The sequence below is a fragment of the Oryctolagus cuniculus genome, chromosome 7 (assembly GCF_051225735.1).
Source record: "Oryctolagus cuniculus isolate XC-2025 breed Fujian yellow rabbit chromosome 7, ASM5122573v1, whole genome shotgun sequence".
Classification (NCBI taxonomy): Eukaryota; Metazoa; Chordata; class Mammalia; order Lagomorpha; family Leporidae; genus Oryctolagus; species Oryctolagus cuniculus.
In genome coordinates, this window is record NC_142873.1 from 157,292,263 (window position 1) to 157,414,158 (window position 121,896).

At 59.8% G+C, this 121,896-nt stretch overlaps 4 protein-coding genes, 3 long non-coding RNA genes and 2 other non-coding genes across 33 annotated transcripts; 2 read left to right on the plus strand and 7 right to left on the minus strand.

Annotated features, from left to right (window-relative positions):
• Positions 1 to 10,887: 10,887 nt before the first annotated feature.
• Positions 10,888 to 20,745, minus strand: MIIP (migration and invasion inhibitory protein). 19 transcript variants are annotated; one of them, XM_089299293.1, is made up of 11 exons: positions 20,605 to 20,716; positions 19,411 to 19,611; positions 18,873 to 19,194; positions 18,362 to 18,443; positions 17,589 to 17,709; positions 13,068 to 13,176; positions 12,930 to 12,982; positions 12,453 to 12,582; positions 12,220 to 12,316; positions 11,402 to 11,536; positions 10,888 to 11,187 (listed from the first exon to the last, which is right to left on the minus strand). In XM_089299293.1, the coding sequence occupies exons 4-11, from the start codon at positions 18,374 to 18,376 to the stop codon at positions 11,098 to 11,100; spliced, it is 750 nt and encodes a 249-aa protein (XP_089155419.1). In that variant the 5' UTR covers positions 18,377 to 18,443; positions 18,873 to 19,194; positions 19,411 to 19,611; positions 20,605 to 20,716; the 3' UTR covers positions 10,888 to 11,097. The 19 variants fall into 19 exon arrangements, 17 of the variants coding, with proteins under 17 accessions (XP_089155419.1, XP_089155416.1, XP_089155417.1 ...); XM_089299290.1 differs by having other exon boundaries at positions 18,873 to 19,199; XM_089299291.1 differs by having other exon boundaries at positions 18,873 to 19,199; positions 20,547 to 20,620.
• Positions 20,746 to 27,888: 7,143 nt separating this feature from the next.
• Positions 27,889 to 57,801, minus strand: MFN2 (mitofusin 2). Of its 4 annotated transcripts, none has more exons than XM_051834364.3 (20): positions 57,547 to 57,801; positions 56,053 to 56,185; positions 55,560 to 55,641; positions 49,411 to 49,589; positions 46,966 to 47,101; positions 43,849 to 44,011; positions 42,819 to 42,943; positions 41,167 to 41,275; positions 40,950 to 41,057; positions 39,687 to 39,840; positions 39,392 to 39,459; positions 38,551 to 38,672; positions 36,386 to 36,512; positions 35,963 to 36,067; positions 35,637 to 35,739; positions 34,235 to 34,455; positions 33,774 to 33,929; positions 31,608 to 31,804; positions 30,998 to 31,132; positions 27,889 to 29,712 (listed from the first exon to the last, which is right to left on the minus strand). In XM_051834364.3, exons 4-20 carry the CDS (start codon positions 49,583 to 49,585, stop codon positions 29,643 to 29,645), a joined length of 2,274 nt encoding a protein of 757 aa, XP_051690324.2. In that variant the 5' UTR covers positions 49,586 to 49,589; positions 55,560 to 55,641; positions 56,053 to 56,185; positions 57,547 to 57,801; the 3' UTR covers positions 27,889 to 29,642. The 4 variants fall into 4 exon arrangements, with proteins under 4 accessions (XP_051690324.2, XP_069935369.2, XP_051690322.2 ...); XM_070079268.2 differs by lacking the exon at positions 57,547 to 57,801 and adding an exon at positions 57,430 to 57,539; XM_051834362.3 differs by lacking the exon at positions 55,560 to 55,641 and having other exon boundaries at positions 57,547 to 57,793.
• A 3,363-nt stretch (positions 57,802 to 61,164) lies between these two features.
• PLOD1 (procollagen-lysine,2-oxoglutarate 5-dioxygenase 1) lies at positions 61,165 to 89,375 on the minus strand. 2 transcript variants are annotated; one of them, XM_002721515.6, is made up of 19 exons: positions 89,199 to 89,375; positions 80,470 to 80,561; positions 78,885 to 79,018; positions 77,458 to 77,621; positions 75,975 to 76,087; positions 75,051 to 75,114; positions 72,485 to 72,582; positions 71,678 to 71,779; positions 71,048 to 71,179; positions 69,674 to 69,795; positions 67,243 to 67,347; positions 66,741 to 66,866; positions 66,362 to 66,503; positions 66,064 to 66,177; positions 65,567 to 65,632; positions 64,908 to 65,012; positions 63,773 to 63,919; positions 63,232 to 63,357; positions 61,165 to 62,024 (listed from the first exon to the last, which is right to left on the minus strand). In XM_002721515.6, exons 1-19 carry the CDS (start codon positions 89,272 to 89,274, stop codon positions 61,869 to 61,871), a joined length of 2,184 nt encoding a protein of 727 aa, XP_002721561.4. In that variant the 5' UTR covers positions 89,275 to 89,375; the 3' UTR covers positions 61,165 to 61,868. The 2 variants fall into 2 exon arrangements, with proteins under 2 accessions (XP_002721561.4, XP_089155420.1); XM_089299294.1 differs by lacking the exon at positions 89,199 to 89,375 and adding an exon at positions 86,689 to 87,085.
• Positions 89,376 to 90,424: 1,049 nt separating this feature from the next.
• Positions 90,425 to 91,407, minus strand: LOC149125838 (uncharacterized). Its single transcript, XR_016210254.1, has 2 exons — positions 91,028 to 91,407; positions 90,425 to 90,641 (listed from the first exon to the last, which is right to left on the minus strand). It is a non-coding gene; the product is annotated as an uncharacterized LOC149125838 (long non-coding RNA).
• Positions 91,408 to 94,273: 2,866 nt separating this feature from the next.
• Positions 94,274 to 99,785, plus strand: KIAA2013 (KIAA2013 ortholog). 2 transcript variants are annotated; one of them, XM_008275382.5, is made up of 4 exons: positions 94,284 to 95,492; positions 96,995 to 97,848; positions 98,990 to 99,064; positions 99,157 to 99,785. In XM_008275382.5, the coding sequence occupies exons 1-4, from the start codon at positions 94,460 to 94,462 to the stop codon at positions 99,172 to 99,174; spliced, it is 1,980 nt and encodes a 659-aa protein (XP_008273604.4). In that variant the 5' UTR covers positions 94,284 to 94,459; the 3' UTR covers positions 99,175 to 99,785. The 2 variants fall into 2 exon arrangements, with proteins under 2 accessions (XP_017193076.3, XP_008273604.4); XM_017337587.4 differs by lacking the exon at positions 98,990 to 99,064 and having other exon boundaries at positions 94,274 to 95,492.
• A 4,491-nt stretch (positions 99,786 to 104,276) lies between these two features.
• LOC149125839 (uncharacterized) lies at positions 104,277 to 105,606 on the minus strand. 2 transcript variants are annotated; one of them, XR_016210251.1, is made up of 2 exons: positions 105,469 to 105,606; positions 104,277 to 105,187 (listed from the first exon to the last, which is right to left on the minus strand). It is a non-coding gene; the product is annotated as an uncharacterized LOC149125839 (long non-coding RNA). The 2 variants fall into 2 exon arrangements; XR_016210250.1 differs by lacking the exon at positions 105,469 to 105,606 and adding an exon at positions 105,315 to 105,442.
• LOC127487755 (U5 spliceosomal RNA) lies at positions 105,323 to 105,439 on the minus strand. Its single transcript, XR_007914888.2, has one exon. It is a non-coding gene; the product is annotated as a U5 spliceosomal RNA (small nuclear RNA).
• A 295-nt stretch (positions 105,607 to 105,901) lies between the features above and the next one.
• On the plus strand, positions 105,902 to 114,054 carry LOC149125840 (uncharacterized). The gene is made up of 2 exons (XR_016210249.1): positions 105,902 to 106,040; positions 113,198 to 114,054. It is a non-coding gene; the product is annotated as an uncharacterized LOC149125840 (long non-coding RNA).
• Positions 114,055 to 116,406: 2,352 nt separating this feature from the next.
• LOC127487754 (U5 spliceosomal RNA) lies at positions 116,407 to 116,523 on the minus strand. Its single transcript, XR_007914887.1, has one exon. It is a non-coding gene; the product is annotated as a U5 spliceosomal RNA (small nuclear RNA).
• Between the last annotated feature and the right edge of the window lie 5,373 nt (positions 116,524 to 121,896).

Genomic DNA, 121,896 nt, shown 5'->3' on the forward strand with positions numbered 1-121,896 from the left:
TGAAGCACCGCGCCCAGCGCCCGCCCTGGATTCAACTGGTTTCCCACCTGCAGCCCAGCTGAGCATCCCATGGGGCTGAGTGGAGGCGCCTGGGGAGGGCTGAGTGTAGTTTAGGAGGCCCCCTCCCCAGCCCCTGACGAATGGAGCAGTCTCTCCTCCCCGCTCTGCTCAGCAGTCTCCTTAGGGGAGCACGGGGCCAGGCTGCTTCCCCACCCAGCGGGAGACGCTGTCTGGCTTCCAAGGCCTCGCTGTGCACACAAGGAGAGGAACCCCTGTAACTGAGCAGGTCCTCACCAGCTACGGCCACACTGGCTGCTCATTCTTAACCCAAACGCCTGAAATCCAAAGAGCTCCAGAATGCGAACCTTCTGGGTGCCGCCCTTGACAGGGCATGTGGAAAACCCCAGCCCTGACCTCAGGTGGCAGGCACACTGCAAACGCTGCAGAGAATTATCGTGGGGGGGGGGGGGAGTAGGGCGCAGCAGGGTCTGTCTCAGCTTGTGACACCGTCACCCCAAACCCGAGCACGACTTCAAGTCTCAGCTCCTATGCCTCCCATCCAGCTCCCTGCTATGGCCTGCGAAGAGGCAGGTGACAGCCCAAGTGCTCAGGCCCCGGCACCCACATGGGAGACCCGGATGGAGCGCCGGGCTCCTGGCTTTGGTCTGGCCTGGCCCTGGCTGTTGCAACCACTCAGAGGAGTGAACCAGTGAACTTGAGAAGACCTGAAGTCCGAGACATTATCAGGCCCAAGCTCTCGGAGGAGGGACACTCACTCTGCAGCAGCCCTGGACTTAGCCTGCCAGAGCTGTGCAACCAAAGGTCACAGCTGGGTGGCTTAACAAGCAGGGACCTTTATTTTCTCACAGATCTGAAGGCTGAAGTCCAAGATCAAGGGGCCAGCAGGTGGCCTCTCCTTGGCTGCCCCCTCCCCCGCCTTCTCACCATGGCCTCACAAGGCCTTTTCTCTGTGTACACGCCGGGTCTCCTTTGCCCGTCCCAGGAGGATGACCGTCCCACTGAACGAAGCCTCCCCCACCCCCGCCTCATTGACCCCCTAACCGGCCTTCCAAAGGCCCTACCTTCAAACACAGCCTCCCCGAGGGCGAGGCCCCAGCACGTGAACTCCACTGGCTCACTCCCCAAATGTCTGCAGTGGCCAGTGCTGGGCCAGGCTAAAACCAGGAGCCTGGAGCTCCATCCTGGTCTCCCACGTGGCTGGCAGGGACCCAAGCACCCGAGCCATCATCTGCTGCTTTCCCAGGCACGTTAGCAGGAGGCGGATCGAAGGGCAGCAGCCGGACTTGAACCAGCGCTCGTGTGAACCCACTGTGCCACAACACCGGCCTCCGTAGCGTTCTGATCTGCCTGAGCTCAGGTAGCCCCACCTCGTACCCCAGGGATCAGACATCATAAAATCCATTTTAGGGCCATGGGTTCAGTGCAGGGGTAAAGACATTGCCTGGCGTGCCGGCATCCCATAGTGGAGCACCTGTGTCGGGGGCCCAGCTCTGCTCCCAGCGTTACCTTCCTGCGAATGCGCACCCTGGGAGGCAGCAGGCACAGGGGTTGGGCCCCCGCCAGCCACCTGGGAGACCTGGAAGAAGCACCTGGCTCCTGGCTTCAGCCTGGCCCAGCCCCAGCTCCCATGGGCATTTGGGGAGTGAACCAGTGGATGGAAGATCTCTCAATCGATCTCCCTGTCTCTCTCTCTCTCTCTCTCTCTCTCTGCCTTTCATGTAAATATAAATACTTTTTTTTTAAATGCAAAATAAAAGCTGCTTTGTGGGAAGGAAATAGGGCTGAGAGGTGACTTGTCCAGGCTCACAACAGAACACAGGAGAAAGCGCAATTGACACTCACGCTTCTCCAGGCCACACCCCCGATCCAGAACATTTTCGGAAGAAGAGGCAGAGAGGCAGCTCCGGGGCTTGGGGCGGGAAAGGTCTCTATGCGGCTTGGCAGCGGCTTCCTCCCAAGCTTTCTTTCTCTTTCCTAACCCCACGACAGGCCGCCTGCCGGGAGTCCCAGGTTCTCCCCACTGCTCCGCCAGCAGAGGCCTGACTCAGCCAGCGGGAGCCCCACAGCCGCAGGCAGGGGTGTAGAACGGCAGCTGGGAGACCCCCAAAGCCGGTGGCTGGGGGAGGGGCCGCCCAGCTGGGGCGCCCAGGTGTCAGTATAGCGGATGCTGCGGGAGCAGCTGGCGGCCCCCCTGGTGCCCTGCAGCAGACGGCTCAGCACCTGCGCTGGCCACGCCCCCCGGGTGCTCCCCCAGCCCTCAGCCCCTGCCTCGTCCTCCCCAGCCCAGGGGTGCTGACCCCCACGACAAGGCCTGGCCCCTGGTGCGGGATTTCAGCTACAGCCCCGGCGCTGTGCAAACCACATGAGAGAGAGAGAGAGATCGAGAAAAAACCGTTTGCAGTCAGAACGAAAAGTGAGACTGAGAGAAACTGAGTGAGAAGCTCTCGGCCCCAGAAAAGCACACGTTGGCTTCCATGTAAGAAACACGGCCCGGAGGTGGGGGAATGACTCAGCTCTGGGGCCCGCGCTGCCGGGGCCACGGGCTTCTGCCCTGCAGCTCCTGTGCGTGTGCCTGCGTGGGGGGTGGGGGTTGAGCGTGAGGGAGGCGTGTGCAAGGGAGCCCACAAGTGTGGGAGGTCATGGACATGTGCGTGCGTGTGCGTGTGCGGTGTCAGCCAAGCACGAAAGGCACCCTCTACCCCTTCACAGCAGCCTGGGCAGCTCCGCCCCCTTGCAGGGGTAAGCAGGGCTCGGAGGGGCGACCGGCCGGGAGCCCCTGGTGCAGCGGCCACAGACAGGATCTTCCTCCTCCCCAGCCTGGGGTTGGCCACTGCTCCCTGCTGAGCTGGCACCCGGCCCAAAGCCAGCTCCAGCAGGGTTATCCCAGTCTCTGGAGTCCATAGTGGTTTGAGATGAAACGCTGGCTTGATCCGTTGCTGGCTGTGTGGCCTTACGCAAATCGCGCCACCTCTCTGTGCCTGTTGCAGAATGTCCTCTCGGCTCCCGTTCCAGCAGCCGCTGGGCAGATGTCCCCGCAGGGATCTTGTGGGAGGCTGTGGTCCTGGCAGTGTCTCTGTGGTCGTTTGTTATCACCCTGCACATGGTGACCCCTTCGCCACCTCTTGGCCTGGTTTAGCTCTATTCCCAAGGCTACGTCACACAAGGTCCCAAGTCCCCAAGGTTCCCACCCAAGGAGTCCTGGAAGCACCTGCCTGGTTCCCAGGCCTCTGACCCTTCTGGGCACGCAGCCCTGCGCGGCCCCACCCCAGCAGCCACACAGGAGCAGGGCCCTGTATCAGCCAGGGCAGCAGCACGTGGCTCTTAGCCCAGGGCTGGGTCACACTGCCCCGACCTGGGTGGGGAGGGCGTTCCCTGGCGCTGCCCCTCCCACTTATGGATGTGTGGGAATTTTCCAACAGGGGCCCCCTCTGAGCCAGGATTTTCTGTACCCCCCCCATCAGATCAGAGACCTGGAAAATTCTCCTAGCCCTCCCCGTTCCCGCCTCTACCACCAAGATCTCTGGTCCCCAGGAATAGAAACCTCGGCAGGCCTTGGCTGCAGACGATGGGGGCTGCATGGGGCCTTGTGGTCAGGGCCAGCTCAGTGCCACGACAGGGGGATGTCCCCAGAGGCCACCCTAGCCACTCGAGTGCCCACTGTCTGAGGCCCCACCCTCACGCCACCGCCCGTGGGCCTGGGCTTCCCCTCCTGACTTCCTGCACCCTCAGTCCCAGGTGCTGCCCAGGGGGAAGCTTCTGGGCTCCCCCAGCCCCACCCTCCACGTCTGCAGAACTCGAGTCAAGAGAACCCCAGGAAAGATGCTGTCTGCACGCGCTGGGGGCCAGGCCATTCAGTCAGGACGTCAGCCCCTCCCTCCGTGCACGCTGTCTGCGGGGGAAGGAGCGAGCCAGGGTGACCCTGGGGACAGAGGAGCTGCTGACAGTCCTGGTGTCTCAACACGTGTTCAGTAGAAATTGCTTCTCCAAGCGGAGTGGGGTTTTCTTGTGTTTCGAAGATTTTGTTTGAAAGGCAGAGAGAGAGAGAGAGAGAGAGAGAGAGAGAGAGAGGGAGGGAGGAGGCAGGGAGGGGGGGGGGGAGAGGTCCTTCCATCCGCTCGTTCACTACCCAAAGGTTCACAACAGCTAAAGCTGGGCCTCGCTGAAGCCAGAAGCCAGGAACTCCACCAGGGTTGGTCTCAAATCCTCGCGTCATCGTCTGCCTCCCAGGGTGCACTTTAGCAGGAGGCTGGATCAGAAGGGAAGGCGGGACTCAAACCCAGGGACTCCAGCACTGGCTGCCATCGAGCGGCTCCAAAGTAGGAAGCGTTGTTGAACGAAAATGTTGCAAATTCTTAGACACTCCAAACGCCCAGGGCGGGGGTCATTGTGGGGAGTGCAGGGTTTGTGTTCCTGTGCTGTGCGTGCTTCCTCTGGGTGACAGGGGCAGGAGTCGGCCACGCAGCCTCCCTCTGGAGCTGTGGGCATCAGGGACGCTCCCATTCCTGGGGGAGTTAGTAGTCTCTGAGGAGGACCACAGCAGTAGATTGGGATCACACACTCCCAGCTGCACCCCCAGGGACTGGCAGCCCTGGGAGTCTTGGCTGTCCTCACCCAGCTCCACCCCGACCCCAAGAGGCTGCAGAGTCCCCTGAGGGCTTGTGCTGGGGGTGGGGGGACCTCCCTGTCCCTGCCACCATCTGCCCGAGACACAGGGTGACCCGACGCGTTGAAAGCCGGCACTAGCCAGAATCCAGCGCCAACTCCCCAGACACAGCCTGCAGGTCCCACAACCTAGACTCCTGCCTCCCCGCCTCGCTCGGTCAGGTCACGGTGTTACCGAACGTCTCTCACTCGTGCCGTGAGCTGTGTGCGGCCCTGGCAGAGCAGGAGGACAAGACAGGCTGGGTCCCCACCCCAGGGATCTCACGGATGGGGCTGGCACTGAGGCGCAGCCGACTAAGCCACCGACTTCAGTGCCAGCTTCCCGTATCAGTGCTTATTCAAGTCCCAGCTGCTCCGCTTCTGATCCAGCTCCCTGCTAACGCGCCCAGGACGGCAGCAGCAGATGGCCCGAGTGCTTGGGCCCCTGCACCCACGCAGGGGACTCAGAGAGTTCCTGGCTCCTGACTTCAGCCTGACCCAGACCTTTGGGAAGTGAATCACTGGATGGAAGCTCTCTCTGTCACTCTCTGTCACTCTCTCCCACTCCCCTCTCCTCTTCTCTGTCTCTCTGCCTAAAAATAAATTAATTTAAAAAAAAAAGAAAAAGATCTCGCAGCTGAGGGTACCAGCAAGGCAGGCTACAGGACCCGGACCCCGGGCGCCTTGGCCAGTTCTTGGGGCTCAGGGGCCCCAGGGAGCAGACACGCAGTTGGTACCCAGGCAGGAGTTCGGGGGTTCTGAGAGCCTTGGGAAGAGGCGAGAGCGTGAATATGCCGATATATGACAGCTCTGACCTCTCCCGCATTCCAGCATCCCTGATGTCAGGAGTCTCTCGTGGCCAGCGAGGGGCAGGGCTTGAGCGGTGGCATTCTGCTGGGTGTAGCACGACGCGCGGGCGAGACTTCGACCCAAAGTCTCTGCAGGTTGGGTAAGACGCAGGGCGTCCCGTGCCCCGGCGCTGCAGCTTCCGGTCCAAGGAACCGAGTGAGAACAGAGACTGAAAGCCTTGGGAGGTGTTTTCCAGGACAACCACTTGTAACGATTTCCCGGATGCTTTAAAGCGTTCCAGCCTGAACACAGCCTGCCGAGGCCGACGCTACGCGGGCTCCGTCACACATGGGTGGCCTGGGAGCTGACCCTGGCCCCCTACAGTTTTGTAACTTTTCTTGTACATAATGGCTTCTAGAGTCTCTTCTCCCTCTGGTCAAAGAAATTCTATCCAGGCCGGCGCCGCGGCTCACTAGGCTAATCCTCCACCTGCAGTGCCAGCACCCCGGGTTCTAGTCCCGGTTGGGGTGCTGGTTCTGTCCTGGTTGCCCCTCTTCCAGGCCAGCTCTCTGCTGTGGCCCGGGAGTGCAGTGGAGGATGGCCCAAGTGCTTGGGCCCTGCACCCCATGGGAGACCAGGAGAAGCACCTGGCTCCTGGCTTCGGATCAGCGCGGTGCCGGCTGTAGCGGCCATTTGGGGGGTGAACCAACCTTTCTCTCTCTCTCTCTGTCTAACTCTGCCTGCCAAAAAAAAAAAAAAAAAGAAAAGAAAAAGAAATTCTATCCAAGCCACTGGCTCCCACAGCTGTAAGTGCATTTAATTTAAAGGGTCTGTGCATCACCTGCGGAACAACAACAACAAAAAAAAAACAATTTAAAACTGGGCAAAGGGCTTGAATGGACTTCTCTAAAGAAGACACACAATGGCCAACAAGCACTTAAAATCATGAAATGAGGCCTCACATCACTAATCATTAGGGAAATACAAATCAAAACCAGAATGAGCGACATTTCACACCCATTAGGATGGTGTTAAAACAAAAACTTGAGACAAATTAAACTTAGCGGAGTTTATATGAGCAATTTGCTGCCTAGGTTTACTGGCAAAATAAGCTTATGTCATTCAGTAGATACCAAAATTCGTCAGCAAGAAAACCTAAAATGGTAACTGGTTTGGGGGCCGGCGCTGTGGCATGGTGGGTAAAGCCGCCGCCTGCAGTGCCAGCATCCCATATGGGTGCTGGTTTGAGTCCCCGCTGCTCCACTTCTGATCCAGCATCCCTGCTGATGTTCCCGGGAAGGCAGCAGAGGATGGTCCAGGTTCATGGGCCCCTGCACCTGCACGGGAGCCCTGGAAGAAGCTCCTGGCTCCAGTCTGGCCGAGTTCCAGCCGTCGCGGCCACTTGGGCCATGAACCAGCGGATGGAAGCTCTTTTTCCTTTTCCCGCTCTCTCTGTAGCTCTGCCTTTCGAATAAAATAAAAATGGACCTGGCTGTTTCATTTCTCATCTGCATAAGGAATCCAAGCACAGCTGCTGAAAAAAAATACATGTAAGCGAAGACGTCCTTCCCACCGCACGGTTTTGGCATTCTTATCACCGAGAACGGACGGCCGGAGCTGAGGGAAACCTGAACCAACGACTCAGCGTTGCACCCTGATCGCCAATGCAACCACACCCACTGGGGGTGAGAGGGAAATCCCGTGTGCAGGCATCTGAGGGAGGTGAGGAGAAGCTGCAAGGCTGAGGGCGACTTTTCACCCTAAAGCAGAATCACTGCTTGTTCCAAAATGTGACGAGGAAAAAGTACAGGGCCCCAAAACGCCACGGTGACGAGGTGCAGAACGGTCGTAAAAGACGAATCCTGCCACAGGAATTTTATGTGTGATTAAGTAGGCCAAGATTAGAAGGCACAATTTTTCTTTTAAAGATTTATTTATTTGAAGTCAGAGTTAAACAGAGAGAGAGAGGTCTTCCATCTGCTGGTTCACTCCCCAGATGGCCGCAATGGCCAGAGCCGCGCCAATCCAAAGCCAGGAGCCAGGAGCCAGGAGCTTCTTCTGGGCCTCCCACGTGGGTGCAGGGACCAAGGACTCGGGCCACCATCTGCAGCCTTCCCAGGCCATTAGCAGGAAGCTCCAACATGGGATATGGGTGACCCAAGAGCAGCTTAACCCACGGCACCGCCACCCCTGCCAACCACGGCCTCTAAAATCTTGTTGAATGACGAGATTCGCGGATGCGTCTTTTCTGACACTTTCCTGAGCGACGCTCAGCCCGGAGGATGTAGTCTTCAAGGAAATTAACAGAAACAACACTGACAAGTTAGGTTTCAGACAGCTCTCAGATCGCACCATCGGACTGAGTAAGAATTCCTGGAACCCAAATAAAGAAACTGATTGGTTCATAAAACGGCCAACTCAGCATCAGGCAGAACAAGCCACTGAACACCAAGGAAATGGCCTGGCCCGTTTTCATGCAACATCAGCCAGTATGAAATTGCTAAGATAATTACCTTGGGGGCTGGCGCTGTGGCACAGCAGGTTAAAGACCTGGCCTGAAGCGCCGGCATCCCATATGGCGCCGGTTCGAGACCCAGTTATTCCTCTTCTGACCCAGCTCTCTGCTGTGGCCTGGGAGAGCAGTGGAAGATGACCCGAGTCCTTGGGTCCCTGCACCCACGTGGGAGACCTAGAGGAAGCTTAAGAAGCTCCTGGCTTCGGATTGGCGCAGCTCTGGCTGTTGCAGCCATCTGGGGAGTGAACCAGCAGATGGAAGACCTCTCTGTCTCTACCTTTCTGTAACTCTGTATTTCAAATAAATCAAATCTTAAAAAAAAAATTATTTTGGGGGCTGGCGCTGTGGCATAGTGAATAAGGCCACCACCTGCAGTGCCGGCATCCCATATGGGCACCAGTTCGAGACCTGGTTGCTCCACTTCAATCCTGCTCTCTGCTATGGCCTGGGAAAGCAGTAGAAGATGGCCCAAGTCCTAGGGCCCCTGCACCCACATGGGAGACCCAGAAGAAGCTCCTGGCTCCTGGCTTTGTGGCCATCTGGGGAGTGAACCAGCAGATGGAAGACCTTTCTACCTCTCTGTAACTCTCTCAAATAAATCTTTAAAAAAAAAAAAAAGCCCTTTGTACCCCTCAAACTGATGACAACCACTCCTCCCATCAGCTCAAACTCTGGGTCTTTGAGAAACAACCCCAGAATAGCCCACCCTGGCGCTCCACTGGAAGGGGCCATAGTAAGTTTTTTGTTTTGTTTTGTTTTTTAAAGATTTATTTATTTATTTGAAAGGCAGAGTTACAGAGAAGTAGAGGCAGAGGCAGAGGAGAGAGGGAGGGAGAGAGAGAGAGAGAGAAAGAGGTCTTCCATCCACTGGTGCACTCCCCAAATGGCCGCAACGGCCGGAGCTGCACCAATCCAAAACCAGGAGCCAGAAGCTTCTTCCGGGTCTCCTACGCAGGTGCAGGGGCCCAAGGACTTGGGTCATCTTCCACTGCTTTCCCAGGCCATAGCAGAGAGCTGGATCTGAAGAGGAGCAGCCAGGACTCGAACTGTTGCCCATATGGGATGCTGGCACTGCAGGTGGCAGCTTAGCCCACTACACCACAGCACCGGCCCCGGAAGTTCTTCTCTTGGGAACAATGTCAGGGCCTTGACTGTGAGGCCCTTTGCATTCACATCCCTCCACTCCACAGAGAGCCCCTCCAGACTCCCGGCACTGTACACCTGTTGCAGACATCCAGGTAAACACAACGGCACCAGAGACAGGGATGGCCTTTCCAAGCTCATGGACCAAGACCTCTCTGCCATCAGGAAAGCTTCACCCCTTTTCCTATTTCCTGCTGTCCTAACCCACCCTCTTCCTTACAGGAAAACCCTGGGACAGTCTGTGGATGGCTCAGCAAAGGCTGTGCTCAAGCAGAAAACCAGAGAAGTGTGACGCGGGGGCTAACGCCCCCAAATCAGAAAACAGCTCCATTAACCTCAGGCCGATGTCCCCAGGAAGACGCCCTGAAAGCCACAGGGAGGACGGAAAGCCAGCTGTGACCCTCTGGACATCACCGCCACTCCCCGGAAACAGGATACAGGAAACCTCCCCAGCGACTCCCACCGGAGGTGTGGTGGGCCAGCAGGCCTCGGTATCCAGAGTGGGGACTGCCTGCCTGGGGCCAAGCAATTGCTTTGCTGTTCCGGACTGAAGCTGGTTAAATTCCCGCTCCACTCGCCAGGACTCCGTCCCCTTCCTGCAGGCTGGGAGGGGCCACACGAGGACCTCGGTTAGGGCCTACGCACCACAGGCAGTTAACAACCCTCCCCGCAAACACCCCCGGACGGCTCTTTTCCACCCCAAGGGCCTCTGCTGGCCCCGTGCTGCCTCCGCGCTGGCTCAGGCCTTGCCGTGCAGCTCACTCCTGCTTTCCCGAGATTCCCCCGCAGAGCTCAGAACAGGACCCCCCGCACTCAGGGGCCAACCTCAAAGCAGATGAAGGCGCCCGTTTCCGCTGCTCCGCGCCGGCGGGCCACCAGCTGTATGGAACTGGAAGCTAGGCCATGCAGAGGGGGAATCCTGGACGTTGTAGCCGATCAGCTCTCCCCAGGTTCGGCAGACTAGACGCGTTCTCCACAGGCTGGAAGAGGACGCTGGGTTCAATGGCAGCACCCAGGCAACCCGCGCGGCCTGAGCTCGCCTCACTGCCCGTGCTTCCCGCAACACAACTGGACGCCGCACCTGTCTTCCCGCAACGGTGCAGCTGCGGAAAGCCCGCCCGGCTGCCACTGCCACCAACACGGGAAGGGAACGGCTCGGGAGGAGGAGACTCGGGAGGCAGGGACGGGGGCGGCTAACACCGGCCTGCGGGTACCCAGACCGCTGGACGGCAAGCGTGGCTGTTCCAGGGTTCCCGATCTTCACGTTTCCTACAGTGGCTGCTCCGGCCGCTGCGACTTGTGTTCCCAGGTTAACTGCACAAGAAGGCACTCACTGCCCGAGGCCACTCTTACTGAGACACAGCCTTCTCCCATCACGCCCCAACAGACTACCACCAGCCTGGAACCTGTTGGCTCCGTCGCCTGAACTTTGAACACGTTCTCACCAGTGTGGTTCAGGGAGACCCCATTAGGGGGCGTTCTCGGGTTCCTGGCTTCATCCCGAGGGCCATCGTCAGTCTCAGCTGTGTGCAAACCTCCAGGACCCCCTGGCCTGCAGGCAGCCTCCCCCACCCCGACCTCCCTGTGGTCAGCATGAATGCACACCCCTCTGATTCACCCGACACTGAGTCGTGGCGTCCACACCGGGGCCGCCACAGCCCGTGACAGGGCGGCAGGAAGCAGACTCAGTGCCCAGGCTCTGGTCAGTTTCTCGGCACACAGGGGGGAGGCGGGCAGGCTGAGGGTGAGGCGCCTCAGAGGCAGGGCAGACCAGCACATACAGGGATCGAGCTGTCCCAGGCAGCACGCTTTATTTACAGAGTCACAGAACCCCCGCCTCCCTGCCCAGGGCCGGGCCTCTCCGGATCCCAGGAGGGGGACAGGCTCGCGCCCACCCGAGCGGAGTCCGGCAGAGGCTTCCGTGCGTGGGCAGCCCCCGCTAGAGCAGAGGGGCCCGAAGTAGCAGCAGAAGCTCCACGCCGTGGTCCTCAGGGCTGCTGCTGCCGAGCGGCGTGGGGCTGGGGGCGCCGGGGATGTGACCAGATTGGGGTGGGGGCTGGACCCCGCGCTGGCAACGCCTGGTGAATTGGAAGATAGCAGAGGAGCCACATCAGTTCCAGCCACCTTCCTGGGGGGAGCAGGGCGGGCGGTGGGGAAGGTAGAGACCCAGGGGACAGACCCCTGCACTGCCTGCCCAATCCGGTCCCCCAGGGGACCCTACGGTCCTCGGGCCTGCTCCACGCTACGTCCCTCCCAGGGGCACCCCAGGCTGGGACACAACCCGGGCCATACCAGGCGGGAAGGGCTGGCAGCCGACAGCTTCCGGTGCTGGGCCGTGGCGAACACCGACGACCACAGGTCCAGACTCTTGGGGGCCGAGCCCTTCTCTGACCTGGGAGGGAGGATGTCCCAGCCCAACAGGCAGTGCTGTGGAGGGCAGGGGTTAGAGAGCCGGCCTGAGGCAGGGCTCCCACTGGCCGGGCACAGCCCCGGGGGAGGGACTGTGCCCCCACCAGGGTAGAGGGAAGCCCTGAGCAGTGGGGGTTGCCCCCAGGACAGGGACCTGTGTACCCCGGATGACCCAGGGCCTGGTCTTTCCCATCCCTGCTGATCCTGCCACCCTGGGGCCCTGGGGGCTGGACACAGACACCGATGGCACCCAACAGTGATCACTTTACTGAACTGCCCACTCAGCCCAGCACCCCCAAGCATGTACTGCTACACCCATTTAACAGACAAACTGACTTTTCTCTGTACCCCTTCCCCTCCCCCAGCCTCAACAGAGGTGGGTGGGTGGTCCAGGACAACATCCAGGGGAAGCACTGTGGAAACGTTAAGAACTGAGTTCAAACCCCGGCTCTTCCGCCAAGGTATCTGGCCCTCGGCCTCATCCTAGGGCAGGATACCACCAGTGCCCTGAGCCCCTGAGGACTGTGCCCGGGGGTACACAGTGCTCCACCGCGGCACACCAGGGCTCCCTCGGGGAGCAGGTGCAGCCTGGGGAATCGGCCCTCCCCAAGCCCAGCCTCACTCTGTGGCCATCCCTGAGAACCTGAGCTGGGCCAGGGACAATCTCGCTCCCACCCACCCCACGCCACGCGGCTGCTCACCCGAGGCAGGGACAGTGTGTCCGAGGCATCGAAGCTCTTGCGCCTGCGGATGCGGTACCGGTGCGGGGGGTCCAGGATGGACAGCGGGACGCTGACCCTGTGCGGGGCAGCAGTGGCCTCTGCTGAGGCACCTCCCCTAGCCCCAGGCCCATCCTCCCCCCTCAAAGCCAGCAGCCCCCCAGGCTGAGGCCCCTCATGGCTGCCCCGAGACGTCCCAAAGCTCTGCCACTCACCTGACCTGTGCCGGCTCCAGCAGGGTCTCAGGGCCCCGCTGCTCCCGCAGGGTCCCGCACAGGCGGCAGGGGGTGCCCGGATCCGAAGGCACCAGGAAGAGGCGGCGGTTGACGCGGTAACAGTACACACCTGCGGGCCCAGCAGACGCTGCCTCGGTGGCCCCAGCCCCGGCTACTCCCGCCCATGGGGCTGCCCCTCTGGGGAACAAGTCCTACAGTGGCTCTGGTCTTGGGCCCGTGTCCCAAGGGGTGCAGGTATGCTGTCCTCCCAGGGGCTCTCAGGAGCTGGAACGGGGGCCCAGCCAGCGCTGAAGGCTGCTGGGGAGGGGTGGGGTGGGTCAGCAGGTCACCGTCCCCAAGGCTCCCTGGGGCCGCAAGACCTCTACTGAGGCTGCTTTGGGACGTGAGGGCGGGGGCTCAGGCCAGGGCAGAGCGAGGCTGGGCTCCTCGGCAGCCTGGCGCAGGGCTCACACTCACATTCGTGGTCCCCGTCCACGCCATCGCTCTCGCGCAAACCCAGGAACCCGGGCCTGTGAGGATGAGGGGGGCGAGTGGGGCAGGTGGGAGGGCGGGAGCCCCCAGCTGCCCCAGCCGCCCCCGCCCGGCCCTGCTCACTCAGAGTGGCTGGCCGTGCACTCCTTCTTGTTGGCTTCTCGGAACTTCTGCAGTGTTGCAAAGAAGGCCTCGGGCTTGCTGGTGACGGGAGAGCTGCTGTCCAGGGACCCTGGCGAGGCCAAAGCAGCGGAGCTGCCGGGTAGCCCTGGCCAAGGCCTGGGGAGGTCCTGCCCCGGCGCACCTGCCTCAACCCGCTCTGCCCCCTCCTGGCCAGGACGGGCCCCTCCATCCGCTGCGGCCACGGGCTCTACCTCAGCCCGTCCACTCCCTCGCCACGGCTAGAACGTCTCACACTCTGGGAAATGGCGGTGAGGCAGGGCGACAGAGCCCTCGCCCTTGCAGGCTCACAGCCTTTTTTTTTTAAGGTTTCCTCCTTTGTTTTTTAAATATTTACTTATTTGAAAGGCAGAGTTAACAGAGAGAGGGAGGGACAGACTTCCACGCACAGTTCGCTCCCTAAACAGCCATAACAGCCAGAAACTTTCTCCAGGCCTCCCACGTGGGTGCAGGGCCCAGGCACGTGGGCCACCCTCCACTGCTCTCCCAGGCCCATTAGCAAGGCGCTGGATTGGAAGTGGAGAAGCCAGGACTTGAACTGGCGCTCACGTGGGATGCCGGCACTGCAGGCTGGGGCTTTACCTGCTAACCCACAGCACCTGGCCCCAATTTATTCATTTGAAAGTCAAAGTTACAGATATAAAGAGATCTTCCGTCTGCTGGTTCACTCCTCAGATAGCTGCTACGGCCAGGGCTGAGCCAGGCCAGAGCCAGGAGCTCCTTCTGGGTCTCCCTCAGAGATGGCAGGGCCCAAACACCTGTGACGTCTTCCACTGCTTTCCCAGGCACATTAGTGGGGACATGAACTGGTGCCCATGTAGGACCCCAGTGTCGCAGGAGGAAGCTTTACCTGCTGCGCCACACGGGCCCTGGGAGGCTTACATTTTATTTTTTTAGTAGTGTGTTCATTTTGCCAGCCATTTTATCTGTGTTTTATTTGTTTTTAAAGATTTATTTTATTTATTTGAAAGACAGAGTTACATAGAGAGGTATAGCGAGAGAGAGAGAGGTCTTCCATCTGCTGGTTCACTCCCCAGATGGCAGCAATGGCCAGAGCTGCGCTGATCCGAAGCCAGGAGCCAGGAGCCTGGAACTTTTTCCTGGTCTCCTATGTGGGTGCAGGGGCCCAAGCACTTGGGCCATCTTCCTCTGCTTTCCCAGGCCATAGCAGGGAGTTGGATCAGAAGTGGAGCAGCCAGGACTCAAACTGGCGCCATATGGGATGCCAGCACTGCAGGCCAGGGCTTTAACTCACTGTGCCACAGCGCCAGCCAAGGCTGACATTCTAATGTGGCAACAGGTGAAATTGTCACCAAAGAAATCTGTGATACACTATGAATGGTGACACCTGCCGAGGAGCGAGAGAGCAGGGCAGGGGCCTAGAGTGGCAGAGACACATACAGGCCCCTCATCCCCCAGGTCACTCCCCAGATGGCCACAACAGCCAGGGCTGGACCAGGCGGGAGCCAGGAGCCAGGAGCTTCTTCCAGGTCTCCCACATGGGTGCAGGGGCCCAAGCCCGTGGGCCACCCTCCACTGCTTTCCCAGGCACATTGGCAGGGAGCTGGATGAAAAGCTGAGCAGCCGGGATTTGCGCCAGCAACGCAGACTGCAACTTAACCTGCTGTACAATCACACCAGTCCTGAGCCATGTATTTTCTTTTTTTTTTTTTAAGATTTATTTATTTGAAAGGCAGAGTTACAAAGGAGACACACAGAGAGATCATCTGTCTGCTGGTTCACTCTCCAAATGGCTGTAAAAGCCAAGAGCCGGGAGCTTCTTCCAGGTCTCCCACATGGGTGCGGAGGCTCAAACACTTGGGCCATTCTCCGCTGCCCTCCCAGGTACACCAGCAGAGAGCTGGATTGGAAGTGGAGCAGCCGGGACTCGAACCGGCACCCACATGGGACGTGGGCGCTGCAGGTCGGGGCTTTAACCCGCTGAGCCACAGCACCGGCCTCCTGAGCCATGTAGCAGGCAGCAGCTGGGAGGCAGCGACAGGCATTCCAGTGGAGAGCAGCCGTTGAATTCTGGAAACCTGGTGAAGGCAGGGTCAACAAGAGGTACTAATGGACTGGGAGGGGGGGGACTACCTGGGGAGGAGGCGGAGCCCAGCAACCCCAGGGTCCCAGGCCGACCTCTCAGGGACAACAGCTGCTCACAAACCCCTGGAGCAGGAGCACTTCCAGACCCCCATCTGAGGAACAATCTGGGAATGCCCTGCGGGGGCAGGGAGGTGGCGGCACTGCCCTAGCGCACTACACTGCTCCTGGGAGGCCCCCTTGGAACTGAGCCCCCAAGGACAGAAAGGAAGCAGCGGCTGTGAGTCCCCGGGGAACAGCAAGGGCCAAGCATGGCAGGTGCAAGAACCAGCAGGGGGTGGAGGCCGGACCGCAGGGAGACAGCAGGCAGGCAGGCAGGCAGAGGCACGCCACGGGCCAGCAGAGGCCAGACGGTGCCCGAGGCTGGGCGAGGTCTCTGGGTTTTGCAGCAAGTGCTGGGAAAAGCCCCTGAGGTTGGAGCAGCGTACCGACAATCTCACTCCCGGGTTCAACACACGTCCTGGCTACTGTGTCAAAGACGCACAGCAGGGATGGGCGTTTGGCCCAGCAGTTAGACACTCGCCTCCCAGGTCAGACCGGGAGGTTCTGAGCCCTGGCTCTGCTCCTGATTCCAGGTTCCTGCCAATGCATACTCTGGGGAGCAGCAGGTGATGGCTCAAGTACTCAGGTCCCTGTCACTCACGTGGGAGACCCAGACGGAGTTCCTGGCTCCTGGCTTTGGCCTGGCCCAGCCCCAGCTACTACAGGCATTTGGAGAGTGAACCAGCAGACGGGAGAACTGTCACACTGCCTCTCAAATTAATTATTTTTCAAGACTCATTTTTTAAAAGATTTATAATTTTGCTGGTGCCGCGGCTCACTAGGCTAATCCTCTGCCTGCGGCGCCGGCACACCAGGTTCTAGTCCCGGTTGGGGCGCCAGTTCTATCCCAGTTGCTCTTCTTTCAGTCCAGCTCTCTGCTGTGGCCAGGGAGTGCAGTGGAGGATGGCCCAGGTGCTTGGGCCCTGCACCCGCATGGGAGACCAGGAGGAAGCACCTGGCTCCCATCACGGCCACTTTGGGGGTGAACCAACGGAAAAAGGAAAACCTTTCTCTCTGTCTCTCGAACTCTGCTTGTCCAAACAATTAAAAATTAAAAAAAAAAAAAGATTTATTTATTTATTTGAAAGGCGAAGTTACAGAGGCAGATGCAGAGAAAGGAGGGGGGGGAGGAGGAGAAGGGGAGAGGTCTTCCATCCTCTGGTTCACTCCCCAGATGGCCGCAATGGCCAGAGCTGGGCCAATACGAAGCCAGGAGCCAGGAGCTTCTTCCGGGTCTCCCACATGGATGCAGGGGCCCAAGCACTTGGGCCATCCTCTACTGCTTTCCCAGGCCACAGCAGAGAGCTGGATCGGAAGTGGAGCAGCTAGGACTCGAACTGGTGCCCACATGGGATGCCGGCACTGCAGGTGGCGGTTTTACCTGCTATACCACAGTGCCGGCCCCTCAAGATTTATTTTTTATTTATTTGAAAGTCAGAGCTAGAGAGAGAGAAACAGAGAGAATGAGAAACAGAGAGATCTTCCATCTGTTAGTTCACTCCACAAATGGCCGCAGTAGCCAGGGATGGGCCAGGCCAAAGCTGGAAGCCCACAGCTTCTTCCAGTTCTCCCACGTTGGGTGCAGGGGCCCAAGTACGTGGGCCATCTTCTGTTGCTTTCCCAGGCCATAGCAGAGAGGTGGATCAGAAGTGGAGCAGCCAGGACTTGAACTGACACCCACATGGGATGCCACATCACAGGCAGAGGCTTACCTTGCTACACCAAAATGCCAGCCCCTCAAATTAATTTTAAATACTAAAAGCAAACAATAAACCATAGCTGCCTTATTCCTAAGAGCCAAGAGAATGGAAACAAGGCATCCACTGCGGATGAAGAGACGAAGTGCACTCCACGCATACAATGGGTATTCAGTCTTGAAAAGGAAGGGATGGGGCCGGGGCTGTGGTGCAGTGGGTAAAGCCGCCACCTGCAGTGCTACCATCCCAAAGGGTGCCGGTTCGAATCCTGATTGTTCCACTTCCAATCCAGCTCTCTGCTATGGCCTGGGAAAGCAGTGGAAGATGACCCAAGTCCTTGGGCCCTTGCACCCACGTAGGAGAGCCAGAAGCAGCTCCTGGCTCCTGGCTTCAGATCGGTGCAGCTCTGGCCATTGCTGCCATCTGGGGAGTGAATCAGTGGATGGAAGACCTCTCTCTCTCTCTCTCTCTCTGCCTTTCAAATAAATAAATATTAAAAAAAAGAAAGAAAGAAAAAGAAAGATTGACAGATTGACACCAGCTGCAACACCAATGAACTTGAGGACATTATGCTAAGTGGAAAAAAACATACGGAGCAGGTCAGCTGTCTGATTTCACTCACATGAGCTTCCTAGAGCAGTCAAAGCCACAGACAGGGCAGGCGCTGTTAAGCCACCGACCGAGACGCCTGCGCATACATGGGCCTGCCATCCTGAGTCCTGGCTACTCCGCTCCTGGTCCACCTGGGAAAGCAGCAGATGGTCCAGATGCTCGGGCCCCTGCCCCCACGTGGGAGACCCGGATGCAGTCCCCGGCTCCTGGCTCAGCCCGGCCCAGCCCTGGCTGCTGTGGGCATTTAGGGAGTGAACCCACAGACCTCTTTCCCTGTGTCACTCCAGCTTTCAAATAAATAAATCTCATAAAAGCAAGTCAGAGGCCGAGACGGCGGCTGTGGGGCTGGGAGGAGGTTTAAATCCGGACTTCTGGCTGGGGAGGAGGAAAAGGTCCTGGCGGCAGATGGGGGCGATGGCTGCCCAGCCGTATGAATGCACTCAATGCCACTAACCTGCACCCCACAAAGTGGCTGCGAGGTCCACTCTAAGTTCTATTTACAGACACAGGGCAGTGGTGGGCAGAGGCCAGGGGGACACCACCAGACCACCGGGTTGCTGTGGGCAGCGCAAGCTGGGATAAAGGTGGAGAGAGCAGCGGAGGCCTGCAGGTGCACAAGGCTTGCCCGCCCAGGCATCCAACAGATGCGCCTTTTCTGTGCCCACAGCCGAGAGGGCGCGCATGGCCCAGCAGGTGCCCCCAGGAGGAGAAACGGGGGGGCACAGGTGGGAGCCCAGACGAGCCAGGCCTCCCCTCCGCCTCCCCCCCCGGGGGCAGCCTTACCTGCGATCCAGTCATAGCCCAGGTATGGCCTCAGGCGCCAACTGCTCTCGGGCACCTCCGAGTCCTCGCAGGTCACTGTGGACTGAGGCAGGAGACAGGGAAGGGCAGGGGCTGGGCCAGCAGGCCAGGCTCAAAGGAGGCCCCACCCTGGGGCAGGACACAAGCTGTGTCCTAACTTAAACCCTGGCTGGGGCCCGGAGCTCGGCTGGCAGCTCCAGAGCTGCAAGATGGAAGTCAGCCCTGCGTCACGGGTGGCTTGGACAAGCCTAGCTTCTGAGCCTCAGTCTTCCCATCCACATGATGGGGCTCGTCTGCCATCTTCCCAAAGTGTTGAGAAACTAACAACAGCCACTCATCGCACACTTGGGCTGAGCTGGACACAACTCACAATGTGTCCCAGAAGCCTATCATCCTGCAAGGGGCTGCCTGTGAGCCCATGTGTCAGACGGGGAAACTGAGTCTCGGGGAGCTCCCCTGTGGACGCCCTGCTCCCCCTCGTTACCCTGGATACCTTGCTTGGTTGAGCCAGGACGGACCTTGGGGCCTGTGCCTCCTGGGACCCCAGGTCACCCTGCCCTGCAGAAGGTTCTGGGTCCCTGGAGTCCATGGTGGGCAGCAAGGGTGCCGAGCGGGCTCGTGGTTGGCCCAGGGACGCTTGGTGCTGGCGCCTGGCAGGAGGGAGCGAGGTCACCCTGGAGCCGACCCTGCCGAGCGAGGCCACATCACTGGGGTCAGCTTGCTGGGCGTCAGGGGGGCTGCAGGCCCTGGAGGAGGACGAGGAAGTCTCCGGGGACAGAGACGCCTTGGAGTTGTAGCTGCTGCTGGGGTCCAGGCTAGACTGGAGAAAGGCGACCCGGTCACCCAGGGACACCCTGCCAGCGCCCACCCACCCAGGCCTAGGAACTGCTCCAGGGTCGGCACTGGAGTGCCCGGGGCCACTCCCCCCAGGCCTCAGTCTTCCCACCATTAGCACATCGGGGCCTGCTGGACAAGAGGACCCTGGAGGCGCGCCCGTCCTCGCGCCCCGGGGTTCCGTGGAGGGCACCCACCTCCGAGGCTGCCTGGGCGACGAGGTGCCGCACGGCGTCCCGCCCGGCCCACAGCTGCCTCAGGAGCTGCAGGCTGAGCCGCCGCAGCCGCGCCAGCTCCTCTGTCTCCACCATGCCGGGCTCGGGCGCCCACAGCCAGCGTGGCTGCTCTGGGGGCCACAGCACGTCCTCAGCGCCGGACCCCGGGCCCAGCTCCTCCTCCTGAAGTGGCGAGAACAGGACAGGGGGCTGAGGAGGAGTCCCTGGCGCCAGGCGCTGCAATCAAAGCCCCAGACGCTCTTCAACTGTGAGGTCTGGGCTCAGTTACTACGGAAGCCGTCACTGCCTGGGCCCCTCACCTGCCTCACCAGGCTGGGACCCTCAGCACCGTGCCTGGCCCCTGGCTGGCACTGGATCCACCACGGCCAACAAGGCCAGGGTACGTCCCCGTATCTGCCGAGAGAGCAAGTCCCTCCGCACAACCTTAACCGTGACCTTGGCCTGGGCGAAGCTTCCCAGCTGGTGGGTGCCACACCCCTCGGGCCTCTCCCGGCTGCCCACTCGCGTCCTTCTCTTTCCATCCAAGAAACAACCAAGCTCCAGAAAGGGCCAAGCCACGTACCCCGAGCCCCTCGGCCAGCAAGGGGCAGAGCCGATGCGCGGCTCCAGGTCCCATGGTCCGGACCCACTCCTCCCTCCCACCTCGGGCCCCAAGCGGTCCAAACGCCGCCTCTGGAAGGGGTTTCCGCGGCCGGAGGACGGGGCGTCCCACGCCCCTCGGCGCCCGAGGCCCAGATTTACAACCCACCCCCCGCAGCACGCGCCCCTCCGCCTGACCCCGGTGCGCTCGGCCCTCCCGTCGTCGGGAGCCTGGACACGCGCGGGGCCTCCCCGCAGACGGCAGCGGCGCGGTGGGCAGCGGGCTCCACACACACACACACACACGGGGTGCGGGCAGAGCGGGCGGCTCTGCAGGTGCAGCCCGGGAGGCCCAGCGGCCCGGCCCCGGCCGCAGCGTCGCCGTTTGCGCCAGGGGCCCAGGGCACGGCCCGCACTGCCCTCCCCCGGCTCCGGCCGCGCCGCGAGGTTGCACTGCGAAGGCGATGCCCCAGGCGGCCTCCCTGTCCCTGCCCATCGAGCCCTTCGCGCAGACGCACCGTGGGCCCCCGGCCGAACCCCTCCTGCCGCGCTCGGCCTCGCGGGCCCCGCACTCACCACGCCTGCGAACGCCCCAGCGTTGCCCCGAGCTCGGCCCCGCCCCGCGCGCGACGCACGGCGTGGAGGCGGGGCCTCGTCTGGCCGCCCTGATTGGTCAGATGTGAGCCGCTGACTGGACGCCCAGGCGAGCGTTACTCCGCGACTGTTTCAACGTGGAGGCGGGCCAAGAGCGGAGCTCCGTAGCTGATTGGTGGACTTGCGAGCCTACTGGAGGATGAGTTTTCGGAACGGGGCGGGGCTCCGTGAGATAGGCTGTGATTGGTCAGGCGCGGAGCCGGGGTCCACGCAGGGTCCGGCGGCCGCAGATTCAGAGTGTGTGGCGGACGCCGGCTGTCTCCGCGGTTGTTGGAAGTCAGGGGCTGCGGCGCGGGGCGGGTGGCCGCGGGTACCCCTCGATGCTGCTGTGGTCCACGGTATCGAGTGCCCGCGCTGTACCAGAATCCCGGTGTACTAGACACTGATTGATTGATTGATTGATTGAGCAGAGTTAGGGAGAGACAGATGACTACAACGGCCGGAGCCGGGCCCATCTAAAGCCAGGAGCCTCCTCCAGGTCTCCCACGTGGGCACAGGGGCCTAAGCACTTGCGCCATCTTCCACCGCTTTCCCCCACAGCAGAGAGCTGGATCAGAAGTGGAGCAGCTGGGACTCGAACCCGCGTCTATATGGGATGCCGGGGCCACAGGTGGAGGATTAGCCCACCACGCCACCGCGCTGGCGCTGCAAAAATTTCTTTAACGACCAAGAGCACAACTCATAAAAGGAAAAAATGGTAAGCAATATCACAATTAGTAACTTACTCTCTGAAAGACATTGTTTAGAGAATTGGAAGACCACAAGACTGGATAAAATATCTGCAAATCTCATTACCAAAAAAGAATCTATACCCAGATTATCTGAGGAACTCCCAGAAACTCATAGGAAAACGGCGCGGTTCTCTAGATCAGCGTAAGCATTGCACAGACTTTTCCCCAAAGAAGATGAGCAGGAGTCAGAGACGCACCTGCCACGCAGGCCGGCATGCTCCACGCAGCTTCATTTTCTTTTTCAAAGATTGATTGATTGATTGATTTCAAAGGAAGAGTAGCAGAGAAAGGTATCAGTCTTCATCTGCTGCTTCTCTCCCCAAATGGCCACAAAAGCCAGGTCTGGGCCAGGCTGATGCCGGGAGCCGGGAGCCCCATCCAGGTCTCCCAGGTGGTGGAAGGCCTAGGCGTTCAGGCCAACATCCGCCGCTTTCCCTGCATTAGCAGGGGCTGGATTGGAGCACCTGGGGCCAGAACGGAGCAGCCAGAACTAGAACTGGCACTCCAGTATGGGAGGCTGGCGTCACCGTGGCAGACCGACCTGCTCCTGGATGAGCCATGCTCATCTCCCACAACCCCACAGCTCCGTCTTGCATCCCAGGCCTCCTACGGAATCTCCTCTTGCTCTGGGATCCATTCCCTAGGCAAGGGTGAGCTAAGACCACAGGGAGCGCCCACTGCCGTCCTACTGACCTGTCTGTACTGTGGTGTAGAAAACAGGAGACTCACTGTCCCCAGTGTTGGCAAGGACGGGGTGAGGCCGGAACCCGCACGGACTCCTGGCAGGCATGCAGACGGTGCTGGCACCTTGGGAAACCGCTCGGCGGTATTTTTAAAAGTTCACCATAGGCCGGCCGGCGCCGCGGCTCACTAGGCTAATCCTCCGCCTTGCGGCGCCGGCACACTGGGTTCTAGTCCCGGTCGGGGCGCCGGATTCTGTCCCGGTTGCCCCTCTTCCAGGCCAGCTCTCTGCTGTGGCCAGGGAGTGCAGTGGAGGATGGCCCAAGTGCTTGGGCCCTGCACCCCATGGGAGACCAGGAGAAGCACCTGGCTCCTGCCATCGGATCAGCGCGGTGCACCGGCCACGGTGGCCATTGGAGAGTGAACCAACGGCAAAGGAAGACCTTTCTCTCTGTCTCTCTCTCTCACTGTCCACTCTGCCTGTCAAAAAAAAAAAAAAAAAGTTCACCATAAAGCCTTAGGGCCCAGCAGTCCCAGCCCCAGGGAAAGTGAGAACAGGCGCGGGGCTCCGGGCAGCGTTGGAAAGTCCTGCTTGGGACACCAGCACGCACGCGGGGGCCTGGCTCCATGTCCGCTCCATTCCTAACCCAGCTTCCTGCCAGCGAGCGTCGTGGGAGGCTCAGTACTTGGGTCCCTGCCTCTTACTGTGGAGACCCGGCTAGCGTTCTGGGCTCCCGGCTTTGGCCTAGCCCAGCTCTGGCTGCTGCAGGCATCTTGGGAGTGAACCGGGGACAGAAGACCTCTGTGTCTGCCTCTCAAATAAAATGTGAGGGAATAAAAAAAAAATGTTTAAGTGAAGACAGGCCCACACAGAGCCTGGTTCACAAATGTTCCCAGCGGCTTTACTCCCAACAGCTCCCCCAGCCGGCAACAATCGGAACACCCACCACCTCCTAAGGGATCCCACAGTGTGGCCCGTCCTCACAGGGGCACTCTGCGGCGGCATGCGGTACTGACACCTGCTGCCCCGTGGGCGAGCCTCAGACACCTGCTACGGGAACAGCAGAGACGCCCCAGACAAACGGGGGCAGAGGGCGACACGTGGGTCCTCGGGGCTAGGGTGGGGACCGAGTTACTGCGTCCAGCACGAGGGAGCCCTCGCACAGGGCTGTGGCACAGCTGCACGACTTTGTCAGTTTACTAAAACAGCTGAATCGTGCGCTTATGAGTGGTGACTTGGGGTATGAAAATGACACCTCAATAAAGCTGTATTTTTTTTTTAAGTTAAACACGCCCACATCCTGTGATCCAGTCAGGCTATTTGTGGGCCTTTATAAAGCTAAGGGGAAAGCGTCGGTTGATTTTGTGTGGCACAGTGCATGGGCTAAGCTGCCAGCTGGGGCGCCTGCATCCCCTGTTGCACGTCCCAGCTCCTCTGCTCTGACCCAGCTTCCTGCTAATGCACACCCTGGGAGGCAGCAGATAACGGCCTCAGTGCTTGGGCCCTGCCACCCCTGGGAGGCCCGGAGGGAGCTCTGGCCTCAGCCTAACTCCAGCTGTTGTGGGCATCGGGAGAGTGACCAGTGGAAGGGCTCTCTCTCTCCTCTCTCTCCTTCTCTCTCCCTCTTTCTCTCTCTCTCTCCCCATGTCTTCTGTCGCTCTGCCTCTCAAATCAATCAACTAATAAAACTTTCAAAAAAAAGATTTATAATAAAAAGAAAACAACTAGAAGTGTAAGAAATTATCCGTACAGAGCCGGGATGTGTGTCCCCAGCAGGTGGATTTGAGTCTCGAGGCTATCCAGAAGTGGTGGCTTCATCAAAAGGCGGCCCGGACCCGATGCCCTTGAACCGCCCCCGAGCGAAGCACCCTCCGGCCCTGCTGGGAAAGTCGCAGTCACCTGCGGGCTGCCGCCTTGCTCCGTCCCACCTGCCTGCTGCCTGTGGTCCACACAGCAGCCCAGAGCCTCGTGCAGAGGCAAGTCAGCTACGTCACGCCTCTGCTCAAGTCCCCAAGTCATCCACCTCGCTCACAGAAAAGGCCGAAGTCCTGCCCTTGGCTGCAGGACACTGAGTCCACCCCCACTTCCGTCCACAAGGAACTGTTCTCTCCATCCCTCGCTGTGCTCTGACCACACCTGTCCCATTTTGCTTCTCAGGGCCGCTCCACACGCTCTCACCTCAGGGCCTTTGCATATGTGGTTGCCTCTGCCTAGAAAGCCCCACCCAGGTGGCTCATGACATCATTCCCACTTCCTCATTTGTTTCTTCAAATATCTTCCCAGGGAGGGCCCCTCCAAGCACACTATTGTTACACCGCCCACATTTTTTTAAAGATTTATTTATTTATTTGAAAGGCAGAGTTACAGAGAGAGGGAGCCAGAGACAGAGTTCTTCCATCCAATGGTTCACTCCCCAAATGGCCGCAATGGCCAGGGTTGGGCCAAGCCGAAGGAGCCAGGAGCTTCTTCCGGGTCTCCCACGTGGGCGCAGGGGCCCAAGCCCTTGGATCCTCTTCTGCTGCTCTCCCAGGGCGTCAGCAGGGAGCTGGATGGGAAGGGAAGCAGCTGGGACACAAAGCAGCAGCCATATGGGATGCTGGGATTGCAGGCCAGCGCCAGCCCCACGTCTTCCTTTTTTACCCGGTTCATGTCTGCCTCACCCACAGAGAGTCCATACAGGCAGAGACTTCTGGGGCCAGCGCTGTGGCAGAGCGGGTAAAGCCACTGCCGGTTCGAATCCTGGCTACGCCACTTCTGATCCAGCTCCCTGCTAATGATCTGGGAAAAAAGATGGTCCAAGTCCTTGGGACCCTGCACCTGCGCGGGAGATGCAGAAGAAGCTCCTGGTTCCTGGTTTCGGATTGGCCCAGCTCTGACCATTGCAGTCATTTGGGGAGTGAACGAACCATTGGATGGAAGACCCTCCCCCCACAGCCCTGCCTCTCTGTAACTCAGCCTTTCTAATAAAGTAAGTAAATCTTTAAAAAAAAAAAAAAAAAGGCAGAGCCCTTCTGTCTGCTGTGTTCACATCTGTATCTCCAGCAGCCTGGAACCGTGCATAGCACTTGTGAGGCGCTTGGAGATTTTGCTGAATTACAGGCTGGGCTCTTGCGTGCACGGTCCACACGTGTGACTGGGAGCTAAACGCTCAGTAACAGCTGGTTGTTCTTATCTCAAGTCTGGGTCTAACTCAGAGTCGGAAAACCGCGCCTGCGAGGACAGAGTGAGCCAGCCGACGTCTGCCACGAGGGCCCCTGTCAGGAGGAAGCTTGCAGAACCCGGGCTCTCCCCCTCCCCAGCGCGTGCAACAGTGGAACATTCCCGGCTCCGGACTCTGATGAACAACGTCACAGACATGATAACTGCAGGACGGAAACCCCCGCCTTCCGCGTTTCCCAGAACTCCCAGGGACAGCTGAGGCAGTCTGAGCAGCCAGAGAGGAGCCTGGCCGTGACGGGGAGGAGGTCACGGGTGCCGCAGTGAGCTGCGGGGTGCGGCCCCGAGCAGGAGGGGGACAGCAGTCAAGTGCGTTGTAAGCAGCATCTTGCTAAGACCGGAAACTACTCATGCATTGCAGAAAACTGGCAACTCCTTTAAAAAAAAAAAAAACTTCTTATTTCACTTATCCATGGTCGTGTGTCCTACATGACAGTGCATTTATAACTCTAGGTCAGGGTAAGAAGTGAGTTTGAGGGGCCGGCGCTGTGACACAGTGGGTTAACACCCTGGCCTGAAGCACCAGCATCCCATATGGCCGCCAGTTCAAAACCCGGCTGCTCCACTTTCAATCCAGCTCTCTGCTATGGCCTGGGAAAGCAGTAGAAGATGGCCCAAGTGCTGGGGCCCCTGCACTCGTGTGGGAAACCCAGAAGAAGCTCCTGGCTCCTGGCTTCGGATCAGCTCAGCTCCAGCTGACTGGGGAGTGAACCAGCAGATAGACCTCTCTCTCTCCCTGCCTCTCCTTTCTCTGTGTAACTGACTTTCAAATAAATAAATCAATCTTAAAAAAAAAAAAAAAAGTGAGCTTGAAGGGGTGTGTTCTGGTGTAGCGGGCTAAGCTGCCGCCTGGGATGCCGGCATCCCACCAAGTGCCTGCTACTCTGCTTGCCAGCCAGCTTCCTGGGAGGCGCAGGTCACAGCCCAAGTACCTGAGTCCCTGCCACTTACACAGGAGACCCCCGGATGGTGCTCCTGGCTTCAGCCTGGCCCAGCTCCAGCTGTTGGCATGGGGGGGGGGGGGGAGTAAACCGGTAGATAGAAGCACTCTTTCAGATATATACTTTTTTAAAGGTATATATATATTTAAAGATTTATTTATTTGAAAGTCATAGTTACGCAGGGAGAGGAGAGGCAGAGAGAGAGAGGTCTTCCACCCGATGGTTCACTCCCCAAATGGCTGCAACTGCCGGAGCTGCGCTGATCCAAAGCCAGGATCCAGGAGCTTCTTCCGGGTCTCCCACATGGGTGCAAGGGCCCAAGGACTTGGGCCATCTTCTGTTGCTTTCCCAGGCCACATCAGAGAGCTGGATCGGAAGTAGAGCAGCCTGGACTTGAATCAGCACCCAAATGTGGATGGTGGCACTGCAGGTGGCGGCTTTACCCACTTATGCCACAGCGCCAGCCCCTCAAATACATGCTTTTTAAAAAGGTTAAGTTTGAAGGTCAGTGCCATGGCTCACTAGGCTAATCCTCCACCTGAGGCGCCGGCACCCCGGGTTCTAGTCCCAGTTGGGGCGCCCGATTCTGTCCCGGTTGCTCCTCTTCCAGTCCAGCTCTCTGCTGTGGCCCGGGAGGGCAGTGGAGGATGGCCCAAGTGCTTGGGCCCTGCACCCGCATGGGAGACCAGGAGGAAACACCTGGCTCCTGGCTTTGGATCGGCGCAGCACCGGCCGTAACAGCCACTTTGGGGGTGAACCAACGGAAGGAAGACCTTTCTCTAATTCTGCCTGTCCAAAAAAGTAAGTAAGTTTGAAAGTCACAGGAGTTGGGGAAATTAAGTCATGGGCTCCACCCCCTTCCACCCCAGCTGCCGAGTTGAGCCAGTCCTAACGTCTCTGAGCCTCATCTCCACACAGGCTGTGCACGCTGGTTAGTGAACACACAGTCCCAGCGCTATGCCTGCCCAGGTTTCCAGTGGCGTTGTTAGTTCTGTCCCTGAAAGGCAGAGGGCAGAACAGGGCATGGGCTATGCTAGGGCAGGGCTCTCGTTCAAGTTTTCCCTGTGGTCCAGTTCTGCATCACAGTCGTCTGGATGCCTGGCAGCTATCACTAAGCAAAACTCTGAGCACGTGTTCCAACAGGCATCACAAGGAGGGGTCTCCTAGCTGTTCAGTGCTGGCCGCCAGGAAAAATGGGACTGTCACAGACACTCGGGGACGTGGCCTGGGAACCTGGGAGGAGCAGCTGGCTGCCGTCAGCTACACCACAGGGCCTCTGAAACGGGTGTGCGGGGACAGAGAAACTATCACACCCTGGCCCACGCCTGAGGGCCCTGCAGAGAAGAGAGAAGGAAAAAGCAAAGTTCGCAGCAGATCCTCCGGGGGCAGCTGGGCGGCCCGGCCGAGTCGTGCCAAGTGAAAGCTGGTTTGCAGTTACAACGCGGCAAAGAAATCTCTCTGGAGCTCCGGGCCTTAAAGACCAGTGACGTCCCTTGTTCTGCACATCTGATTCTCTCCGTGACTGAGGAGCCGCCCACGAGCAAGGCGCGGTGGGAACTCCCCAGAAACAAAGCCGCCGTCACCTCCAAGCCCAGGAGTCTGCCCGAACCTCGAACTGACGGGAAGAGGTCTGATGGAAGGTTTCCAACTAGGTTTTATTTTAGGTTCCAATATTATGAGCAATGATACAGGAGTAATTCAGGCAAGTACACTGGAGAGGAATCACTGTGTGGGGGCCGCCTCGCACTCCAGCAAACGAACAGACAACAGAGAACAAAGGTAGCAGCATCGAAGTAAAGTGCTTCCGGCCACGTCTTTCTGAAAGGGTGGATCTCAGTGGCCCGGATTTGGCTTGTGTAAGAAGCTTCAGATTTCATTCATTCCCCAGGGGCTATGTTGAAAAAAATTCATGTTTATTCTAAATAACTTTTTCAAAAAGAGCACAAAATTCATTGGAATTGTGTGATACTGATTTTCCTGACATGGTGTGAGCTGACCCCACCCACCCAGGCCTGGCCCCGCTCCAAACCCCATCCCATCACCCGTCACCCTTGACAAAGTCCATCTCTCAGGCCGCAGGCCAAGGCAGACCCAGCATCTGAGGACAAGAGGGGATGCAGACATCACCTGCACGGAGGCCACCAACTCACTTCCCCGAGATGGACGCTGCCGGGACAAGGCCAGCACGACACAACCAGACGGGCCTGCCCTGCCTGGGAGCCCGATCTGGCGTCTCCCAGGCACTTAACCCCCTAGGCTGATGAAGACAACAAACACTTGCCAGGTCGGCGTGAGGCTCTGGGCGGCGGGGAGGTGGGGCAGGGGGTGCTGTTTCCCTGTTTCCTGGCCACCTGCAGAGCCTGGCACGGGAGAGTCCAGAGCACTGTGGCCAAGGAGGGGTGGGCAGTGCCTCGCAGGGCTGTAGCAGGGTGCAGTGAAGTTGGTGGGACTGGGGCCCAGGCCTGGGAACGCCTCACACAGCAAGGTCCATCGGGGTTCCTGTTTGTCCACTCCAGCGTCCAGCCAACCTAGGCAGGGCTCCCCTCAGCCTGCCACCAGGGTGCTCACCTTCCCCCACCTCCCTCCCACTACGTTCTTTAACCACCTGGACAGGCCAGCTTTCTCCAGGACCACACGGGCCGAGGGCTGAAAGCAGAGCAAGGGACATGTATCCCTCCTGGTCACGTGATGACCCACCCCCCACCCCACGGCACCACATGCATCCCACATCCTCCACGTCCCCCTCCTCAGCCCTGCACGTCCCTCCCTCCTCTGGGGTGCTGGGCCTGCCTCTGTTTTGAGGTCCTAAGACCAGCAGAAGAGTGGCAAACGGGAGGACGCACGGCGGCTGGAGGACCAAACCCAGCCGAGCCGCATGGCCTTCTCGATGGTTCCCGAGGCTTCTGGGGAGACCGCCCAGCGCCCCAGTGCAGCCTCCCTGCCGGCATGCTGGGGCACGAGGAGGGCAGGGGTGCAGGGCCACAGGGAGCTGAGGGTGTCTGCCTAACACGTGCCAGGTCCGGTCAGTCACCCTGAGTCGCTGACATCTGAGACCGCATCAAGTCACCAACTGATGCTCAGTCAGGTGAGGCTGACAAAGCGGACAGGGGCCCTGGCGCCCCGGCCCACGCGTGCCCGGCGTGGTCAGGTCTCCACGGGGTGGGGGATGGGCAGATCCTCCTGCAGAGCAGGCAGAGGGGAAATGACTAGTGCTGAGGGCTCGGGACAGTGGACACAGGGGTGTTTCATTAGGCAGTGGCAGGGACCAGAGCTGCACGCGTCCCCGGGGCCCCGGGAGCTGCGGACTGGCGGCCCGCCCTTCTCTGCGAGGCCCCGCTCCGCGGACTGGCGGCCCCGCCCTTCTCTGCGAGGCCCGCTCCGCGCTGCCCACTATCTGCTGGGCTGCAGGTACTGGTGCGTGAACATGTTCAGCTCGCTGTCCAACCAACCAGCCTTATTCCTGCAAAGAAACGGTTCGTTTGCAACACCGAGCCACTCCCCAAGGCCTGTGACGGGGTCCTCAATCAGCCTCCCTTACCCCGCCTACTTTGTGATGGCCAGGAGGGCACTAACGTTGCCAGGCCCCGTGCTCCGGGCTCTCCTGACCCTCGGAGCCGGGGTCTGCTTCCGGGGGGACTGCCTACCGCACTGCTGGGAGCTGTGTCGCCCCGGCTGTCAGGCCAGGGCTTGGGGGCTGACACGTGGCCCTGCCAGGCTCAGCCGTGTCCCCAAGGCTGACAAGCAGCAGCCTGAGGGTCCCCAGTGGGGAGCAGCTGTCCCAGGGTGGGGCTGGGGTGGGGCATATCCGCACAGGCCGGGGCACGAAGCGCGGGGTCCGCACATGACGTCACCACGGGCCGAGGACTTTAGCAGAGCCCTCCCACCAGCAGCTCCGTGACTGCGTCATGAAGTCTGGCTCCCACTACTCAGATAACAACACTGACACAGGAGAGCTGAGCAGGACCAGACCCCAGGGCTCCTGTCTCACACTGGCACCCCCCGACAAGCTGCTGAGGGAACTCCGGGCTCGGGAGATGGTTCAATCCTGCTCTGCCAGTCCAGCCGGAAACCAGCGTCCCCATGGGGAAACGGTGCTACTGCCCCTTCCTGGGCTCTGAGAGGGACTCAGTGGAACGTGGGGACGGGGCCAGCCCACTGCCAGGAGACTCACACGCGGGTGTCAGGCCACCGAGCACAGGGGGCCTCGAGTCCCAGCCGGGCCATTTCCTAAGGGACTCTGGACAAGCTACCCATCTTCCTACTTAGGAAGCGGAGTTGACCGAGCTCACGGGACGGGCAGGGCGGAGCGGAGCAGCGCGTTAAGTGCCTGAGGCGCTCCCTGCAGAATGGGGCCTGTGAGCTGCAGCCTCATGGGGGCGGGCCGCCTGCTGCAGTGACGTCAGCAGGTGCCGGGGCAGTGAGAACCTTCAGGGCCGGTCCTCATGCCCAGCAGGGCCTGGAAACATCTAACGCAAGTGAGCAAATCCTCACCAGAGACGCCCGCGTCCGTGCCCCGGGAGGACGGCAGCAGGGCCCCCCGTGTCCGTGCCCGGGGAGGACGGCAGCGGGGCCGCCCGCGTCCGTGCCCCAGGAGAATGGCAGCAGGGCCGCCCGCGTCCGTGCCCCGGGAGGATGGCAGCAGGGCCGCCCGCGTCCATGCCCCGGGAGGACGCAGCAGGGCCGCCCGCGTCCGTGCCCGGGGAGGACGGCAGCAGGGCCGCCGCTCAGCGCCCGGGCAGCCTCACCTGAGCAGTTTCGCTTTGCTCTGCAGTGAGTCGAGGACCTCGATTTTCTTGTTCATCGTGGCGATCTCCTGCTCCAGGTTCTCCCGCGTGACGTCGACTTGCTGGCATAGGTGAGCAAAGGTCCCAGACAGTTCCCTGGTGGAGACGGGAAGTCAACCGGGCACCCCTCTGTTTGCACAGGACGCCATCAGTGGCCAAACCCCCCAGAGCAGGCCAGCAGCTGGGCCTGCTCCCCTCACTGCCATGGCTGTGCCCTGCCACATCTGGGACGAATCCTAACTCCCGCCCCCCTGGCATCACCACGGTGTGGGAAGCCGCAGCCCTGAGCAGCACTCGGGTCCCGCCTCTGCTGCGGCTCAGCCCCCCACCGGAGCGCCACACAGCAGCACAAACAAGGACGCAGCCGCATCCCACTGACCGCAGACACCTGCAGGAACACGCTGCTACGTCCGTGGCCACGCCCTGCAGGGAACCTCTACAAACTCCTCCATCAGATCCCTCTTCGTCCCCTCCCTTCCTCCCCGGGGGACCAGCATCCTACTGCCCCAGCCCTGGCGTCCCTGAGGGGCCTCTCCCTGCTGATGGCCTCCAGGCCGGGCGGGGCACTCACTGCTGGACCTGGTGGCTGCAGTTGGAGCCCGTGTAGCTGATGATGAGCTGCAGCTTCTCACTGGCGTACTCCACAAACTGGCGCTTGAAGGCCCTCTCCTTGGCCTTGGTGGTCCAGGTGAGACGCTCGTAGACGTAGAGGAGGCCATAGAGCCCGAAGGAGAGGGCGATGAGCCGCCAGCCCACGGCCTTCCACACCTGCAGAGGCACACGGTCAGCCCAGCCAGCAGCTCTCTCTGACCCAGCCCTGTGCTCCCGGCCCGTCCCTGCCAGGGCTGTCTCCAGAGCCCCAGCCACGGAGCCCCCCGGGGCAGCTGGAAACGAGGGAAACCCGGTGTCGGCTCCGTGGCTGACACCAAGAGGAGGTGGGGCCCAGAGCCCGGGGCCAGGTAAGCAGAATTCTTGGGTGAGTGCTGGCGTGCTCTGAGCAACGCCGCCCTGAGGGCCCTGACGCTGCACCTCAAGCACGGGTTCCCCTGGTCTGGGGTGCGACAGCATGGTTCACGGCAACCGACTGGGGTCCGAGACCACAGGGCTCAGAGCTCCCAGTCGAGTGGCCACCGTGCGGGCTGCATGAGCTGAGCAGGCCCCTGCACGCCTGGTTCTTCATTCACATGACAGACACGCGGGCTCCGACCACTCACAGATGTCCTGAGCACGTGACAGACACGCGGGCTCCGACCACTCACAGGACGCCCCGAGCACGTGACAGACACGCGGGCTCCGACCACTCACAGGACGCCCTGAGCACGTGACAGACACGCGGGCTCTGATCACTCACAGATGCCCTGAGCACGTGACAGACATGCAGGGTCTGACCACTCACAGGATGCCCTGAGCACATGACAGACACGCGGGCTCCAACCACTCACAGGATGCCCTGAGCACGTGACAGAAATGCAGGGTCTGACCACTCACAGGATGCCCTGAGCACGTGACAGACACGCGGGCTCTGACCACTCACAGATGCCCTGAGCACGTGACAGACACGCGGGCTCCGACCACTCACAGGATGCCCTGAGCACATGACAGACATGCAGGGTCTGACCACTCACAGGACGCCCTGAGCATGTGACAGACACGCAGGGTCTGACCACTCACAGGACGCCCTGAGCACGTGACAGACACGTGGGCTCCGACCACTCACAGGACACTCTGAGCACGTGACAGACACGCGGGCTCCGACCACTCACAGGACGCCCTGAGCACGTGACACGCAGGGTCTGACCACTCACAGGACGCCCTGAGCACGTGACAGACACGCGGGCTCTGACCACTCACAGATGTCCTGAACACGTGACAGATACGCGGGCTCCGACCACTCACAGGACGCCCTGAGCACGTGACAGACACGCGGGGTCTGACCACTCACAGGACGCTCTGAGCAAAAGACGCTGCACGATGGTGGCACAACTGCCAAGCACCGCACCTCAGCCCACGGCCCTCTGCCGGGTCCCTGAGGACCAGGGAATGTGCCACCTGCAGTGCAGGGGCAGGGCATCTTGCTCTGCACCCCTCGTCCCACACACTGGGAGTGCCTCTCCCTGTGCCACGGCCCCACCACCCCAGTGTCCACAGTAAGAGAACGTGCCCTCACCCCGGGGTGTGCAAGACCCCACAGCAGCCAGGGCGTCTTCAGCCCGAGGCAGGGGGAACCTCTCTGACAGAGGGCAGCCTGCTACCCAGGCCTTGACAGGGGGTGGGGGGGACAGGGCCACAACGCAGAGCTGGAGAGCTGAGGGTCCACGAGCCAGCTGCAAAGTTCTGCTCTGGTCTCCCCAGCTACAAGTGAGAAAGCCTCTCTTTCAAGCCTACTCCTCTCAAAAACCAAGTTGCCAAAACCTCAGGCCACTCCCCACCCCACCGTGTAGCACAGGCCCTACAGGGAAAGAACGAGGCCTTACAGTCAGATGGGGCCAGGGTTCAAATCCTAGCTGGGCATCCTTGACAAGCCACTGCCAATCTGCCCACGTGGGAAACAAGAAAGCTACAACCCAAGTGTCCCGCTGGCCGAGGGAGGCTTCGACGGGTCAGTAACTTCCCTGAGGGGCTCCGGCCACACAGCCGTCCACAACAGCCTGCCAAGACCTGCGAGGCCAGTGCAGGGCTCCCCAGCCCCACCCACCCACCCCTCTCCCCACCTGCCCAAGCAGGCCTTGCTACTGACCACGCCTCCAACAACCAGGATGCCCATGGAGGTCCTGGACGTCAGGGAGGCCAGGCCCGTAACCATGGAGACCATGAGCTCCTCCTGGGTGAGTGAGCCCTGCGGCAGTGGGGGCATGCTGGGGTTGGCTGGTGTCAGAGGCACAGGGCGCTGAACCTGGAGAGAGAAATGACAGAGGTGAGCAGAGTGTGCCGAGCCTCATTCGCGGTAACCCTTGGTGACCCTCAAGGTTGGGGAGCTGGGACAGGGACACACAGGGCGGCTCATCCCTTTCCGAAAGGCAAGAGGAGGGGAAATGAGCCCTGCAAGCAGCAGACGGGAGAGGAAGCTCTTCCCCCACACAGCAGCTACCCACGGCCACGCCTGCTCCCTTGAGCACGGTGCCCACTCTGTGGACCCCAAGGCCCTGTCCAGAGACGGGTGTGCACTGCGACACGCCTGGGGTGGGGAGCCTGGCTTGCCTGGTCGTTGTAGCCCATCAAGGCCCGGCGGCTGTTCTTGGGGCCCAGGAACCTATTCACCAGCATGGTCCACCCGAGGGAGAAGTGGAACTCGATGTCCTCCTGGAAGTCGGCACACAGCTTGTCACAGTTCAGGTCGTAGCTGAGGGAGAAGCACTGGCGAGGCACCAGCACGTCTATCTGGCTCCGCATGGATGCAGGAAGCAGGGGCTTCAAGCCGTCTGCCGGGACACAAACGGGGAGAGCTGGGTCACCGAGCCCTGCCGCGCCGGCGCCACGCCCCCAGGAACCAGGGCACCCAGGTCCCCCAGGAACCCCAGGAACCAGCGAGCTCCTGCCAAGGATGCAGCACAGCTCTGCACAGAAACCACAGCCTGAGCGAGGCTTGTGTGTTTATTTTGGTGCAAAGAAATTTTGAAATCCATGCAGGTTTTTTTGTAATACACATTTCCATGAACTTCGTAAGACATACTGTCTGCACAGATTTCTAAACATTTTACACCAAAATTAATCTGTGTTTTCATTCCATTTCCTACGAACTCTGCAGTACTCTCGTACAGAATGAATTCACAGGTGCTGGCGCTGTGGCACAGCGGGCTAGGGTACCACCCGCAATGTCAGCACCCCTCACGAGTGCCAGTGTGGGGGTTGGCGCTGTGGCATGGGCGGTTAATCCTCCACCTGCGGTGCCGGCATCCCATATGGGTGCCGGCTTGAGTTCTGACTATTCCACTTCCCATCCAGCTCTCTGCTATGGCCTGGGAAAGCAGTGGAAGATGCCCAAGTCCTTGGGCCCCTGCACCTGCGTGGGAGACCCAGAAGAAGCTCCTGGCTCCTGGCTCCGGATCAGCTCAGCTCCAGCCCAGCTGCAGCTGTCACAGCCATTTGGGGAGGGAACCAGCAGATGGAAGACCTCTCTCTCTGTCTCTCCCTCTCTTTGTCTGTAACTCTGCTTTTCAAATAAATAAATTTAAAAAAAATTTCCAGTGTTTTTGAACTTGCCAGTTCAAGTCTCGGGGCTGCTCCACTTATGACCCCGTTTGCTGCTAATGTGCCTGGAAAAGCAGCCGCAGATGACCCGAGTGCTCAGACCAGGCCACCCACGTGGGAGACTAGGATGGAGTTCCTGGCTCCTGGCTTTAATCTGGCATAACCTTGGCCATTGCAGCCACTGGGGAGTGAACCAGCAGACAAGGATCTCTCTCTCCCTAACTTTGAAATAAATAAATAAATCTTAAAAAAAAAAAATTTCACAAGACGCACACCCGAACTCAAAGGCACAGCGCTGAATCCTTACCAGAGATGACAGATAGGAAACAGCCAGCATCTCTTTGGCCTGGCCTCCCCCTCTGACCTCCGGGCAGTCCCCGAGCCCCGGGCCCCACACTCTCCGCACGCTAACCTATCATGTCCTGCTGCATGGTCTGCAGGGAGCTGGTGATGGCCGTGGAGCAGCGGTCAGACATGTTCCGGCCCAGGCCTTCCTCTATATGGCGATGAAGCTCCTGCAAGCAGAAGGGCGGGCTAGGAGGAGCAGCACCCCCGCCCTCAGGGTTGCTCCCGCCCGCACCGTCCGGTGGCCGCAGAGGCTGGGGTGCACCGGTCTTGTCTCCCCGACTGCCGCTTCCACTTCCATGCTCTGCGTGGTGACTCCACCCAACAGCAAAGGGAATGGCAGGCTGCAGGAGGAGGGGACCCGCCAGGAGCACCTGCTGCTTCGTGACTCACGTTCTTATAAACCTTGAGGACCACCGGGGAAGGGTGGAAATCCATCTGGTACTCGTCCACCAGCACGGACAGGCGCCTGATCTCCTCCGCCATGGCGGTGGACACCTGCAGAGAGGAAGTGTGCAGTCAGAGTGGCCCCATCCTGCCGCGCCAGGAGACTCCCACAGCCTTCCCGCAGCCACTGGTCTCCCTGGCTGCTCTGTGGAAGACCGGCTGTGCAGACACCCGTCTGAGAAGGGGAACAAGAGGCCCAGTGGCGGGGGACTTGCCCAGGAACCCAAGGGGACGTTCCATGTTCTCGAATCAGAGCCACCACTTCCTTCTGGAAAACTGAGAAGGCTCCAAGACGAGGACGTGTGACGACCTGTTGCCAGCACCCTGTGGACTCTCCGCACAATGCAACCTCTCCTCTGTGTCTCTCACCTGCCTTTCCACTTCCTCAGTAATCTGCTTGATTCGCAGTCGGTAGTCCTGAGCCAAGAGCTCCAGCTGCTTGTCGATGAACCTCAGCCGGTCTTGCCGCTCCTCACGCATCTCCAGGCAGTAAACCCTGCAGACAGAGGACTCGTTAGAGGAGCTGCCTTCCCACCTGAGTAAGCAAAGCAGCAAGCCGGATCAGGGCACACAGGCAAGGGTCTCCTCCCTCCACTGGGCCCGAGCAAGGATTCACCCACACATCCGGCGCACGGCCTTCCCCTTCCCAGACAGGAGGGAGACACCGCAGCGACCACTGCACTTCGCGGTCTTGCACTTGCGGGAAGATGTGGGAGGGACAGTGGGGAGGTGCTGAAGGGGCTTTAGGACAAGTTCCAGAGCTCAACCTCACTAGTGCTCACGACAACAATAAAAAGCAGCACTACTTTCCCCCGGGAAGTCTGGCCCAAGTGACCACGTCTGAAGTTCCGGCGAGAGCTAAGGAAATGGGAGTTCCCACAGAGAGCGCCGCTGGGAGGAGGAACGGGGCACAGCTGTGGTGGAGAGCAGCAAAGTAAAACCCAAAAGGCTGACTCTCCACCCTAGAGCAGCTGCCCTGAGGCCTGACTCCCGCAGGGTCCACGCAGAACAGCTGCCCCGAGGCCTGACTCCCGCAGGGTCCACGCAGAGCAGCTGCCCCGAGGCCTGACTCCCGCAGGGTCCACGCAGAGCAGCTGCCCTGAGGCCTGACTCCCGCAGGGTCCACGCAGAGCAGCTGCCCCGAGGCCTGACTCCCGCAGGGTCCCGTAGGGTCCACGCAGCTGCACAGGGGGTGCACAGGCAGCTGCCCGCTGCGGTGGGGTGTGTGAAGACAGAGAGAGCAGAAACAACTCAGAAGAAAATGCCCCCCATCCCATACATGGGACACCTGCAAAAACTTAAAGTGAACAGTAAATATACAGCTTATGGTAATCTTACAACTGTGTCAATTTTGCTGAAATGTTCCCAGAACATGGAACCTTAGGACTAATTAATATTCATAAACTCAAAACCAGGAAGCCTGGCAAAAATAACCAAGTAGTTGACCAACCAGGACCAAAGAGAAAATGGGTGAGAAGAGCCAGTGCAGCGACCTGCCCAGAGCGACCCCCGACAGAGCAAGGAGGCACCGCCACCCGTCGTCCAGGACACAGCTCGAGACGGCTGGGAGAGTGCGGACCCTGACGCTGTATCCGAGCGAACCTTCGACTCTTCCCGCTTCTGTTTACTTAAAACAATCAGATTCCAGCAGGTCCATCTTAGTGACACAGCGAGCTGGCGCCTTTCAAAGGACTGCCTATGGTTGAGTCACTTAGAAATCTTATTTTCTTATAACTGAAGTGCAGTAAAATAAGTGTTTGCTCATACCAAAAAAAAATTTTTTCTGGAGCATGTGGCAGCCAGCATTGCGGCATGGCCGGCTAAGCCACACCTGCAACACGGCTTCCACGTGTGCCGGCTTGCGTCCCAGCTGCTCTGCTCCCATCCAGCTCCCTGCTAATGCGCCTGGGAAAGCAATGGAGATGTCCAAGTGCAGGGGACCCGCGCCACCCACGTGGGAGACCGCAGTGCCAGGCTCAGCCCCACCCCTGTGGTCATCTGGGGAGTGAGCCAGGAGATGGAAGACCTTTCTCTCTGTTTTTCTCTCTCCTTCTCTATCACTCCACCTTTCAAGTAAGAAAAAAATAAATGTTTTAAAAAAAAAGAGTACTTTTTCAGTGGGAGGTGAGACTGCTATAACTTAATATAAAGCAAACATTGTCAATTCTGGTTGGAAGAAGCAAGTGTATTATATCATTCTCTGTTATTTGCTGTATTTTAAGTTTCTCGTAAAAATGTTGGCTTCACAACACGTGTCCAGGCTCTGAGAAGAGCCGCCACGCTCTACAGGTGCAGACTGAGGTCTCTGACACCCACGACTGTGCTGCACAGGCCACGGGGCCCAGGCACCCAGCCGCCCTCCTCGCCAGGCCGTTCATGTGGCTCTAAGGCGCTCTGGCAGCTGGGGAAGGGCCTTGGACGGGAGCTCAGGGACTGCGCTTTGCCAGCCGGGCACGGCCTGGCGGCCTGGGCTGGGGCAGAGGGCACCACCTCTCGGCAGCCCTCTCTGCCCGTCCGCAGCCTTGGGCTCTTACCGCTGCTCCTGAGCCGCGATGTGCAGAGAGTCCATGATGAGACGCACGGCCTCCGCGATCTGCTTGGCCCGCACCGTGTGCTGCTCGAATTTGGTCTTCACCGCAGACTGAGAAATGCACTCCTGGAACAGGCAGAGGCACTGAGGGAGGTGGGGGCTGCCAGTGCCTGTAGCCAAGGGCCAGGCACTGAGGGAGGTGGGGGCCGCCGGCGCCTGTAGCCAAGGGCCAGGCACTGAGGGAGGTGGGGGCCGCCGGCCTGTAGCCAAGGGCCAGGTACTGAGGGGGGTGGGGGCCGCCGGCGCCTGTAGCCAAGGGCCAGGTACTGAGGGGGGTGGGGGCTGCCGGCCTGTAGCCAAGGGCCAGGTACTGAGGGAGGTGGGGGCCGCCAGCACCTGTAGCCAAGGGCCAGGCACTGAGGGGGTGGGGGCTGCTGGCCTGTAGCCAAGGGCCAGGCACTGGGGGCGGGGGGCCGGCACCTGTAGCCAAGGGCCAGGCACTGAGGGGGGTGGGGGCCGCCGGCGCCTGTAGCCAAGGGCCAGGCACTGAGGGGGGTGGGGGCCGCCGGCCTGTAGCCAAGGGCCAGGCACTGAGTGGGGTGGGGGCCGCCGGCCTGTAGCCAAGGGCCAGGCACTGAGGGAGGTGGGGGCCGCCAGCCTGTAGCCAAGGGCCAGGCACTGAGGGGGGTGGGGGCCGCCGGCGCCTGTAGCCAAGGGCCAGGCACTAAGGGGGTGGGGGCCGGCACCTGTAGCCAAGGGCCAGGTTCTGCCTTTCACTGCCTGGACGCAGCGAGGGAGAGCTCAGAAGGCACAGGATTACCAGACACCAGCACCAAAGGACTCACCTCAAATCTCCTCTCAAAATTCTGAAACTCAAACATCCGCACTTGAAAGCCTTCAGCAAGAGCGCCCCCTGGGAGGAGAGTACGGCATCGGTGGGGAGATAAACAGGCCACGTGGAAACCACCCCGAAAGCCGCCACCAGCAGGCACTTGGCTGGACACCGGCAGGACAGCCAAGAGAGCCTCGCTCCAGGTCTTGCAGCTTCCTGTCCTTAGAGAGACTCTCTACCGACTGACTCGGCTGGAGCCCAGACCCTCAGACATCAGGGAAGAGGAGGCTGTCTGTTCCCATAGTTACCTCCTTCGGGCATGCCCTGGGCCTTCTGGATCCTGGCATTGAGCACCTCCTTGGCAGACACAAAGAAGATGCGGTCCCCGGCCTGAGCACGATCCACCACGCCCAGCTCGTCCACCAGGAAGCCGGTGCACCGCTCCATGTGCTGCCGCCGCACCTGGAGCCCAAACAGGCGAGTGTATGTGACCGGCTCTTCTGACGGAGCCGCAGCCTTCCCTGGACCGCCTCTCTAGAATACGGTGTAGTCACACAACTCGAGGTTCAAAGGCGCCAGGGTGCACACAGTGAGAGGTCTCCCACCACCGCTGCTCCCCAGCCCCGTGCTTGGGGGAACCAGTGTCCTCCCCGGGGGTTTCCTGGAACACGGCCTGCCAGATACTCTCCGTGTGCACAGCAGGAACCCGTGTATACAGCAGGGACCCGTGTACACAGCAGGAACCTGTGTGCACAGCAGGAACCCGTGTGCACAGCAGGAACCCGTGTGCACAGCAGGAACCCGTGTACACAGCAGGGACGCTCCCACATTCCCCACCTGCCTCGCTGGGGGGCCCCGGAAGGAAAGGCACTCGCAGGGCAAGAAATCTAAGCCTGGGCTCGCGCTCTGACCAGCCGAGTCCTCCCTGGGCCTTAGACAGAAAGTCCCTCCTCGCTCCCACATCCTGGGGTCCCACTGAGAGCCGAGTGGAGACGCCCACCAAGCGTCAGGTGCTTCCAACAGATTTCACCCTCGGGACGCCCAGCTCACAGGGGAGGAGACGTGTCACCAGGAGGGCTAAGAAGCCCACCGCAGTCTCAACGCCCCGTGCAGGCCAGAACGTGGCCTCTGACCCGCAGGTGTGCGTACTTGATCGAGCAAAGCCATCACTGCTAATCTGTTGCCCTCTCTTTCTTTTCACGCTCATAAAGTGAGCTGTGACTGTCAGTGAGAACCAGCCATCTCTGCTCTTCTCTCCTGACGTCATCCTACGCGGCCCAGGTCAGTACTGAGAACCTATGAACAAAAGGAGCACCTGGCCCCAAACAGAGCCCGCCACTGCGCTGGGGCTGCTTTCCCGACCTGGGGGAGAGCGCTGACTGAGGGACCCACCTAGGAAAGGGTGGGGGAGCGTTTCCAAAGCCAGCGGAGACCTGGGGAACACTTGGGGAATCTTTGGCAATGAAAGGAAAGTCAGGGAAGTCAAACACCTGTGCCCGGGAGCGCAGGGAGCGGCCACCGGGGCCAGTGCTCACAGGGCCACAGCCCCCAGACTGCCCCGCGGCACCCACCTCCTCCATGTACTCGGGCTCTGAGGCAGATGCATCCCAGCGGTTGTTCAGGATGAAGATGTTGGGGCGGGACAGCCGCTCGCTGACCTTGTGGAAGAACTGCTTTTCCTAGACAAGGGGACGAGACCTCAGTGGAGGAGGGGCTGGGCCAGCCAAGGCCCCACCAGCTGCCGGCCCAGCCAAGTCCTGGGAGCGAGGGGAGGCAGGGAGGTGTTACCGTCTGCATCAGGGTGGACTCCGAGTTGGCCACCAGCACAAACACGTCAGCGTCCAGGCAAAACTTGTCAATCCAGCTGTCCAGCTCTGTGGTGACATCGATGCCGGGGCTAAGGGCACAGAGGTAAGCCAGCACGGTCAGACGCAGCACCAGCCGTGTCCTTTCTGCTGGGGGCACGCCAGGGGAGGGGGATCTGGCCCAGCCCTGGGTGGGGGGGTTACTTCCACGTCACATCGCCCCAGGGGGCCTGGAAGTGCACTCTTTAATATACCACCATTACTTCTGTGAAAACGGGGTAACTTGTCTTACTTTGGGGACGTAAGATTATAATGGAAGTTCTGTATTTGTATGAGTCGAGGTAGGCGCTATAATCCTGTATTGCTTGGTACAGTCACCGACTGCCCACAAAGCAGGGGCGAAGTGTTCCTTCAAGAGAAACAAAACCTCACGCCGACTCTCCTACCACAGCCCCTCCGCAGTACCCACGTCAGGCCAACTCCCCTACCACACCCGCTCCCCAATACCCACCTCATGCTGACTCCCGCACCACGGTCCCCTCCGCAGTACCCACCTCACACCGACTCCCCCACCACGGCCCCCCCCTCCGCAGTACCTACCTCACGCTGAGCCCCCCCACCACACCCCCTCCCCAATACCCACCTCACGCCGACTCCCCTACCACGGCCCCCCCCTCTGCAGTACCTACCTCACGCTGACCCCCCCACCACACCCACTCCCCAGGACCCACCTCACGCCAACTCCCCCACCACACCCACTCCCCAATACCCACCTCACGCCGACTCCCCTACCACACCCGCTCCCTAATACCCACGTCACACCAACTCCCCTACCACACCCGCTCCCTAATACCCACCTCACGCCGACTCCCCTACCACGGCCCCCCCCCTTCACAGTACCCACCTCACGCTGACCCCCCCACCACACCCGCTCCCCAGGACCCACCTCATGCCGACTCCCCCACCATAGCCCCCTCCCCAGTACCCACCTCATACCGACTCCCCCACCATAGCCCCCTCCACAGTACCCACCTCACGCCGACTCCCCCACCACAGCCCCCTCTGCAGTACCCACCTCACGCCGACTCCCCCACCACAGCCCCCTCTGCAGTACCCACCTCACGCCGACTCCCCCACCACAGCCCCCTCCACAGTACCCACCTCACGCCGACTCCCCCACCATAGCCCCCTCTGCAGTACCCACCTCATGCCGACTCCCCCACCACAGCCCCCTCTGCAGTACCCACCTCACGCCGACTCCCCCACCATAGCCCCCTCCCCAGTACCCACCTCACGCCGACTCCCCCACTACGGCCCCCTCTGCAGTACCCACCTCACGCCGACTCCCCCACCACAGCCCTCTCTCCAGGACCCACCTCACACCAACTCCCCTACCACAGCCCCCTCTGCAGGACCCAGGAGCAGGGGCTGAGGTTCAGACCCTCCCCCATCTTGGGCACCCTCCCATCTCTCTGAGAGCCCCTCCCTGGACATCTGCAGGGCCCCTGGGTAGAAAAAGCACCCTCAGAGGAAGCCCACGAGGCAGGAGGGCCTGGCTGCACTGGCGACAGGCAGTGATACTTAAGTAGTGTGGGAACAGGGCCCGGGGCCTCCTGGGAAGGCCCGCCCCCTTACCTGTCCATCAGCACGAGGTCGTCCTTCAGAAGGGGGCACTTGGAGTTGGGCCACATGACGCTCACCAGGCTGCCGGCGTGCAGCTGCTCGTCCTGATGCAGGGCGTGGGCCAGCTGGTTCACGGTCTGACAGGCGGGAGGAGAGAGCGGCTAAGCGGGAGGCGCCCGGCCCAGGGGCCCCACGTGCCGCTGCCACGCAGCACAGCACAGCGCCGGTGCTGCCGCCCAGCCTCCCGGCACCTGCTCTTCCGTTTTACAGAGGCTGAGGGCTGCGAGGCGCCGGCAGAACCAACTTCACTCAGTCCCCTTCTGAGCTTCTTCCCTGGATGTCACCCCGGAGCTCAGTCTGTTCTACACTGGCTAATTCTTTATAACCAAAATGAGCTGTGGCTTACACAGGATTGCAGCTGCCACTCAGAAAAGCCCACGTGGCCCCGTCAGAATCACAGAGCACAGGAACACCCAGCGTACAGCAGGCTCCCCTCCTCGGTGCAGAGGCCAGCTACAGGCCCTCTGGGCGCCCTCACTCCTGGTGCTCCACCTTCCTGACCCTCCCCAAAGCGCTCTTAACGTCCCCAGGAAAGCTGGTCTTGGGGTCGGCGCTGTGGCAACAGTTCGAATCCCAGCTGCTCCACTTCCAACCTAGCTCCCTGCTAATGCGCTTGGGAAAGCAGTGGAAGATGGCTCAAGAGTCTGCGCCCCTGCATCCGCATGGGAGACCTGGATGAAGCTCCTGGCTCCTGGCAGTTGTAGCCATTTGGGAAATGAATCGGCGGATGGAAAATCTGTCTCTCTCTCTCTCTCTCTGCCTCTCCCTCTCTGTAACTCTGTCTTTCATATAAATAAGTCCTTAAAAAAAAAAGCAAAGCAAAGCAAAGCAGGTCTCAAATGGTTTCCCACACTTCACCACAAGGAGGCGCTGTCCTCTCTCAGAGGCGGGGTCAGCCCTGTCGCAGGGGAAGCCAGCCCTGGCCGGCCTGAGCCCAGGCCCCCTCACCAGCAGACAGGCTGGGGGCCAGCAGGGCCCTCACCTTCACGCTCCTCTTCTCCTCGGAGCCCTCCGTGAGCAGGAAGGCCTCGTGGCCGTCTGTGCCCTCCACTCGCAGGAAGCAGTTGGTGGTGTGGCCGATGCCGGAGGGCAGCACTTTGTCCCACAGCATGGCGTTGATCACGGTGCTCTTCCCGTTGCTCGTCCTGCGGAGGCCGCGGCCGTCAGTGACCAGCAGGGAGGTCCGACACCCCGCCTCCAGCATTCACAGTCTGGATCCGGGCCCACAGCCGGCGCTCTGCTCGTAAAACCCCATGGACAACCCACCTGGGGCGGGCCTGCCATGACCCTGGCTCCGTAAGTGCCGCGAGGCCATTCTCGACCGGCACAAGGGTAGCACCCAGATGCAAACCTGCCCCTGAATGGCGCAGCTGCCTCTCAGCCTCACACCCGGGGACTGCCGGTCTGAAACCACTCGCTGGCCCCCAGGGTGTCTCCCTCGGCCTCGAGGACCTCAGCTAAACACCCCAGCGTCCTCCGCTTCCTCACAGGGCAGTTGCTGCTCTCTTCCCATCATGCCCCCCTCACCTGGCCAGCTCCAGGCTAACGGGAAGCTTCCCTTAGCACTCTGACCTATCACATCCCTTTTCCAAATTCTGCCTCTTGAAAAGAGCTCAACTTCTGCGCTGGGTCTCAGAAAGTTCAGTCTGCGTCCGCACGGTCTCTCGGCCGAGCTAGGGCCTCCCAGCCCCGTCACTCACCGCAGACCTCCCCTGCTTGCCGGCCGGCTCACCTAACGGGGCCATACCTCCCAGGTCCGGATGCAGAAATGAGAGCCCAGAGGAGCTCCCACCTGAGGCCACACCTGAACCCCGGTCACTAGGGACAGCGACCACTCCTCAGGCTGAGACATCTTCTTTCCCTGCGTTGGGTTTTAATTTTCTTACCCGTGTCTAATAGACCTTGGGGTGTAAAAAGAAGGGCACCTGATGGCTGAAACTAGATAGCTCTTACAGGAAAACACAGGGGCGCTTCATGACATCAGACTTGGCAGTTATTTCTTGGATACGAAACCAAAAGCACTGGCAGAAACATATAAACAGAAAAACTGGGCTACACCAAAGTAAAAACACTTCTGAGCCCCCCAGGACGAGACCAATAGAGGGGGCCAGTGCTGTAGTGTAGGTTAAGCCACAGGTCATGCCGGCACCTCATGTAAGAGGACCAGCCTGAGTCCCTGCTGCGCCACTTCTGATCCAGCTAAGGTCCCTGGGAAAGCAGCAGCAGATGGCCCAAGTGCTTGGGGCCCTGCACCCACATGGGAGACTAGATGGAGCTCCAGGCTCCTGCTGCAGCCTGGCCCAGCCCTGGCTCTTGTGGCCATTTGGGGAGTCAACCAGTGGATGGAAGACCTCTGTCTCTGTTTCTCTCTCTCTGACCCTCTTTCATCAAATAAAATAAAGCAAATCTTTTTTTTTTTAAGGGTGCTGGTTTAAGTCCTGACTACTCCACTTCTGATCCAGCTCTTTCCTATGGCCTGAGAAAGCAATGGAGGATGACCTAAGTGCTTGAACCCCCGTACCCACATGGGAGACCTGGAAGAAGCTCCTGGCACCTGCCTTTAGACTGGCCTGGCTATAGCCAATGTGGCCATCTGGGGAGTGAACCAGCAGTGGAAGCTCTCTCAGCCTCTGCCTTTCAAATAAATAAAATCTTTTTTAAAAAAATTATTTATTTGAAAGATTTACTTATTTACTTGAAAGACAGAGTTACAGAAAGACAGAGGCAGAGAGAACTTCCATCTGTTGGTTCACTCCCCAGATGGCCACAACAGCTGAAGCCAGGAGCCAGGAGTTTCTTCTGGATCTCCCATGCATGTGCATTAGCAGAGAGCAGGATTGGAAGTGGAACAGACAGGATTCCAATTGGCACCTGTATGGGATGTTAGCACTGCACGTGGTGGCTTTACCCATTATGTCACAGCAGAGGCTCCACAAATTAAAAAAAAAAAAAAAAAAAAAAAAACCTCAACAACAACAAAACAAACAACCCAATTTAAAAAATGGGCAAAGGGCTGGTGCCGTGGATAGCTGGTAAAGCTGCCACCTGTGAGGCCAGCTTCCCACATGGGCATCAAAGTCCCGGCTGCTCCTCTTCCGATCCAGCTCTCTGCTATGGCCTGGGAAAGCAGTGGAAGATGGCCCAAGTGCTTGGGCCCCTGCACACACATGGGAGACTCAGAAGAAGCTCCTGGTTTTCGGCTTCAGATTGGCCAGCTCCGGCCGTTGCAGCCACTTGGGGAGTGAACCAGTGGAAGGACGACCTCTCTCTCTCTCTGCCTCCCTGTAGCTCTCTCAAATAAATAAATAAATCTTTTTAAAAAGTTGCTCAACATCACTCATTAGGGAAATGCAAGTCAAAACCACAAGGAGATGCCACCTCACATCCGTCAGCATGGCCATTACTGAGAGAAAACAGAAAACGTTAAGTGTCGGCAAGGATGTGAGACATCGGAACCCTCCCGTGCAGCCGCTGGGAACGGAGCGGCCGCCGTGGAAGTCCAGCGTTTCCCGAGGAGATGAAACACAGCACCACCACAGGATCCGGCAGCCCCACCGCTGAGCACAGCCTGAGGAACCGCAGTCAGGGGCTCCGCCTCGCTCACAGCAGCCGAGACGGCCGCAATCACGCGTCCACCCCGGGGGGAATGGATGCCCACGTGGTCCACGAACACAACAGAACCGTTCAACCTTAAGAAGGAAGCAGACCCTGACGCGTGCGTGCTACAACACGGACGAACTCTAGAGGACGTTACACCGAGTGAAACAAGTCAGTCGCCAAAAGACAAGCGCTGGACTTGCATAATTCCACGTACATGAACACCCAGAAAAGTCGATTCCAGACAGGACTGGGGGACGGGGAGCCAGCGTCTCCTGGGGACAGAGTTCCGGTTTTGCGAGATGCAAACGCGCTGGAGCCTGGCTGCACCGTGTGGGTCCACTTCCCACTCAGCTACACACCTAAGACAACTGAGACGCTAGGTTCTGTCACACAAGCCACCCTAGCTCCCTGCCTCGGGCGCTGACTGCATCCTGCACGCAGGGCCTCCCTCCCCGCCGGCCAGGAAAGAGGACGCTGTGAGGAGGCTTCAAGGACTCACCGGCCAAAAAAAGCCACTTTCATGTGCCGCCGGGCCAGCACCTCGCTGATGCCCCTCACTTTGGACAGGTACCCTTTGACGTCCAGAACCTGCTCCTCCGTCGTCACCGGGTCCAGCTCGGCATTCCTGTAGGTGTCTGTGGGGGACCGACAGCGGGTTACCACGTGATCAGAGGAGCGCCACGAGCCTGGGAGCCGGGCGCCTGGGCTCCCGCGCTGGTTCCACCACTTCCTGACTCTGTGGGCCTTTGTGGGACTCAGTTTTCTCATCCAGAAAATGGAGATAACAGCAGCGTCTACTTCCTGTGACTATTGTGAGAGCAAATGAAGTAAAACTCCGTGTGCTAAGGATGCTGCTGTGTCTTTTTCTTAGCAAATACTTAAACACTCTCTCCATACGCCAGGCCCTGTGCTGGTCACTTTTCAGACTAGGTCTCAGTCGACCCTGGTACCCACCCAGCTATCAGTAATGAAAGAGCCGGGGGAGGTGGGAGGTGAACCGGGCAGCCTGGCTCCGGAGCGTGGGCTCTCAACCACTCCACGTGCTCCACGCCGGCCTCTCTCCACATCACCACATCTACACCCCACCCCCGCCCTTTCCCCCTCACTGCTGCCCGGCCCCCTCTTCCACACCCCCTGAAGAACTCATGCACCACCTGGGGCAGTTTAGCTTCTCCTACGTCCTCCCTGACTGCACCCCCCCAACCTGAGTTGGGTCCTCCTCGTCTATGCACCCACAGCACCCTGCACTCTGTCTCAGCATCACCTCACACAGCCTAACCATCTAACTCCCGTGTGCTGCATCGCCTGCCCCATGAGGGCCGCTACCTGGACCCAGCACTAGGACGTGCACAAACACTGGCCAAGTGAATGGGTACCTGGGCTTCCCCCAGTGCCATGACAGGCTGACAGCACCCTGCGACACTTGCTCCAGCCAGCTGCTGCAGCTGGCAGGGGTATGGATGGGTTCTGGCCCTTGGCACACTCCTGCCAGACATGCCCCAGCCGTGAGAACACTCTCAAAACTTCTAAAGCATGGCAAGTAACATGTCATAGACACCCAGCAGGTGCCCCCTGTGGCTAGGACCATGACAGGAAGTGCCCAAGCCGACCAGGCCCTCATCGTGTCCATCAGTCATTCCCACCCAGACCCGTCCAGATCCTTCCCTAATCTGGCCGTGAGCACAACCTTGGGAACAGCCCTTGGAAGAAGCTGGCTCTCAAGTTTGTGGCTGAAAGGCAGGAGCCAGCAGACCCCCAAGCTCTTGGTCCCCGCCACGTGGAGAACCATCCTCTGTGCACCCCGAGCAATCCTAACCACAGCTCAGGCCACTCCAGGTCTTTCCCGTCCACCTAACCAACAGAGGCCTCACACTTCACAAGCAGGGTGAGCAGGGCACCCATCGCACCAGCGCCTCCCCGAAGCCTGCCTGCGCACAGCATCGTCCGAGGAGGCGAGCCAGGGTGCCAGAGCGGGTGCCAGCCTCGCCTCTGCATGCCCACGCCTGGGCCAGGGCCAGGCCCTCTAAAGCTACTGCTCAGCAAACAGGGGGTGACCCGTAGTCACTGCAGCCAGTGACCACACAACTTGAAAGTTCAGATTTTTGACTCAGTGAATATTTAGGGGACACCTTCTCCTGCATAAAGAGACCTGCAAAGGGCAGGGTACAGGGAGAGGAGAGACAGGACACAGTTCCTGGGGCTCTGGGTGCAAGCAGGGTGGAGGAGGGAAGTGGCCAATCGAGGCAAGGGTTGACGAGAACCTGAAAATCCGGTCTCCCTGAGGCCCTCGGCCACAAACGTGGAACCCAGGGGCCCCTGGGATTCGGCTGCTGGGTCCTCACAGACCCAGGACCTGCAGCCAAGGTGTCCATCTAGGGAGGGAGCCAGCGGCTGTGAGCTGGCGCCAGACACGCAGGGCTCAGGGAGCAGTCTTTCCCATTGACCCACCAAGGAAAGGTTGGGCTCGAATTAGTAACCAGTACAAAAGGCAAAGGTGAAGTGCTTCCTATTCATAGCCCTGTCACCAGTCTAAAAATAGCGAAGAGAGGCACCCTGGTCAGAGACAACCAACGCCCGTATAGTGCCTGGGCTACTCCCTGGACCTTGGAGTGGGAGACCTCACCAGGGTAAAGAGGGGCTCGGTCACTCACAGGTGTCAGCCAAATCTCCAACCTCAGTCTGTTTGCCTTGTAGATGGGGACAGACTCACCTACCCATCACGAGTCAGTGAAACAAAGCACACGGAATTCTTACTGGGCCTGCGTGCCTGGCCCAGCCTGCCCAGAGCCCAGTCCCACAGGACCCCAAGAGCAGAGCACCAGTGGGGGTGCCAGCCACCTAGGCACAAGTTCCCCGAGCAAGGCTGCGCCTCCCTACCCCCAATCCCACAGCCTAATGTCTCGGCCGGGAAGCATGGGCCCAGCGGAGCGGGCGTGCGGCTCACCCTCCAGGAAGGTGGCGCTCTCCTGGATGTAGGCCCCCAGCTGCTCGAAGATGCCATTGATCTTCTTCTTGGCGGTGACAAAGTGCTTGAGTGGCGACGCATTCACCTCAGCCATGTGTCTCTTGTCCTTCTTGACTGTGATGATGGGATTGCATCGAGAAAAGAGCAGGGACATGGCGCTGCAAGAGAAGACAGCGTGAGCGAGCCCGCGAAGCCACCGTGGACGCCTGCTGGGCGTGGCAGGGGGGGCGACAGGGAGGGCTGGGACAGCTCAGGAGAACACAGCCCTCCAGGACGAGGCCCAGTGCAGCAAGGGAGCAGCAGCAGCATCTCACGGCCAGGAAGGGGGCTCTGAGGCCAGACGTCCTGGCACGCGGCACGTGATGCTGGAGCCAGGGCCCTGAGCTCAGGCCTCGGCGGCAACGCACACGGAACCGCTCCCCTAAGTCTCAAGCAGAAAAGTGTGACAGAAATCTGAATTTTCTTTTTATTTTTTGGACAGGCAGAGTGGACAGTGAGAGAGAGAGACAGAGAGAAAGGTCTTCCTTTGCCGTTGGTTCACCCTCCAATGACCGCCGCGGCCGGCGCACCGCGCTGATCCGATGGCAGGAGCCAGGTACTTCTCCTGGTCTCCCATGGGGTGCAGGGCCCAAGGATCTGGGCCATCCTCCACTGCACTCCCGGGCCACAGCAGAGAGCTGGCCTGGAAGAGGGGCAACCGGGACAGAATCCGGCGCCCCGACCGGGACTAGAACCCGGCGTGCCGGTGCCGCAAGGTGGAGGATTAGCCTAGTGAGCCACGGCGCTGGCCCTGAATTTTCTTTAAAAAAAAAAAAAAAATTTTTTTTTTATTTATTTATTTGAAAGGCAGAGAAAGAAACAGAGAAACAGAGATCTCCCACCCCCTGGTTTACTCCCCCAAGTGGCCACAATGGCTGGGCTACGCCAGGCTGAAGCCCGGATCCAGGAGCTCCATCCGGGTCTCCCACATGGGCCATCATCTGCTGCTTCCTTGGCCATATTAGCAGGAAACTGGATGGGATGCAGAGCTGCCTGACTCGAACCGGCACCACAATATGGAGAGCGGGCAAGCAGCGGCTTAACCCACTGGGCCACAACACCAGCCTGACTTCTTTTTTTCCCCCTTCTTTAAAGATTTATTTATTTATTTAAAGGCAGAATTACAGAGAGGCAGAGAGAGAGAGAGGTCTTCCATCCGCTAGTTCACCCCCCAAATGGCCACAACAGCTGGAGCTGAGCCAATCCAAAGCCAGGAGCCTCTTCCAGGTCTCCCACGTGGGTGCAGGGGCCCAAGGATTTGGGCCATCCTCCGCTGCTTTCCCAGGCCACAGCAGAGAGCTGGATTGAAGTGAAACAGCCAGGACTCGAACTGGCACCCATACGGGATGCTGGCACTGCAGGCAACGGCTTTACCTGCTAAGGCACAGTGCCCGACTGAACATCATCTACCCAAGAAAAAGCACGAAGAGTAACCGCGATGTGCCAGGTCAGCAACTCACATCACCCTCTCCCGGCCACTCTGCTGTTCAAGAGCCCAGTAGTCCTAATTCCTAACACGGTTTGTCTTTATTGTTGGAGGGGGAAGACAAGGAAGGGCGATTTCAGGTGTGGGGTCTACTTCCACAATTTATTTTTTTATTTTTTTTTTTTTATTTTTTTTTTTTTTTTTATTTTTGACAGGCAGAGTGGACAGTGAGATAGAGAGACAGAGAGAGAAAGGTCTTCCTTTTGCCGTTGGTTCACCCTCCAATGGCCGCCGCTGCAGCCGGCGCACCGCGCTGATCCGATGGCAGGAGCCAGGAGCCAGGTGCTTTTCCTGGTCTCCCATGGGGTGCAGGGCCCAAGCACCTGGGCCATCCTCCACTGCACTCCCTGGCCATAGCAGAGAGCTGGCCTGGAAGAGGGGCAACCGGGACAGAATCCGGCGCCCTGACCGGGACTAGAACCCGGTGTGCCGGCGCCGCAAGGTGGAGGATTAGCCTATTGAGCCACGGCGCCGGCCCTTTTTTATTTTATTTTATTTTATTTTATTTTATTTTATTTTTTTTTTTTTTTACTTCCACAATTTATTTAAAAATATGAATTGGTCAGCCAGCGCCGCGGCTCACTAGGCTAATCCTCCACCTGCGGGGCCGGCACCCTGGGTTCTAGTCCCGGTTGGGGCGCCGATTCTGTCCCGGTTGCTCCTCTTCCAGGCCAGCTCTCTGCTGTGGCCCGGGAGGGCAGTGGAGGATGGCCCGAGTACTTGGGCCCTGCACCCGCATGGGAGACCAGGAGAAGCACCTGGCTCCTGGCTTCAGATCGGCACAGCGCACCGGCCGTGGCGGCCATTTGGGGGGTGAACCAACGGAAGGAAGACCTTTCTCTCTCTCTCTAACTCTGCCTGTCAAAAAATAAATAAATAAAAATAAAAATACGAATTTGTCTCATTTAGTGTAAGATGAGAATATCCCCGAAAGTCAGGGGAAAGGGGCCGGCACTGTGGCGCAGCAGGTTAAGCCACCGCCTACAATGTGGGTATCCCATATGGGCAACAGTTCAAGGCCCAACTGTTCTACTTCCAATCCAGCTCTCTGCTGTGGTCTGGGAAAGCAGCAGCAGATGGCCCAAGTGCTTGGAGCCCTACACCCACATGGGGGACCCAGAAGAAGCTCCTGGCTCCTGGCTTCAGATCAGTGCAGCTCTAGCTGTTGTGGCCATCTGGAGAGTGAACCAGCAGATGGAAGACCTCTCTCTCTGCCTCTGCCTCTCTATAACTCTGCCTTTCAAATAAATAAATCTTAAAAAAAAAAAAAAAATTGGGGAAAATGCACCTTATAAAACTATGCATGGATTTCAATTTTTTTGCTCTACAATAAACTTATCTTTCAGTTGCATGTTCCTGGAACTTTAAAGTACCTTCACGCATGCACTACAGGAAACTACCCCAGAGCGCTCAGCTGCTGCCCCTCGTGGTAAGCGCTATCACCCAAGCGTCTCTGCAGGCTTCTTTCACACAGTGACAGCACGTCAGGGCTGTGAGACTTCACGCCAAGGTCCTAGAGGTCTTTGGTCAAAGGCAAAGAGGCAGAGCAGGTGGCGCCCAGGTGCAGCTGGGAAGCCCATCTTGTCCCCGGGAGACAGAGACCCCGGCAGCAGAGTCCGCATATCCTGGGACGTCAGAGGGAAAAGGACGGGGTGGTACGCACCACTGTGAGGGCCTGGATCCAGCACTCCCCCAGGCCACCCACCCTCCCCTCCCCACACCTGACTTCCAGCTGTCCATCAGCGCAATGAGTCACTTCTAAATGGCACCAAAAGTGTGCTGAACAAGGTTCTGAGACGCAGCAAGAACACCTGGAAAAACTGCAGAGACCAAGTACCAGAGCTGGCTTGTAGGAACCATCCCGAAGAGAGGCCAGGAAGCCCGACAGACGCACAGGGAGCAGCAACCGCGTGCGCTGCCCAGATCCACGAGTTCTTTTGCAATGCCAATGATTACCCCACGTCCCTTTCCACCTTCCGCCTCAGTGCAGCGCAGCAGCTGAGATGTGTTCCCAGCAGGGAGCCTCAGGCCTGGGCCTTAGAAGACAGCAGTGCTCTGAGAGATTCAGAAATAGCACAACTCTGGCTCCTCCAAAGCAGAAAAGGAGGGCGATTAGGCTCGGCAGGGCCCAGCACGTAAGACTCTTAGAGCAGAGGGGAGTAGCAGGCGGAAGAAGTCATCACAAGGAAAGCACGGGAGTCTGGGATGGAGCATGACGCAGCGCTGCCATATGAAGGGCAGCGCTGGGAGCAAACTGCGCGTGTAACTTTCATCTCAGAGCCTGGCCTGTGCACCACAGCAGGGCAGCACACAGCCGAGCAGACTGGAGACGACGCACGCAACGTGCTTACCTCTCGGTCAGAGCTCAGAGGTGCCAGTCCATGAGCTACAGCGACAGTAGTCATAGACCCTACCAGCAAGAGCACGTGACTCTCCCCATCAGCCTTCAGGGGAGGGCAGGCAGCCCCACCAGCTCCTGTGGAGACGGCTTGGGCAGGGATCCACAGCGCCCAGCCCCACGGAGACTTGCACAGGATACAGATACCCTGACATCCGGCGTGCTTCAGAGGCAGGAGCCCTCAAGTTCTGGTCTTTGCAAGCCCCAGGAAACGAGGCCAAGAGCATATTCGGTAACTTCAAGATTTAAAGGCACGCACACTAGTAAAAGCCTAGTGGTTGGGGGCTACGAGGCCTAACAGCAGCTCGGCTGGTGTAGCAGCGGCCCTGCGCTCACCATTCCTCGGTCAAGGCCCTCGCCTGAAACCACCGCCCACCCCGCTGAGCTGGCCGACACCCCTGCTGCGCCCCTGCCAAGCGGAGGTTCTGCACTCGTGCTGCACCTGCTGCTCTCTACCTGGAGCTCCTGCTCTCCTCCCGGACCCGAACCGAGTACCGCCCGCTCCGTGACTCCGTCCCTGACGCCTGCGCGGAGGACAGGCAACCTTGCCAACCTTGCGTTTCTATCACACCCTGGTCCCCCCCACAACTCTGACACAGGGCAGAGACATCCTTCTATTCCTTCTATAGCCAAGAGAGCTGTGGGGCAGGCAAGCTCATCTTACGTCTTCTATCCTGAACACACAAACCCACTTTTTTCTTAAGAAGCAGCTTTGGTGAAGTGTCTCTTAGTATCTGGAGCTGAATCAATCAAGAGTTCAACACACTTATTCCTTTCAAAGAGCAAACTGGACACATATGTGCACACAAATAGGCGGAAGTTGTAAAATACATGCAGAAAAGCCAAGACAGGGCCCCGCCGTCTCGGGCTTTGCCTGCTGGCTCCGCACCCTTGCAGGGAGGTGGGAGGCAGCTGTGTTCCTGCTCCTTCTCTGGAAAGCCCTGATAATCCCTGCTTCACCACAGGGCAGCCCAGCCCCCACGTGCAGCCGAGCCAGTGCACGTCCAGCGTCAGTCACACAGCAGCAGCACTCAGCGTCAGTCACACAGCTCACAGCACTCAGCGTCAGTCACACAGCTCACAGCACTCAGAGTCAGTCACACAGCTCACAGCACTAGTGTCAGTCACACAGCTCACAGCACTCAGCATCAGTCACACAGATCACAGCACTCAGCGTCAGTCACACAGCTCGCAGCACTCAGCGTCAGTCACACAGCTCACAGCACTAGCGTCAGTCACACAGCTCACAGCACTCAGCCTCAGTCACACAGCTCACAGCACTCAGCGTCAGTCACACAGTTCACAGCACTCAGCGTCAGCCACACAGTTCACAGCACTCAGCGTCACACAGCTCACAGCACTCAGCGTCAGTCACACAGCTCACAGCACTAGCGTCAGTCACACAGCAGCAGCACTCAGCCTCAGTCACACAGCTCGCAGCACTCAGCGTCACACAGCAGCAGCACTCAGCGTCAGTCACACAGCTCACAGCACTCAGCGTCAGTCACACAGCTCACAGCACTCAGCGTCAGTCACACAGCTCACAGCACCAGCGTCAGTCACACAGCTCACAGCACTCAGCGTCAGTCACACAGCTCACAGCACTAGCGTCAGTCACACAGCTCACAGCACTCAGCCTCACACAGCTCACAGCACTCAGCGTCAGTCACAGCTCACAGCACTCAGCGTCAGTCACACAGCAGCTGCACTCTGCCTGCTCTCGTGACTGCCTCCCAGTGCTCAGAGAGCTTCAGCGCGCGGGCCGTGCGCCCCGGCTGCACCCATCACGTGCAGCTCCAGCGTGTGCGACACCGTCTGCGATCCGCCCTCCACTGGGGGAAGCGCAGGCCTGGGAAGGAGGCTCTGCTACAAAGACGTGCGATTCTTCACGCTGTACTGAAGGCAGCATCTCGGGATGTGCTCAGTGAAGAACTTCTAGAAGGCAGGCTTCACAAGTCTGAGCACCAAGCGTTTGGGAGAGGGCCCTTCCTCCGGGAGTCGCCAGGGGCTGGTATTAACAGGTATTAACCAGAAACAAAGCGAATTCTAAACGGAAACGGCCAGCACTCCCAGGTGAACAGCTTAGCCTCAGCACAGTCCATTAGTGAGGAGGATTAGTTATCCGGGCGTGGCGGGGCAGCTGCGGATTCACCGGGAGCCGTGTCTGCGTCCCAAGCAGCGGCCGAGTCCACACGCGCTCCTTACCCAGTTCTACGCACAGCAACTCCTAGCAGGGAAAAGAAAACGGATCCGCGGACCGTCTGCTGGCTCAGTTGGAGCAGAGAAGCTGAGAAATCGAAACACAAGAGCACAGGGGTGAAGGCACAGAGCACTCAGAGGAGCGGTGATGAGAGCACTCAGAGGAGCGGTGATGAGAGCACTCAGAGGAGCGGTGATGAGAGCACTCAGAGGAGCGGTGATAAGAAGCCAACCTCCGCCGGGCAGAGGGGGGAGGAGCCAGCGCAGCAGAGGAGCAAGCAAGGGAGACGGTGACTCGTCCTTCCGGAGAGCCAGGCCGCTCTGACGTCGGCCCTCAGACCGCTCTCCCGGCAGCCGGCGGAGCCCCCGCCGGGTGGGGCGCAGAGACGCCGGCATTTTCAGTACAGCTCCCCACACAGGACCCCGGCCGAGTCTCGCCGCGGGCGCTGCCAGAGCACAGCCCGGGTCCACGGCGCCGCAAGTCACCGCTACCACTTACTTTCTGGACGGTGACGGACTTCACAGGGTGTGCATCACGGACATGGCTGCAGCCCGGAAGGTGGAAAGAGCCCGGTCCTCTCTGTCCTGTCTCAGACTGAGGCTACGGCTGTGTTGACTCCCCCAGCCCGAACCTGCAGGAAGGAAAAAGGGAGATGTCAACAGGCCGCCCCCAAAATCCCGAAGTGCCGGGCAAAACACCTCCAAGCACGCTTGAAAGCCAAACAAACTCGCGCCCGAGGGAGGCTTACTCACTGCGGAGCCAGGAAGCTTGGGCTGGCACGTGAGGGAGTGCCCGAGGGGCAGACACAACACCACACGCGGGGGTTCAACACTGGGCGTGCACAACACACACGGTCAGGAGTGCCCGAGAGGCAGACACAACACCACACGCGGGGGTTCAACACTGGGCGTGCACAACACACGCGGTCAGGAGTGCCCAAGAGGCAGACACAACACCACACGCGGGGGGGTTCAACACTGGGCGTGCACAACACACGCGGTCAGGAGTGCCCGAGAGGCAGACACAACACCACACGCGGGGGTGCACAAACACACACACACACATAGTCAGCCACGGGCCGGCGGGAGGCAGCAGGGAGGACCCCGCACGTGTGCGGAGCGAGAGGCGAGCAGGGAGGCGAGCTGGGCTTGAGGACTGAGGGCCGGGATGAAGAAAGCAAGTGAACTGACTGATGGCCACCACGTGGCAGCCGCCGTAAATAACGCCCGGCGCTCCCAGTTCTGAGGCCAACAGCGGCTCGGAAGCTTGGAAGGCTGACAGAGGAGTAGCCACGCGGGGAAGGCAGGAACCCAGCTCTCCGCCACGCCAAAGCTCGCGCGTTCTCCACTCCAAGGGGCTGCCTCCCCCTCCCGGCCCTGGGGAGCCCTTTCGGGGAGAAGGGAGAGACGACTGCGATTTCAGAGAAATCGGGCAATGCGGGACCCGGAGAGGGGGCCAGGCACTTCTGCCTCCCTGCATCCAGCTCTTCATTCTGCAGCGTGCTCTGCGTGCCTTCTGTGGGTGTGGTAGGGGCTGGGGTTCGCGATGGGGAGTGAGCAGTCCTCGCCCTCCAGGGCCCCGGCGTCCGCGGAGAAGCCGCACGAGCAGAGCGGTCGCTTTTTGCCCCAGAGAAGCAAGCGCCCGAGAGGGGGAGGGCGGGGCGCCCCGGAGACGGACGTGGGCACCCGTCCTGACCAAACGCTGGACGAGAAGTGGGGACTGCGCAGAGGCGGAACGCGGCCGTGAAGGCTGGGGAAGTGGGAGCGATGAGGAGTTTTTCAGGGGACCCTACCCCCGAGTCGAGTCCTGCGTCCCGCCCCTCCTCTCCGGGCCGCGCAGGGCCCAGCGGCGAGGACGAAGCGTAGGGACGCCAACCTGACCAAACCCGGAACCCCGAGAGCCCCAGCGTCCCACCGGTTCACGCTAGGCTGCTCAAGACTCTCCCGGCCGAGCCGGGCCGGCCCCACCGCCCCGGCGCGCTCGCCCTCTCACCTTCACCTTCCCAGCCTCGCGGCGGCCATCACACCCACAACGTCACCAGGAGCGCCACCGTGGGGACAGGCGGGGAGGGGGGAGTGCGCGTGTCACCAGCAGATTTGCCGCTGGGCCGCAGTGAGCCCGCAGACTCCGAGCTCAGCCACTTCGACCCCACTCTTCCTATGCCTCAAGGGCCCCGCGCCTCCGAGTCTCAACAGGCTTCTCAACGCTCCAGTTCACTCCAGGGCGTCCTCGGATGATGACGTAAACGGGGGTGTTGACCTCTCGCTGCATCATGGGAGTTGTAGTTCCGACGGGCGCAAGCCAAGGCTGCGGAGGGCGGAGCCTCGAACTGTCAAGAGACCAAAAAAAAAAGGGCGTGGATTACAGGTTCCCGCTCTTTCATCTGTGACCCCGGAGCCTGACTCCATGGCCTCGCCAAGCTCTGGAATTCAGACTTGTGTTTTGCTATCTACATAAGCGTGTATATGAGGATTAAGCCCTCAGGGCGAAGTGACTCATCCAGGGACGCAGAACAAGGTCGGGCCTGCCGCCCTGCAATGGCCTTTGAGGCCGGAGGAGCAGCCCCCAGGGGTACAGCTCCTGCTACAGCGCTGGGGGCTCCGGGCAGAGACGCCCCCGCCCCAAGCTCTCCTGTCGCTCACTGGGCCCTCATTGTGTGCCAGGCGCCAGGACACAGCCGCCAAGCGGCTCTGCGGGACTGGCCTCACCGGGGAGCCGCCAAGCCCACGCCCACGTGCGTGACACGCAGCTGCTGCGTTGGAAGACCTCACGGGTGTCTGTGTTTTGACGACGCGTTGAAGTGATCCCATGTGGGATAAATGGGGTGGAGTGAATTGTACTACCTAAATTAACTGCACCTGGTTTTCCTGTTAACCATGTAGCTATGACAAAAGTGGTTCACTTTGGGGGTCGGCAGTGGATTTCTCCAAACCCCGGGTAGATTCGTGCTACAAGGAGCCCCCAGAGGCAAACCCAGACTCCTGGGAGGTGGGTCAGAGCAGGCCACGCCCAGCCCTGCCCCAGGTGTGGCCAGGCCTGTGTCTGGGGTGTGGCTCGCCCTGGCCTGCTTCCCGGAGAACCTTGTGACTGCGTGAGTGTGGCCCATCCCCCCCCGAAATGCACGCTGGAGTTTCGTCCCCACTGTGCGGTTTTACAAGGCTGCAACTTTGAATTCTCTTCCGGAGGTGACTAGGGTCAGGCGAGGTCCCGAATGTGGGGCCCCCGTGGGTGAGTCCTGGGGGCTTCACGGCCTCGGGGCTCTGTCAGTGAGATCAACATCAGATGCGGCCCCTCCACCTTGGATCAGAGCCATGAGCGGGATAAACCCCTTTCCCCTGAAGTCTACCCGGTCTGCGGTCCTGCGTTCTTAGCTGCAGAAACCGGACCATCACAGGCAGGAACTGTCAGTCCCATTTCGCTTTTCTTTGGCAGAATCTGGCCAAAGTCACAGTGGCGGCCTGGAGTCTCTCCCTCCTGAACTCTCGCGTCCTGGTTGCCTCTTCCAGACACCTCCTCGCAGACCTCGCCCAGCCCTGGCTGCTCGCCCGGGCTTCCAGGCTCCCCCTGCCCCCCTGAGGGCCTGACTCCACCCCATCAAGGACAAGACTCTCCCAGGACTGCTAACAGCACTGCTGGGGAGGCCGCAGGGCAGGGCTGAGCCGAGACCTTTCTCACACCACCCAGTCCTATCCTGATAGACACGAGTGGCATTTGTAATCAGCAAAGGAGAGAGTTCAGAAAACCCCAAACCCAAACCTTCGTGTTTGTGCCCATGCAGACAGCTCCAGGGTATCCAGAGAACCACGGTACCAGGCAGCAGCCAGGGGCGAGGAGTAAGACAGGGATCGATTTGTGCTGCTTGGATTCACCACGAGCCAATTTTTTTAAAAATGTATTTATTTGAAAGGCAGACAGATAGAGAAACAGAGAGAGAGAGAAAGAGAGAGGGAGAGAGAGAGAGAGAGAAAGAGAGAGATCTTGCTTTTGCTGGTTCACTGCCCAAATCGCCAACAGCCAGGGCTGGGCCAGGAGCACGGAATTCCATCTGGGTCTCCCTCGCGGGTGCAGGGGCCCAAGGACTTGGGCCGTCATCCATTGCTTTCCCAGGCCATAACGGGGAGCTGGTTTGGAAGCAGAGCAGCCGGGACTCAGACCGGTGTTGATATGGGCTGCTGGTGCCACAGGCAGCTTAACCCACTGCGCCACAGTGCTGGCCCCGAATTTTTAAAAGTAAAAAACTTAAAAATCCCCCAAGCCCTTGGATGCTCTAGTTGCTTCCCAGATAAGGCCCCGGCTCCTCCTAGCTTGGTGCGATTGTTTGAGTGTGTCCAAAGCTCGAGCATGGGAAACGTAGTCCCCCCAAGCCATGCATTTGGAGGTGAGGTTCTGGGGGGTCACTGGGATTGCACGGGGTGATGCAGATGGCCATGGGATTAGTGACCGTGTGGACAAGCGCGCAGACCCCGCACAATGGAGATGCCCCCCAGGGCCTCCATGACATCATGACACAGTAAGGCCCTCCAGGGCCCCACGACGTCAGGACGCCATGACATCATGACGCAGCAACGCCCACCAGGGCCCCACAATGCCACGCCGCAGCAAGACTACCCTAACCAGGTGCCGGCGCCCAGCTCTTGCACTTCCCCACTCCAGAACCGAGAGCTAAATAAACCGTGTTCTTTATAAATTGGCTGGTCTGTGGCATGCAGTCACAGCGACAGAGCTCCAAGACACCTGGGAGACCGGCCCCTCCACCCCGCCCAGTCCAGCCACCCTACCGGAGCCGGTGTCTGCCGCCCCCTCTGCACCCAGCCCAAGCGCACCTGCTGTCATCCTGAGCACCACTGGCTCGTGGGGCTGCAGAAGGCGGGGCGGTCCTGTGTATTTCAAGATGTTTAGGAGCTTCCCCGCGGCCCCCCCTCCCCAGCTGTGACAACCCACCCCTGGGGGCGCAGGAGTCCTGTGCTGCACAAGCCAGCCGGGCCCTCCCGCTCCCATGCTGCTACTGAGAGCCACTGTGGCATTTACCAGCCAACTGCATTTGGTTCTTTCTGTTTCCACCGCTCACCTCTGCCTAGGCACAGTGGGGGGGAGATCAGATTTCTCTGGTCACTGAAATCCTAACTCAAATCCTTGTCCTCGCCACTGACTTGCTGTGTGACCGTGGGCCAATCGCTTGGCTTCTCTGAGCCTGTTTCCTTGTCTATAGAAAGGAAATCCCAGCCCCTACCCCCGATATTGGTGGGCAACGCCCAGCCCACAGCATGGGGAGTTTAGGCGTCGGCTGTTAGGGTTGAGCAGGGCCCTGCAGTGCAATCGGTGCCACCAGCCCATCTGTCCAGGTACAGAACTCTTCCCTGTTGGTCCAGCTTCATGTTTGCAGGAAGGCTTCAGAGGGCACGGGGCAGCCGATGAACAAGTGCGCCCCAGGCAGCCAGCGCCCGACTCCCGGTCGGGCCTTCCGGAATATAACCGACAGAGCAAGCCTGAGCCTGGGCTCGGGGCTCGGAAGTCGCCGAAGCTGCTACGCAGACTTTCTTACCATCACGGCTCCAAAAACCTCTGCCTGCCTGTAGGCACCTCCCGCCCGCGCCAGTCATCTCCCACTCCTTGGTCAGAAAGACCTTTAATAGCAACTCTAGTTCTGACCGGCTGGCCCTCTGTCTGGAGGCACCAGGGACAGGATGACCCGTGGCAGTGTGTGGACATGTCCGTGGCCCTCGCCCCAGCAGAAGCCAAGTTCAGGACCGAGAGCTGTGGCACACAAATGCCCTCCCAGTCTCCCGGGAGGTTCTCTGAGTCGCTGTCTCCAGCGGACAGCAGTGCGCAGCCCCGACAGGAGCCCTGGAGGAAGGGGCTTCCGCAGTCTCCGGCTCAGGGTGGGAGCTGTACGCTGATCCAGGTCTCTGTCTACCGGACTCTGGCAGCAGAAGTCACCGAGGCCGCCGCCGCCGCCGCCGCCGCCCCGGGAGGCGCTCCGGGGCCTGGCGTCTGTCCAGGCAGCTCAGGCCAGCCCTGTTCTCAAGTCTGGAAGAAGTGTGGGAAGGGGATTCTGCTTTTCAGGCAGCTGGGCGGGTTGGGAGGGCGTCTCTCCAAAGTGAACAGAGTGAACAGAGCGAGCGAGCAAGGTCCCAAGGTCGCAGAGGGCCCCGCCTCTGGCCTGCGCCCTGTCACCCCCACAGGCGCTCCCAGAGCCATGGGAGGTCAGGAGCCTGAGGCTGGGCCGGCTTCCCTGGGACCCCAAGGCCTCCGGGAGCTGCAGGGCAGTGGTCGTCAGCCAAGAGGAAAGGTTCGAGGGGGCGGGGCCTGGCCCGTTAGGGGTCGACGAAGGAGACGGCGATGTAGCGCGTGCCCTTGGTGGTGGGGAGCCCCTCGTGGTAGTGCGTGAGCCGTCCGGGGTGCATGAGGGCCCAGCCTTTCCTTGGGGCTCGGATGGAGCAGTTGTAGCGCAGGAAGCGACAGCCTCCACCCTAGGAGACAGGAAGTGTCAGTGCCCCGACAGGAAGCGGGGCCCTTCCCGCACCGCCCAGTCTTCTCCCAGCTGTTCCGCCACAGCCGCGCGCGCCCTCCGGTGGATGCCTCGTAGGGGGACCGCCACCGGCTGCCTGAGACTAAACAACCAAGCACTCTGGCCCTGGGCCCAGGCAGCCCTGCACCAATTCACCCGTCATTAGCTTGGTGACCAGCCCACACCTGTTTCCCCTTCTGTAAAACGGACGCCAAACGGCACAGGGTGGTGAGGAAGCAAGAGATGGCACAAGCAGGAGCTTGGGGTCGAGTTCGGCCTCGCCACTAGCACACTTTGCTGGGGGGTGGGGGCGCTGTCCTGGGCACCCCTGACCTTGGCCACTAGATGTCTGTCTGTAGCACTCTCATCCTCCGACAACCAAAAATGTCTCTAGGCACTGCCCGGGTCCCCTAGAGGGCAAAAGCGGCTCCTGGCTGAGAACCCCCAGTTTAGGCAACGCCTGATCGCTGTAAACCCAGAACACGAGAGCTGTTTCCCCGGCCGCCCTTCACCGTGCCTAGTCCACGGCACAGTCACGCTTTAAAATGTCCAGCTTGGGACGGTGTCGGGGTGCGCCAGTTGGGCTGCAGCCTGCACCGCCAGCTCCCCTATCGGAGCGCTGGCTTCAGTCCTGGCTGCTCCCCTTCGGATCCAGCTCCCTGCTAGGGCCTGGGAAAGCAGCAGAGGGCGGCCCCAGTCCTTGGCCTCCTGCACCCACCTGGGAGGTCTGGATGGAGCTCCAGGCTCCTGGTGTCAGCCTGGCCCAGCCCTGGCCATTGCAGCCATCTGGGAAGTGAACCAGCGGATGGAAAAATGTTTCTCCCTCCCTCCCTCCCTCCCTCTCGCTCTCTCTCTCTGCCTTTCAGATAAATAAATAAATAAATCTTTGAAAAAATAGGTAAAATAAAAAATCCCGCTGGAGGAATGAATGAATGCATGGGCGGTCCCCCGCTGACCCCGCTGATGCAGAGGCCACACCTGGGGCCCAGAGGTCGCCACCACTGCTGGTTCCCAATTCTGGTTTCCTGGGCACTCTCCTCTAGCCACACCCAGACCAACACTGCCCGGCCCCTCCCCTGAAGACCCCGCCCCCTCCTGCAGGCCAGTCTCAGGCTCTGGGTCCTGTGCCCCACCCACCCTGTCAGCTGCTCCCCGGCCCCCCTGTGCACCTCGTAGTCCACGCCAACCCGGTTCAGGGCGATGTTGACGGTGAAGGTGGAGGCATCGTGGTGGGGCATCAGCGAGGGCTGCTCGTCCGGCTTGTAGCGGACCACGAAGGCCAGGTCGAACTGGGCCTGCGCCACGGCGGGGTGGGGGTGGGGGCAGGGGAGAGCGGGCGTTAACGGACAGACAGGGGTGAGCAGCCGGCTCACCAGGGCGGCTGCAGAAAACCGAGGGAGGAACGAGGGAGGGAGAACGCCCGGGATGCAGGCACAGATCCACCAGTGGCGGCGCTGGAGAGCTACCGCGGGAGGGAACGGGTCGGGGCTCAGGGTCCCGGCTCAGGGGTCGGAGGGCTTCTTTGGGGGCTGCTACGGGAGCTTAATGACACCGAGGAGGAAAGACTCAAAAGGGGGCGGGGTCGGAAGCGAGGGCAGAGGGGAGTCCTTCCCGCCTGACCTCCGTTCTGGAGACCCATTTCCAGGCCCCTCCCCTCCCCTGCCTGCCACCCCACGCCACCCCCATGCTGGCTGCACCCCCGGCGCCCACCCTGGTGTAGTAGCCGGGGTAGAGCTTCTCCGTCATGGGGGCGATGTACTCCACCAAGAACTTGTGCCACTCGCGCTCGAAGCTGATCTGGTTCATGTGGATGTCGATGGTTGGCACATTCTCATACCCACCCTGGATGCGGTTGTCCTGCAGTGACCACAGAGAGCGTGGCAGGGCGGGCGTCAAGCTGCCACTTGGTGCACCTGCTTCCCGTAACCGGAATGTTGCACCAAGTCCCCACCACCCTGCTTCCAATCCAGCCTCCTGCTAACGCACACCGTGGGAGGCTGTCGATCGATGATGGCTCAAGGACCTGGGTCCCTGCCACCCACAAGGGACACCTGGGTAGAGTTCTGGGCTTCTGGCTTCAGCCTGGCCCAGCCCTGACTGGTGTGTGCATCTGGGGACCGAACCAACAGATGGGCAATCTCTGTCTCTCTGCCTTTCAGATCAACAAATACATCGTTTTGATGCCTGAACTTTCTTTTTTTTCTTTTTTTTTTTTTTTTACAGGCAGAGTTAGACAGTTAGAGAGACAGAGAGACAGAAAGGTCTTCCTTCTGTTGGTTCACCCCCCAAATGGCCGCCACGGCCGGCGCTGCGCCAATCCAAAGCCAGGAGCCAGGTGCTTCCTCCCAGTTTCCCATGTGGGTACAGGGACCCAAGCACTTGGGCCATCCTCCACTGCCCTCCCGGGCCACAACAGAGAGCTGGAATGGAAAAGAAGCAGCCAGGACTAGTACCCGGTGCCCCAACCAGGACTAGAACCCGGGGTGCTGGCGCCGCAGGCGGAGGATTAGCCTAGTGAGCCGAGGCACTGGCCAATGCCTGAACTTCCCAAGGTGAGTGCAGGTGTGGGATTCAGAGAACACGTGGCTCTCACACCAGCGGCCCACTTCTGTGTCTGATGACCTCGGACCTGCCACAGCCCCCCGATGCCCCCTCACCCTTTTCCCCTAAGGCAACAGAAGTCCCACAGCAGCCTGGGGCCAACACTCCATCTCCAGTTTCCCACTCTCTCTACTCCTGACTGCCTGCTGCAACCCTGCCAGCCCCCCACGTCGAGTCCCTGCGAGACTGCGGAAGCAGCCAGAACAGCCCAGGAAATGGGCAGCCCCGGCACCGGGGCCCCCACCTTGTTGTCACCCAACGACCACTGGCCAAAGTGTTCCATCTCTTCCACCAGCTCGTCGCAAGCCGCCTCCGTGAAGATGGGGAACCAGTAGACATCCGGGCAAGGCTGGGAAGGGAGGGGACTCTGTCACAGGGGCCTGGGGTGGCACCCCACCTCCCCCCGCTCTAAAGAACCTGCTGCGGGGCCCCTCCTGTGGTCCAGGCAGCCCCCCAAAGCCAGTCTGGGAGCCCTCGCCTGTCCCCGGGGAGCAGGCCGGATGCTGGACAGACAGTGCGCTGCTAAAGGCAGGCGGGGGTGGAGCTCAGGGCCTTTCTCAGCTGAGGTCACACAGCCACCGGAGCCAGGACTGGGAGAGGACGGCGCGCACCACGGGGCAGAGGCCCACAGCTCCAGGGAGCTGGTGGTGAGCGAGTGGGAGAAAGTGCCCCCTCCTCGGCCCCAGCCAGGGACCGCGCTGGGGAGTCTTCCTCTGCAGCCTGGGCCAGGGAAGAGGCCCCTGCAGGCTCGGGCTGGGGAGACTCGAGGGACGGGGCCATCACCACCCCCCAGGCACAGCCAGAGCAGACAGAGGCGCCTCTGCCCACTCAGCAGGTTTCGCTTCTCTGTCCCCGGCTCCCGCGGCAGGCGAGGGTGTGGGTCCAGGGGCCGGGTCCCCTCACCATCTCCACCAGCTTCCCCGCCAGAGCCTTGCCGTAGCCTTCATGGATGTACTTCTCCTTCCAGTCCTGTGGGCGGGCAGCAGGAAGTGGGCTGGGGCCCGGGCCTCGCCTCAGCCAGCTGCACTCCCCGAGCTCGGCTTCCGGGGGCTCCCCGTGGGGCTCTCCTCGTGAGCCCCTCGAACTGTGAGTGAGCGAATACACGCCTGGGGAACACACGTGTCCCCCGTGCATATGCACGTGTGTGCCTGAGTGCGCCACCCCACCCCTAGGAACGCTGTGACAAATGTGACAAATGTCTCCTCCTCTGATGGCAAGTGTTCGGCCACACCTGGCCCCTCTTCCACTAGATGGCGCTGTCTCTCAGACGCCCTCTGCACCCTGCCAAGTCCCCTGGGGACAAAGCAGGAAATCAAGGGACCCAGGGGCTCTGAGACGGCGACGCCTCTGACCACTGGATCACCGGGTTCCTGCCCGTGCCCGCCCACCCTGGCCCTCACCTCGGGGTTGCTGAACACCTCCCAGAGATCGTTGTGGAGGTGGGTGGTCTGGTAGTTGTCCAAGGACAGCAGGTGGCCAAATGAATGCCGGTTGGTCAGGAACATGAACACCTCCTGGGGACAGTAGGCCTGATGGGCGCTCCCCCAGACCCTGGTCTCACGCCCGATGCCCCGCGCGCCTCTCTTGGGAGCTCCCAAGGCCATGGTGACAAGGGAGCCCGAGGGGAGGGGCAGAGCTGGAGACCCACCTTCCCCCCACCCCCGCAAAGGGCCCCTGCGGCCGGCCGGCCCTGCTGACCTGCTTCCGGAGGTTGGCACAGAAGGCCATGTCGGGGTCCAGCTTGCTGTAGCGGTACAGGTCGGGGGAGTGCAGTTCAGCCCGCAGCGCGCTGCCCTTGATCAAGTAGACGTTCGAGATGTACGGCACGTTCCAGACGCCACTGAGGCAGGGAGAGGGAGATGGAGGGGGCCTCAGGCTGGAGGCCCCCAGCTGGGAGGGCAGGACAGGGGCCTGGGACGCCGGTGGGGAAGTCCCGCCGCGTGTCTGACTGCTGCTGTCTTCCTTGCTTGAGATCACGTGGCAGGAATTCAAGGACAGCCAGCAAGTTGGGGGACAGAGGAACTGCACGCCCCGGGGGGCAGCAGGGGGCGGTGCTGCCCCGCCAGCAGGTACTCACACACGCCGCCCCTGCACGATGTCCACGTAGTCCTCGGAGCGGGCGTAGTAGCCATCCGCACTTAGAGCCCCCCAGAAGTTGGACCACAGCCTCCCGTGGCGGGTCATCAGCGGGGCCAGGACATTCCTGAGGACAGCATTGCCTGAGAGGGGGTCCCGCGGGCAGTCGGAGGCCCACCTGAAGGGGGTGTCCTCCCACCTGCACACAGGCATCTCCAGGTCCCTCCCTGGGCCAGGGCAGGGCCTTGGCCCCAGAGGGAGGTTTGGCTCAGCTGGAAGCCGCCTCCTCCCACAGGGTGGCTGGGAACCAGGAAAGGTGCCATTATCTACCAGCATCCGGTCTAGCCAGGGTGGGGGTCCCACAGCCCAGGGGAACAGGCAGGCTGAGAAAGGAGGAGAGGGGTGGGTTGGGGGAGGGGCCCCCAGGCCGGGCCCAGGCCTATCCCCAGCTGTGCCAGGCCAGGGCCGGGCTGCCGGGCTGCCGGGCCGTCCCCCAGCCTCACTTGTTCTGCTCGATGAGCAGCCGCAGGCTGTCAGGCTCGGTCAAGGCCACGTCGGCGTCCATGCTGAAGTAGTAGGTGCAGGCACGGTCCTGCCGGCACAGGTCCCTGTGAGGAGAGGGGTGCAGGCTCATCAGGGCTGGTCTCAGAGGCGGCCCACAGCTGGGGCCACACCTGGCTTCCCCGTGCACCAGCAGCCTCCACCCCGGCTGATGCTGTGAGGCTGGCATCCCATGTGGGCGCCAGCACAAGTCCTGGTGGCTCCACTTCTGATCCAGCTCCCTGCTGATGCACCTGGGAAAGCAGCAGAAGGTGGCCCAAGTGCTGGGGGCGCTACCATTCCCGTGAGAAACCCGGATGGAGTTCCAGGCTCCCGGCTTCAGCCTGGCCCAGTCATGGCTGTTGTGGCCTTTTGGGGAGTGAACCAGCGGGTAGAAGACACTTCTCCCTCTCTCTCTCTCTCTCTCTCTCTCTCTCTAACTCTGCCTTTCAAATAAACAAACCTTTAAGAAAAAAAAAAAAATGACTCCCTCCTGGCTCCAGGACACACAACCCAGGCAACTGTGCTCGTGAGACGAAGGCCCAGAGCTTAGCAACTAGAATCCAAGCCCTGAGAACACACACGGCCCCCATCCGGGTCCCTGCGCTGCCTCCAGGAGGGGACTTGGTTATTGTACACCACGGCCTACAAGCCTGTGTTCTTTCTTTCTTTCTTTTTTTTTTTTTTTTGACAGGCAGAGTGGACAGTGAGAGAGAGAGACAGAGAGAGAAAGGTCTTCCTTTGCCATTGATTCACTCTCCAATGGCCACTGTGGCCAGCGCACCGCGCTGATCCGAAGCCAGGAGCCAGGTACTTATCCTGGTCTCCCATGGGGTGCAGGGCCCAAGCACTTGGGCCATCCTCTACTGCACTCCCTGGCCACAACAGAGAGCTGGCCTGGAAGAGGGGCAACCGGGACAGAATCCGGCGCCCCGACCAGGACTAGAACCCGGTGTACCGGCGCCACAAGGCAGAGGATTAGCCTAGTGAGCCGCGGCGCCGGCATAGCCTGTGTTCTTTCTGTTGATCTGGGCCGAGGCCCAGCAACCCACGATCTACGGTGCCAGTTCTCCTACTGCCTGGGTCTGTCCAGCTCGTGAGCTATGAATGGCTGTAGGTTTTTAAATGGGGAGGGGAAAATCCAAAGAAGACATGTGGAAATGATGTGAAAGTCAAATTTCAGTGTCCCAGAATAAACGTAGCTGGAACACAGCCACATAGGCTCAGTGACACGGGGCAGAGCCGGGGGCTGCCGCAGGACACAGGCCCCACTGCACGGATTCGCTGTGGGGGCCCTCTGGGGAAGCTTGCCCACCTCTAGCCCAGCCTGGCTGATTCTTCCATGGCTCACATCCAAGATTAGGGGCAGGCACTGTGGTGCAGCAGGCTAAGCCACCTCCAAGACATCCACATCCCACGTGGAAGTCCCACCTCCGCTTCTGATGCAGCTTCCGGCTCAAGTGCACCCCAGGAGGGGCCGGCGCTGTGGCACGGTGGGCGCAGCCACCCCCTGCAACGCCAGCACCTCACATGGCTGCTGGTTCGAGTCCCGGCTGCTCCACTCCCGATCCAGCCTCCTGCTAGTGAGCCTAGGAAGGCAGCAGATGACCCAGTGCTGGGCCCCAGGCACCCACGTGGGAGACCCAAATGGAGGTCCTGGCTCCTGGCTTTGGCCTGGCCCAGCCCCAGTTGTCGTGGGCATTTGGGAAGTGAACCAGTGGACAGAACCTCTCTCTCACACACACTCTGCCTTTCAAATAAATAAAACCTAAAAAATAAAAAAAAGAGGGGTGGTGTCGTGGTGTAGCAGGTTCAACTGCCACTTAGGATGCCTGCATCACACACTGCAGCGCTGGTTCGAGTCCCGGCTGCTCCACTTCTCATCCAGCTCCCCGCTAAGGCACCTGGGAAAGCAGCAGAGGACGGCCCAAGTGCTTGGGTTCTTGCCACCCATGTGGGAGACCAGGATGGAGTTCCTGGCTCCTGGCTTCATTCTGGCGCATCCCTTGGCGGGGTGGGGGGTGAACCACCAGGTGGGAGACCTGTCTCTCTCCCTCCCTTCCTCTCTGTCACTCTTTCAAATCAAATACATAATCTTTTTTAAAAAACAAAAAAGATCAGAAATCCTCTGATAGTCAGCGCTGGCCTATCCCGCCTGCCAGCCCTCGCCGCATGCTTGACTTATTCCCTGACGCTGCTCGGCCCTGCCCAGGAGCCCTGAGGTTGCAGGACAGAGACCGCCTCCCCACTCAACAGACAGGAGGTCTGAGGCCCGCCAGGGGCAGGAAGTGCCGGACCACACAGCCTTCTGCAGGCCTGTGGCCCAGCCCACGGCTCCGACCGACAGCCCCCTGCCCGCCACCACCAGGAGGACACCCAGGGTCCGCCACTCACGCGCCCAGGTTCCTGGCGTCGGCGTTCGCCATCCGCGCCTCCGGGCCCACCAGCTTCACAGACTGGTACTCGTCGCCATGCTCCAGCAAGAACTGCTCCACCTGCGCCTTGTGGTGCTGCTCCTGGGGGGGGGGGGGCAGGCGGGGATGAGGGCACAGGCGACACCCCGGGGCCCTGGGCACGTTCCCGGTCACCCGCAGTCCCACCCCCAGTCCATCACCCATGCCAGGCCCTCTGCCCGGAGTGCCCCTCCCTGGCCCGCCTTGATCATCCCGCTGAGCCACAAATGAGTGAGGTTTGTGAGCCAAGGGCCCCGTGGGCGCCTCTGTCACCAGGACACTGCTCCTCCCTCACCCCTGGGGACACATCCAGAGACCCTGCCGCCCCCACAGGTCTGGGCCGGTGCCCAGCATTCGGCGTTGCTATAAGACGTACCAGGTGATCGGTGGCAGAGCTTTGAAAACCAGCAGTCCCTACCTGAGGCCCGCCCCAGCCTGGGAGGAGGCAAGAGCGGGGGCCCCAGAGCCTGGCTTTGCCAGGATGAGCTGCAGGGCCCTGGCCAAGTCCCTCCACCTGTCTCCGCTTCAGTCTCCCCGCTCACCGGCCCCGCAAGTGGCCAGCAAAGCCAACGCTGCACACAGCAGGTCCCCAGAGCCCCCTGTGACAACTCTCTTTTCTCCCTAGAGCCCCAGTTCCTGGTGTGCTGCTGACTGTCGCCGGGGGAGCTGCGGGCCTCCCCAGGGCAGGCCGTGCCCCCTCTCCTGTCTCCAAGCGGCCCCCTGCACAGCTGACAGGAGTCTCTGTGCCCAGGCAGAGAGCAGAGTAAGTGTGGGCCCACGCGTCCCTGGGGCAGGCACGGGGAGGGCAGCTGAGAAAGCCTCAGGAACTGAGCCCCCAAGAACAGGCACGAGTGGACCTGGCATCCCCGGGAGGGCGACCGGCAGGAGCCGAGAAACGGGACTTCATGCGGTAGGAAAGGTGGGCAGGAAGGAAGGGGCCTGGAACGCTGAATCCAGGCGGGCTCCCAGAGGGCACACCCGAACGAAGACCCATCCAGCTATCAAATTAGGACAGACTAAAGGGGGCAGGGACAGAAGTGACAGTGACGACAGTGGCAGCATCTCCCGTGTGCTCCCCCTGTGCGTGCCACCTGTCAACCCGCTTATCCCTGCAGCAACTGGAGGCGGCTGGCATCACTGCCATCGCCCAGGCACAGAGAGGTTGAGTAACACACCCAGGGGCACACAGCCCATCATAAAAGGGGTGCTGCTGAGAGTCCAGCCTGGCCAGTCTGAGTGATTCGGGGACACAGCCCGCCATGCACTGGGCGGCCCAGTGAGCTCCTCGGAGGTCTCGGTAGCACCTGCGACTCACGTGGTTGTGAACGAACAGCCGCATCTGTTTCCGGGGGTAGTGGAGGCGCAGCAGCCGCTGGAAGAACAGGGACAGGAACGGCGTGGGCTGCTCAATGAACACGCCGACCAGGACCGTGGGCAGAGCTTCCTCCTGCACGGGGAGAAGGCACCAGAGTCCGCCAGGGTCCAGACGCTGCACGCTGCCCAGCCCTGAGGGTGGGCTGAGCCAGAGGCAGGCGTGTGTGGACTTAGCAGCAAGGTGTCTGGGTCAGGCAGTGCCAAGCAGGCTGTGCAGGCGTGCAAGGGAGCAGGCGATGGGGTCCCAGGCGTGGAGTGAGGACCCAGTGGACAGCACTGGTCAGACCCGGCTGCCATGGCATGTGACGTGAGCCACACATGAGTGAGGTTTGTGAGCCGGGGAAGGGCTGCAGGACTGGGCAGAAGAAACCAGAAACACAGGCAACGTGGGGGGTGCTGGCGCTGTGCAGTCTGGGAAGGCTTCCAGGAGGGGGCATTGGGTGGCAATGGGGCTGCAACCCCTTTCCCTTCCAGAAACAACCAAGTCTCTAGAAACCACCATCCTCCTCGCACGGCCCAGGAGGCAGAGCCCCCAGCACCCCGCAGGCCTAGGCGGGCCCGGCAGTCTCACCCCGATGCCTTTGAGGCTGCGCAGGCCCTCGTCGCACACGGCGCAGCCCGTCTCGAAGGTCCAGAAGCGCGGGATGTAGTTGCCCAAGTAGTTCAGCTGCAGCTGTCGGAAGATGTGGGGTCAGCAAGGAGCCGGGTCAGCCCCACCCCCACAGCCACGAGTCCCATCTCCTGGGGGCCCTGGTGGACCCACACCCACCCCTCTCCCGCTCGAGTTTCATCGCCCGAGACCACCACGGCTGCTCCAGGGAGAGCAGGGGAAAGGGGGCCTCCAGCGCATCTTCCGCTTTGGATTTCCCGAAAGCTTGTAAAATGCAGGTTCCCGGGCCCCGTCCCCTGGAGATGCCAGCAGGGCAGCCCCCCGGGGGAGCCAGGAAATCTGCCTGCTTATCTCCCCATCCGTGTGAGTGAGACGCAGGTGCTCCCAGACCACACTCAGAGACACTGGGAGCCATCCGCCAGTTCCCCAGCGCCAGTCAGGTGCACCTGCCCCCTGCCCCCTGCTCCCGGCCACGGATGACACGCGCCATGGCCACAGGAGCCCCTGCCCGCTCGCGGCTGGCCATGCCTACTCCCCAGTGCAAACACTCAGGAAATGTTCAGAGAATGTACAACTCCGCCTCGGTGACACCGGGTCGAGGGCTCTGGCAGCCCCGCGTGGGCCTAGCGGGGGACAGTGGCCTCTTGTGTCTGCCGCCCAGCAGGGAGAGAGGCTCCAAGTGGGGCTTAGAAGTGAGGGCACGAAGCTCCCAGGGGGCCTCGAGCAGCGGTGGGCCCACAGTGGGGGCAGGGTCGGGGCCCTCCCTACCTTGGTGGGTCCGTTGCCATGGATGAGGACAGGGAGGGTGTCGTAGGCCAGGTTCCGCGCCCGCACATGGCCCATCTCAAACTTGAGCACGACCTCATCTAGGGGTCAGAAACCACAATGCCATCGGGCGTCTGGCCCAGAGGCCTGGACTCCAATCCCAGCTCTGCACTGAACAGGTTCTGACCTTGGGCGAGTCCCTCCACCCCCTTAGGCCTCAATGTCCCCGCCTGTAAAATGGGCACACTCCCCTCCTCATGGGGTGAGAGGGGAGACTCAGTGTCTGGCAAGTGGTGGGGGCCACAGTTGGCCGGTGGTGATCCCAGAATCCACCGCAGCCCCTTCATGCATCCGTGCAGACGGGGAGCTTCCAGAAGCTCACGGAAACACTACGCACAGATTTCCACTGTTTTTTTTTCTGCACCCAAATAAGCTTATCTTTGAATTCCATTTCCAGGGACCCCTGAAGTCCTCCCCCCACCCCACTAGAGAGAGAACAAAGACCTGGAACATCCCAGCTCCAGACACAGCCCCACCGAGCCCCACACACGAGGGTCCGGAAGGCAGGACTGGGAGTGCACCAGTCATGCCAGGGGGCCGGGGCAGCACCGGGGACCCTGTCCCGGCAGAGGGAGCCCCGGCAGTGGGGATCCAACACCTGTGCTGTGAGACTTCACGGAAGAAGACGGGCCAGCAACAACTGACAGACGCGACAGTGCCTCGCAGTCAGGATGCCCACGGCCCTCACGGGAGCACCCGGCTTCCACTTCCGGCTCCCACTCCTCGGAGCCCAGCCTCCTGCCAACATGCACCCTGACGGCTTAAGGAGTTGGGTCTCTGGGACCCCTGTGGGAGACCTGGACTGATTTCCTGGTTCTCGGCTCTGGCCCAGCCAGTCTCAGCCATTTCAGGGTTTGGGGAGTGAATCGCTGAGTAGGAGCTCTCTTTGTCTCTCTCTATAAACGGGTGGTGTGTCTGCCTCTCAAAGAAACAGTAGGGATTCTGAAAGTTTGTGGAAATGTAATTAAAAGATAAGTTCATTTTGGCACTTTTTTTTTTTTTTTTTTTTTTTGGTAAACCCATGTATACAAGCGGTCTTTTAAAAGTTCATGAAAAATGCCTATTATGGGGGCGGGCGCTATGGTGTAGTGGGTCCCAGCTGCTTCATTCCAATCCAGCTCCCTGCTAACGAGCCTGGGAAAGCAGCAGAAGATGGCCCAAGTGCTTGGGCCCCTGCACCCAGGTGGGAGACCCTGATGGAGTTCCATGCTCCTGGCATCAGCATGACCCAGCCCTGGTCATTGTGGCCACTTGGGGAGTGAACCAGCGGACGGAAGATCTTGCTCTCTCTGTCTCTCCTTCTCACTAACTCTGCCTTCCAATAAATAAATAAACCTTTTTTTTTAATGAAAAAACTATGGATTTCAAAATTTTTGTACCAAAATAACAGCTATTAAAAATTTATTTTATTTATTTAAGAGGCAGAGAAACAGAAAAAGAAAGGCTGGAGACAGAGAGCATCTTCCATCTATTAGTTCACTCCCCACATGGCTGCAACAGCCAGGGCTGGGCCAGGCCAAAGCCTGGAGCCAGGAGCTCATCCAGGCCTCCCACGTGGGTACAGGGACCCAGGGACTTGGAGCCTTCACTGCTGCCCCCCAGGGTCTGCGTTAGCAGGAAACCGGAATCAAACAGAGCTGTGGCTCAAACCAGGCGCAGGTGTCCCAAGGAGGGGCATCCGAGCTACTGCACCCAGCACCAGCCCCCCACCAATGTCTCGGAGTGGCCTCCTGTGCTACGTGGGGGCCTCTTCTTCCCAGAGGCCTCTGGCCGTGGGGGAGCAGAGCCCCTGTGCGTGGGCTCCTGGGCTGCCAGGAGGGGACGGGGACCCAGCTCCCTAACATAGGACCACGAACCCTGGGAACCCCAGGCGGGGGTGTCCCGTTGCTGCATTTCTGGGAAAAGAGCCACGGCTTTCATTAGGTTCTCCAAGGGCCCATTTGCCCCCATACAACCACCAGGAACCAAAGACAGATAAACTGAGGCCCTGGGGTAGGGGGCAGGGAGTTTGCCATGCTTGGGGTCACCTAGTAAGACCTGTGGCACAGCTACATCACCACCAGCCATGGCCGAGAGGCTGGGCCCAAGGGCCAGGCAGCCTCTGCTTCCCAAGTGGTCCATCAAGTCCCTGCCAGCTCAGGCCCCACCCCCAGCCAGAGAACCCTTCACCTGGAAGGTGGGAGGGCCGGGAAAGGAGGGGGAGGAGGCCCACCTGTGAGGCTGAGGCCGGCAGGGCGGGCGGGGTCCAGTGTGTGCAGGACCCAGCTCCACCCAGGCAGAACAACACCCCCTTCCCTGCCCCCTGCTGAGACAGACACAGCTCTGCTCCGAGGATGCCGGTGGTCTCTGGGGACACTGGGGGCGGTGGAGGGAAAAGGCCACAGCCCCCCAGCACAGCAGCCAGACCGGAAGCAGCCTGGATCTCCTCCTGGACCCCTCCCCTCCCCCCTCCCTCCCTCCCCAGGGTCCGTCTGCACCGGGGCCCCACCCCTCCCGCAGGGCTGCTCACCCAAGGCTCCGTCCAGGTTCTGGAAGATGCGGCAGCGGTGGTCCAGCGTGATGTTGATGCGCTCCTGTGGAAAAGAGACCACCGGCCTGCAGCAGGGACCAGAACCCCCTCACACCGGGGCGGCGCCTGTCCCCGCCCGGCTCTGCCTTGTCACATCAGGAGCCCGGCGAGGGCCAGCAGCAGAGCGCTGGGACCCACTATTCCCATGGCTGCGACCACAGAGCGCGGGCTGCAGTGAGGACAACCAGGACCACAAACAGCGTTCAGCGCTTTGCTGCGGGCTCACCGCCGCCTGGCAGCTTCCACACACGTCCACTAGTTTACTCCCCACGGCGGCCCTATGGACACCACAGCCATGGCTGCGCTTTATGGCCGAGAACCCCACCACTGTGTTCACACACCCAGCCTCCTGGACTGGTGGCATGAAAAATGTCTGTTTTTTTTTGTTTGTTTGTTTGTTTGTTTGTTTTTAAGATGTATTTATTTATTTGAGGGGCAGAGTTGCAGACGGGGGAGGGAGGCTTCCATCTGCTGGTTCACTCCCCAAATGGCCACAATGGCCAGAGCTGGGCCAATCTGAAGCTTCCTCTGGGTCTTGAGGCACATGGGTACAGGGGCCCAAGGACTTGGGCCATCTTGTGCTGCTTTCCCAGGCCATTAGCAGGGAGCTGGATGGGAAGTGGAGCAGCTGGGACATGAACTGGTGCCCACATGGAATGCCGGCGCTGCAGGCAGAGGGTCAGTCCACAACACCCCAGCGCCGGCCCCAAGAAGTGTCTGCTGTTCCTAAGCCACTGACAGCCGCTGTAACGGACAAAGTCACCAACCCAGGGGATCGGGCCCCGAGAGGCTGTCCCCATGCAGCCTGGCCGGTCGGAGTCAGGATTTCCCTCCCCTCTGCTCGGCCCACCCGTTGCCTCTTACCCGCTTCTCGGGGTCCAAGAAGATCTTGGTATAGAAGAGCTGGTCGCTGTCGCTGTCCTGGCCCTCCCACTCGGCCACCAGTTTGCGGAGGCTGGGGGCGTAGCCGATGAAGCCTGGGGGTGAGGGTGGGCAGCGACTCTAAGCCAGGGCCCCCCCCGACCCCTCCCTCTCCTCTCAAACACCTCCCACTCCTTTATTCCCAAATGTGCCTCCTCTGAGAAGTCCTCCTGGATTCAGGACATGTGGGTTGCAGGCCTGAAATGGGCCTGCCACTCAATGTTACTGGCTGACAATGCGTCCAGAAAGATTAATTAAGTACAGCGCCTCAGCACTGAGCGCCATCCCGGTGGTGAATAGGACTGGACCAGGGACCCCCGGGGAGCAGAGCCAGTGGGCACAGGCTTGGAGCCCCTTTTACCCGGTAATCTGGGAACCACAACCCAGAGAAGGGCAGAGACTAGCCAAGGTCAGACACAGTAATCTGAAGGCTGAGCTGTGGCATAGTGAGGTGGCCACCATGTCCAGCACACAGACTGCTGAGAGAGCGGAGAGAACCAGGACACTCCTACCCATGGGCCAGGCGGGGCCGGGCGTCCAACTGTGCCCACCCTCTGGGCCAACGGACAGGGGCCGCTGGGGACAGATCCCCCAGCTGAGGCTGGACGGGGCCTCTGGGGACAGATTCCCCAGCTGAGGCTGGACGGGGTCTCTGGGGACAGATCCCGCAGCCGAGGCTGGACGGGGCCTCTGGGGACAGATCCTCCAGCCGAGGCTGGACGGGGCCTCTGGGGACAGATCCCGCAGCCGAGGCTGGACGGGGCCTCTGGGGACAGATCCCGCAGCCGAGGCTGGACGGGGCCTCTGGGGACAGATCCCGCAGCCGAGGCTGGACGGGGCCGCTGGGGACAGATCCCCCAGCCGAGGCTGGACGGGGCCTCTAGATTTGATTCTCCTGCAGCAGAAGTCATGCAGACGTAAATGCATCTGTAAGTTTTGTGAAGACCCCTCTGGCTGCTGGGCGGGGGATGGAAGGGGAGGGGACGGAGGCAGAGGCTGGCAGAGCAGTCGGGGGACACTGCAGATGGCGGGGGCCCAGTGAGGGTGGGGACCCCCAGGGCAGTGGCGAGAGATGTTCCGGAGGCGAGGGGTGATGTGGTTCACCAGTGGACAGGAGGTGGAGGGAGACCGGGAAGAACCGAGAGTGACTCCCGGGTCTGCCCGTGCGGGCAGGCGGCTGTCTAACAGATCTGGAGCAGGTCTGGGCTTACACAAATCAGAATCTCAGGGCCGGAGCTGCGGCACTGTGGGTGAAGCTGCCACCCAGGACGCTGGCGTCCCCTGTCGGAGTGCAGGTTCCAATCCCAGAGCCCTGTTCGGGACGTTCCACACTTGGGCCCTAGACACACGCACGGGATGCCACGCGGGGGAGGGGCACGGAGGCGGGCCCCTCTGCTGGGCCGCACACCCTGCCCCCGTCTCTCACCTCCAGAGCCCAGGAACCTCTTCCCGTCCGACACCACCGGGTATTTGGCCTCCAGCCTGCGGTCCGGGTAGATGAGCTCCTCGGCAGAGAAGACCACCTGGCTCCTGGCCTGCCGGAACTTCTTCAGGAGCTCCCGGGGCCCCGACGCAAACACCACGTCGTAGCTGCGGCCAGAGCAGGGGGAAGCCAGGGGGCGCAGAGGTGAGCAGGGGCCCCGTGGGGGACCAGGGGCCGCAGCTCTCCCCAGACCAGGGGCCGCGGCATTCCCCAGAGCCCTCCACGCACGCCAGCCTGGGCCCCCATGTGGAAAACGGGTCTGCTCCGTGGTCCACCTGCCACACTTCTACCCCTGCCCAGGGCAGAGACCTGCCCCTGTCTCAGGCAGGCGGCCCCTCCCATCTTTTCACCAAGCGGCTACAAAGGGCTACACCAGGGAGGTTTTGTTTGTCTGTCTGTTTTTAAGATTTAGTTATTTGAAAGGCAGAGCCAGAGAGAGACCTTCCACCCATTGATTTTCTCCCCAGATGGCCACAACAGCTGGGGCTGGAGCTCCATCCAGGTCTCCCGCATGGGTGCAGGGGCCCAAGCACTTGGGCCATCCTCTGCTGCTTTCCCAGGTGCACGGGCAGGGAGCTGGATGGGAAGTGGAGCAGCCAGACTCAAACAGGTGCTCATATGGGATGCCGGCATCACAGGCAGCGGCTTAACCTATTGCACCACAGTGCAAGCTACCTACACCAGAGGGTTTTATCCGAAGTTCATGGGTCTCCTGAAGACTACGGGCGCCCCAGTTAGACCGAGGCGCTGTCATCCTCGCTACTCTGGGGCAGCCTCGTTTCTGGACACGGGCACCCCTCGGAGACACCGCAGGTCCGGTTCCAGAAAGCTGCAAGAAAGCAAGCTCCCTGAAGCGTCTGGCCTCCCACTGCCTGTGAGTCATGTTGGCACTTTAGTCTACGAAGCGAGCACCAGCATGGTATCTGAAACACAACGGACAGGGGCCTGCGCTGTGGCACAGGGGTTAGGCCGCCGCTGGCAATGCCAGCACCCCGTACGGAGGGCCGGTTACAGTCCTGGATGCCAGCATCCCGTACGGAGGGCCGGTTACAGTCCCTACTGCCAGCATCCCGTACGGAGGGCCGGTTACAGTCCTGGATGCCAGCATCCCGTACAGGAGGGCCGGGTACAGTCCCGGATGCCAGCACCCCGTACGGAGGGCCGGGTACAGTCCCAGATGCTCCACTTCCACGCAGCTCCCTGCTGGTGTGCCTAAGAAAGCAGCAGAAGACGGCCGAAGGCCCCTACTATACACGTGGGAGACTCGGATGGAGTTCCTGGCTCCAGGCTTTGGCCTAGCCTCGACCTGGCTGTCGCAGCCCGTGGCTAGAAGAGCCACCTCTCGCCTTCTCTCTCTGCACCCCGCTCACCTGTCAGTGAAGAGAACGACCAGGTCCTCCTTGTCTGCGTGCTTCTCCAGAGCCTTCCTCAGCAGACGAACCTTCTGCCCTCCCCCTGCGGACAGCCCCTTCTCCACGGGCCAGTCCTCCCCCAGGCCCAGCGCCTGCAGAGAAAGACCCCTTAGCACCGGCTTCTGGTAAAGGCTTTTCCAGTCAAATCTCCACCCTCAGCTGCACCAGGAACATCTTTGCCTTTGTTTGCCCAGCACCTCCAATCCTCCCCTGTGGGGAATGTGTGTGAGGCTGACCTGGCGCCTCCAGCGGTCACATGACCGCATCTGGCCAATCAGAATGCCCCATCCCTCCTGCCCCTCCCACACGTGAGCATGTGACCCAAGCATGGCCTATCAGAGCCTTCCCTGGGACTTTTTAAAATTAAGGACAGGTTGTCTTAGTATGTGTATGGGGTATGTGGGTGTGTGGCTGGCAGTCACCTGGCGACCATGTGAAGAAAGTACATCAGCAAATGAAAACAAATAGCAGCACCCCGGGGTGGAAAGACAAAGCCAAAGTCTTTGTTCTGCATCTCGGAGCCTCGGATCCGGCGAGGCCTGAGGGCCCGTTCTGCTCCAAGCTTCACTCGTGTGAGCTAGTAACACACCTTCCTTCTGGCTCAGTGCCACTGGACGGCAAGCTCTAGGCAGTGGCCTGGGGTGTCTCGTCCATCGCTCTACCCCAGGGCCCACCACAAGCACTCGGGACACTCAGCTGAGTGCAGGGCAGTCCCCCTGTGGGGCTCAGTCCCCAGACTGTGCAGAGGCCCCCAAGCCCAGCCCACTGCGGGACTGGGCATTGGCTCCCATTGCTTGAGGGAGGAGTTCACACCACAGGCGAGGTCTCCACACCGTGTCCCTCCCAAGCTCACCTTGGGGAGTCTGTGGGAATGCTGGTTCCCAGGCCCTGTCCTCGAATCCTGCCCCCGCCCCCGCCCCCGCCCCGAGTCTTCTGCATGCTAACGTCCGAGCACCACCCTACACCTCGCCAGCCCAGCCTCACCGTTCGCCCACCTCCTAGACTTGGCTCAGGCTGTCACCCCTGCTGCCTCCTCCTCTCCTAACCCGCTCATTTGCTTTTTTTTTTTTTTTTAAGATTTACCTATTTATTTGAAAGGCAGAGTTTCAGAGAGGCAGAGAGAGAGAGAAACAGAGAGAGAGAGAGAGAGAGAGAGAGAGAAGAGTGTTCTATCCATTGGTTCACTCCCCAAATGGCCACAACGGCCAGAGCTGGGCTGATCCAAAGCCAGGAGCCAGGAGGTTCCTCCAGGTCTTCCACATGGGTGCAGGGGCCATCTTCTACTGCTTTCCCAGGCCATAGCAGAGAGCTGCACTGGAAGTGGAGCAGCCAGTAGGATGCAGCCAGTAGCATCCAGTGGGATGCCGATGCTGCAGACATTGGCTTTAACCTGCTGTGTCACAGCACCGGCCCCAACTCAGCTCATTTTCCTCCAAGTCCGCCTCAGGGGCCCTGCAGTGTCGGGGCGGGGGCGGGGGGGGGGGGAGACGTGGGCCTCCAGGTTCCCCTCGCAGTCTCTGCCTTGCCCAGGAAGCCCCATTACCTGGATCTTGTAGTTGAAGAACTGGGCTGAGCGCTTGAAGCGGCGGAAGCCCTCCGTCTCCTTCGTGGCCACAGTGAGGACCAAGAGGTTGTCTGCGGACACGGGAGGGCGTGGATGGGAACAGACAGACAAGGGGAGAGGTCACAATCTGCAGGGACCTGGCAAATCCTGGCCTCGCACATCTCCATGTCAACAAGTTAACCCACAAGGGTGCAGGCAGGAAGAGAGGTGGCCGCGAGCACCCAGCCGGGTCTCCTGATTCCCTCCCAGGGCTCCTTCCACCTGCTAACTGACCAACCGCTCAGGCAGCAGCCACGGGAAAGGTGTCTGCACCTTCAGCTTTCAGGGGCAGGGGAACATGTGCTCCAACTGCTGCTGCCAGGGGCGTCTCTCCAGCCAGTGCGGGACGTTAGCACCGGGATGGCAAACACAAGGCTCAGAGGCACCGTCTCCATGCCTGCACCCAGGGCAGACATTACTAATCCATCCCACACTCGATCTCCCCAAGCTTCACATAGCCCTGCGTTCTCCCAACACCACGCTCCAGGCTGAGTTGGTCCACCGTAGAAAGTGACTTGAAATTCCTCATGAGTCCACTTGTGACCTGGGGCCAGAGCAGCTGTCACTGCCTCTCTAACAGGTGGCCTCTCCCAGACTCTGCAGTGTGGCTCCTCTCTGCAATAGAACCTGCTGAGACAAATTCCCCACCCAGCAGCTCTGGGAAACCTGGGAAGCCGGGTCTGGAGCTGGCCTGCCCGATGAGAATTCCAGCTCTGCCCCTTACCAGCTGTGTGCCCCCCGGCAAGTCCTCGGCTTCTCTGAGGCTCAGTTTCCGTCTTGTGAAGTTGTGATAACGACAGTGCCCACTTCCCAAGTCACTGGGCCAGCTGAATGAGGCCTTGCCCCAGCAGTCAAGGCCCTCCCTGGTCCGGCTAGGTGATGTCCTCACCCCTCCACCCTGCAGTCCTCCAGCTGGGGCCTCCCCTCCTGCCCTGGCTACCTACGTGTCTCCAGTCTCTAACCTTCCTCCAGGCCACACGGCTACTGACAATGACACCCTTTCCCCACCACTGCCTCCATGAAGCCTCCTCAGATTGCTCCTGCCCTCTGGCCTCCAGCCTCAGAGGCAGGACCCAGTGGCAGCTGTCATCATTGGTGCCACACTGTGGAGGGTCCCAGACTCATGGGTTTCTGGGTGAACGGAACAAACAAATGGCCAGGCCAAGGGCAGGCAAGTGAGCCCTCCCCCTTCCCCAGCCCCAGGGAGTCAGGAGACGCCTGGGGCCAGAGAACAAAGAGGTCTCACTGGTCAGAGCTGGCCGAGGCTGTGCAGAAGCCCCACTGCTGGCCCCAGGGCAGAGGGCTGGCGCCAGGCAGCCCTGCAGGGACTGGCCGGCATCAGCTGGGGGCCCTTGCTGGGGCAGGAGTGGGGCACGAATGCACCAGCAGGTATGGAGAGGGGGTGCTCGTGGTGGAGAATGACTTGGAGGCCGGGAAGGAAGAGAAAGGGTTCCCCGACTCCTGCCAGGATGGCTGGGTCCCCATTCCCCGAGGTGAGGGGAGCCAGAGCCACCCGCTGAGGCCCTCTTGTCAACAGGGGCTGGCTGGGGACAGGAAAGGGGTCACATTTCACAGATGGAAAAAGCTCTGTGTGTAAGAGTCTAGCTGCGCCTTTTGGAAAAGTCTGGTGAAGGCAGGCAGCAGGGGAGGGGCCGAGGGTGGGGGATGGTCCCGGGGCTCCCTTCTCAAATTCCTGCATCCAAATCACCGCAGTGGAAGCCGCCAGCCCCCATGCAGCTGCGCACTGTGCCCGGAGCGCCTGGCACACAAGGGCCCTGCACTGGGCACTGGACGGTGAGGAAGCCGAGGCGCACAGCCGGGGAGGACCTCGCCCCAGGGGCAGGCCCCAAGATGAGCGCACCAGAAGCCCGGACCCACGTCCCCTCTCTTAGATTTAATCTGACTGTGTGCAGTGCCCAGGCCCTGGCCGCCAAGCCATCCCTGTCTCCCCATCTGTCGTCCAGGAAACTGGCTGGGCTAGAGAGGCGGGCCCTGGCCACGCGGCACCCCCCCCCCCATGCCCACCGGCCTCCCCTTCGGCCTGCCTCTTCCCTGCTGTCAGGTGCCTGCGCTGGGACCTCAACAAACCCCAGCTTCCCTGGGCCATGCAGCACCCACGCCCCTGCTGAAGATCCCACCAGATCTCAGATTCCTGGGCCCCAGGGCCAGAGGTCCAAGGTGGGCCCAGGACTCTGGATCCTTCCGGCGGTCCCTGGGTCATTTCTGAGGTCGGCCATATTGGGGAGCCACCATCCCAGCCCATGCCCCCCTGGCGCCAATGCAGGGTCTGGGAGGTGTTCACAGCAGAACACAAGGCAAGCCCCACCCCCAGGGACCCTGGCACCACCTCTCACTCCCCCCATACAGCCAGGCTGCCCCCTATTCCCTTGACCTGACTGTGACACTTGCTCCTTCCCGCCAAGAAGCGGCTGGTCCACCTCCTCCAGGAAGCCCCACTTAATCTCATGCCCTCATCTGGTCGCTCTGGTTGCCCAGCACTTGGTAGTCGGGCACAGACACAGACCTGCTCCTCTGTCCCGTGCCAGGCCTGGGCCACATCATTTCCTCGGCTCCCCTCCCCCAACCTGGCTGGGACTGAGCGTGCCCGAGGAGCGGTGTGCGACAGGTGTAAAGATACCACGTGCAGGTGCTGTGCGAAGCGTGTGGCATTCGTCATCCTGTTTGACCGTCGCCACCTGATGAGGCAGGCACAGAGCGGCTGAACAACCTGCGGAAAACCAGGTCTGCCATTCCAGACGCCCACGCCCTGAGCCTCACCGTTGCCCTGCCCAAGAGCCCAGCATCTCCGAGTGCCAGAGACCCCCACCGCAGCATCCCCACGCCCCCTCTCAGGCCTCCCCGGACAGGGACCCCAACGCCAGTCACCAGGCCTTTTTCCAACCCACCAGCCCGCAGGCCCGGACTCTGGGCAACCACAGGGAGTCGGGTGGAGGATCGGGTTTCTGAGCCCCAGGGCCCCGCCCACCTGCTTTCTGTCTGCCGCCGCAGCCAGCCTTGGGCTAAGTCCAGGGCCCACATCAGCCTGGCATCCGGAACACCCAGCTTCCCCCACCTGCTGCCCAAAGTCCAGCAATGATTTCCCCAGATGGACAAAGGATGGGGCAGGAAGACAGGCTGCTAGGAAGGCCAGTGAACCTCCGTGCCTGGCCTCCCATGCAAAGTCTGTAAGAGCGGATACCGCGGATAACGGCAATACAGCCGGCCCTTCCTCCTTGCAGGTACAGTTCAACCAAGTGCAGCCCCGAAACAGTCAGCAAAAAGCTGCTTCTGTGCTCAACACGTAGATTTCCTTTCCTGTCATCATTCCCTAAAGAACGCAGAGTAGCAACTGGTTGGGTTTGGGTTTTGTTTTTTTGGTTGTTTTTACATTTATTTTGTTTATTTGAAAGGCAGAGTTACAGAGAGGGAGGGAGAGACAGAGAGAGAGCTCCCACCTGCTGATGGCCACATGGCCAGGGTTGTGCCACACTCCAACCAGGAGCCAGCAGCTCCAGTTAAGTGTCCCACATGGGTGCAGGGGCCGAAGCCCTAGGGCCATCTTTTGCTGCTTTCCCAGGCACATTATCAAGGTGCTGGATCAGAAGTGGAGCAGCTGGGACTCAAACTGGCACCCACATGGGTGGCAGCATTGCAGGTGGTGGCTTCACCTGCTATGCCACAACACCGGCCCCAGTGTAACTACTGGTTGTGTAGCATTTATATTGTATTAGGGGTTACCAAGCATCTAGAGTTGAGTTAAGGTGTAAGGGGGGCCCAGCATTGGGGTACAGCAGGTTAAGTTTCCACATGTGACGCCAGCATCCCATATGGGCGCTGGTTGGAGTCCCGGCTGCTCCACTTCTGATCCAGTTCCCTGCTGTTGTGCCTGGGAGAGCAGCAGAAAATGGCCCAAGTACTCGGGCCCCTGCCACCCACGTGGGAGGCCTGGATGGAGTTCCAGCTTCCTGGCTTCAGCCCGGCCCAGCCCTGGCCATTGTGGCCATTTGGGGAGTGAAGCAGCAGATGGAAGATCTCTCTCTCTCTCTCTGTCTCTCCCTCTCTCCTTTTTCCTCTCTCTCCCTCTCTTGTTCTGCCTTTCAGATAGATAAATCTTTATACATAAATAAAGTATATGGGCAGGTGTGTGTCGGTTCCATGCAAACACCACACCGTTTTACGTACAGAACTCGGGCAGCCTTGGGTTTTGGCATGTGTGGGAACCCTGGAACCCACGTGCGTGGACACCAAGGGGCCCTCCAGGGACCCGTGACAACTGGACGAGCTGATGTCTGTAAAGTGCTCAGCACCCACTCCTTGCCGTGGGACAGCACGGCCCACCCAAGTCCAGCTGACCTCCTGGGAGCCTCTGACGCCAGCAGCTGTCCTTCCCTGGACACGGCCAAGCCAAGGCCTGCAGGCACAGCCATGGGCCCAGCCAGAGAGCCGGGAATCAGTCTCTCCAAGAGCCAGAGAGGGCTCGGGCATCCGGGCCCGCTGCTTGTCTGCACATCCCACTGCTAAAGGCCTTTTCTGACCCTCACACTGGTCTGGAAGCTTCCAGGACAAGACAGCATCTCCTCCCTCAGACACAAGGGTCCCTGGGGCTGGAGGGGAGTGTCTCCCCCATCAGATTGGGGGGGTCTGCCGAGGTGAGGAGCTGTGTGTCCCCCTCGCCTGGTGCCCCTGCATGTGAAAACCGTCCACAGGTGTTCAGGTGAGGGGATACCCAGCTGCCAAGGGCGCCCCCTCCCACCACACTCCCCAAGACCCCAAAGCAAATCCCCTTCCCCACACTGGGACCCAGGCCACGCCCCTGTGTCTGCTCCTCGCCAGCTGCCTGCCGGGGGAGGGGGAGCTGGCCTCCCTGGGGGTGCGGGGCTGCCCCGGCCTGGGGTCAGCGAGCAGCTCTGAGGCCAGCAGGGAAAATGACCATCTCGTCCGACTGCCTGTCCGGCCGGCTGCAGGTGTCATTGCAGCCGGGTCGGGGGGCAGAGGAGGCTCCCCGAGGCAGCATTTCCGGCGGCAGCCCCTTGCCTGCAGAGTTGGAGGCCAGCAGGTCTGGGCCCCAGTCGCTGACTCTACTTGCAACGAGATGCAGCAACCCAAGACAGGTGTGTTTAAGCTTTCAGGGCCTCGGTTTTCCCACCTGCAAAATGGAGCTGATAACTTCTCACCTAGTCGAAGGGTGCAAATGGAGCTAGGAGAGCGAAGGGCCTCACCCCGCTAGTGGCCTGGCGTCAGGCCCTGCTTGGGGAGTGCACGGGTTCTGCTGGGCGCTTCCCCTGCGTGGCCTCAGTAGCGCCACCCTGAGCCCGCCCCCGCCCACAGCAGCACCCTGGGAGTCGGGCACCTGAGGCCCTCTCATCAGTTCGGCCCCTCTCTGGCCTCCTCCGGGAACTGTCCTGGGAGAACGAGGCTCACATCAGCAGATGCCCAGGGCAAAAAGGAGGGGTGGTTATGGGGCTTCTGGCTTTGGGCAGTCAGGGGACCCAGGCCACAGGCCCTCTGCACACACTCCCAGCCCAGCCCTGGGCTTAGCATCTCCCCCACTGACTTTTTTTCTAAAGATTTTTTATTAAAAGGCAGAGAGACAAGGAGGTCTTCCATGCGCTGCTCCATTCCCCCAAAGGGCCACAATAGCTGGCACCAGGCCAGGTCAAGGCCAGCAGCCAGGAACTCCATCTGGGTCTCCCAAGCGGGTGGCAGGAAACCAAGCACTCGGGCCATCCTGTGCTGCCTCCCAAGGACATCAGCAGAGAGCTGGAGCAGAAGCGGAAGCCGGACTCCATCCCAGGCACGTCCATATGGGACGCAGGTGTCCCGAGCCATGGCGGCCTAAGCCATTGTGCCACGCCGCCTGCCCCTCACGGGCGTTTTGGCCTGTCCTGAGGCCCTGCCGGCCTCCTGGAAAGCCGGCAGCCCTGGGCCCAGGGAGATCACGCCCACCGCTGAGGGTCAAACTCTCACCCACCGGCCTTATCCCATGGGACCCCTGCAGCGCGAGCGAGGTATTATCACTGGTTTTGCAGCTAGAACACCGAGCCTCATGGGGATGAAACCACACAACAGCACAAAGAAGGTCCAGTCGCCCGGTAATCCCCAGGGGATTGGCTCCAGGACACCCCCACCCACTCAGGACACCAAACTCCAAGGCCTTACCCAAAACGGCACGCGAGACAGGCGTCTGGCACAGCAGCGAAGACGCTGCTCGGGAGGCCACATCCCTCTCACAGCGTCTGGCTTTGGGTCCCAGCTCCCCTTCCGGTTCCAGCTTCCTGATGATGTGCACCCCGGGAGCAGGTGATGCCCAAGCCCACGGGGCCCTGCCAGCCACGGGGGAGGCCTGGACTGAGTCTGCAGCTCCTGGCTTTGGCCTGGCCCAGTCCCAGCTGTCACAGCATTCGGATGGATTTGAGGATCTCTGCCTCTCTGTGACTCTGCCTTTCACATGGATAAAAATAAATAAGTAAAACAAATAAATAAATAAACAGGGTCGGCGCTGTGGCGTAGCAGGTAAAGTTACCGCCTGCAGTGCCAGCATCCCATATGGGCACTGGTTCAAGTCCCAGCTGCTCCACTTCCGATCCAGCTCTCTGCTATGGCCTGGGAAAGCAGTGGAAGATGGCCCAAGTGCTTCAGCCCCTGCACTCACGTGGGAGACCTGGAAGAAGCTCCTGGCTCCAGGCTTCGGATCAGCCCAGCTCCGGCTGTTGGGAGTGAACCAGTGGATGGAAGACCCCAATCTCCCTCCCTCTCTCTCTCTCTCTCTCTCTCTCTGCCTTTGCCTCTCTGTAACTCTGCTTTTCAAATAAATCTTTAAAAAAATTTAACAATAGGGGCCGGTGCTGTGGCTCACTTGGTTAACCCTCCACCTGCGGCGCTGGTATCCCATATGGGCGCCGGGCTCTAGTCCCGGTTGCTCCTCTTCCAGTCCAGCTCTCTGCTGTGGCCTGGGAGGGCAGTGGAGGATGGGCCAGGTGCTTGGGCCCTGCACCCGCATGGGGGACTAGGAGAAGCTCCTGCCTCCTGCCTTCGGATCAGCACAGCGCCGGCCATGGCAGCCATTTGGGGAGCGAACCAATGGAAGGAAGACCTTTCCCTCTGTCTCTCTCTCTCTCTCTGACTGTCTATAACTCTACCTATCAAATAATAAAAAATAAAAAAAGTTATTTGAAAAATTTAACAATAAGAATATTTGCATATAACTGGGCCGGCGCCACAGCTCACTAGGCTAATCCTCCGCCTTGTGGTGCCGGCACACCGGGTTCTAGTCCCAATTGGGGCGCTGGATTCTGTCTTGGTTGCCCCTCTTCCAGGCCAGCTCTCTGCTGTGGCCAGGGAGTACAGTGGAGGATGGCCCAAGTGCTTGGGCCCTGCACCCCATGGGAGACCAGGAGAAGCACTTGGCTTCTGCCTTCGGATCAGCGCGGTGTGCCGGCCACGGCGGCCATTGGAGGGTGAACCAACGGCAAAGGAAGACTTTTCTATCTCTCTCTCTCTCATTGTCCACTCTGCCTGTCAAAAAATAAAAAATATATATATTTGCATATAACCTACACACGTCCTCCCATAGACTGTAAGTCATTGCTAATGACTTATGATGCCTAGCACGTGTAAATGCCACGTAGAGTTGTCACGCTATGTTGCTTAGGGAATCATGGCAGGGAAAAACAGCCAGTACAGGCGCGGGTTTTTTTCCATCTGCCGGTGGCTGGATCTGTGGACGCAGACGCTGAGGACCCGGAGGGCTGGCTGCACTCACCACCCAGGGGTGCCCCTTTCCGGGGCCTCTTTCCGGGGCCGAGCAGCAGAGCCCAGGTTCTGGCTGCTGTGCCACTGCCCCCCCCCCCCAGCTCCCTGCTCCCTGGTTCTCCAGGAGCAGGGATGGCCAGCCTGGCTCGGCTTGGCTGGGGTTCCGCACAGTCTATGCTGCCCCCCTCGGGGCTCCTGGGTGCTCAGTGGGCAGCCCTGGAGGAGGCCCACGCAGGGGAGGAGAGTGGCACCCGCTCAGGGCTGAAATGCAGTCTGCCTTGGGGAAGAAGGAGCCCTTGGATGGGGAGTCCAGGAGACCAGGGACCAACCACCCCAGGGCTAGGGAACCCCCAGCAGTCACCGCACTGACCCACCCTAGCCTCAGTGTGAACTGGAGAGAGGAAGGCCAGCCTGGCGGGGAGCCCAGCCCACGGGTGGGAGAAGGCACGGGTGGGAGACGCTGCTCCACCTTCTACCTCCACTCCTCACAACACCGCAGGACCCCTCACGCCCGTGGTTCCGGGCTAGGCTGGACCCAGAACCGGGGTGGATCCCGGTTCCAAGGCCCATAAACTGGGCGTCCTTGGGCAAGCGAATCAACACTGGCCGTCCACTTCGCCGGCTGAGAAATGGGCTTATAGCAGGAACCGCGTCCGAGGGAGCAATCGCGCTGCCCTGGTGCCTGGCCGCAGGCCGGTAGCCTCCGAGCACCGCCCCCGGGCTCCACCGGACTTCGGCGGGCACCCTCTCCCCCCGGGCGCACCAGTGGCACCCGGAGGCCCCGAGAAGAGAAGCCGAACGAGTCGCCGGCACCCGGACCCCTCCCAGCCCAGGCCTCCCGCTCACGCCGCCCCTGCCCAGGCGACCCCGGGTCCAGCCCGCCCGCCTCGGCCCCTGCCCGGCCGCCGCGCCCTCACCCTCCGGCTTCGCATCGCCCTTCGCTGATGCCAGGAGCAGCCAGCCCAGCTGGGCCAGGAGCAGGAGGGGCCGCATGGCCGGGGCCTGGGGACGCTCGGCGGCTCGGCGGCGCTCGCGGGACTGGAAACTTGGCGACGCGGCCGGCGGGGCCGCTGCCACGCACGGGGCCCGCCCCGGGGGCGGTGCGTCCCCGCCCCCGCCCCTCCCCGAGCCCCTGCCCGCCGGGGAGGGTTTTCCTGCGGGTGCGCGCGGAGCCCGGGGCGCGCGGAGGGCGAGGTTCTGAGACCCCGGTGCCCGGCCCGGGCTTGGCGGCTTCGGGAGCCGGGAGCCGCGGGCGGATCCCCCGAGAAGCGGGGCTGCTCGCTCCTCTGCTCCGCGGGTCTTGTCCGGGTTGGCGACGTTGCCGGTAGCGCTTAGGACAGCCTGGGACGGGCCCCCAGGAAGCCAGGCCCCTGTGAGCGCGTTGGTGGGGCGGGAATCTCAGCCTGGAATGGGCCAGGGTGGGCACGGTGTGCTCAGAGCCCTCCACCTTTTCCAAACAGTGCATCTGCACCCCCAGCCCCAATGAGGGAGCCAGTTAATCCGCCTTTATCCCTGGAGGCAAACTGCGGGGCCCCAGGTTCATGGTTAACGAGTAAAATCAGGGGCGACCGTGTGTAGGGCCCCTTCCCAGGTGCGCAGAGCCCAACAAAATTCCAGGGACCCTGGAGCAAGGGGGCCCCCACCGAAGTCAGCGGGAGCATCCCGGGCTGGACAGAAGCCCTCCCTTCTCAGGAAGACACCCTCGGACAGGAACCCCTGCCTCTCTCCAGCACAGCGAGGCTCTGGCGTGGTGGGTGGGGGGCGCAACTGGGGTGGGGGCGGCTCCTGTACAGGGGACCCCCTGGAAGGGGATGGCACAGATGTCACAAACAACCGGGGCAGGCGGGGGGGGGGGCAGGGACAGGGAAGTCAGCAGCACGCAGGGTCAGCCGGGCAGGACGCTGACCCCAGCACTGGCTGCCCAGTGGCCCTGCTCGGTGAATATGCCATTGTCCCAGCAGACCGGCATAGAGACGCTATCTCTTACAGCCAGAGGTTCACATGGATTTTCCAGGCTGTGGGATTTTTTAAATATCTATAAACTTATACTGAACGATTTCTAGGTAGTTTGATTTTCTTATTTCTACTTTTTTTTTTTCGCAATGAATATTCTCTATTTGTACAATTCCAACAAAACCAACACTTTTTTTTTTCCAAAGATTTATTTATTTGAAAGGCGGACTTACAGAGAGAGGAGAGACAGTGAGAGGAGTCTTCCATCCACTGGTGCACTCCCCAAATGGGGACTGGGCCAGGTCAAAGCCAGGGGCCAGGAACTTCATCCAGCTCTCCCACGTGGGTGCAGGGGTCCAAGGACTTGGGCCGTCCTCTGCTGCTTTCCCAAGCACATCATCAGGGAGCTGGACAGAATTAGAGCAGCCAGGACTTGAACCAGCGCTCATATGGGATGCTGGCACCTTGGACCGTGGCTTAACCGCTGTGCCACAATGCTGGCCCCAACGCATGTTACTTTTAGGAGAGAGGGACACTCTCTGGGAACGTGGAGATGGCCTGGTTGCACAGAGTTTTGCTGAGTGCAGATGGCGGCAGCGAGGCCCAGAGGGACCTACAGCAAGCTCCAGGCAGACGGCAAGCAAAGGGAAGAGGCAAGAGGCGTGGGTGGAATCCAGGGCTCTGCCTCTCCCCTGAGGCCCGCAGCTGGGAATCCCTGCAGCTGGGGACAGCACTCGGGCCAGAAGGCACCGGATGTTTTGGATCCGGGAGGATACAGATGAAGGTTCCAGACCTTGGGAGCAGGAAACGCGGGGATGAGTAGAGGCGGTGCTGGCTGGTCCCGTCGTCCACGCGCTCCTCGGGTCACGCTCGGTGTTGCCACCATGCGTGAACTGGGGAAACTGGGGCTCGGAGAAGTGGAGGTGCTGTGGGCGGCGGTGAGGGGAGCAGCCTTGGACTCCAGCGCTGACGCCCCTCTTGCTGGAATGGAGGAAACCGCCGAATCGCGGTGACAAACTGCAGATAGGAAAAAAAAAATACAAAAACCTGGGCTATGAGGCTGCGAGGGCCCAAGTCCCCCGAGGAAGACCAAGGATTCACTCGGGCACTGCCTGCCCCTCTGCCCCTTCTGTATCTGTTTCTGTTCCCTCCGTTCCCTTCCGGCCGCGCTTCTTCCAGAAGGAGGGGCCTGTCTCTTTAACCAGCAGTGGCTGCCTCCCAGATGTTACTCCTGCTACTCCAGCTACGTGCTACACGTGCTGGGGACAGTTAAAGGCGCAGGACTCGCTGGACTGGGAGGTACTGGAAGACCCGGCCAGAGGAGGCCCCGGGGTGGGGGAGAGGGAGCAGCCTCCAGCGACCCGCCCCTCGCCCCGCCCCTCAGCTTTTCTCACCTGCTTTTTCCGATTTACTTTTGTTGGTCACAGAAGAGCAGTGGCCTCAGGGTATTCAGGCTACTCCTTTAATTTAAAAAAGTAAGAGTGGGGCCAGCACTGTGGTGTAGGGGGTACAGCCGAAGCCTGCAGTGCCAGCATCCCATATGGGCACCAATTCGAGTCCACCAGCTGCTCCATTTCTGATTCAGCTCCCTGCTGTAGCCTGGGAAAGCAGTAGAAGATGGCCCAAGTGCTTGGGCCCCTGCACCTGCATAGGAGACCCAGAAGAAGCTCCTGGCTCCTGGCTTCGGATCAGTGCAGCTCCGGCCGTTTCGGCCAACTGGGAAGTGAACCAGTGGATGGAAGACCTCTCTCTCTCTCTCTCTCTCTCTCTCTCTGACTCTCTCTCTCTCTCTCTCTCTGACTCTGTGTGTGTGTGTGTGTGTGTAACTTTGACTTTCAAATAAATAAATAAATGTTTTTTAAAAACCTAAGATCCAGCCAGCGCCGTGGCTCACTAGGCTAATCCTCCGCCTAGCGGCGCCGGCACACCGGGTTCTAGTCCCGGTCGGGGCGCCGGATTCTGTCCCGGTTACCCCTCTTCCAGGCCAGCTCTCTGCTGTGGCCCAGGAATACAGTGGAGGATGGCCCAAGTACTTGGGCCCTGCACCCCATGGGAGACCAGGATAAAGCACCTGGCTCCTGGCTCCTGGCTCCTGCCATCGGATCAGCGCGGTGTGCCGGCCACAGCGCGCTGGCCGCGGCGGCCATTGGAGGGTGAACCAATGGCAAAGGAAGACCTTTCTCTCTGTCTCTCTCTCTCTCTCACTGTCCACTCTGCCTGTGGAAAAAAAAAAAAAAACCTAAGATCCAAGAATATATCATGATGCTACAATTTCTGTGACAAAAAAATATATATATGTAGATATTCATACGAGGGTGCTTCAGAAAGTTCATAGAAGATACACTTTTTAAAAATATTTTTATTTACTTACTTGAAAGTTTGAGTTACACAGAGAGAAAAGGAGAGAGAGAGAGAGAGAGAGAGAGAGACGTCTTCCATCTGCTGGTTCACTCCCAAAATGGCCACAACAGCTGGAGCTGTGCTGATCCGAAGCCAGGAGCCAGGAGCTTCTTCCAGGTCTCCCACATGGGTGCAGGGGCCCAAGCACTTGGGCCATCCTCCACTGCTTTCCCAGGCCATAGCAGAGAGCTGGATCGGAAATGAAGCAGCCGGGACTCAATATGCCCATATGGGATGCTGGCACTGCAGGCGGCAGCTTTACCTGCTACGCCACAGCACCAGCCCCTAGAAGATATAATCAAAATACGTTTATTTCAATGCAAAAAATTTTGAAGGAGTTTTCAAAAAGGTCATGGAAAATGCATATTTATGAAAAAGCCATGCATGGATTTCAAAATATTTGTGCACCAAAAGAAACTTAATTCCATTCTCCATGACCTTTTTGAAGATTTATGTATCTGGAAGCAAACTGGGTCCTCCAGGAAGGAGCAGGACTTACTGGGCACCTGGTGCCCTTTTGTGCTTTTTAAAGGTTACATTTTTCATGTTAATTCATTTATCATTATTTATTTGAAAGGCAGAATGACCGAGAGAGAAGGCAGAGATTTTCCATCCGCTGCCCCAAATGATGGCAACAGCCAGGGCTGGGCCAGGCTGAAGCCGGGAGCCAGGAACCAGCTGAGCTTTTTAAAATTTTTTCTGGTCGCCCCCGTTTCCCAGCTGGGATAGAGGCTGTCCCTACACTCTGCCTCCCAAACACCTCTGGCCCCATGAAGGCCATGGACGGGCCGGTGGCTTTGTAAGTGTAGACCGTGGGGTGGGGTGTGTGAGTTCCTAATGAGATGCAGACTGTGGGGTGGGGGGATGGGGCAGGATCACCTAGGCAGACGCCTCCTAAGGGGTTGGCTACTCACAGCCCCCAGTCTGTTCACAGCCCCAGGAAGCCCACCTGAAGTGACCCTGTAATTTCCAACAACCACGAGGCACCAGGATCATCCAGCCACCAAAGCAGAGACCCTCAGCCCCCAGCCTGGGCTCAGATGGAGCTTCCCCACCAGGGTACAACGCGTCTCTTGCGCTGAGAATTCACAATTACAGCCATTGTCAAGTGAGGTTGTGGCATCTTGATTAATAGGTCAGAACTCAGGGTGGACGCCCAGGAGATGGTGTCCTGGGCTGGACTTGTGTGTCCATCTGGTGTGCGTGCCGAGAGGGTCTGCAAGGGGTGTCAGCAGAACTCTCCAGGAAGTCCAGTTTCCGTGGCTCTGCTCTTTCTCCTCCCCTCCCCTCCCCTCTCCCTTCCCTTCCCTTCTTTTCCATACGAAGTTCTTTCGCAGTCAGGATCATCATTTTTACAGAAAAAAATTTTTTTAATCTCAGGGCTGCAGAATCCATCAATAGCAAACGGGGCCAAGCACGTGTTCGACTTGGCGGGCTCTCACGGAGGCTCCCAGCCGCCCCAGCTCCCGCACTCTGCTCGGGAAAACTCCCCACTTTCCTGGACACCCGCGGTCCAGCCCCGGGCGGCTCCGCGCTGTGGCTCCGCCCCCTCCTCTCCGCCCCGCCCCTTCCCCGCCCTCTTCACGCCCCTTTTTACATCTGTCGCAAAACACCAGGCAGCGCCTGACGGTTGGTGGCGTTTGACGGCCGGAGGCAACCGAGAAGGAGGAGGAAGCGGCGCTGGTGGCTTCCCTGACGCCTGTGGAGGAGGTCGGGGCGGGCGCCGCGGTCCCGGCCGAGGAGTGAGGCGCGGGCGGCCGGACCGGTGGGCTGGGCGGCGGGCCCGGCGGCCGCCCCCGCGCCGTCGCTCGCGCCTGGCGGCCCGATGTGGCTGCAGCAGCGGCTTAAGGGGCTGCCGGGACTGCTGTCGAGCAGCTGGGCCCGCCGCCTCCTCTGCCTGCTCGGCCTCCTGCTGCTGCTTCTGTGGTTCGCGGGCTCCGGGGCGCGGCGGGCGGCGGGCGGCCTGCACCTGCCGTCCTGGGCCCGCGGCGAGCCGGGCGCCGCCGAGCCCTCCGCCTGCCTGGAGGCGGCCACCCGCGCCTGGCGCGGCCTGCGGGAGCGAGGCGAGGCCGTCCCGCTGGGCCCTGGGGTGCCGGCGCTGGTGGCCAACGGCTTTCTGGCCCTGGACGTGAACGCCAACCGGCTGTGGGTGACCCCCGGGGAGCGGGAGCCCGCCGTGGCGCCGGACTTCGTGCCCTTCGTGCAGCTGCGCCCGCTGAGCGCGGTGGCCGAGGCGGGGGAGGCGGTGCTGCTGCCGCGGGAGGGCCTGCTGCGCCGCGTGCGGTGCCTGCAGCTGGGGACCCCAGGTTCCGGCCCCGCCGCCGCCGGCCCCGGGCCCGCCTCGGCCTCAGGCCTCGCCGCGGGGTCGGGCCGTGACTGCGTGCTGCTGCAAGAGGACTTCCTGGCGCACCGGGGCCGGCCCCACGTCTACCTGCAGCGCGTGCAGCTGCACAACCCCACGGAGCGCGTGGCCGCGCTGCAGACCGTGGGGCCCACGGCCGGGCCGGCCCCCAGGGGCCTCACCAGCACCCTGGAGAAGGTCGGAGACCATCAGTTCCTCCTCTACTCGGGCCGGGTCTCGCCTCTGCCCACGCGGCAGGTGCACCTGGTGGTGGTGGCCGCCAAGAAGCTGGTGAACCGGCTCCAGGTGGCCCCCAAGACGCAGCTGGACGAGACGGTGCTGTGGGTGGTGCACGTGTCCGGCCCCCTGAGCCCCCAGGTGCTCAAAAGCAGAGCGGCCAAGGAGCTCAAGGCCCTGCAGGACGCGGCGCGGAAGGAGATGCTGGAGCTGCTGGCGATGCCGGCGGCCGAGCTGCTGCGGGACCACCAGCGCCTCTGGGCCCAGCTGTTCAGCCCAGGTGAGGCTCTGCACCCCGGGGGGTCCCCCAGGCCCGGGAGGTGGCCTGCATTGGGTAGCAGCCGCTGGAGCGACCGCAGAGGGCGAAGGGGAGCCTAGTGGTGTGTCCCTGCTGGTGGGCCGGGGGTGGGCAGCGTTGAGGGGCAGTGGGTGGAGGGCGGAGCAGCAGGTGCCTCCCCAGGGCCTCTGCACCCCGCACCCTCCACCTGGTGACAGGCAGGGCTCCCTGCCCCGCGTGCCCTCACGGAGGCCGGAGCGTCTCCTGTTCCCGCCACGTGGAAGCTCCCTCAGAAGGCCCCGTCCGGGGTGAGAGGGCTTCGGTTTCCAGCCCCAGTGCGCGTTCCTGGACAAGTGTTTCTCAGATGTTTTGCCTGGGGCCGCTCTGCACCTGGCGTAGGCAGAGTGAACAGAACGAAGTTCCCGTTTCTGGTGCTTGCTTAGGCCACAGACATCAGGGAGACAAAAACGTACACAGGACAGCTTTGTAGATGAAAGCACTGTGGTGAGGAATGGGATGTGTGATGGAGGGGGACCAGTGGGAGGCGGGAGTGAGGCTGCCAGCGGGGGGGCGCCCCCCCCTGCCCGCCTCGGGATATCAGGGAGGCCTCTCGGAGGAGGAGCCCTCGGGCTGGGCCCTGAATGGCAGAAGCGGCCGTGTGGCCTGGGGGCCCGTGTGGGAGGCTCAGCCGGTGCGGCTGGCAGCCAGGAAGCGAGGGGAGGGCGACGGGCAGCGGGCAGCGAGGTCGGGCAGGGGGAGGTGAGGCCTTGTGCCCTTCCGAGGGCACTTCACAGAATTCCTGGAAAATGGAATTCAAAGGAGATATGTGCTTTGGTGTGAAGACTTGAAACCCGTGCCCAGGGCTGCCATGGATATGCGTTTTCCGTGAACTTTGTGAAGTCCTCTTGTCTGGACGGGAGGCGGGTCAGAGACCTAGTCAGAGTGTAGACTGCAGGGGGCGCAGTGGAGGCCATAAGGCGCTGGGCCCAGGTGGGTGTGGGGACAGCGAGAAGAGGGTGCATCTGGCGCTGTTGGACCTGCGGGACAACTCCTCAGCCTGGGGGCTCGAGCCCGGCCGAGGGGACACCTCAGGGAAGGCTGGACTGGGTCTGAAACCGTCCCGACCAGGTCAGGCTTGACACGCCTGTCGTGTCCAGGTGAGGGTGCTGGGCAGGCGAATTCATACAGATTTGGGAGACACCTGCCTGGTACCCAGCTTCCTCCGAATTGGGAGGCCGTTGGCCGCTGCAGGGCTAGGGGACAGCGGACATGGCCAGGGGCAGTGCTCCGGCCTGGGGGCCCGACTGTGGAGTCGGCGCTGTCTGTGTTCTTGGCCCGGGCAGGACGTTAGGTTTCAGGCTCAGGGCGGTCCTGTAGGACGAGCCGAGGGCTTTCTCCCCCGCTGCGGGGAGACTGGGGCTGCCGTCCCTCTGCTCCTGGTCTCTGTGTCACCCCCTCTGCCTCCCGGCGCCCGCTCCTTAACTGCAGCCTTCGTGTTGCTACAGGAGTGGAAATGAAGAAGATCACGGACGCCCACACGCCCTCCGGCCTGACCGTGAACTTGACCCTGTACTACATGCTCTCCTGCTCACCAGCCCCGCTGCTCAGCCCCTCCCTGAGCCACAGAGAGCGAGAGCAGATGGAGTCGACGCTCAACTACGAAGACCACTGCTTCAGCGGCCACGCCACCATGCACGCCGAGAACCTGTGGCCGGGGCAGCTGTCCTCGGTGCCGCAGATCCTGCAGCTGTCTGACCTGTGGCGGCTCACCCTGCAGAAGCGCGGCTGCAAGGGGCTGGTGAGGGCGGGCGCCCCGGGCATCCTGCAGGGCATGGTACTGAGCTTCGGGGGGCTGCAGTTCACGGAGAACCACCTGCAGTTCCAAGCCGACCCCGACGTGCTGCACAACAGCTACGCCTTGCACGGCATCCGCTACAAGGACGACCACATCGACCTGGCCGTGCTCGCCGACGCCGAGGGCAAGCCCTACCTGCACGTGGCCGTGGAGCCCCGCGGCCAGCCCGGCAAGATCTACGCCTGCGAGGCGGGCTGCCTGGACGAGCCCGTGGAGCTGACCTCCGTGCCGGGCGGCCACACGTTCTCGGTCATGGTGACGCAGCCCATCACGCCGCTGCTGTATATCTCCACCGACCTCACGCACCTGCAGGACCTGCGGCACACGCTGCACCTCAAGGCCATCCTGGCCCACGACGAGCACATGGCCCAGCAGGACCCCGGGCTGCCCTTCCTCTTCTGGTTCAGCGTGGCGTCCCTCATCACCCTCTTCCACCTCTTCCTCTTCAAGCTCATCTACAACGAGTACTGCGGGCCTGGAGCCAGGCCCCTCTTCAGGAGCAAGGTAGGCCTGCGTGCTGCCCGGGCCTGGGCCGGGAGTGGCCTGGTCAGGTGGGGGTGGAGACCTGGCCGGAGTGGCCTCGAACCCAGAGAGCAGCGAGTGTGTTTGGAGAGGGAGAGGAAGTTAGACAGTGGCCTCCCCCGGGCAGGTGTGGGGTCCGTCACTCGGGGTGCCCATGGCCCGTGTCAGGGTGCCTGGTGTGAGTCCCGGCTCCACTCCCAGTGCCAGCTTCCTGCTAAGGCAGCAGGTGACGGCTCGAGTGCTTGGGTCCCCGCCACACACGTGGAGATCCGGATGGAGTTCCTGGCGCGCAGCTTCTGTCTGGGCCAGCCGTGGCTGTTGTGGGCATTTGGAGAGTGAACCATTGGGTGGCAGCCCTCTCTGTCTCTGTATCTGTCTCTCTCTACTGTTTCTTTACCTTTCAAATAAAGAAAGGAAATTTAAAAGATCAGAGAAAAGAAAGTGGACCCCCCCAGGGGGGATCCCAAGGAAGGGGCGGCTGTGGAAATCCAGTTGTGATGCGGCGAGGCCAGTTCCCTGCCACGCCTCGCCCCCCACCCCCACCCCGGAATCTCAGGACTTAGGCCTCTGTGTGAGCTGCTGTGGGGCCCACCGCCCCAAGGACCTGCCCGTGGGGCTCAGTCAGTCCCCTTGTGGCCTAGCTGGACGCGGTCCCCTTATCGGTTGCGGGCGTTTGTCCCGGCAGCGCAGGACAACAGGACAACACCATTCCCCTCCTGGCTCCCAGAACACCTTTGCCCCCAGTTCTGGTGAGACTGTGCCCCGGGAGCTGCCGGGCCGGGCTGCCTGCGGTGGGAGCAGCCACTCCTCTGTGCCGGCTTCTCAGGAGAAAGGCCAGGCCAGCCTGCAGCAAGTGTTTCCGAAGGGGCGGAGCTGTTCCCTCCTCTCCCCTCCCCGCGCTCAGCCCTGCACCCTCACCCCCACCCCCTGCCCAGCGCAGCTACAGGCGCCTTGGGGCCTCCGGGTTCTAGTTTCTGGCCCCAGGCCGGGCCCTGGAAAAGGAGACAGGGCGCTGATGCAGCAGCCTGTAGCCCTGGCGGGCTCCGTGGGGCAGGCTGCTGCTCCCCCTGGGCGGGGCTTCTCTGCTCTTCCCGCTCTGCGTGCCCCTTTGTTCCCCACACAGGTGGGGACACAGCCACACCGCTGTCACGGGCCACGGAGCCTGGTGATCCGAGCCCGAGGCCGGGGCAGAGCCCAGGTGGGGGCGCCAGGGCCGTCTCCGCGTTGATATTTCCGTGGCCTGCGCAGGCGTGGCGGTGAACTTGACAGCCTGTTTTGTCGCCCGCACAGGAAGATCCCAGCGTGTGAGGGAGGCGACAGCCCTGCTTCCGGCTGCCATTTGCACAGGCGCCCGGCCCGCGCGCCCTGCTGCTGCGAGCACCCACCCTTTGTGCCTTGTTGGGGGAGCCCAGGGACGCAGACGCGTGCGGAGACTCGAGTTAGCTGCGGAAGGAAGGACGCGGGAGTGGGGGAGGGCCGGTGGCTTTTGTACGCTTTCCACTCAATAAAATGAACCCATGTGGAAAATACTTGAAATTGAACTCACTCCTTCCACGCCCCCTGGCTTCTGTCCCGGAAGCAGACCTCTGAAAGGCTCCTGGGAGCCACGGTGTCTCTTCCTAATTTAACGTGTTCTTTCTTGGATGAACTTCTAATTTATTTTGTTGATGTCACGGGGGGGGTGCTGGCAGGGACGCCTCCTCCGAGGCCCTGTGGTCCTGAGGCCGGGGTGGGGGTGTCCCGCTGGGGCCCCCTCCCCGCTACCCGCCGCGGCTGCTGACATGAGCCTGTGGGGGCCGTGGGTTTGTACTGCGGGGCTTTGGGGGAGCTGTTGAACTTTCTGGTGATTGATGATTGTTGGGTTTTGAAATACCAAAGCTTTTTGTTCTGTTTTTAAATAAAGATCTGTCAAACTGCAAGACTGGGTGTGTGTGGTTGTCACGCCCCCTGCCCCGCCCCCAAGCCCAAGAGTTCCTGGAAGGGACCATTGCAGACAATGGCTCTTCCCGCAGCTTCTCCCCTTCTCCAAGGGGCCGGCCGGCTGTCTGGGCGCTGCTGGGAGGCCAGCTGTCGGGGCTGGGGAGGGCCCTGCTGCCCCCTCCCCCGTCCCTCCCTCACTGTGGCCGCCTCGCCCCCCATTGGCCGGCTGTTGGGGATTAAAATCCCAGTTTGAGGGGCCAGCATTATGGCGTAGCATATGGGCACCGGTTCCTGTCCCAGCTGCTCCACTTGTGATCCAGCTGCCTGCTAATGCCGGGAAGCGGCAGAGGGTGGCCCAGGTGTTTGGGCCCTGTCACCGTGTGGGAGACCCGCCCGGATGAAGCTCCTGGCTTCAGCCCGGCCCGGCCTAGGCCATTGTAGCCATCTGGGGAGTGAATCAGTGGATGGAAGAGCTCTGTAACTCCGATTTTCAAAACAAGAGAAAGATCCCAGTTTGAGAGGTGAGGAACCTGGACCTTGGGTGGTGAGTGATTCTGTCCAAGGTCACGCGTGGCTGTGGAGTGCAGGTGGGCTGGATACAGGAACAGGCCCCGCCCAGGCCCGCATCTGCCCCCCGGGGCGCCTCTGAGGAGGCAGGCACACTGGGAGCACTGCTTCCAGGCCGGCCCCTGGGACACATGCGATGCCGCAAGCCAGATGCTCTCGGTGCCAGCCAGGTCTGCGTGGCACCACTGGCAGCGCACAGGGAGCAAGGCGGGCACCAGGGGACACGAGCAGGCTTCATCCAGTGGCTGCCAGGGCCCAGGATCAGGTGTGGAAAGTGCAATGGCGCCCGAAAAGCCGGCTTGGAGACGGCTCCCTCCCTAGAAACCGCCCTGCAGCCTCTGTGCCCTGTGTCCCAGCCGCCTGCCCCCCCCCCGGCTGTTGCTATAGCAACCAGCTCCAGCTCCGCGCGGGGGTCAAGCAGCCTGTGCAGCCCCTGGCTGGCTCTGGCCCTTCCCACTCTTCTGCAGGAAGCGCTGCTTCTCTGGTCCCTGGGTGGGCGATTCCACGCCAGGGCCGCGCCCCACTCGCCCTTTGCTTTGCCTTCCCTCGCTGCTGTCCCCTCCCCCAGGCTGTAAACGCCTGCACACCTGAGGCCGGAGCTCAGGCTCTGCTTCCTGGCTCCCAGGCTGAAACACAGACCCTGGGCCCGTGGCTCCTCCGGAGAATTCTTCCGAGAGCAAACTGGCTTCTCCCGACGATGTTATGGGCTGAGAGCTTGTGTCCTCCCAAACGTCCCAGCTTGAAGTCCCGGTCCCCGGTGTTAGGAGGCGGGGTCTTTGGGAGGGGGCGGGGCCATGGGGTGGAGCCCCCACCCGTGGGGTTAGTGTCCTGGTGAAAGCTCCCCCCACCCACTCCCAGCGCGCTCCTGTTCTCGGCTTAACACGGGGACGCCCTAAGAAGACAGCGCAGAAGAGGAGCCCCCACCCCACCCCCAGAAGCAGCCGTGCGGGCACCTTGGCTCCAGACTTCCCGCTTCCAGGATCAGGAGAAATTCCTGCAGCCTGCAACACCCCCCAGCCACGGGTGCGTGGCGCCGCCGCCCACGCCCACGCTGCCTGGCAGGTGCAGCCTTGCCCGGGGGAGGGCGCCGGCGGGGACTACAACCAGCAGGCGCAGGCGCAAACGCGCAGGACGCTGCGGGAGGAAGACAACCGGGAGCTGGCGGCGCTCCAGGGCAGCGCTGCCTCTCAGGCCAGGGTGTGGCGCGGTGGGTGAAGCCGCCACTTGTGGCCTCCCGTACTGCAGCGCCGGTTCGAATCCTGGCTGTGGCTGCTCCATTTCCAATCCAGCTCCCTGCTAATGCGCCTGGGAAGGCAGCAGAGGATGGGCCAAGCCCTTGGGCCCCTGCCACTCGTGTGCGAGACCCTGAGGGGGTTCCTAGCTCCCAGCTCGTAGCAGTCCCAGCTGTTGTGGCCAAATGGGGAGTGAACCAGCAAGGGAAGAGTCTCTCTCTCTCTTTCTCCCTCCCTCCATCTGCCTGGCAGGATGGATTTCATTCCCATTTCGTGGATGAGGACAACTGAGGCTCTGAGTTGCTAAGTCACACAAACAGGTGGCATCCAGGATGAGTTCCCAGGCCCATCCAGCTCCCAGACCTGATGCTCCCCTTACCAGCCCAAGTTGGCTCCAGAAAGAGCTGCCGCGGGCTGCGTGTCCAGTTTCTGCTGGACGGAGGCTGTCCCTTTCCTGTCCAGGAATCTCTCTGGGCCGGGCCAGGCCTGGGGAGGCTCAGAAAAGACCGCTGCGGGATCCGGCGGGTCATCTGATCTTTGAGCTCACACGTGTGAGGTGGGACCCCAGCCCCCAACAGCGCCCAGGTCCCCAGACGGCACAGCGGGGACAGGGTCCCAGCCTCCAGGGACCAGCACGAGCATAAACAGGCAAATGGGGAACCGGATGATGGCCCCACTGCCACACGGCCGCAGGGCCGGGCCGGCGCACCCACCCTCCCGGGCCAGGCTGGCTTCCAGGAGCAGGGAGGCCACTCGGAGCTGGACACTGAAGGGTGACAGGTGTCAGCTGGGCCAGCGTGTGGGCAGGGCCCCGCTAGACTACAGAGCCCCAGGCTGCGGCCCGGGAGCACCAGCTCCGGCGCGCTCAGGCCCAGAGGCCGTGAAGGGGAGAAAGTGGGTGGTGGGGCTCGGAGCTGGCTTTGCTCACCCACACCCTCTGGCAGCCAGGCCCTGACTCTCGGCCACGGTTACTCCGTGGAGAGCTCTTTTCTCCTCCCTGGGGACGGTCGAAATCTCAGCCTCTGGTTCCCAGAGTGAGTCCCAGCGGGGAAAAGCAGAGACCAGGAACTTGCCCAAGGTCACAAGGAAGTCAGTCCACACCCAGGGCCTTGGGATCTACCAGCTCCCAGCGCCAGGTTATCTTTGGCTTCCACTAACACTGCGGAGGGCACGGGCGCCCGGACGCCCGCAAGCGCCATCAGACTCCCCACGACTGCTCCGTGGTGTCCCCGGAGGGGCCAGGGGCCGGCACCAGGCTCAGTGGCTAGGCTGCCCCTTGGCACGGCGGCATTGCGGTCCGTCCCAGTCCCCTGCTGACACACCCCGGGGAGGCAGCAAGCCCCCTCCACCACGTGGGCGACAGGATTGAGTTCCAGGTTCCAGGTTCCCGCCCGGCTCCTGCTGTTGCAGGAGATGAGGGAGTGCAGCAGCGAGTGACTTCTCTGTCTCGCTGCCTTTCCAATAAATAATAAATAAATCAAATTTTTAAAAAAAAAGGCAGGCCAGCTTGTGGAAGCAAAGGACCCGAGCTGCACTCCCAGGGGAGGGCGCGCAGGCTGGGAGTGGGGGACCCAGTCCCGTGTCCAGCTCTGCCATTATTGTGTGACCTCAGCCGAGTGAGCTGTTTCCTACTCCACATCCCCACCTGTAAAACGGGCCTGATGGCACCTTCCAATGCAGTCAGACGGCAGGAAAGCCCCCGTGAGTGGCCATGCATTAACAAACAGGCTTTGATCAGCTCAAGTTTTCCACCCACAGGAGGCCGAGGAATGCAGACCGGCGCTTTGAGCCCCGGGGCCCTCGGGTCTGAGGGCCTGGGCCAGGAAAACAGCTTCATCCGCCTGCAAGAGAAACTTCGCATGTTCTCCCGTGATCCGCTCAGGCGCCCGTGTCACGGTCACAGCGGATCACAGACACCAGCCCGCTCCTGACCGTCCACCGGCGCCAGGCACCTGGAAGTGGGTGTTATGAGAGGCTGGCCCCTCTATCCCAGTGTTCAGTCTACAAATAAGGAAGCAGACGTGTGGCCAGATCTCAGATTTGTCTTCCAAACAGGCTTCCCGGGGCCCGTGCTGTGGTGCAGCCGGTGAAGCGACCTCTTGCAGCGCCGGCATCGCACGCCAGTTTGGGTCCCAGTTGCTCTGCGTCCGATCCAGCCCCTGCTAACGTGCCCAAGAAGGCAGCGGAAGGTGGATCAGATGCTCGGGCCCCGCCACCCACGTGGGAGGCCCTGAAGAAGCTCCTGGCTCCTGGCCTCTGACTGGCCTCGCTCGACATAGCGACCATTTGGGGAGTGAAACGGGATGGCAGAGCTCTCTTGCTCGCTCGCTCGCTCGCTCTGCTTTTCAATTAAGTAAATAAACATTTTGAAAAAATGAAAATGAAGATGTCTCAATGTATTCATCTCTTAAAAAAGGTTTATTTTTACGATTTGAAAGGCCGAGTGACAGAGAGGGGGAGAGAGAGAGAGAGAGATCTTCCATCTGCTGGTTCATTTGGCTGCCAAGTCAGGGCCTGGCCAGGCCAAAGCCAGGCCCAGAAACGAGATCCCGGTCTCCCACGTGGGTGGCAGGGGCTCGAGTGCTTTCCCAGGCGCCGTAGCGGGGAGCGGGCTCTGACACAGAGCAGCCTGGGCTCTAGGCTGCAGCTTCACCGACTGTGCCACAAAACCAGCCCCATATGCAGTCAGCATTTTTTAAAAAAAGATTTATTTATTCATTTGAAAGAGTTACAGAGAGGCAGAGAGAGAGAGAGAGGTGTCTTCCATCACTGGCTCACTCTCCAAAGCCAGGAGCTTCTTCGGTGTCTCCCACTTGGGTGCAGGGGCCCATTCCCAGGCACATTAGCAGGGAGCTGGATGGGAAGTGGAGCAGCTGGGACTGGAACCTGCGGCCATATGGGATGGCGGCACTGCAGGCGGCGGCTTCATCCGCTAGGGCAGAGCGCCAGCTCCATGTATTCAACTTGAACAGTGTTTGTTTCCATCGAGCTCCTGACACTGAGATGGGTCAATATATCTTTTAGGTCTTTTCCATCTGTAGCTTTCTCTCCCATTTAATTTTATATAAAAGGAAAAAGTTTATTACTCTTAAAAAGTATTTATTTGAAAGGCAGAGAGAGAGAGAGAGGGAGGAGACGGGATCTGAGCCCAGGCACGCTGAAGCGGGAGCCCCGGCACTGTCCAAACCCCACGGCGCCACACCGCCGCCCTGTAAGGTTCATTTTATCTCCCTCTCCATGTTTTCCCAGGTTGTTCCCTCCAGCCTGGACTCTGTGGGTGGTGATGGACGTGTGCCCCTGCCCTCGGGTGGCCGTTGTGCCTCGGAGGTCGGATCCCGCTTTCTCCTGGGAGCTGGGAGCGGCGGTTCCTCGTCTTCACTGCTGACCTCCCCTACCAAATTAGGGGAGTGAGACAAGAGTCAGGCTGGCCCCAGATCACAGGAAGAATCCCACCAAGGCCGCTGCTGGGGCCTGGTGAGTTTGGCTTCTGCCCACCGGATCGAGTCCTGGCTGCTCCACTTCTGATCTAGCATCTCTGCTAGGACCGGGAAGGGAAATACAAGGTGGTCGAAGTCTTTCTGCCCTGCACCCACATGAGTAACCTGGAAAACGACACAAAAAGTAAAAGTGGGTTTGTAGTACTAGCTGTCAAAATGCAATACCCCCCTAAGTACTCCAAAACTAAACACCCCCCTGACACCAACCACAGCATCATCTAACTTTGCACACCATTAACAAGCCCTGCCAAAGCAAGGCCCTCAAAAAATTGGGTAACGACTCAGAATTGTTCCTCTCCACGGAAATCTTTAGTAAAAGGCGAAAGATTTATACGATCTGAAGAGAAACCAGAGTATGCCTCACAGCCTCCGCGCGCCGCCCTCACCCCGCTGCCATCCCCATCTCTCTCACGGCGACTGGCAGCCCGCAGCAGTCGCCGACGCCCGTCCTTTTTGCAGATACGCACACAACAGCGATCTCGTTTAGGCTAAAAGTGGGTAAGAAGAACACAGGGACTCGTGATTTTAAAGTCGGGAAAATGGCTTGGCGTGCAGTGCATTGTGGGTATGCAAATGATGGGCTCGGCCACGCGGCCCGGGCTTCCGGAAGCCTCTGGGTTCGCGCGCTCGCGCTGGGCCCGCGGCCACCAGCAGGGGGCGGCGCGGAGGCCGCCGGCACCGAGTCCGGCGGGGTGTGCTGTAGCCGGCGCTCTGGGGGTCCGTTCCTTTAGAATTTCTCTATTCGGCACTCCCTGAGACCGGCACTCTTTCCCAGGTGCTGTCTGGAGAGGTGCCCATCCGTCCTTACGGATGTCCCTTCCCTAATAAACCTTGCTATTTTACCTCCCACTGCTCTCTGTCTCACGCCTGAATTCTTTCTTGCGTGAAGACAAGAACCCTGCAATTTCTCCGGTAACATTTTTGGCAACCACGAAGGGATTTTGAGAAGACATCGGAGGTCAGTATTCCTTCCCTCAAGCGGGACCGGAGCTGTGGAAGTGACCGTTGAGTGTCCGGCACCCCACAGCTCTCCGAGAACGCGGAGTCCCCCCGGCCACGGCTTAGCTACGGCCAGAACTCCAGAGGGATGGTAAGGAACGGGAGGGCGATTAGGAAGGGCCGTTGGCTGAGAGCCTGGAGACCCCCTGGGCTCGCTTCGGCTTCCCGGCGGCCGGACTGCGACCCGAGGACCGGGTCTCTCTCTCGGAGGGACGCCGGGTCACGCTGCCTACTGCTACGCGAGCAGGGCTTGGCTTCGGTCGAGGCTAATATTGGCCCTCCAGGTAAACTCGGACAACTAGGTAGTGGGTAACCTTGAGCGATAGGAGATTGCGAACCCCACTCAGCCCCAGACATCAGGGCCTTTCCCTGTGCCCTCCTCCAGCTGGGATTCCCGGGGGAAGGCGAGGCAGCCGCTCACATCTCGTCCTGTCGCTTTCCGTCTCCCTCCCCCACTCTTTGCTCTGCTCATCTCCATTCCTACACCGCAGGCCTGGAGAGGGAATTCCACAGGTCTCTCCACCAGCGAAAGGGAAAAGGCTGTTACCTGTTAACCCTTTCCGACCTGGCAGAAGGTTTCCGTCTTTGCAGCTTACGGTAGCTCTGGCGCGTCCTGAAGTTTTTGTGCTGTTACTGTGGCTAAGCTTTGACTGCCTGAGGACTGAATCTGCAAAGGAGCTGAAGCTAACTCTCTGTTGTAATTGACTGAGTGTCTGCAGTCGTCCTGATCCATCTGGCTTTGATTGAATTACAGGAGGTTCCCAGCACTCTTGGTGAAGGTGCACCTACCCAACCCCACGGCCAGTCCTGCCAGGCCCCGGCGTGTGCAGTCTTCCCTGTAAATGGTGGACCACAGCCTTTCTCTGCACCCCATTCCAGTCCACGTGGCCTGCCGCACCCAGGCTGGCACAGCCAGATTTCTCTAGGGAGAGCCCCCCCGCCAAGGGCTGCTTTTTCCTCCCCTGGAGGAATTTCCAATTCAGTACTACTGCTGGCCTTACCGGAGGGAGCCAGAACCCCTAATCCATTAACCTTTCCAACCTGATGGGTTTTTCTCTTTGCAGTTAATGGAAACCTAAGCGATGGGTTCTATGCTGCTGTCCCTGACTTAGCTGATAAGAGTTTTCATGTGTCTTGAAGGTTTCGTGTTTTTCTATTTGTAGTACTGAGACTACATAGCCAGTGCCGCGGCTCACTAGGCTAATGCTCCACCTTGCGGCGCCGGCACACCGGGTTCTAGTCCCGGTCGGGGCACTGGATTCTGTCCCGGTTGCCCCTCTTCCAGGCCAGCTCTCTGCTGTGGCCCGGGAGTGCAGTGGAGGATGGCCCAGATCCTTGGGCCCTGCACCCCATGGGAGACCAGGAGAAGTACCTGGCTCCTGCCATCGGATCAGTGCGATGTGCCGGCTGCAGTGCGCCAGCCGTGGCAGCCATTGGAGGGTGAACCAACGGCAAAGGAAGACCTTTCTCTCTGTCTCTCTCACTATCCACTCTGCCCGTCAAAAAAAAAAAAAAAAAAAAAGTACTGAGACTACGTTATTTGTCTGTTTTAATGTTTGAGTGATTACCTAACTGATCAGAAACATACTAATTTTGGCTAAACGGTTTGACTCTCTGACAGCTAAAATTTTTTTTTTTTGACAGGCAGAGTGGACAGTGAGAGAGACAGAGAGAAAGGTCTTCCTTTGCTGTTGGTTCACCCTCCAATGGCTGCCATGGCTGGCGTGCTGCGGCCGGCGCATTGCACTGATCCGAAGGCAGGAGCCAGGTGCTTCTCCTGGTCTCCCATGGGGTGCAGGGCCCAAGCACTTGGGCCATCCTCCACTGCACTCCCTGGCCACAGCAGAGAGCTGGCCTGGAAGAGGGGCAACCGGGACAGAATCCGGCGCCCCGACCGGGACTAGAACCCGGTGTGCCTGCGCCACAAGGCGGAGGATTAGCCTAGTGAGCTGCGGTGCCGGCTCTGACAGCTAAAATTCTAAACCGAGTCTTCCAACTTTGGGCTTCCAGTCGGATCCCTGGAACTCTCAAAGGATGAGACTCTAAATTTGTTAAAGTAACAGCTGTTTGAGTCAATTCAAATTATGCAAAATGTATTAAAATGTTGTAAATGGTGTCAGACCTATGCTGTATTCCTGTTTTTGCTTTCCAGCTAGAGTGGTCTTATGAAAATGAGAGTAAATTCTGTGCAAACAAGCCTTTATGTTGTTAACTAAAGTAAGCCAATGCAGATTGGTTCAGAGAATTGAGTTAATGCAAACGCCCTTCGGTTTGCTCAGTGGCTCCCTTGCTCAGTGTTACATGTCTTTGATACGCTTTAAACTTGTTTCTCTTAATGATGAAGATCTTTTCAAAGTTGTAAACACGCACTAGTGTCCGTGTTTGCTGTCCAGGAGGTGTTATCCTCATGTTACTTAAAAGCATGGAAATGTAATTTTGACTTTTAATCCAGATAATGTTGTGTTCACTAATGACTCAGTGTCGTAAGTCATCTAGGCATCAGTGCTAAGTAAAACGTGGGAAAATGTATTATGTGTACTTCTCACATCTTGAATTCGATAAGAGACTGTTTGAGTTTGTTAGCATGTATTCCCATAGGTTGTCGATACATGACAATTCAAGACTATGTAAAAGTAACTACGGGTGTAAAGTTTTAGAAGGTGTGAGCAAGTCATGAAAAGTTTTAAAAAGTTTACAATTTTAAAATTGTTTAGAGTTTTCTTTAAGTTGAGTGTTAATGCCAAAATTACACTGACCTAAAGTTGAAGTCTGATCTTCTGTTATAACAATGGGGTTTTTTAAAAAATGTGCACTAATGTTAGTAAATATCTGGTAATGGTCTAAATCATAAATCTTGGAATCTGTTTTTGCAAAAACTATAATGTCTATTTTAACAGTGTCTGCTTAATTGATTACTTTGCCATTTCTAGAGTTAGGTCCTGTAAGCTCTTTTTGACTCTGTTAAGTAGTTCTGAATTATGTGAACTCTCATGTGCAAGGTTTTTATTTCTGGTTTTCTCGACAACAAGAGACATAGAATCCATGTTCTGCCAAAGTAATCTACTGTGTACTCTACTGTCTGTTAAGTTCAGATTGATGAAAACCATTGTTAAGTATCATTATGATCAGGTCTGGTCTAAAAGTGTTAAAATCGCCCTAAATGAATGGCTATCATTTCAGGATGTTAAGGAATTCTGTTTTGATCAGATACTCTAAGTTCTCTTGGCACCTTTAACAGACTTTCTGAAAATCAAAGTTCTAAATTCTCTGGACTTTTGGTATCTCCAGAGGGGCCCCTGGAGATGTCAAAAGAGATATCTCTCATCTTGCAGAGATAATAACCAATCGCTGTTTAGATTAAAAGTGGTGCCAAGATGTGAAATGATGCTAAACTTCAGTTATAAACGTGTTTCTTTCTAGCTGCTCCAGTCTCTGGCTCGGAAGCCAGATCCTTTAAAGAGAGACTGACACAGTCTCCGTCCAGCTAACGCTGAACAACCGGGCATTGCTAGTTCAAATGTGGATCAAACGGGAGGTCTAGCCAAAAGGGAGAAAGTGTTCCAAAAGAGACTTAGAGATGACGGGAGATGGTTATGCAGCAGATGCTAGAGCACTGGGCTCCAGGAGCCCAAGAGAGCTCTAGTGTCCACAGGCTACACGGTGAAAGCCCAGAAGCCCAAAACCTAAACTTACAGGCTACATGGTAAGACTAGTTAAACCCGGAAACCCAGGCCCATAACCCACTGGCTACACGGTAAATACCCGGAAGCCAAAGGATGGCAGAGACCTCTGCCACAACTTCTCCTCTGAGTCAGGCTACGCAGTAAGCACTGGTCAAACGCCAGTTAAATGTGAAAGCCCAGGAAGTCAGGCTAGAGACCCGACTCGCTGCCTCACTTCTCCTCCTTTCTCTTCCAGAAGGGAAGTTACTACTGTCTGCAGGACTCTCCACGGTGACGTACGGTTTGATCCCCAGACCTTATGTGAGGGATGACTGACCTTTTCTGTAATAATGCCTGGCCACAGTATAGAGGACCAAACAGCACAGTCAGAATAAGAGGTTGAACTATGAAATAATGTGACAGCTAGATCGATTTTCCGGTGTACACGGTAGATGGGCAGAACTCCCCTTTTAAACCAAACTGAGGGATAGATAGGAAATTGCACTGATGACCTCAAAGTATGCAAGCAGGTCACCACAGTTGGTCTTACCTAAAAGGTCATAGTTCTCCTCATGGGCACGGTCTTAACTCACAGGAAAATACTAAGTGTCAGAATTTGCCCAAGACCATAGCTTTCTAGCTCACCCTGATGATATTAAAGAAATCTTCAAAAATCAGGGTTGGTTTGAGCACCCCCTTGACTGGCATCATAGAGGCTGCCTCCTTGTTCTACTTTATCAGAGACCAGGAGAACGAGGAGCAAGCTAGCAGCAGGAGCGATGTAGGGATAGGCAACAGGCCAATCAATGAGTGTTCTGCACGGCAATCTGCCGTCAAGGAGACCCAGCAAGGCCAGTGCACCCCAAACGGCACCTGTTGCTGATATAAGGAGCCAGGGCATTGGGCAAGCAGCTGTCGTGACGGCAAATGCCTTCTGTCAGCTCTGCCAAGAGCAAGGCCACTGGGCATGGAACTGCCCTGGGTGTCGAAGGACTCCTGGTTCAGAACCGCAGACCCTGTGGCCCTGAACTAAAAAGTCTTTGGCTCTGCCCAGCCTCTGCCCAGCTTCCAGCTCCAGCCACTGCTATTGAGGGATGGCCTAGGGTCAGTGAAACGCAAGTTGCCTATTTCTATCAGCCTCCTATTCAGCTCTCCTCCTAGTCCAGCCATGTAATGCAGTCAACAGGGTGCTTCCCTTAAAGGAGATTTGCATCTCTTGCAATTCTCTTCCAGCACCCCATGGATAGGTCTGGGCCTCACACACCCAGCCGGGCCTTAAAAGTCTATCCAATAGCATTAAGCTTAGAAAGCCCTCCCTGCCAGTTCCTAAAAACAGGGCTTTCAGTAACAGCTAACTCAGATAGTCCTGCACCTATTTGGACAGGTCCTCACTGAGGACTTAAAGGGCCTATCTCTTGAGGGGGGTGCACAATAGTCCATAATGTAGATGGTTAAATGTAAACGATTTGTTAGTCTGTCTCCTTTCGCAGCCTGAGACTCTAGTCTTGTACATTGGCTTCACTTCCTAGCAAAACTGGCTACTAGATATCCAGAGGAAAACAAAGCATAGACAGTCCATTAGAGTGTTAATTATTTAACCCTTATCCTAATCCCTGGGGAGAGAAAACCTGCCCCAGGGAGGATATGGGCCATGCAGCAAATTCCTACTTCTGCAAACTTCAGGCAGTCCCAGTTTTCTCTGTCAGGTCCCTAGATACAGGGAAACAGCACAGTTCCTAAATGAGGCTCTCGACAGGCAGCCAAAGCAGAGCCCCCTCCTTTGGGGGAAAGAGCAAACCACAGCCTTTGTTCAGCTAAAGGATGCTGACTAGCCCCTGTGCTAGGACTGCCAAACCCAGAGAGACCCTCCCAGCTGTACATCACTGGAGGCAGGGAGTCACCTTAGGAGGGTTAACTCAGGATCTGGGACCTGTTAAGCAACCTGTGGGCTACTTTTCTAAAACCTTAGACATGACTGCACAAGGCTGGCCTCACTGCCTAAGGATGATAGCAGCAGCTGCCTTGCTGACAGAGGAGGTATCTGGAATTACATTGGGGCAAAATATCGCCCTTTATACCTCACATCAAATAAATTCTCTATTAGAGCAAAAGGGCTCTCACTGGCTCACAGATAGCAGGATACTAATGTATCAGGTCCTCCTTCTAGAAAACCCTCAGGTAAAAATAAGGCACTGCTCTACCCTAAACCCAGCAACTTTAATGCCAGTCCCAGGGGAAAATGGTCCCCTCCACTCCTGTACCGAGACTATAGACTTGATCTATGCCAGCAGAAGGGACCTAAGACAGCCCCTTGACTAACCCAGATGAGGTTTGGTTTGCAGACAGAAACAGTTTTGGCAGACAGGACCTGCTTCTCAGGGTGTACAACAGTTACAGCCTGGCACCTTATTGAAGTGTGCTCTGGCCCCCGGAACTTTTGCTCAGTTAGCAGGACTGATTGCCTTAACCAGAATCTAGATCACACAAGGGATTTGTAAGGCACCTTCACTCTGCATGGAGACCTCAGTCTTCCGGTAAGATAGAAAGAGCCAACCAGGCTCTGTGGAAAACATCACAAGGATAGAAATGTGTGCTTGGTAAGAAAGGCTTAGGAGGAAAGAGTGTTGTTGGTAAAAAGGGTTAAAAAGGAAAGAGCTTTTTAAATAAGGAAAGGACATGGTTTGTAAGAATCCTGATGGCTAGTTTACTCTCGACTGGCATGGAAATGATGGAATGTTTCAAGTAAGTTGAAGAGGGTGTGCAGAAGTCACAACAGGTCATGAAAGAAAGAAATATTGGACATGCTAACTGCTGCTCCAGGGGGTATCTGTGCCATGTTCCAGCAAGAATGTTGTCTCTGGGTCAGTCAGACTGGACAGGTACAAATCCAAATTCCTACTTTTCCTGAACAAGCCAAACAGTTCCAGGACCGGGCCAAGCAGGGCTGGGATTTCTGGCCTGACATCTAGTCATGGAAATCCTGGCTATTTCCTCTCCTTGGCCCAATAACGTCTGTAATCTGCTGCTTCTCTTTGCACCGTGTGTTGTTTTTTTTTTTCTTTTTTTTTTTTTTGACAGGCAGAGTGGACAGTGAGAGAGAGAGAGAGAGAGAAAGGTCTTCCTTTGCCGTTGGTTCACCCTCCAATGGCCGCCGCGGCCGGCGCGCTGCGGCCGGCGCACCGCGCTGATCCGGTGGCAGGAGCCAGGAGCCAGGTGCTTTTCCTGGTCTCCCATGGGGTGCAGGGCCCAAGCACCTGGGCCATCCTCCACTGCACTCCCTGGCCACAGCAGAGAGCTGGCCTGGAAGAGGGGCAACCGGGACAGAATCCGGTGCCCCGACCGGGACTAGAACCCGGTGTGCCGGCGCCGCTAGGCGGAGGATTAGCCTAGTGAGCCGCGGCGCCGGCCCTGCACCGTGTGTTTTTAATGCCCTTGTTCGTTTTGTCTCTAACAGACTAAAAGCTGTCGAATTCTAACTGGTCGTCAGACAAGGCTTCCAGCCCATTCCACTGGACGACCTGAGCAGCCCTCTGGACCGAGCAGCACAGTCTTTCCAAGGCCACTGTCGCACACCATAAGACAGATAGCAAGAGGAAATACCCAAATCCCCCTTGATGCCCATATGCCAGCTTTGAAGAACAGAAAACGGAACTCCATCCATAATCCCAAAGAAGAATTTGGGGTATTCCCTGTTGAGGGGGGAATGTTAGGTAGGAAGTCAGTTATGAGCTTATGTGTGTGTGACATAAAGGCCTAAAGAGAAGACATCTATGTCCAGCATAGGCTGCATCTCACAGTCATCCTGATGGTGTTTCAGGGGCAGCCCCGTATTCACATCCTGCCCTGCCCTGCCCCCTTCTACCTGATAACCTGCCAGGTTGGGGGGGTCCCCACCCCTTCTGCCTGACAAATCTTCCACAATCTGCCAGGTGCAGCCCAGTATCTGCATTTCAAATACCCTGCTCCCTTCCTCCTGTCTGATAACATTTGCCTCCATAAAGTCCTTTGTTTCAGACCTTCAAGAGAAAACTCAGAAGTTTTTCTATTTACATCCAAAAAGCCCTTTGTTCCAAGAGGAGCAGAGGTGGGGAAGCAAGACCCATCTCCTTAAAACCCCCGGCCTCAACCGGACTGCGCGCTCAGCCCTCTGCCTCTCTGCTGAGCCGCCCGCCTGGCTGGCCAGGTGTAATCTCTCCACTCAACCATGTAACCTCCACCCCCACCCCCAGTCTCTCAGGCTCTGTCTGGAGAGGTGCCCATCCGTCCTTACGGATGTCCCTACCCTAATAAACCTTGCCATTTTACCTCCCACTACTCTGTCTCACGCCTGAATTCTTTCTTGCATGAAGACAAGAACCCTGCATTTCTCTGGTAACACACCCACGTGGGAGACCTGGAAGAAGCTCCTGGCTTCAGATTGGCACAGCTCCCACCATTGCAGCCAACTGGGGAGTGAACCAGCGATAGAAGACCTCTCTTTCTCTCTCTCCCTCTCCTTCTCTCTCTGTGTAACTCTGACTTTCAAATAAACAGTCTTTTTAAAAAGAGTTATTGATTTATTTGAAAGTCAGAGTTACAGTAGAGAGAGAGGGCGAGACAGAGAGCTCTTCCATCCACTGAGTTCATCCCCAGATGGCTGCAACAGCTGGGGCAGGGCCAGGTCAGAGCCAGGAGCCAGGAGCTTCATCCAGGTCTCCCACACTCGGGCCACCTGCTGCTTTCCCCAGGCCATTAGCAGGGAGCTGGATCAGAGGCGGAGCAGCCTGGACTCAAACGGGCACCCAAATGGGACACTGGCACTGCAAGGGGCGGCTTTACCCGGCCTCCCACCACTCAGGCCCTTGGAGTGGAGTTCTGCCCCTTGCTGCAATGTCGGCGAACCTTAAGGACGTTCTAAGGGAGAGACGCCAGCCAGCCAGGCCTTCTATTGTTCGAGTCCACTTATGTGAATTATCCAGAACAGGCAAATGGACCTGGAGGTACCGGGGGCTGGGAGCAGGCGAGCAGGAATTACTGGGTACAGAGTTTCTGTGGGGTGATGAGAAATTTCAGAAGTAGTGGTGGTGACTGTATAATATGAATATATTTATTGTCCCTGATTTGTAAGTTGAAAAGGCTAAGGGGCAGGCATTGTGGCACAGCAGGTTAAACCGAAGCTCATCACACCTGTCCCAGGTGCATTAGCAGGGAGCTGGGTCGGAAGTGGAGCAGCTGGACTCAGACCGGCACCTTTATGGGATGCTGGCACTGTAGGAGGTGGCTTTACCTGCTACACCACAGCGCCGGCCTCTTATTTTCTTTTATAACAAAATTGAAGAATTCCCTATACACACCCTCCTCTTTCTTCATGCATTTATCCTGGAAATCACATCAGTTCATAGAGACATTCTTCACTCTTTTTTTGGCTTCGACTCTATTGTGTGGCCATAACGTGGTCTATTCAGTCAGTCATTGCTCATGGGAATTCAGGTTGTTGATAACATTTTTGCTGTTATGAATAATACTGCAACAAACAACCTGTTCTCATTTTTAAAAAAATTTATAAGTATGGGGCTGGCGCTATGACAGTTCTGATTAGAGTCTTTGCCGATCTCCTTTTCCCAGCTCTCTGCTCACACGCCCGGGAAGGCAGCAGATCATGGCCCAGTGGGGCCTGGGCCCCTGCACCCACATGGGAGACCCGGATGCAGTTCCTGGCTCCTGGCTTCAGCCTGGCACAGCCCTGGCTGTTGCAATCATTTGTGGAGTGAGCCAGAAGATGGAAGATCTCTCTTCCAACCACCCCATTACATTACATAACATCCTTTTTTTTTTTTTTTTTTTTTTTTTTTTTTGACAGGCAGAGTGGACAGTGAGAGAGAGAGACAGAAAGGTCTTCCTTTGCCATTGGTTCACCCTCCAATGGCCGCTGCGGCCGGCGCACTGCGCTGATCCGATGGCAGGAGCCAGGTGCTTCTCCTGGTCTCCCATGGGGTGCAGGGCCCAAGCACCTGGGCCATCCTCCACTGCACTCCCTGGCCACAGCAGAGAGCTGGCCTGGAAGAGGGGCAACCGGGACAGAATCCGGCGCCCCGACCGGGACTAGAACCCGGTGTGCCGGCGCCGCAAGATGGAGGATTAGCCTATTGAGCCACGGCGCCGGCCCCATATCATCCTTTCAAGTAAATACAGAGAGGCAGAGAGAGAGAGAAAGGTCTTCCACCCTCTGGTTCACTCTGCAATTGGCCGCAATGGCCGCAGCTGCGGCGATCCGCAGCCAGGAGCCAGGAGCTTCTTCTGGGTCTCCCACATGATTGCGGGGGCCCAAGGAGTTGGGCCATCTTCTACTGCTTTCCTGGAGCAGAGAGCTGGATCTGGATCGGAAGAGGAGCAGCCGGGACTAGAACCGGAGACCACGTGGGATGCCGGCACTGCAGACGCCGCTACCCTCGGCTTTCCGAGCCCGAGCGGCTGCGTTCCTGGCAGGTGGAGGCGGCGAGGCCACACAGCTCAGAAGTTCAGACGGTGCGGTAAAGAAAAAAGCGTTTAAAGCCGAAGTCGATTACGCTGCAAAGACAATTCTCACTAACCTCCGCTGAGGTATTACAGGAACACACACCCACAGGCAACTCGGAGAACACGTATGTAAGTTACCAAACCAACTGCTTTTGGAACACCTTTATTAGCCTTGCAAAACGCAAGGCCTCAAAAAATTGGGTAACGACTCAGAATTGTTCCTCTCCACGGAAATCTTTAGTAAAAGGCGAAAGATTTATACGATCTGAAGAGAAACCAGAGTATGCCCCACAGCCCCCGCGCGCCGCCCTCACCCTGCTGCCATCCCCATTTCTCTCACGGCGACTGGCAGCCCGCAGCAGTCGCCGATGCCCGTCCTTTTCGCAGACACGCACACAACAGTGATCTCGTTTAGGCTAAAAGTGGGTAGGAAGAACACGGGAACTCGTGATTTTAAGGTCGGGGAAATGGCTTGGCGTGTAATGCATTGTGGGTATGCAAATGACGGGCTAGGCCGCGTGGCTCCGGTTTCCGGAAACTCCTAGATTCGCGCGCTCGCGCTGGGCCCGCGGCCACCAGCAGGGGGCGGTGCGGAGACCTCCGTGGTGGCCTGGCGCTCCAGGAAACCCTTTCGAACCAAAAAAAAAAAAAATTCTTTCTTTGAATGACATATACAAAATGGTTATTTGGCTGTGTTAAGTTATAATACGTACATATGTCAAGTTTTTTAGAGTTTAGCTTGTTATTTTCCCATCTTCAGAATGGTGTAGTGTATCCTTTGGCATTAAGAGGTGGGGCTTCTGACCATGGCCGCCAAGGCAGCATGCTGGGTGGGGTGGGGGCTGGAACCGACTTTCCCGATGAGGTTCCCCCCTGGAACCCTGGGGTGCAGCTGTCCAGCCCGGGAGCTCAGTGCTGTTTCCTGAACTCCTCTGGGGCCTCCCAGTCCCTGTCCCTGGAGTCAGCCTGCCCCTGGTCATCCTAGGGCACAGCCGCGGCCGGCTCAGGGCTCTGTCCTGCAGCCGCGTCCTGGGGCCTCCCGCGTCCCGATGGCCTCTTGTGTCCTGCTGCCTCCCGTGTCCTGCTGGCCTCCCGTGCCCTGCAGGCCTTGCTCCTCCTGGCCTTAGTCAGACAGGGATGGGCAGGGTGTGTGTCCACCACCTGGTATGGCAGCTGGACACGGCTCAGTGGGGGAGTCCTTCCAGCAGCAGGTGGAGTGGCGTCTCGGTGTGCCCTGGGAGGCGGGCGCTGAGCTCAGCTCGCTGCTTCGGCTTCTAAAAGACCCCAAGGGACCCCTCACACCTCTGAACGCCACACCTGGCTTGGCGCAGGTAGCCCTGGGCCTCCTGCAGGCCCGGCAGCTGCCGCACCCGGGAGCACACAGGTGCCACACTTTACGCAGGATGCCACATCTGGGAGGCTTCTGGGAACTTCAGGCTCAGGGGGCCCTGCCTCCTCCCAGCACCGCTGGGAGATCGGGGGCTAGGGTGGGGGGAGCAGCAAGGCCGAGCTGATGGTCCTCACCGCCAGCCTGCTGCGGGGGCGGCCTCCTCCCCGTCAATCCCACCTCCCCCTCCCCGTCCATCCTCCCTCCCCCACCCCATCAATCCTCCCTCCCCCACCCCATCAATCCTCCCTCCCCCACCCCATCAATCCCTCCTCCCCGTCAATCCCGCCTCCCCCACCAGCACGAGAGCTGTGGGCATGGGGTGATGGGAGCGGTGGGGAGCAAGCCCAGGGCAGGGGCCACTGAGCAGAGGCCAAGGTGGCCTTGACCCTGGTCCTCATTTCCCAGGGACCCCAGCTGAGGAGGGGGGTGCTCTCGCTGGGTGTCTCCCCACTGGGTACAGACGCAAGCCCTGTGCCTGGAGAACAGGACCAGGGCTGAGTTAACAAGTGCGGGGCCTGTAGCCATGCGTGCAGGGAGCGCCCGAGAACTTCAACCTCTCCCATCGTTGGCTCTCAACCCTGCCTGGATGTCGGAATCATCCTGGAATCTTCTAGAGAACATGGGTAGTCTCTAATTTCTCTACAGTGCCAGCATCAGCACAGTGGCTCCGCCGGGGACGGTACTGGCTGGCCGGGGCCCACGAGCCCCGTGGTTGTGGGGATGTCCCAGATGCGAGTCCTAACCGGTTTCCTGGGGGCACTCAGAGGTGCGCAGCCCCTGCCTCCACAAAGCTCACCGGACAGTTCTCCGAGAAAGAACTGATGTCTCTGACCCAGCTCCGAGGTTGTCTTGGCGCTCAAAGGAATTGAATGACGGCCTCTGCTCTGTGGAGTCGTGTTCCCGCCCCAGCGGACAGAGTGGGCTGCTTTCCGTTCACTAAAAAGCACGAGGGCCGGGGCCAGGGCCGGCGCTGTGGCGTAGTGGGTAAAGCCGCCACCTGCAGTGCCTGCATCCCATATGGGCACCAGTTCAAGTCCCGGCTGCTCCACTTCCAATCCAGCTCTCTTGCTGTGGCCTGGGAAAGCAGTAGAAGATGGCCCAAGTGCTTGGGCCCCTGCACCCGCGTGGGAGACCTGGAAGAAGCTCCTGGCTCCTGGCTTCAATGGGCTCAGCTCCGGCCGTTGCAGCCAACTGGGGAGTGAACCAGCGGATGGAAGACCTCTCTCTCTGTCTCTCCTCTCTCTGTGTAACTCTGACTTTCAAATAAATAAATCAATCTAAAACAACAACAAAAAACCACAAGGGTTAAGCCTCGGCTTGTGACACCAGCATCCCGTATCTGAGTGCTGGATCTGCTTCTGGTCCAGCTCCTAGGAATGGCGCTGGGAAGGCCGTGGAGGGCGGCCCGAGCACTTGGGCCCCTGCCCCAGGCATTTGGGAAGTGAACCAGTGGATGAAGATCTCTCTCTCTCTGTGTGAGTGTCCCTCTCTGTCACTCTTTCAAATCAATCAATCAACCAATATTTTTTTAAAAGGGCAGTCAGGGAGGGGAGGGGCTGCCCGAGCCTGCCTCGGAGGACCACACCTGGCCGTGAGTACCGACACCAGGTATGCGTTAGTTATCCTGTAAGCGTGATCTTAGGTCTTGGGCGCAGCGCTGGGGGAGGAACACTGAGGCTGGAGGAGGTGCTGTGGCCTGCACTGGGTAGGGCACGAGGTACGGAGCCAGGAACCGAACTCGCGCAGCACGGGCACTTGTGGGCCCCTAGCCTGGGCGCTGACCCACTGGACAGAGGTGCCCGGCCACACAGCCTCTGTGGAAGGCTTGGCGCAGCTGAGTGGGCTCAGCTGAAACCCACCTGAGCTCAGACAAAATTTAAAATTGAAGGAATTAAAAGGCTGCATCTCACAAGGACCAGATCCCTCAGCGTGGGCTCCCCCGACACGGCCGAGTGCAGCCGAGCACCAGAATGGGGTCTGGCAGGTGCCATCCTAGGGCTATCACTTCCAGAATGGAAGCTCCTGTTCGCTCAGCGGGGTGGGCGGGCCAAGCCACGTCCAGCCCTGTGCCCCTCCCTGCTCCCGGGGGACCGAGTCCTCTGACGCGGTGGGCTCAGCAGCGTCGCGGCCCACTGCGCCCCGAGGCAGGTGCTGGGGACACACGGCCAGCTGCACGGGGGCTGTGACTGGCGTGTACCGCCCAGGAGTCCAGGAGGCGAATGGGGCGGAGCCTGGGGCATGGGCGGGGCTTGGGCTTGAGGATCGGGGGACTGGGTGGCGCCTGGGCGGGATCAGAAGGCGGAGCTTGAGAGGGAACTGGAGCCTGAGGGCGGAGCCAGAGCCAGGGCCTGGGCGGGGCCGCGGTGGGACGGGGTCTGAGTGGGTGTGGCCTGAGGTGGGGTTTGCCATCGGGGTGGGGCAGGACCAGACCCACAGAGGCGGGGCCAGGAGGGGGCTGGACCGGCGCAGCGGACTTGAGAGCAGGGTGGTGAGAGCGGTGGGTGACCCGGGGCGATGGGCGTGGCCTGGGGGCGTGGCCAAGGAGTGTCTGGAGGCAGGGGCTGTGGCTTGAGTGGCAATAGGGGCCGTCCTGGGCCCTCTCCGGACCCAGGGCTGTGCGCCGCAGGTGGAAACCCCGCGCGACACACGCGAGGTGCACCTGCTGCTTGCACGACACAGGGAGGGCGGTGCCGACAGGATCGCCGAGGTGGCTTTGGGCCTGGCCTGGTGGCCGCCGTGCGGCAGGTTCCAGGGGCCACGTGAGAGGTCAGAGTGTAGGGCGGAGGCTGCAGTGCAGGAGCTGGGCAGCAGGCCCTCCCCGCAGCGCCAGGGACGCCGACAGCCGCGTCTGCTGTGGGACTCCGAGGCCTGGAGTCCTGGCTCTGCCCTCAGCCAGGCTGCACCCTGGCTCCCACCTGTGCGGCCTCTCCTTAAGCTGCTCGGGCAGAGAAGCCGTCGGCCTGCCTGCGGCAGTCTTGGGTGTCAGTGGTGCGGTGAGCGCTGAGTCACCTGGCTGCGGCCCTCACGGGGAGACAGCCTTGTGGGCGTGCTGCTGTGTTAGGTCTTCTTGGGACTCTTGCATCCCACACGGGAGTGTTGGTCAGAGTCCCTGCTGCTTGGCTTCCTGTTAATGTGAATCGGGCCAGGAGAGGGAGGGCAGCTGGGCCAGGCTGAAGCCAGGAGCCAGGAGCTTCATCTGGGTCTCTCATGTGGGTGGCAGGGGCTCAAGCACTTAGGTCATCTTTTGCTGCTTTCCCAGGCACATTAGCAGGGAGCCGAATTGGAAGTGGAGCAGCCGGGACTCGAACCGGCGCCTGTAGGAGATGCCGGCGTCACAGACGTTGGCTTTACCTGCTACGTTGCAGTGCTGGCCCTGTAATTGAAAACGTTTAAAAACCAGACGTGTCTATAGTCTGGCCGCGCCCAGCAGGCGTAACTGACTAACCGGAACAGTGGCACCCACCAGACTAACCGGAACAGTGGCACCCACCAGACTAACCGGAACAGTGGCACCCACCAGCGGTTACGTCCCTTGCCACCAGCAAACACTGAGATAATTCAGGTGCCTCCACACCCTAAGAGGTAAAGGAAGGACTATTTTGCCAAAGAATATTTATTTACTTGAAAGGCAGAAAGATACAGAGACCTCCCATCTGCTGCTTTACTCCCCAAATATTCACGGAGGCTGGGCCGGGCCGGGCCGGGCCAGAGCACAGAGCCTGGTACTCGGTCTGGATCTCCCACGTGGGCAGCAGGCACCCAACCACCTGCTCTGCCCCCTGCTGGCTCCCAGGGCGCACAGCAGCAGGCAGCTGGGGTTGAGCGGAGCCAGGACTTCGGTCCCGGGGCTCTGTCACGGGAGGTGGGCATCCGAGTCGTGTCTTGGCTGCTGTGCTAAGTCAGTGCCCACCCTGATAAAGGGCTACTATAGCTCGAAGGATCTCATGTCGCGGGCGAGCATTCGGCCTGGCAGTTTAGGCAGCAGTGGGAGGCCTGCATCTCGTATCAGAGTGTGGTCCCGGCCCCAGCTCCACTCCCAACTCCAACTTCGTGCTAATGCTCGCCTGGGAGGCGGAAGGTGACGTCTCAAGTGGCTGGGTCCCTGCCGCTCATGTAGGGACCTGGACGGAGCTCCCAGCTCCCCTGTGCAAATTGGGGCAGAAGCCGGCGGATGGGAGCTGTGTGCTGTTCTCTCTTCCTCTCAAACACATTAAGTTAAAGAATTAATGTCAGACCATATAAAATACCAAGATAACAACCTGAAGCGG

Excerpts from the sequence above, each read along its gene's own strand:
- MIIP (XM_017337581.4), bottom strand. The coding sequence starts at position 19,524 with ATGGTGGAGACAGAGGAGCTGGCGCGGCTGCGGCGGCTCAGCCTGCAG. Across the intron at positions 12,583-12,929 it reads CGTGGACGGGGACCACGAAT|GTGTGTACTGTTACCGCGTC; the intron begins GTGAGTGTGAGC and ends CTGGGCCCGCAG. Across the intron at positions 12,317-12,452 it reads CTGGAGCCGGCACAGGTCAG|GGTCAGCGTCCCGCTGTCCA; the intron begins GTGAGTGGCAGA and ends TGCCCCGCACAG.
- KIAA2013 (XM_008275382.5), top strand. The coding sequence starts at position 94,460 with ATGTGGCTGCAGCAGCGGCTTAAGGGGCTGCCGGGACTGCTGTCGAGC. Across the intron at positions 95,493-96,994 it reads GGCCCAGCTGTTCAGCCCAG|GAGTGGAAATGAAGAAGATC; the intron begins GTGAGGCTCTGC and ends GTGTTGCTACAG. Across the intron at positions 97,849-98,989 it reads GGCCCCTCTTCAGGAGCAAG|GTGGGGACACAGCCACACCG; the intron begins GTAGGCCTGCGT and ends TTCCCCACACAG.
- PLOD1 (XM_089299294.1), bottom strand. The coding sequence starts at position 87,070 with ATGCTGGCACTGCAGGCGGTAACTTTACCTGCTACGCCACAGCGCCGA. Across the intron at positions 72,583-75,050 it reads GAACCTGGACGGAGCCTTGG|ATGAGGTCGTGCTCAAGTTT; the intron begins GTGAGCAGCCCT and ends TCTGACCCCTAG. Across the intron at positions 65,013-65,566 it reads CGGGGAAGCTGGTGGAGATG|CCTTGCCCGGATGTCTACTG; the intron begins GTGAGGGGACCC and ends CTCCCTTCCCAG.
- MFN2 (XM_051834364.3), bottom strand. The coding sequence starts at position 49,585 with ATGTCCCTGCTCTTTTCTCGATGCAATCCCATCATCACAGTCAAGAAG. Across the intron at positions 34,456-35,636 it reads CATGCAGCAGGACATGATAG|ACGGCTTGAAGCCCCTGCTT; the intron begins GTTAGCGTGCGG and ends GTGTCCCGGCAG. Across the intron at positions 31,133-31,607 it reads TGCAGCCACCAGGTCCAGCA|GGAACTGTCTGGGACCTTTG; the intron begins GTGAGTGCCCCG and ends CGTCTCCACCAG.